This window comes from Lathamus discolor, chromosome 2 (assembly GCF_037157495.1).
Source record: "Lathamus discolor isolate bLatDis1 chromosome 2, bLatDis1.hap1, whole genome shotgun sequence".
Classification (NCBI taxonomy): Eukaryota; Metazoa; Chordata; class Aves; order Psittaciformes; family Psittacidae; genus Lathamus; species Lathamus discolor.
The window spans coordinates 57821596-57965774 of NC_088885.1; the positions used below are offsets into that span (position 1 = coordinate 57821596).

Here is a 144179-nt window from a genome sequence, read left to right on the forward strand (position 1 = left end):
GAAAGAGAATTGGAGCAGATTAAAAATATGAGGCTTTCATTGCTGAGAGGCAGTGAGTAAGAGATGTACAACATAATGAACAGGATAGAAATAAGTCAAGAAGCTATAATTTGTTCTGACTCATGATACGAGCCCAATGGGATTAGAAGCAACAAAATTAAAACTGGTCAAAACAAATGCTTTTATATATGTAGCTAATGATTAAACTGACGAACTCACTGCCACAAGACAGCACAAGCATTTAGCAGGATTCAAATAAAAACAATAAATCTCAGAAGAAATGAAAAAATGATTTTATGCTCTGAAAAATCAAATATTTCCAGATTATGTTTTGGAGAAGTGTAGTAATAACACCTCCAGCATGGCTTGGAGTCTCTCCTTTGGGCCTCTCTAGGGGTCCCTTAAGGATGTTCAGCCTTGGCTTGCACTGGATCTAGTTTCTAGCATTTGTGAGCCTGTTTTGTGGTCCACAGAGTGATGGCATTTGATCACAGATACAGAGTAAATGGAGGTGAGATTGCAAGTAATTTTCTCTTTCTCTCCCCACTCACCACACTGGTGCATGAGCATTCATTGAGTACAAGGGAAAATTGTAGATTATTAATGAATATTACATTCAAAATAAAAAATCCGCATCCCAGATGAACACCCACTGTCCTATGCCCATCCAGCATGTACCACCAGTGAGGTCTCCATCTCAAGTTTTTCAAGAAAAAATGAAAAATGGGATGTATGTTCCATAACTGTCACAAAAAGCCTTTTTTTAGGAAATATTTTCCTATCCCAAGATTATCTGTAGGGCATTGGACACCACCATGGGCTTGCAATGCTTCTGTGCTGCCCTTACAGAGGAGAAGGCAGTGACCTTCCTTCACCTCCTTTCCCTTCGCCAGGGTGCTTAAAAAACACAGTGGACACCATCTTCTCTTTTCCCAGCCCCTTGTACTGTCAGAGACACGGGGATGTTCACTTGAGGTCACAGAGGAACCTGACCTTTTGTAGAGCTTAAAAGACCTGTGCCAGACATCAAGATCAGGACAAACTCAGGAGAGGACATGCCCAGGCTCCACTGGTGTTCAATCAGAAAAGCAAGGCATTGTGTTCGGATGTGACTTCAGCATCTCAGACCCAGTTCTTTGAAGATGTCAGAATAGTGGTTAACCAAGGAGAGGTAGCTTCCTCATTGTCCTGAGGCCCAGATTCTCAAAGGTTTCCTTACCTCACCTGAGGCTTTTCTACCTCAGGAGATAACTACATATGGTGAGAATGTAACCATTGAGCCAACCATAACTGATCAGGATAGTTGTTTACCTTATCTAATAGCTGTCCACAAAATGCCCGATTAAGGGTTCTCCTAGGGAATGATCCTGTGGGGGACCACTCACATAGAGCTGTAATGGCTTGCTTTCTGCCCTTGTTTGAGAATATTTCTCAGTTTGTTGAAAAGTTTTTCCCACCACCACCCCATTTGCTGTTATATCTCTAATGCTTTTGTAATGAGGATAAAAGACGATAATTTTTTATACTGAAATAAATTATTGGCTGTTGTCTTGTCTTGATATCTTGCAGCAGTGAGTTCCACTGACGAACAGTGTATGGCAGAACTTATTCTTTGGTAGGCTTCAGAGGTGTGGGATCATCTCTCATACAGTGTCTAGAATAACACTGAAACCTTCTAGTGGTTCCCAAGCTATTAGCCACAAACATGTCCTGAATATTCTACAAATGTTGGATATAGAGAGCAAAATAGGGTTCACCAGGAAAATACTCTACTACATCCCTTGCTGTAAGTGTATGACAACTCTTGGGGGATTCCCACACGTTTTGAGTAGCACTAGCCATGCTGATCTCCATGGCTTTGCATGCAATTCCTGCACTGGTGAAAGGCCAGCCAAGAAGTTAGCCCTGTGGGAAGGGGATTTGAACCCATGTGTCCCAAGGAAATAAAATTGTTCAGGGATGTGGTTAAGCTGTGTGTCTTCTGTGTTGCAGTGAGGCCGAACAAACTCAGACCATTCTATTTCATTCACTGTCAGAGCCCCTGGAGCTGCTTATCTAGATACCTGGCAGGATCCCCATGTCCTATGTTGATGCATCCATCACATTACAATACTAAGGAGTTGTTGCTGCTACTGGTGGTACCTATGACCAGAGGTGGGGAAGGAGTGCAGAGCCCCCAGTTCTGACCTGCTGCAATACAATGATGCAAAATTGCTTTTAACCACTGAAGAAAGAGCTTCTTTGTTTGGCTAGGTAGCTTATCCTGGTGGGCTACCAGTCAGTATCCTTGCTGAGAATTTTTGTTCCAAGTGACATTGATTTCTTTTCACCCTTAGCTGGGCCCCAGCTGTCAAGTGCTGCCAAATGTAAACAGCCACTGCCATCTAGTGACCATAGAACAGCTCACAGCTACAGAAACACTGGCTTTCTGAGTGGCGAGCCCATGGCAGGCGTCCTGCCAACCCTAACTATTCTATGATTCTATAATTGCAACATGATGTGAGAAAGATGTCCAGCTGGCCTCAGACAAAGACCCTACCTAAGCCTGAGTGTAGGTACTCATGAAGGTAATTTGGGGTTGCACCTAGAGATGGCATTTAATCCTCCATTGGTTTGCCATTTCTTGAGCAGATGGGATACTGTCTCTGGGGTCTTCAGCTAGGTGCTCACAGCCTCAGCAAAAGCTATCTCATCCATGGAGCAGGTGATCTGGAGGGTTATGCACCTATTGCTTCTTCAGCTACTATAGTTGTCCCTTTGGCTCAAGCTAGAGCTAAGCCACGTGGGTGCCTCCAGCAGTTTCACTCAGCAGGATGTTAAAAATCAATTTATTAAATCAATTAAATAGTTTTGTCTTCTGAAGTGTAAGAAGAACCCACCGCTAGAAGGACTGTGATTGAAGGCATCTGTTTCACATCTATTCATCCCCAGCTTCCCATGAGATTACTTACTTCTGGATGATCCTAAGCCTCATCTCAGACCCCAGATTCAGCCTCACTTTCAATGGATTAGCAAAATGGGACTGAAATTTCAATTAATCCCTGGATCGTTCCTGGTGAAAGTTGAAGTGAGTCCGTGTTATTGATCTCCATTGCACTGAGAAGCCCAAAACTGAGCTGGCACATCATTGTACAATCACATAATACTGCACGGATATGGAAAACATGTGAATTTCCAGCTCTTCCAGGCAGGGATAATCTTTTATTCTACATCTGCACACGCCCTGGCAAAACGCAGCTGCAATCTAGGGCTAACTGTGATAGTAATACAAACAAGGCTGATGCATCTGCTGGAGACCTTCCTGTTCAAGGCCACCTTAATGCATCTTCTGGAGCTCCAGTACTTGCGCTGCCTGCCTGATGGTTGCGAAGGGTCTCATTTTCCAGTAGATGGCAATGGTCCTCCATGGAATCGCATATGGAAACAGGTGCATCCTTACCCATCCCAGCTGCTTATGCTCCTCAGTTTAGGTTAAATCCTTTCACCCAAGAAGCTCCTTCCAGAGCATCCTCTAGGTTGCTGACTTTTCAGGAACACAAGGAAAGCTTTATCCGCACCTGGCCAAGCCCGGATCCCAGGTATTCACATCTCTTCCTACATAACTAGTGCAGATCATACAGAGTGGATTCCTCACCGTAAATGCACACACACAAAAAGCCACCTCTTCCTTTTCTTCCTGTAGCATCTCGCTCTCTCATCTCAAAGCCCTGCTTTTAAAAGGAGAAAAAGTACCTGAAATAAATGTATTCAACTTTTTTTTTTTTATTCAAGGACTATTTTAGGTTAGCTGCTATTAACCTCTACACTTGCAGCTAAGTGGCAGCCGCTGGAGGTGTACGTCTGCTCATTCCAGCAGATGATGGGCCTAAGCTTTGAGAAGCCCACAGAGATAATGGGAGAAGTGGGAAAGTGTTCTTACCTAGTGATGAACAATTTTGTACGATTTCAGTATGGTTTGAAGGTCACTGTGGCCAATAGATGGGGCCATTTCCACACTTATCTTCAGGTGCTAACAGAGCAGGTTCTTCCAGTGCTAACAGGCAGGTGGTTCCTGTGTCCACGGGATGAAGGCTTTCTGTGTATGTGGTTAGGAAATGCTGTCAGGAGGGAGGTCAATGCTCTGTCTGTCCTTTTTGCCAAAGACCAGCAGACAGGCAAGAACAAGTCTCCTGTTGATCCACTTCTTCCCCATGATAAAAATCTGCTGGTTGTCCCAATAAGGGCTGGAGAAACTACCATGGGACAGTGTTGTCTTCTCAGAGGAGAAGCAAGCCTTTCCTAGCTGGCTGAAACAGCGGACCCCAGAAGAGAACAGCACTGAGCTTTCCCCAGCACTTTCCCCACCCACTCTATCCCCAGACTTTTCACATGTGGTGATATGGGACTTCTGTGAGCCTAGAGAAAATCAAGCTATTAATAATTTAGTGACTCATGGCACTTTGAAAAAGTCAGATGCTCACCAACGAAGCACAGGATTCCCAGACTGAGATCCATCAGAATGGCAGAAAAGATCAGTTTCCCCACATCCAGAAAAGGAGGGAAAACGGAAAAACTAGTTGGAGAGTAAGATAGGAACTCCTCTTTATTCCAGTTTCAACGGTCATTTTTGATGCCTTGTGCGTTAAGACCTCAACATGTAAAAAGCAGAAATAAAGGTGCCCACAGCAGACTTTTCCTGCTCATTAATTGCCCTTTGGCATGATGCAACAGCCAAGTGGAAGGGAGTAGTGCTCTGAATTGCTTTGGCCTGCTAGCTACCACACTGTGTGTGGATTTAATTGCCTATACCTTTAAATTATTACTTATGTCCTGTAGAGTTAAAAAGGCCCCAAAACAAATAACCTCCCCCCAACATCAAATAGGTCAGCGAACTTCAGTTTTAACCCAGGGATGTCTGAGTCACCCGACCATGACCCAGCAGCACAGGTGAGTACTAGTCCTCTATTTTTGCACCTCTACTGACAGTTATTACACTTGTGGAAGTATTCTTGTTTCCAGCCTTGTGCCCCTTACAGTATCTCTCTTGTTTCTCAGAAATCACAGCAAGACAGAGGAGCATGGCACTGGTGTCAGTCAGAAAAGAAACTTCAGCAGGAGAAGATGGCCTAGGACATACACCACTTACATACACACCGTAAGCACCTATAAGACCAGGTGTATTAATGCCATAAGTCTCTGTGAACATCTACACACCACAGATTTGTGTAAATGTTCAGCTAGGGAAACCCTTCCTTCCTAGAGGAGTGACCTCCATTCACTCCTCCAGAACAGGAAAAGGTGAAGTTTCAAATAAACCCTTCCAATTCTGGCCATAAGAATCTTCCTCGCTGCCAAAAATAAGAAGAAACCTATTCCCACTCCCTCTCTGAAAATTCTTAGGCTTATCAGGGAGAAAATGCTCAAACTTTGCATCATAATGAATACTGTATTATCCTAGTTCTCTCCTATCAGTCCTTCATCTTCTTCAAATAGTCCACCTAAAAAACCTCTTCCCAGGCTCTAGGCTCCTACTGCTGCTTTTGGCCAAGACTAGAGGGGCACCTACTTTCAGCATCAAGGGCACCTTCAGCAGCTAAACCTTCATTCATTATAAAAGCATCTGCTGCTGTAGACTATTTCAGTGCTCTCCAGCTTGGCCTGCCAGACCCAGGCTTTGCTTCAACTTGCAATTGCATGAGCCCTTACAAATTTCAGAATGATTTTTCTTCAAGACAGGACCTGAAGGAAGGATGGACTAGGTCCAGCCTGTATGAAAAGTGCCAACAAACCTGCCAACTCGCTCATATTTTTAAGGATTTAAAGTAAGTGGTTAATATAGATGAGAATTACTTTTATCTGCCCAACAGCAAAGGCCAGCAGAAACATGCACTTGGAACTTACACATGCCTTTTGGTTTTTTAACATGCCACAGTGGAGGAAACAAAGGGAACACAGACTCCTCTCTGCAGGAAACCTAACTGCTGTATCCTTCCCTGCATGTGGGATCGCATGGACCTATGGAGATACCTATGTAAGCCTCTTCCTGCCATCACCACGGTGCATGGAAACCCTGCTACAACCCTGTTCTAACTGGGATGGGATTAGGACTGCAATTAAGGTTAATTGCAGAGAGACAACATGATTCCGGTAGGTAGGGATCTCAGGAGGTATTTGTTTGAGTGAGAGGGGAGGACAGTCATTGTGGGGAGACAGATATGAGACGCTTGCTTGGCCTGAGGGTGCGATGCAGAAAGAATGTGGGAATGGAAGAAAGAGAAGACCTGGGCTTACAAAAGAAGGGGTTTAAGAGAGGCTTGTATAAGCTGACCTGATGATCTTTGTGTTTTCCTTCCACACTGCTGTTTGCCTGGCTCCAGCTCACATTAACAAAGATTGTACTTTAGAAGCACAAAATCTCTGAAGGGATAACCTGAAGGAGACCCATGGTATATGCTGATGGATTGTGTTGTACCATGCTTTGCCCATGCCTAACCCACACAAATCACTAGTATGGGAGCATGGTCATGAAGTGATTGGCTGGTCAAGTGGGTTTACTCTAGACAGATGATGTAGGTGTGCTCTATTAGTTCTTTGCTAGTGAAACCAGCATTTTCCATGTGTGAGGCATCTGAACGGGACAAAGCTGAGTCTTCTTTCATCCTCAGGACCACCCGAAAATGTCTTGTTCTCCCCAAAGCCTGATACCCCTCTGAACTTGCATGAGGAACCATCTCAGGAGTGCTGTGCTGCAACTGCTCATAAATCAGCAGTATGACGGCTTGTTTGAGAGTGGATGCTTCATTGGTTAGTCCCTGAACTATGGCCTAATATGTGTGAATGCTGACAATGATTTACAGGCCAGAAGTGGTTTGCATGCCCACACACACACACCCTCAGAGGTGCCGAAACGACCTTGCACACTGGCAACTATGCAATCCCCTCCATCCCCTGGGCTGCCATGGCATAGGGCAGGTTCTGTGTCTCTGGTCCAGAGCCGTCAGCTGTGCTAGGTGAAGGTGAAGAGCAGATTGCTTCCCTCTTGCTCTGAGTTGAGGCTTAGCAACAAACAGGGGAGGCCAGATGGATAATGTGGAATTGGCTGCAAGAGGAACCTGAGGTGAACCCTGCACATCACATGTGAATGCCTGCAGCAATTTTAAAATGCCATACTGCGTTTTGAGCTCAGGTATGCCAGGCTGGCCACAGTGCTGCCTATATGAGGGCCATGAAGATGCTCCAAGGGCTGGAACACCTCTGCTATGGAGAGAGGCTGAGAGAGCTGGGGTTGTTCAGCCTGGAGAAGAGAAGGCTCCAGGGAGATGTTAGAGCAGCTTCCAGTGCCTAAAGGGGCTGACAAGAAAGCTGGAAAGGGGCTTCTGACAAGGGCAGGTAGGGACAGAACAAGGGGGAATGGATTTAAACTGACAGAGGGGAGATTTATCTGGGATCTGAGGCAGAAGTTCTTCCCTGTGAGGGTGGTGAGGCCCTGGCACAGGTTGCCCAGAGAAGCTGTGGCTGCCCCATCCCTGGCAGTGTTCAAGGCCAGGCTGGATGGGGCTTGCAGCAACCTGATATAGTGGAAGGTGTCCCTGTCCATAACAGGGGGTTGGAACAAGATGGTCTTTAATGTCCCTTCCAACCCAAACGGTTCTATTATTCTATGATTCTATGAAAACCTAAGGTCTGAGCCAGGACCCTGCGGCAATATCTGTGCCACTAGATAAAACAAGCTGGAACATGTACTCTCAATCTGAAGGCAAGGAGCATGGCACAAAACACATCCAGACGTTCATGGTGTCCCCCCTCCAAACACAGTGGCTGCTTCAAATTAGCTCCTGAGAAAATTACATTTTCCCTAGAAATCCACTGGAAGGTAAGAGTGCCCATCAAAAACCTACATACTCATACACACATACATAAATGCTCTGATTCTTTCCTCCACATGTCACAGGTTGGGTTGTTTGCTTGGGAACATTTATCTAAGATTTTTGTTATTGCATGAAACTAGTACATGTGTATACTTGGAACTAGTACATGTGTTGTGGTATAACTGTTTTGGAGCAACATAAAGAAACAGGCCTGAGCGTCCAGCATCTGCAGTGCACACAGCAGAACATTTTCCTACTATCTCGTCCATGGAAACCCAGCACTGATTCAAAAAAGCCAGAAGATGAGGGGCAGTAAAAGCAACATAAAGTAAACTGGAAATTAGTGATCATGGCTCCCATAACCTCCCTGGCAGGCAGGGAAGGATGCAAACACAGAACCACAGTCAGTCTGTTTTGTAGCTCCTTCCAAAGTCAAATTTTGCTTCTCATTCCAGGTCAAAGCTGAGGGCATCAGGCAAGGATGCGCAAGCTCCTGCTTATGGACCACTGGGCCCCAGAAACCTCCTAGGAAAAGGCTTTGCTGATTCCAGCAAATTCAGGGAACATTTCCTTACACTTGGGTCATTCCATGTGGCCTGACGGGGTCCAGCAGATGACAGGAGATAAGCAGCTGCTGTGTGTCTGCCACAACCAGGTGAGTGATTGCCCACATGTTTTGTTTTGGTGGCAAGTGCCATGACGGCTGAGCCCCTTTCAATGACATCATTCCAGGCTGCTGTCCCCCATGCTGGTATGAGCAAGAGACTCAGAGATACCAGCATGTGTCTGCTTAAACTCCTCTACAGTCCCCATTGATCATATCTCCACTGATTATGAGAGCTTAGATATCCATTCAAATAGAGACCCCGAAGCTTGAATAAGCTGCACCAATACAGTTATCTAGTGCTATCTCAGACACTCTGAGGCATTTAAGACATCCATATGAGACTGGTCTGCAGGATGTTGGACCTTTTGGAGGACTGCATTCAGATTGGGTTGCAGCTGGAGCCTGATGGTGCATCCCAGAGCACTTTAAATAGCAGTAGGTATCTGTGGTTAAGCAATCGAATTGTGCCTTGAAATGTAGGCACCAACATTTAGGTGCTTCAATGTGCAGCCAAATCCCACTTCTAAAGCTTTTTAAAGGTGGAGCTTAACCAGAAGTTTTCTTATGGTCAGCGGAGCTTAAAAGGCAGAGGAGAAAACAGCCAAACCAGTGAATATCTGGGACCTGGAGGTGGGTCTCCATCCTCTGCATTGTTTTCTTGGGCATGAACTCTGTCACCAGCAGTCTCCTAGCTAGCTGTGAGTGAACTGCCCTGGGCTGCTGCCAGTCTTGCCTTTGGTGATAGACCTAGTAGCCCCAAAGCTCATGTAGAGCACTGAGGAAGTGATAAAATAAAACCATTTGCTACAGGAACATTCAGAAGGGGAAACACCGAGCATCAATGTCAATAGCTTTACCCAAGCAATTTTTATAGTAATCACATTGTAAAGAACAATCACATTGGAAAGGAATGGAAGTTTAAACTCTGAAACATTTTATTTGGCTGTCAATTAGCATTGCAAACACCTTGGATCTGTTGGAAAGAGAAACTTTGATGGGGAGAGACCTCTGGGTTGCTTGCACTATATTGCAACGATCTGTGTTCGACCTTTCTGGGGGGACTATCAGGCTCTTTCTTCTACAGCATAGCTGTGCATTTCAGTTTGCACTCCTTCAGACAGTGCAAAGAGTAAAGAAAGCATTGAAAGAGTGATATGGGGGAACTGGAGACTGGCTACAAGAAGCAGCAGTGATCTGCATGCAGGGGTGTTATTAGAAATGATGATGTGTCTCAATTGCATATTTCTTTCTGGACCTTGCAGAAATCCACAGAAGAAAATGAGGTGGTATTTGAACTTGAATTGCATTTCATGAGTCAGAACCCTTGGAAAAGGAGGGGTGGCTCTCACAAAGCTGCAACAGCCCAGACTGAAAAAAAGTCCTGGGCATTTCATCCACTTTGTCACCCTGCCCCAAGCCAGCACCACATCTGCCCAGACCAAACCGAGGCAAGAATATGCCCTAAGAACCTCCTCAGGCAGGTTGTTTCCAGGCTTTTGCTGGATTCCCAGTTAAAAGACATAAGCCTGAGAGTCAAGGCTTGAAAGACAAAGCAACCCACTCATCACTTGTGTCCTTCAGGAGGACAAGATCCCAAAAGCAGGAGCATATGTTGGCATTGGATAGAGAAGAGCAGAGCTAAATAGGGGAGACAAACAAGCAGGTGTGAACCGACTTTATTTCACATAGGTTATTTTTGTGTGTGTGTGCCAGGGAGGTATTTTGTGCATTTGTTTTTCGATTGTCTTTTCTCCCTTGAGTAAAATACCGCTTGTTGAACTAAATGATTCCCCTTGGTGAGCTGGGGAGTTTTAGCTCGCTGGGCACCAGTTCATTTTTCTGGATGTCCTCATGTTCCTGGGGTTGCAGGCCCAGGCTGGTGTTTTCTGAGTGACCCTTTCACACTTGAGCCCAGTCCATGTTGCTGCCAGCCAGGCCGGCAGACAGGTCACACTAATGTTTAACTCCAGCCTGTGTCACTGCATTCGGAGCCTGTCTTTGCCTTCCCTCTAGATGAGTGGTTTATTCCCTCCCTTTCCCAGCACTGCAAGTAGTTACACTGACCCCAATACCTCTCAGTTTTCCCCACACCTAACTGGTCTATTCCTCCATTACCCTTCACAGGTCCTTTTCCAAGACCTGTTTTCATCCCGGTTGTTGTCCTGTGACCCTCTCTAAAGGGGACACATCCTTTCCTGATGCAGCAGAAAGCCTGAGACAGGTTCCTTTATTAGGAAGGACATGTGGATTCCTGTGTGGGATGAGGATAGACTCCTAATGCACGTAAAATTCAGGATACATTGTCCCTGAGCAGACGGAGGTCCATCTCCTTGCTGCATTTGTTCACAGTGGGATCAGCTATTTTGGCCAAAGTGGTGGGATCATCTGGAGTAGCTGGGCTGTGGGCACTGTTCCACAGGTTCCTCCAGGAATGCAGAAACCTCTGGCACAAGGGCAAGTGGAGGAGCTTATGCCTGAAATCAGGACAAAAAATCCATGCCAGCTCAGGCCATCTGTGTATCTCTCAGTCTACTTCCTTGTGGAGAAACTTTAGGCTGTCCCATTCCCCCTGTTTTTAGGATGTGAGTAAGCACATTTTGCTCCAAGAGACAAGGACTAATTCCTGCTGCTGCTCCTCTTCTCTAACCCAGCAGCCATGACCTCTCCCCACAATCTGGTGCAATGTTAACTGCTTAACAACAAAAAAATCTAATGAGGCTCCGGTGTTGGCGTGCCTCTCCAGATCGGAAGGGGATCTTTACTTCAAAGGTTATCCACCCATGCCCTGGAAGGCTGGAAGTACTTCCCAAATGACAAGTATCCGCCAGGGAGGAACAAACACTCCAAGTGTTTGTAGACCATTCTCCTATTACCTCTTACCACCCTAGACGATGACATGAAGTCAAGGCCATTGTTCTTAAGTGGACTTGAAGTGTATTGACTGTATTGAGTCACAAGCATTTCAAGACTGCTGTGGGGAGTCCTATGTCTGGTCTGTTAGCCCTTGTTGTCTGAGATATGTCTTTTTTTCATCTAGTGGATTTCCCAGTGTTGGGTTGCTTAGCTGTGTGTGTTAGCAGATAGAAAAGTAAGAACCTGGTAACAAGTGGCGTCCCTCAGGGATCGGTGTTGGGACCAGTCTTGTTCAACATCTTTGTCGACGATATGGACAGTGGGATTGAGTGCGCCCTCAGCAAGTTTGCTGATGACACCAAGCTGTGTGTTTCGATTGACACGCTGGAGGGAAGGGATGCCATCCAGAGGGACCTTGACACACCTGAGACATGGCCAATGCCAACCTTATGTAGTTCAACAAAGCGAAATTCAAGGTCCTACGCCTGGGTCAGGGCAATCCGAGGTACAGCTACAGGTTGGGCAGAGAAGAGATTCAGAGCAGCCCTGCTGAGAAGGACTTGGGGGTGCTGGTTGATGAGAAACTTAACACAGGCTGGCAGTGTGCTCTCACAGCCCAGAAAGCCAACCATATACTGGGCTGCATCAAAATGAACATGACCAGCAGGTCGAAGGAGGTGATCCTGCACCTCTGCTCTTGTGAGACCTCACTTGGAGTATCATGTACAGTTCTGGTGTTCTCAACATAAAAAAGACATGGAGCCGTTGGAGCAAGCCCAGAGGAGAGCCACGAGGATGATCAGGGGGCTGGAGCACCTCCCGTATGAAGACAGCCTGGAGAAGAAAAGGCTGTGTGGAGACCTAATAGTAGCCTTCCAGTATCTGAAGAGGGACTACAAGGATGTCAGAGAGAGTCTTTTCATCAGGGACTGTAGTGATAGGATAAGGGGTAATGGGTTTAAACTAAAACAAGGGAAGTTCAGGTTAGATACAAGAAAGTAGTTCTTTACTGTGAGAGTAGTGAGGCACTGGAACAGGTTGCTCAAAGAAGTGGTAAATGCTTCATCCCTGGCAGTGGTCAAGGCCAGGTTGGACAGAGCCTTGGGTGACATGGTCTGGTGTGAGGCGTCCCTGCCCAAACTATATGATCTTTAAGGTAATTTCTAACCCTAACCATTCTGTGATTCTATGAAAGTCCTACTCAGGGTGATGGAATGTGTCAAGGGTAGTTATAAAGGACATCTCCCCAGCGTATTAGTGATTGGTGTTTCCTTCTATCAACTCATAGACACCTGTCTTGGGAAGGTACAGATCTGGACTCTGGAAATGACCATCTCAAGAGAGTGGGGTTGGATGATCAGTTTAGATTGAATGTAGTATTAAACTCCTGACAAATTAGGCGAGCTTGGAGTGAAATCACCATTGCCCTCAACCAGCTAAAGTGCATATTTGTCACTGTCAGATAAAGACAGGGATTTTTAGGTCAATATGCAATTATGTAGTTTGGTAGTCTGAATACAGTAAACCAGAAAATTTGACCCAGTGGTTCCTGCTTTGACCCTGACAAGCTCTGACTTCTTATCTGGATGACTCCAGGTACTTTCAGGACTAAAAGTAGTGGTGCATTCCCTGTATTTAACATGTCCAAGCAAGAGAAACCTCCAAAATGTCCTCAGTGAGTAAACTTTGGCCACCTGACTCCGAGATCCACAACATCTCTGCTGGATCTACTCAGATAGCACAGAGTACAGGGTGACATGTGCAAATCTGGGATCCAGAAGGCTACAGTTGTATGGTGTTCAAGCAATCTGTATAAAAGATATTACTGAGACTCCGAAATCTTGAATGGTGATGGCCCTCAGTCTGATTTGCTGCTTAAAATAGTTTGGAGTGAGTTTTGCTTGCTAGCTTGCAGCCATTTATGTGATACCTGTTAGTCAGCTAATCTGACTGTTGAAAAATGGTCTGGGGTTTGAAATATTCATTTTCTGTAGATCTGTGGGTGTGTCTGTTCATACAGACATTTTTGCATACACATACAGTTGTGTGCATGCACACATCTATGCACTTATATATGTTGTTGCTCCTGTTGTTTCCACCAATCTGAAGTCAGAGCCTCACAGCCTGGCATTTCTTCTCTCTTATCCTCCCCATGTCAAAAACTTTCTTTGCTCACAGCTGTGAAGTCAGCCTGTCACATGAACTGTAGGCAAGGAGCATTATCTGCATGGGTTTACTTGTTGAACAATGTAAGTAGATGATTAACCATTAAAGCAACAGAGTTTGCTGACCCATTAACCAAATAGGAAGGCCCTCTGTTTGGCTAAACAATGGGTCCCATACAGAAAGCACCCCGATTTGTCCATCTCTTCAGTGCTGTTGCTGACAGACCAGTGCAGATATTGCGATGTAATGACTCAGTTTGGGCTCTCACGCAACCAATTACGTGCCAGAGGCCAGTGCTCCCCACATTCTCATCTGTACTGGCTGACCTTGGAATCTAATCTTGCCCAAATCCATGCTTTGTATCAAACTGTGCGAGACTTAATAGCTGCCACTCATTTTTCAACTTTGTTTTTGCATGTTATGTGTCTATTCATTGGAGAAATTCTATGTCTGAATTCAGAAGCCGGTAAAGCATGCATATTTACCATCTGGAGGCATTGGCCAAACACTCATAAGTCCTTGCATGAGAAAGAATTAATCATTCCTTTGTCACTCATCACTGCTAATTAATCCCCTGCACTTCATGCCATCCTTGCCTTGACTGTCAGATACATTCTCAGTCAAATCATCATTCTTGTGTTTTTTGCTCTACCAATACTAAGCTGTCCAGTACTTATTACCTGTCCTTCTCCTTGGTGGGTACTACTAGAAATTCAGGAAACTGATTCTCCCATTTTTCTAATCTCAGAATAAAGGGAAACGTGACCATGTGATGGCATGAAGGGGGAATGGCTTCTATCTGGATGCCATTGAAATCATGATATGAAACAAAACCAGATGCTGGAATGGGAATATCGTCTTTTTTCCTTTTTTTTTTTTTTACAGTTTAGTGCATGTATGTAGGCTGGGTAGGTGTTCTGCATGCTGTACATTTGTTATATAACATAGTCCTTGTGTACCTCAGGGTTCTCAGAACCTGGGATGAGGGCTCAGGTGCTAAGCAGGCACAGGAAACCTTTGCTGGAGATCTCTGAGTGGAGAGGGCTGGATACCTCCAAGGGTTTCTGTGTATTGCTGTATACCCTACCAGATGCATTGCAGCTGACCAGCCCAGTGACTGCAATCTTGACTTCTCAGCTTGTGTTTTATTTCAAAAGGCTCTTTTTGCTCACAGAAATGGGGACTTATTCACGACAAGCTCCTTTTAGCTCGGGGCTCAAGAGCCAAAATATGGCAATCTACTCATGCACTAGCACAGGTAAAAAGATCTAGCTCCTACACACTCTGGCTTGAAGACCATTCAGACAGATGACAGCATTCAAAACAATGACATTAAAGTTATAGCAGTAACCCATAAGCCCAACTTTAAAAGAAGGCTGAACACTGTGAAATAAAACACTTTTATTAGCATGAAACATCCAAAAGTGAAATAACACGATCCAAATCACTCTTCATCTAAAAATAAAAGCAAAGAGAGAGTGCTGGAAAATACCCGACACACATTCAGTGGGTGGGCTTGATATTGTGACTACAAAAATATTTTTGCTCAGTTTGTTTCTGGCTGTTTCGCAGATGATGGGTTGCCAGATCTCTTGGCTAGATCCTTTCTGCTTCAGGATTCAGTAAGATGTGTTTGCTACCTTACTTGTACAGCTTGAAGAGACGCTGGTGCTGCTGGACTTGGGAAGTGACCCCCCTGGTAAATCTCTTAGAAATACCACTCTGTTTTGAGCCACTGCAACTGTCAACACTTTCAGAGAAACTACCCAGAGCTGCTTAGAAAACAAGCAATGGGTTCTCCTTGCACTGACATTTCAAACAGGGAGCAGCGGGAGTGAGGAGCAGTTTTCCCCTTTTGTTTAAATACACATGGTTGCTTGTAGGATGGAGGAGTACAGGAGGACAGGTCCCTGGGGAGATGCCTGCCATCCAAGAGCTGGCAGTGAGTGGTTTTGGACAATGCTCTTGGCTTCTCTCTGCCAGCCCACATGGACTCAGAATAGGGGGAAGAGAGGTGAATCTCCTGAGGGGCAGCCAAAGGGAGGTTGAACCTGAAAAGCAGGGACTAGAAAGTGGTAACAGAAGTTCAGGTAGTTTGGAAAGACCAAAGTTGTTTGTTTTGGTTTTTGTTTAAGTTTTTTTTTTTTTTTCCAGGCTTTCCAGCAAAAAATGAAATCGGAGAACAGCAAATGTCCTTTTGGCTCAGCTCGTAACAGTCCATTTGAGCTCAGTTGCTGGTTTTGTTTCCTTCTGAGGGCATTACACTCCTCCCTTAATTGCCTTTCCTTTGCACACAGAGATTTATTTTTTTTTATTAAGAGAGCATGTAATTTTCAAACAAAAAGGTCATATTTTGAAATATCCAAGGGAATCACTTGGCATTTTGGACCTGCCTTGAGGATGTTGCAGTGAAATGTTTAATTTTTTCCCCAGAAATTTTCTCTTACCTTTCCTCCAGCCCACAAAATTTCAACATGAATTTATGAATACCCTCTGTCCCCAATCTCCGTTTCCAGAAAATTCCCTATTAAAAAAGAAGAAGAAAAGAGAAAGGACGCTATCCAGAGCGGCTGTTCACCCACTATTATGATTTCTTGTTCTTTGGAATGTTAAAATCTGATCCAACATGCTGGATCCTTCTCAGTGGAGCCAGTGGAGGTAACTGGATCAACTGAAGCATCCCCAGCCCTGTCCACCAACCCACACCCAAACACTGACAAGCAAGAAACACCAGCCTTTCTCAGCCCTGTGTTACTGTACCCATATGAATAAGTGATGTCCAGGAAAAGCAGATGCTGTGACCTGTTACTTGCCATCAAAGAGAGATCTGAAATTAACTGGTGTCAAGAAACTAGGAATCAATAACACAGTTATTGACAGTGTGCAGTTCTGGTGTCCTCAACATAAAAAGGACATGGAACTGTTGGAACAAGTCCAGAGGAGGGACACGAGTATGATCAGGGACTGGAGCACCTCCCGAATGAAGACAGGCTGAGGAAGTTGGGGCTGTTTAGTCTGGGGAAGAGAAGGCTGCATGGAGACCTCATAGCAGCCTTCCAGTATCTGAAGGGGGCCTATAGGGATGCTGGGGAGGGACTCTTCGTCAGGGACTGTAGTGACAGGACAAGGGGTAACAGGTTAAAACTTAAACAGGGAAAGTTTAGATTGGATATAAGGAGGAAGTTCTTGTTAGGGTGGTGAGACACTGGAATCGGTTGCCCAGGGAGGTTGTGAGTGCTCCATCCCTGGCAGTGTTCAAGGCCAGGTTGGACGAAACCTTGGGTGAGATGGTTTAGTGCAAGGTGTTCCTGCCCATGGCAGGGGGGCTGGAACTGGATGATCTTGAGATCCTTTCCAACCCTCACTATTCTACGATTCTATGATTATTATGCTATCAGAGCAGTAGTTAATTAGGGGAACTCCAAACAACCCACAGTGGATGACAATATCCACAGACAACTAGAATGGCAAGAAACTCACAAAACATCAACCAAAAACGATTTTGCAGGTATCTACAGAGGTTTCTGTATACTTCTTTCCAAGGGGGCAGCAGTGACTGGAGCTACAGACACAGAAACAAGGGCCAGCAGGACTCCAGAAACACAACATCAACTCCCATCTCTATTTTATTGCTCTCCTTCTTTCTTTTTTCTCCTTTCCCTTTTTTTCACAGATTATCATCTCTCACCTTTTCTCTCTCAGGGACTGTGCGTGTCCTTCAGTTAGCTGGTTTAATATATGCTCAAGGTCAAAGACCCTTGACTTGGGCATATTCCTGGTCATTGCCATCAGTCCCTAAGATACAGAGGCAAGGTGGGTGACCTTAAAGATAGAGGACTAGGTTACCCCAGGTCACCTGTCACCTTAAGGATGAGGTAAACAAGAGGCCCCACAGGAACAGAACTAATGAGGTCTCCTATAGATCTGCAGACAGCATCCTGACATCCACCCTCACAGTAATACTTGCATCACCTTCAGCCCCCCTAATGCCTATCCCCACATATGCATAACCTCCGTTTCCCAAGTTCCTTCCTCCAGTTGCTCCCTTGCCAGCTCTGGTATCTCCACAGTAAACCCATGAGCAGTATAGCCAGGGGCTGCTTCAGGCCTGGCACCACATCAGCAGTATTCATCATCTCAGAGGCTGCTGAGCTCACACAGAAGCCTCCCCCTCCAGTGTGCATGAATTCATGTCTCTCCCCTCTACCTGATTTTCCTAAGGAAGCAAATTATAACCAAATTCCGCAAATAATGACTGGTAAATCATTATGGTTTACAGTATGGGCTTATGCAGAATGTGGAAAGAGTCCCTGCTTCCTTGGCACTATTTGTTCAGGGCTAAAAAATACCTCCTGCAGCTCTGTTTAACAAAAACACATTCATTCCTAGCATGCCTGATTGTCATAAAGACAATAAGGACCTTATTTTGCACTGGGACTAATTGCATTAGAAATCATTCTGGTTCAGATTATAAAGTCCCCGATTCTCCATGCAATTACCAGGAGAAAAATGATTTCCATGTAAAGAGCAACCTGTTTGGGTTTACAAAGAAGGGCTATTTTGGTAGTCCTCACGTACTGCTTCAGAAGAAAAAGCTTTGCAAAAGCTGAGCACGACTCAGAAAAAACCCTCATTTTTAGGTGATTTTTAAATAATTCTACCAGCTCTTGGGAGCATTAGTGAAAAGAGCTGTCCTTTGCTGCCAGAGAGAAAACTGAAGAGAAGCATGTACTGGGCTTTCCATGACTAGGAGATATTTCACAATTTAAATTTTTAAGGATGAAGTGAAACTAAAAGGTAAAAAACCCAAAAAACATTTTGTTTCAGACGCACACATACAATGTCAGCAAGCCCCAAGACTTGGAGGATCCCCGATGCTGCTTTCCTGTGGTTCAGGCACATCAAAGCTATTTGGAGGAGTCCCACTGGATCCTTCTCCCGTCTCCACCTTATGTGTGCTGGTGCAGTCTGTTGAGCTTCTTTTGGTGGGACTGCCCTAATCTGGATCTACTGCAAGTCTATACAGGTGCTGGGTTATCACTGCTGTTATACATTGCTCCAAAGACCAAGAGCAAATGTAATGGTATCTGCAGCTCCTGTAGGTAAATGTTTGTATGGTGTGCCTTGGGATGTAGGAATCCTTTCAAAGGATGCACAAGGGAAGGCCAGCTATGAGCATCTCCACCTGTGTGCAATGCTTATACATGCCTTGGAGACACCTCGAGCTCACTTGATACAAATAGGTGATGAACTTGATCCTTCCTTCAGCTTAACTTGCAAGAAATAGCCTCTTCAACTAGGGGAAAGAGGTGAGTGCTCTTAAAGTTCATCCCTTGCTCTTCTTGTAAGAGATACTTTCATAGTATTTTAATATGGGTCCTGTAATCAGCTAAGAGGGGATCTCTGATGGAAGTGAAGTTGAGGGAAACCTACGGCTTGTTGAGATTTGCTGTGAGGGGGCTTGCTAGGGGTGGGTGAGTCTCATTGCCTCTTGGTGGCCTGGGCTGATGCTTTTGTTATCAGATTGCCTCACTGGGGACCTACAGATGTACAAGCAAAAATTCAACATAGGTAGCCCAGCGAGCTATGGCTCTGACTACAGAATGGTCCCCAAAGCAGATGGATCTCAGAGAGCAGAGCTGGTCACCCCCCGCTTTCTGCAGCTGGGGACACACACAGCTTTACAGTAGCCCCATGTCCCTGCATCCATCTCCGACTGATTCAGAAAAAGGGGCTCCATGATGGAGACTGCTTGCAGACCATCACGGCATGACAGGCTCCCCTTTGTTTTTCACTTTCAATAATGCAGAGGTAATGAACTGCAACTGGCTTCAGCGCTTTTGTATTCTTTGGAAAGGTGTGAGACACAGGGCAAGGATGGGGACGAGAGCCATGCTGCTCCTGATTTGCAGTGACGTGCACTATCCAGAGCCCTGAGGAAGCAGGGCTGCTCTCAACACAGCTCTCAGCAGCCCATCTGAAAGCAACTGCTGTATTTTGACCACATCTCTGCCCCTCAGAATCATTGACCCTGACCCTGCCAGGGTGCTGGCAGGATGGAGGGAAGGGATGGAGGTAAAATACACCACCACATTGCCTGGAAGCTTAGAGCTATCCCCGGGTGACTCTAACTGCATTCAAGCCTGATGGAAAAGAAGTGAGAATCTGGCTTCCAGCCGGCGTGTGATCACTCAAAGGGAGGAAACACCCTGGAAGTCCATGTGACAGTGAAAAAAGAGTAACTGGAAATTAAGGCGGTGGCGCAAGGGGGACTTGTACAGCGTGATCCCTTAGATGGTGGAATAAACGACGTCCTGTGGGCAAGTGGTGTTCCCGGGTCTTGTCTGTTATTTCAGACTGTATCCGGAGGACAGATAAATGCCAGGCCCACTTCTAATTAAGGAAACCGAGGAAGGGAAATGTGAGTGGCTCGTCTCAGAGGCAATCTGTTGTGAGGAAATGCAGCTGAAGGCTTCTCAGCTATCCCAGGCACAGCCTTGGATACCCAGCCCAGGCCCAGCCTGGTGAGGTCCCCACCTCTTGCTGCCTTGCTTGAGTTACTCTGACCTGGGAGCCAGTGCCAAGTATCTGGTGGGGAACCCATGCACGAGTGGGATGAACAAGATGACCTCACGGGTATTTTCCTTCCCTCTCACACTCCTATGACTCAATCACCCCACTGAGCTGGAGCTGCTGCCCTGGAGAGGTTTGGTTCATGCAGCAAGACCTCGGTGAGCTGGTCAAAGTCCTCTCCTCTCTAATGGAAGCTGCTTGGAGGGCAGAGAGAACTCAGCTCTGTGCTGCAGAGAACACCATAGGTGTTCTGTCTCATGCAAAGCCATACAGAGGGAATGGGAGCCCCAAGCAAAAGAGATGCTGGTTTTCCTGCAAAACAAACCCTTAAGGAGGATTGTGGCGACGGCTCCCCTGAGGTGGGGGAGCCTCTGGAGGGATTCAGGCAGTCTGAGCCCTGCTAGAGGACTGAGTCATGGAGAAGGAAAACTTGAAGTCACCCTCCAGACTCCCCTGTGGTCTAACGTGCTAAGGAAGAGTCTGACAGGGTGGCTGCAGCAGCCTGCACTGTCTGAGGATGACCTGCATGGCTGTCATGCGCTGGTGTCTCCACTGGCACTGGGAGGCAGGACCCATCCTAGCAGCAGGCACAGGATGCCAGGATCTTTGCTTGGATCCCCACAGGTCAGCCTCCCAACTGCTTTGCACTCAGGAGCACATTACAGAAGTGCTATGGTGGGGTTGAGGTTAGGGAGAGGATACAGAATTTCTGCTGTTGCCACAGTAGAGACAGGTCTGGTGACAACCACTCCTTGCCCAGCATTACCATTGCACCTTGCTAACTCCTTTTGATCCTGAAGACGATGGTATGAATCTGGCAGCAGCAGCATTCCCTGGTGAGGTTATGGCCCTTTGAAGTTGTCACTTGAAACACCAAACTCCTCAGCTGCTTGGTAGCTTCACTCTGCCCATGGTGTGTCCCCTCCATCCTGGATATAAAACACCCTTCCGAAAAACTCTCACTGAAAAAAGCCAAGCACATGCCAGTATGTCCATCAGCACTGCGCCTGTGTGGCACTGCCCTCTGCTGTCGATGGCTATGAGTAGAAACACCTAGCTTTTCTGTCACCCCAGGGACTGCTGGAAAGGCACAAAGCTGCCCCAGAAGGATGCTGCACCCAGGACCGGTGCATGATCCCTTTGCATGACAAGCAGCACCTGCCGGCAGCAAAGCCCTGGAGCACTCAATGCCTGCTTGGGCTTCCCCTTTCCCCTGGCTGAAAGCAGAAGTGGTGACTATTTTTAGTGCTGCCTCACTTCGGAAAGAGTCGCACATGCCCCAGAGCATCACCCTGGCCAAGGCACCTTGATCTGGCCAGAGGAAATGAGTAATGGTGAGGGTCGCACTCCCTTTCCATGACCCAGCCCCGGCTGGGTGCCCCAGACGTCTGCCTTGGGGCTGCCTGGCGTAATAGGTGTTTTCTTCCACATGCTGGGCACGCCGGTTTCATGGGGACATGCTTGAGGAATGACTCTTAAACTGTCTTTTCCAGCAGAGAAACACTTAAGCAAAAAGCCTCCCAGTGATATATATGTATATATATGTAACTTTGTCCTCCCCTCCATCCATAGTCCTATATTGCCTTTTCTTAAGCTGGATGAGCTCTGGGTGGAGGATAACACCAAACTAGACCCCAGAGCTGGTCCTCATGTCCCAAACTCTCCACAATGAAAGGCCTCTAGATGGGGCTTTAATGCAATATTGCTGCTGGGCTCTGCCAGCTTGCCATCGCTCACAGAGCCTGAGAGCTACTCACTTTTCAGCATCCATGAGGGCACACGGTGTTGGTAGTATGGTGCCATTTCACCTCAACCACTGGGGTAAGGGCATTGACATATTCCCAGACTCTGGTGAATCCCGTGGATTTGAGGAAGCTATTTGCTGGGTTGGATTTGATGCTTCCCCCCTCCTGGGTGTGTGCATGTGGATGTACACACAGTGCTTTTCCACAACGCTGTTTTGCGAAGGTTCAGTCAGGGATTGGGCAGAGATATTTTACATATTAAAAATTAAAGCAGCTGCCCCCCCTTCTCCCCGGGTTTTATTCTGCAATAACAAATAAGCGGAACCTAAATAGTTTGCATGGTGCTGGGAATGCTGGAAATGCCCCAGCTTATTGTCAGTGGTGAGGATAAATGTACCGAGCTCCCAGTGTCACTCCAGGGGCTATTCGAAGACAAAAGGTTCATCCTCATTAACCCAGCCACTGCATGGTTTCTTCCATAGAGTATGGGGATCAGAAACATAAGCAGCCTTGCCAGGATTGTCTAAGGGTCTCCCTGTCTCTTCATGCACCCAGTTGTCACCTTTGCAGAGCTGAATACCTTAAACCCCTGGGGACGGTGGCTTTTGATTCCCGTGACACATACCTACGTGTCCTCCTGTTTCTGTCCCCACGGGGTACACGGGCAGTTCAGCGGCATGACACACACACACACACACACATGCCCAGGAGGGAAACCTTTTTGTTCTTTGGTGGCAGCGGGTGTAGAAATTACCTCGAGGATGATGATGAGTGACGTCAGCCGACCTGGAACAACGCTGACACCGGCACCAGCCCCAGAGGGCTGACATTTAGGGCATTAAGTACTTCCCAGCTGGAGTGCTCATTGTCCTGTTTGTGCTTTGGGGTCTCCCTGCTCCTCTCCACTGCGCTGGTGATCGTTGGGATGTGTCACTCTAGCACAGGGCTGGGAGTGTGTGTGTGTTTGGAGTGCATGATGCCCATGCCTTTCCACATCCAACCTTTGCATCACTTGCGTGCTGGGATCAGCCCTTGCCCACCTTGCCTTTGCACAGCTGTCTAGCCCTTGAAACATTGAGTGGCATGTTTAACCCTTGAACAACCATCCAGCCCTTGCACAACTGCCCCATTCTTGTATGATGGATCAGCACTTGCACCTGCAGCCCTTACGTGACCACCCAGTCACTGCACATTTAATGTTTGCCTGACTGATTGGTGCTCGCATGCCTGGTCCACGCACAGCTGACTAGCCCTTGCTTACCCAGCCCTTGCACAACTTTGCAGCTGCCCAGATGTGGCACATCTACTCTTCGTACAACTGCCTGACCCTGGCAAAGATGCCCATCCCTGGCACATTCAGCCCTTGCACGGTTATCCTGCCCTGGCATGTCCAGCCCTTGCATTCCCAGCATTGGCATGGCCACTTCTTTCACATTCAGTCCTCACCTGGCTTCCCTAGCATATCCAGCCCTTGCACACCCAACGCTTGCACAACTGCCAGGTCCTTGCACAGCTTCCTATCCCTGGCACATCCAGCCCTTAAATGACTGCTGTGCCCTCGCACATCCAGGTTTTGCACAAGCATCCCTTTCACACTGCCCGTTTCTTCCCAGCTGCCCATTTGTGGCACAAGCAGCCCTTTCATATCTGGCCCTTACACGACCGCCCAGCTGTGGCACACACATCCCTTGCACATCTGGCCCCTGCAGGACTACCCAGCTGCCCAGCTGTGGTACACCTAGCCCTTGCACAGCTGCCTGTCCTTTCCACAGCTGCCCATCCCTGTCACTCCCAGCCTGTTCACGTCCGGCCCTTGCCCTGCCGGCAGTGTCACACGCCCGCAGCCGGGGACGCCAGTAGCGGTCCCAGTCCTGACCGCGATCCCGGTGCCGGTGCCGGTGCCGGTCCGCTCCGGCCCCGCTCTCCCCGCCCCTCCGCGCCGCACCGCACCGCCTCCCGGGGGCGGGTCCCCGCCTCCCGCCCCGCCTCCCCGCTGCTGCTCCGCCCCACCCCGCCCGCCGCCGGCCGGGCGCTCGCCGCCGGCCGCGCTATAAGAAGCGGCGCGGGCGGCGGGGCCGTAGCGGGCGCGGCGGGGGAACGAGATGAGCAGCGCCGGCGCCGCTGCAAGATGCTGGATGGACACGTCCTGCTGGGATGGCTCTCCTCCTGCGCGCTCCTAGGGCTGCTCGCCTGCGCCCCGCGGCCCTCCGCCGCCTACTTCGGGTAGGTGCCCCGCGCCCGCAGCCCTGCTCTTGCTCCGCAACTTTGCGTTTAGTGGATTTTGTCTGTTTCTTTGCACCTTGCCCGTCCTGCCCGAGGTGGGGATGCTGCTGCGCGCCTGCTGACAGCCTCCCTCCCTCGGTGGGTGCGGGCATCCCCTCCCGCCGGCGCTGACAACCGCTCCGGGTGAGGCACCGGGCAGCGCCGTTCCCCCGCCGTCCTGGGCTGTCCTGCCGCGGACGGTCTCCAGGGCTGCAGCCTGCCTGGGGCTGCCGAGCGCTGCCCCAGGGCCGCGCGTACAAGCCGTTAAGGGCAGGGAATGGACTGTCTCGTTCGGCCGTTTCCCGGCGGCGGCAGCAGCTCACAGGAGACCCATGGTGAGGTGGATGGGGAGTTCCGGCCTCCACCGCGATGGGACAGCCCCGAAAAAACTTTTTCTCTCTAATTCTAAGGCATACTTCAGCATCAGGCGCTAGGAAGCGAATCCCGACATTATCCCGGCGGCTTTATTAGTTGTTTGGGGTTTTTCGGAGGGGTGTGCGTGGTGCCGTCACCAGCCCGGGACGGGACAAAACCCATTCCCGAAGGAGATGGGCGCCCCGGCCGGGTTGGGCGCGGAGCCGCTGCATCCCGCTGTGCTCACCTGTGCGCGAGGCAGGGGCGCGGCCGGCAGGGGGCGCTACCAGCCCGGCCCGCACCCCGCAGGTGGATGCCGCTCCTTCACCATCACCCCTGCCGGGACCCCCTTATCCCCATTCCTTGAGCTGAAGGAAGCCAGATAAACGCCTTCGCCCACCCTCTTTTAAGCTCCCTGCAACCAGAGCCTCATTGTGAAGCCGCAGCCTTGTGATGGGTCTGCTGGCTGGCTTCTGTGCCGCCCCGCTCTGGTTGGGTGTCACTGAAGCTGCCTCTTTGCTTGTCCCCTTTCTGTTAAAAAGAAAAAAACAAACAAAAAAACAAACCCAAAACCTTGTTCCAAAATAGGGTCGGTTTGCTAGGGGAGTGGGATGCGAGTGCCTGATGAAGAGCTTTCAGTGTAAGTTCACTCAAAAGTGATGATTCTCTCTGCTTTTTGGGCTGCTGTGTTGTGACCGCTGGAAGGAGCCACTGGATCGGCACTGGAGAACGCTTTACCAGACCTGAGGTTTCCCCCCCTTCTTTCCAGTAAAACAAATCCTGGTGTTGAGGCTTGTCCATCGCTTGTGGTCTGGCAAAGTTTTCCAAACAGTGCTACTTACATCTTCTGTTTCCAACTCAAGAACCATTTTACTTCCTGCTGCTTGGGCTGGTTTTCTGAGGAAACAGCCTCTCCTATGCGTAGGTTTTTAGGAAAAGCCCTCTTTTCCCCCAGCAGCTCACAGGGCTGTGCTGAACACGTTAGCTTGTGTGTCTGCTGGAGACCACCAGCACTGCGATTGTACTGTGCCTCAGGGACTGACAGGGCTTGTAAGAAGCTTGGCTGTAGCTTTCCTGTTAATCCATGCAGTGCTCATATCTGCTGTAGGGCAGCAGGTAACTCATTCCAGTTGCTCCTGGGATTTCTCTTCTGGCCTTGTATGGCTGGTGTAGGTATCAACTTAAGAGCAAACAGGTTGAGCCAAGGGGGTTGTACTGTTAAGTCTGTTCTGACTGCTTTTGGTTATTCTCCTGGTCTCAGTACAACTGCTGTTTCTGATTTGAGACTCCCTCTCTGGCAATAAGGAGGGGAGAAGAGATGCTGCCAGAAGTGCACCCAGCCAGATGTGCAGTCCAACTGCTCCAGGGCTGCTGTGGTGCACAGTGAAGTTTGGTTATGCAAAGCATCCTGTTGTCTGGTAAGAGCCACAGTTGAAGGAGCAGCATCTGCTGCTAATCTCCTCTTTGTTCTTCCAAGAGGCCTAAAGGAGAGATTGCACTTGCTGAGCTGCTGAGGTCCTGGGGGAATGGGTACTGCTGAGGTCCAGGGGGAGTGGGCAGTGCTGAGGTTCAGGGTCCCTGCTAATCCCTGGTGCGTGTGGAAGAGCAGAGCCCTTCTTGCTGTGGGCTTCTGTATATAAGGAAAGAAAACTTACCTGCTAAAAGCTGTATGTTCCTGCAGGTGCCCTTTGAAGGTAGGTATTAACCCTTCTTGCTATGCTTGGAAAGGTAGGAAAAACTGCTCCATATGAGGAATCATATCTGTTCATTCTAATACGAATCTTTCCTAAGAACCTGGATGCACCACCCTTTGTTCAGGGGATGAGCTGAAATACTGAAGTGGGCTCAGTTAATGTGGCACACTTTCTAGGTAGGGGAAGGGATGCTCCTTCAGGTCCAAGACATCATCAAAGCCATGCTGATGCCTTTTTGTGGCCTGCTAGACCCTCTGCTCTCAGTGTTAATATCCCTGTTGCAGGAGGTGGTGGGGTACAGAGTGCGATGGGTGGCTGTGTTAAACAGATGTCACACTGTAGCTGTAGCTTATCTGCTCTGTTCTGCAGTCTGGTAGGGGATAGGGACAGCTGTGGATGATCCCTTCCCCCTTCATCCCTAATGTCTTATTTCAGGGAAAGAATTTGGTGTCTCTAAATGTGTGGCCTGGTGGGGAATTAATACATGGGGACCCGAGTCGGGCATGGTTACATGATAACAAGATTGTGTCAGCATGTAGTTATGTCTGTGTCTGTCCCACTGGGGCAGCTAGTGAGCGGGAGGGATGCTGGGGTGGGAAGACCATGGCTGGAGGTTGCTGCTTCTCTGTATGTCTGGATCTGGGGTTTGGGGCCGGGGGAGAGGGGAGGATGCACAAGCAACCGAAAACGAAAAATGCCCTCTGGAAGTGGAGTTTGGTGCATGTGAGGGGAAGTGTTGGTGCAGATAAGGCCCTTGCTGCTTTCTTGCTCCATCCCTAAGCTGCCTGGTTAGGATGTATGGTGAGGGTAACAGTTCACTGTCTGGGGTAAAGGGAGCGATGGGCTTGTCCCTTGCCAAGGGTTACGCTGCCAGCCTCAGTGCTGCTCCCTGCATGTTGCTTCCTTCCCGCCTGGTGCAGGAGGGAAGCAGGTGCTAGCCTGACCTGAAGCTGGTACACAGTGAAGGACCTGAAGTGATGCTGATGATTAGCAGTGAGCAGAGCTGAGTCCCTGTAGGCTGCTGCCCAGGGGATTTGCTAGCCCTAATAACCGGGAGGTAGCTGAAAGAGCCTGGCTTCAGGGATGTAGTGATGCTACAGCTCCTAAGCCTTGTTCTAATATGGGACTTTTTGATCCTGAAGAGGAGAAAGCATGCTTGCAAATCTGAGCAGGACCATGTGGGCTTGTGGTGGATTTGGAGTTGCCCATCAAGATGCCTGGTGATGACTTTTTTTAGGGTAGGAGTATGTAAGGGAGGCTGTTACTGGCTCAGTCTACACCAGAGGGGGAAGCATTGCCTTAAGATAAGCGTTAGCTGAGCCTGGCTTGCAGGAGATGCACTGGCTGTTCTGAAAGCGATCCAGCTTTCATGTTCAGCCATCTCCTTTGCAGCTGGGCTGTCTGAAAGTTAATTTACACCATATTACAACTGGCTGATGGGGTAGCTTGGAGCAGCCCCAGACTGACGGGATCCCTGAGAAAGCATTACATTTCACTTCTCCTCCCTGCTCTGCTTTTCTTGTGCCTTAAGCTTTTGGTGTGAGTACCTCCCCTCCCTCCCTTTCCTCTTGCAAATGTGGGTAGGAAAATGGGTGGTGGAAATGCTGTAGCAGCATCTGGGGACTGTGTTGGGTCTTGCACTGATGGTCTTTAGAAGTGGCAGATGACAGGATTAGCTGTGCTGGGGTGACAGGCACTTCAGTCCTGTTGTGCCCTGGTGCTAGTGGTAAGGCAAAGCGGCCTGAAGGAGCTTGCTCCTTTCCTGAGCTTCCTGGTCTGTGGATCTGAGCTTGCAACCTGTCCAGGCCATAAATCAAAACCCCTCTCTGTCTTTCTGTGTGTTCTGATATATATCCTGATTTAATTTTAGTGTACCCCTCTTTTTCCTTGCTGGAAGAAGTGCTGCTTTCTGCAGATCGGGATTTGCTCTGCTTCCCTCCAGCAGCAGGAGCCCCCTCTGCAAACACTTGTCAAGACAGTAGTAAGGTTACAAGTGGCTCATGCTTACATAGTGTTTATATTGACAGATTGCAATGTTCTTCATAAATGTAACTGATCTGTACACTGCACGCAGGCAACAGGAACCCTTAAATGCTCGCGTGGGGGAGAGGGAGGGAGGGGAAGCATAGTTTGCCCTAATTTACCAACACATCACTATTGAGAGCAGGTTGTTCGCTGCACAGTGGGTTGTTTTTTTTTTTTTTGGTGTGGGAAGTGCAGTGTATTTTTGTTTGGGCTGGCAGGTGCAGAATAGGTACCCTGCTATGCTTTAGGTGCTATTGGTGTAGAAACACTGCAATTCAGGGTGTGATTTATTGCTAAAATTACTTAGAAAACATCTGAATACTGGACTTGAAGAGGTATTCAGGGGTTGAGGGCTCTTGGGGGGGCTCAGTTAACATGAGTTTCTGAACTCTGTTTCTATGAGTGTGTGGCATCAGCTTGAATGTCATCTCCAATAAAAGCAAGCCCACTGGCAGGCTGTGCTGCCTGTTTTCTCCAGCCTGTGGGCTACGCTAGGTGCTAACATGGCTGTTGCATATCATGCATTTCTGTACCTGTCACTTGATGGTAGTGTGGGGCCACGCGCTCGCGCCTGCGGCTCTGACCAAAGCCGTGTGAACTTCCCAGGAAGCTGTTGCGTAGCCAGGCCACAGCGTGCTGGCTTTCCAGACGTGCCGGTCGTCTCTGGCGTGTGTGAGATGGAGCAGCTGGTTCTCAGCGCAACCCAAAAAAACAAAACCTGGGCTCGGGTAGCGAGGGAGGAATGCAGCACACAGGCAAACACAGCTGGAGCGTGAGAAGGCAGCTCCCGAGGCTGGGAGAGTGGCTTTGCCATCCCACTCGGTGGCGTTCTGCCTTCTCTAGGCAGCGATGCTGGCTTTTAAGATGCTGGATTTCTGCTGTTCTTTGGAATAGGAAGGGTGTGCCTGGTGTGGTGTTTTTTTTTCCTCCCATGATTCTTTTGAGCTGGGTGAATTGTCACGTAGAGACTGATCTGTCTGAGTCCTGACTGGCACTTCTCGCAGAGTTGGCCTCTCTGGGTCAGTTCAAACCAATGTTTAACATCCATTCATTTGCGAAGGAGGCCCCTATGCCCAGAAGAAGTATTTCCTCTGTAGGTGCTTGAAGATGGCACTGGATTTGAAGTGCTTAAGAGTGGTGACAAACCCAGGAGCATGTGAAAACAGCTGCACATGCAGCTAAGATCTTCCAGACCTGAATCTTTAGCCTTGGGGACCAGAATCTGTCCAAAATCAGGCAGGAAGTACCCAAAAGTACCTGCACTGTACTTGGAGGATGGAGCAAAACCTTATCCAGACAGGGCTTAGTATGTCTTAGATTTGTCTATTGATCATGTTGCTTGAGACTGGGAACAGCTGCCTCCTGCCTCTGTTTCCCTTATTTGCAATGATGCTGGGACTTCTTTCTGAACCCAGCTTAATGGTGTGCATTGTATACATCCTCTGTGTCCAAATATCGCATGGTTTCTGTTGTTTTATTGTGGGGGTTATGAGTGCTACAGATGACTTCCTGGGGGGAGAAGGTGGCTTGTTAGGAGAATGCTGAGTGTATCCTTGGCAGAGCAGGAGGCTAGTGGCTGGCTTTAGTGTGACTGGTGATGCAGAACTAGAGACCAGGAATCTATAGGACTCTGGTCTCTTGGTGAAAGGCTTGGTCAATGATTAACTTGCTTTCTGGAAGCTGCTAACAACAGTAAGAGGGAGTCCAGCCCCACAACCCCAACACAAGAAGCCCAGAGGTGTTTAATAATTAAAAGTCTTGTGCTTTATTATGGAGTAATGAGAATCAACTTAAGGCATATTCAGTGGTGGGTAATTGAATTAGGTTGTGGGATTGAGCAGGGTGAGAGTTACATGGAAGGTCTGGAAGACTGCACAGATAAGCCAATGCGATGCTTCTTAGTTTGAATCTTTCTGTCTGTACTGGGTTTTGTCAGTCTGTCACTGCTGTCTTCATTTTTCTGTTTGCTTAATCCACTGTGGCGGCAGACTGGGTGTAATTGTCTCCTGAAGATGTTCTTGCCCTAGGGATGCTCCATTCCCTCCACCGAGGGAGATGCCATCAGTGGCTTGTATTCCTGATGTTTTCCCTAGTGATATGTTGCTATTTAAATGCTCCTTAAGACTTTTTTGTAAGTCAAGAAAAAAAAAAAGTCAAGCCAGAAGATACTGCTGAACTAAGCAATTGTGGAAGTGTCTGAATAGGCAGTGAAGGGCCCAAATCATTGAGCATCACTAGGGTGTCCACTGCATGAGGCAGTTCTTGGTGCAGAGCTGATCAGAGCTGCAAAAGGGTGGCTTGTGGAGCTGAAGGCTAGACTTGCCTGCCCTGTCTCACTATTACATCCCTGTGCATAGTTTCCCTGTTGGAAAGGGATCTTGAAGCATTCTTTGAGATACTACATTAGAATATTTCCACCGGGGAGACAGTCTTGAATATGGTCTCAGGTCATCAGAAGTGTAGTGACTTCTGCTGCCAGAAGCTCCATATCATGGAATGGCTAAGGTTGGAAGGGACCTTGAAACTCATCCACTTCCAACCCCCTGCCATGGGCAGGGATACCTTCCACTAGACCAGGCTGCTCCAAGCTGCATCCAGCCTGGCCTTGAACACTGCCAGGGATGGGGCAGCCACAGCTTCTCTGGGCAACCTGTGCCCATGCCTCATGACTCACTCCAGTTACCTTGGGCGATTTGACACCTTTAGGTCTTGGATTCTCTGGTGACTTGAGTTTTGTAGAATACAAATGGGTCAACTATTATCCTAATGTGTGTCTGAGGCATTTGAGGAGAGGGCTCAATATACTAACACTGTCCTAATGTGCAGGCATGCTCTCTACGACCAGTCATTCGGCTACAGTTGACTCCTGAAAAGGATCACTCTTGGGTGGGATGGCACTTGCTTAGTTCATACTAAAAGCCTATATTAAACATGAACTTCTTTACCCCGAGTTCTCTGACTGGCCAGGTAGCAACATGTCATCTTTCCTGAGGATGTGTGCTGCAGCAATCCAAGAAGCCCCATGTACCTGGCTTTCCAGACTAGCAAACAGGCTGAGCCTATGGCTTCCCTCTATAATGAAGAAACCTTTCTCTCTGCAGCCAGAATAGCTCTCTAGTGGCTTGTAGCATTTTAATGTAATTGGTTTCTCAATCTGAGCACTCCTCAAGCAGAGAGCCTTCTGCTTGCAGGGAGACTGGTGCTGCAGATCCTGGGCCAGCACATGATCTGCCTGCAGGCTGAACAGGTGGGATGTATTTTCCTGACTTCCTGGACCCAGGGCTGGAGAGTCAGCTCTGGTCAAGTTAAATAGGAGCTAGAAATTATTATGAAGCTGAGTGGAAAGGGTTAACCCTTTTGAAGCTTTTTTTGACATCTAGTAGCAATTTTTCTTCTGTTTTTTAACTGTGCTTTTTAAAGTTCCCTCAGATTGTGGCTGTAAGTGCTAATGAGTCTTATCTCGTGAGATATTGTCATAAAATACACTTATGAAGTTTATCAGCTCGGTAAGCTTTACATTTTATTGTAATGCATGTTTGCACTGTGCTAAGTGGAACAGGGAATATTTTGACTACATGGATAAACATAGCAGTTATGGGATTTGCTTTAGCTGATAGAAAAATCTATTTTGACTTTTCCCTTAGCTGTTGCAAAGAACTCTATTTCAAATGGATCAAGCAGCTCCTGCATGTGCTATGTGGTCCTTCAGTCTGCTTGTGACCTTAAATCATTCTTCTGTAAGGTGTGAGGAGTATTTTTTTTAATTCAGTTGCTGAAGGATTTCTTTTGGGGAAAGAGGAAATGACAGGTTAACAAAACTTGAACTCTTCCTTTGGAAGGAACACGGAGCAAAAACAGCTTTCCTATACATCAATCTAGAACATGCAAACTCAACACTATCTGACATTAATGCTGAGTCTGTGCTGGCTTCGAAGGCAGCATGAAGTATGATTCATGTTGATGGCCTGTCAGGCTGTATGGGAGTTGGCATGAGTTTTATAAGCAGATTCATTTGGCCTAGCTCATTAAAATAGCATTAATTGGATAACTGGATGCTCATGGAGTTTGGGGTGAAAAACTGGCTTGCTCTGACTTCTGCATTTGCTGTGCACTGGGTGGACAAGTTTCACAATTGTAGCAAAAGTTTCCTTTCTTGGAAAAACTTCGGAGTCTTCCAGAGACTGAAGTAGCATATCTGGCCATTTACCTCCATGGTAGGAGGTAGCTGCTTGTGTTGTGGAGTAACATGTGTTTCCCCTAGATGTGAATGAAGTACTAGATGGCCATAGGAATATCTGAGCTTAGCTTAAAAATCTGTCAAATGGCCCTGTTTGGCTAGGGCAGTCCTGGGAAGAATGGGCTTAAGTCTAGTCAGAACCTTGGTCTGCTGTTGAACTTCTCTGAAACCAAATTGTAGAGCAGCCTCCTAAAGCAACTCTTGCTTTCAAGGCCAAGTCCTCTTTGAAGAAGTCTGAGCAAAAAGACTAACCTCCATCTGCTCTTGGTCTATCTATATTTGCTCCTCTAATGGAGTCCAGAAAAATTAAGCTTACTTTGAGGTACACAGACTTGAGTCTGATCCCTGGGTGATGCTTTCATGTGTAACATACAGACAGGTGAGACAGGTTGCCAAGATGAATTGCTTTGAAGCCCAGTGTCAAACTGCTGCTTTATCTTAAGCACCTTTTAACTTCCCAAAAGGAACTGGTCATGATTCTGCTCTGAAAGCATCAGTGCTGCCAGATGAGCATCTGCTGGAGTGGGCTCATGTATGTCTTCAATAATACCTGTTCCAGCTTCCAGTCAGAGCAAGTTGCTACCCGTTAAATTCCACCTCCACAAAGTGCCTTATTTATGTTCCTTCTTGTTGTCAATTAGCTGTATGTGACAGCTTCCCCAGCTCTGCATGCAGGAGCATGTTGTGTGTTGCCACAGCATGTGCAGGAGTGTTCTGGTGCTAGCTGACCCCTCTCTTGACTCGGCCAGTGATGGGGGACTTCAGGATCACCAAGTGCTTGTGTTAGAGGAGTGCCCATCTGCTGAGCTGTATCACACACAGCCTGGCAGGCTGCTCTCATGGCTTGCTGTGATCTTTGTAGACTTCCCCACTTGACTTCTTAAACTGCACAGAGGCATTGTTGTGCTCTAGTCCTCATGCCCGCAGCTAATTCTCAGTGCTGTGTGAACCCCTGCTTAGTTGGGTAGTTGACTGGCTTTCACTGTTAGGGTGAGCTCAGATCTCTAAATATCCTCATTGTAATGTCTTCTCTGCTGGTTGATGATTAAAGATTGGCGATCTTGTGCTCGGCGTTGCAACAAAACAAAGCCAGGCAGCCCTGGGGCGGGGCATAACTGCACTTCTGTTAGATTGCAAATGAAGATTGCAGGTGAAGCTGGTTCTGCATGTTGCAGGGGACCTCTTGTAGGGCTTCCCAGCTCCATGTGTTATGATTACTGTCACTAAACACCTTGCTCTATGAAGTTGCTAAGGGGAAGCGTTTAGTCTTGGTGTTGAGATAGTGTTTCTTGGCTGTGCCTGAAGCTGAGCTTACAAGAGCTTCATTTTACCATGGTGACCAATACAATGCCTCACCTGGAATCAGGGCGAAGACCTCTGGTCGCTGACTGCTTGTAGGGTGTAGGTTTTGTGGGGTTTTTTAGTTTATTGTTTTTTTTTTTTTTGGGGGGGGGGTGGGGGATGGCAACCTACCCTACTTGGCCTTAACACTGATTTTCCCAATTTCTGTGGAAAATCAGTCAGTCATGACTCCTGTGGGAGCACAGCCTCTTCTAAGGCAGTGCCTTTTAGTGTTACGGAGTGTGGGTGAGGGCACATGAGTCAAAGCGTTACAAAATACTCAGGCAAGCAAAGAAAATGTGTTTCTACTTGAGCTTAGCGTAGGAAGGATGCTGTGTGTTTTAGTGGTTCTCGGCTTCTTTACATCCTACTGCTCTTTAGCTTCAAGTACAGGTATCCCAAACTACCCAGGTCTGAGGAGCCCCAGGTATCACCTTCAGTAATCTCAAAGGAGACTTATAGTGTCAGGTGTTGGAGCATCTGTACCCCACTGATGTGGGGTATGTTGCAGCACTGCATGCTCCTGCCTTTTGCAGCAGCACTGCTTGTACAGCAGAGCTTTTCCAGTGTGTGGAACCAGCTTTAGTCTTGCTCAGGTATATGGTGTGAATGAATAAGCCATGACATGCTAGGACATCAGAGTGTCTGGGAGCCAAGTCCAGCTCAGAATGGGGTATTCACCTGGGAGCTGAGATAGCTGATGGGACTGGGTACCTGGGAGACAGCTGAACACTTAGGATGAGGACCCAACTTGGGCCAGTTGTTTGAAGCTGGCTCCACTGGCATTGGCTACCGGTACCTCTCCCAGTGCAATCAGTGACTGCAGTGGAGCTTGTGCTTCTTGGGGACGTAAGTTTAGCTTACTACTTTGCTGTAAGCCCTGCTGTGCTGCATCTCTTCATCTCCTGTGACAAGAAACCCTATCCTGGAGGCCAAACCCCTCTGGGGACAGTTCACCAGAACTGATACTTTATTTAAAAGAACTGGCTTGTTTTACTTAATATTGACAATTCTTTTCTAGCCCTAATCCCCTTCCAGTGTAAGGTGAGATCTTGAAATACCTGGCAAACTTATAGCATAGCTCTCTTTCTGCATCTCTGGGCCTCTCTGTAATCAAAGGTGTGTGTGTGGGGGGGGGGGGGGGGTAGGCATGCCAAAGATAAATCTCCTGCTGGGAGCTATCAGGGAGCTATTTCCCAGTCTGTGGTTAGCAAGTTGACCTGACAGGCCAGGGGTGAAACAGCCACTTGAGCTGAATTACAGGGTCTAACCAAAGGTCCAGCACTTCCTTTGGCTCATTAGCACAGCTGTGCTGCATCCATGGTGACTATTTCTATCTTCTGGCTTGTCCCATGTTGACTCTGGAAAACCAGAGGCTTGACATGAATTTGAAGAGAAGACTGAAGAGCTGCTCTTGGGAGAGTGAACTGGACTGCACAAGGCTTTGAGTAGTTCCTGTGGTCAGTGTTACAAGCCATCATACCCATGCTGGTTTCTGTAGCTGATGAAAATGTGTTTATAAGCAGAGACCTGTCTCTGCAAGGTGCAGGACAGAATATGGGCTAATGAGGAGGAGAGTGCGACCAGGCACGATTCTGCATTTTCCTCTTAAGCTTGCAGAGGGATCAACATCCATGCAGAAATTAATCTCACTTGATGTAGTGGAGACACCTTAAAAATCACTGCAGTTTGTCTCTGTGAAGCCTGTGGTACCAGTATTCCCCAGTGCAAGGACAAGGTTCTGTGTGGGATGTCCCAGACACCCTGGTACCTCCCACAAGGCAATAAGAGCATTATACCTCAGAGCTGCATCTGTTGAGGCACTTGCCTGGCCTGTTGCAAGACTGATGGGAAACCTAAGAGCTGGAGCAGGCACTGGGAGCAGCAGGGAGGTGAGCTTGGCTTTTTCTGATTCATTGTAGTTTGGGACCACATCAGGCTTCATGATCCTGTTATGTGGTGACAGCATATTTTTATCATGTCCCCTCACAGCTGGCTGGTGTTGGGTGCCCTCCCTTGCTGTGGTGGTGGGGGGGGACCCTTGTGGTGTGGCGGCGGGTGGTGACCCCATCTGCTCCCAGAAGTGAGCTGCTCCAGCACTGAGTGTAGTGTGAGGCTGAGCTGCTCTTGGGGATGCTGTGCTTCAGCTACTGTTGGACAGATCAGCAGCACAGGGTCAGAGGCAGGGCTGGTTGAGTAGCCTAGTCCAAACAAGATGCTCTTGCCTCTTGCATGTGGTCTTGCCTGCTTGCATGAGGTATTTTACTCTGTTACCAGAGCTCTTTAGAGCTCTCCTTTTAAGTGCTTTCAATTGAAGTGGCTCCAGAGCTGGTATCTCCTCTGTCTCAATGTGTTCAGAGGCCTGGGGTAAATTTTACCTTATTGCTCCATGGGGGGTAAAGGGAGCAGAGATTGCCAAGCATTCTGCATGGCTTTGGGCATATTTGTTAACCTCAGGATACTTCAGGTTGTAAAACAGAGCTGTTTTCACAGGAAGCAGGCTGTAAACTGAGTCGGGGACTTGATGCATACCCTTTTGCTCTTCTTAGGACCCCAGAGGGCTGTTGGATTATGGACCATATCTGAATGGTCTTCTATGATGAAGCAGAATCCTCTGAGTTGGAGTTACTGCTCCTGTTGCAGCAAAAAGTGTGTGTGTGTGGGGTCAAAGACAAATGTACAGGGGATCTACTGATGGCTTAGTGAATGCTGAAATCCTAATAAGCAGGAAACACCTATCTTCAGCCTGCAAGATCTAATGGCAAAGCAAGCTGCACAGTTGAAGCTTCATTTTAGGGGTGCACTGTTGCACCTGCTATCCTTTTCCAGAGCCTTGCTGGGAGATGCACGGCTGGATTTTCAGTGCAGCTGCTGCCCTTGATTAAAGCACCATCCACACATTGCTCTTGCTACTGTCAGCTGCCTGAGCGCCTCTGTTTATGTTTCTAAGACTTGAAGGCTAGAGAAGGAAGAAACCTGACCAGTGCAATGGAAACCTTCAATTCCCTGCAGTCCCAGGAGGAGAAGAGTAGCTTCAGGCTGGGGCTAGGAATGAACTTCATTTGTACGCTGCCTCGCCTCTCCAGGAGTATCAGCCAGGAAAAATATCAACAGTTCCATTAAAAAGTCTGCTGGTTTGCTAAAGTAGTGGAATAAACATACCTGTAGGCATAATGTCTTGAACCACACAGGAAACATGAACTAGAATGAACACACGCAGACTTGCTCCCTCTCCCCCTGTATATCTACCAGATAAAAAACACTGTGTCCATGGTAATGTGTAAATCAAACAGCAGCTGGGGGGATTATTCTTAGCTGGGGAAGAAGTGGCTTGGATCAGAGGGGCTTGGTGCTTTCCTAGAAAGGCAAAACCTTTGCTGAGCCTGGTCTGAGGAGGGACCTGCAATAGAAACTGGGGCAGGATGGGCGTTAGTAGGGTTGTTAGTCCTCCCTTTGATTTCTGCTGTCCTTTCTTGGCTTCTTTTCCCCTATTTCTCTGGGACTGAACTGCTTTCATTCTAACCACTTGCATTCAGTTGAAAAGCTGGGGTGGAAACTAGGGGAAGTGGATAAACACCCTTGGAACTTGAAGAGTGTAGTGGGTGTGCTAACACTAAACGGGGAAACCAGCTACCCCAGCCACTAGTGTATGGTGGAGATGGTCCCTTCAGTCTGCCACTGAGCCCACAAATGTCTCCTGACATCTCTGGTATGGCTGAGTGGAAACCTGCAAACTTGTCTATTTCCCATTTCAATGAGGGGGTGTGAGCTTCAAGCATGGCTTGAATGAGGAACGCTTGCCACCACTTTTTGGACCAGTAGCTTGGTCCCTGAGCTGCCCATAAAAACAGCTTCCCCATGGCTATATTCAGCATATGTTAGGTATAGAAAAATACATGAGGAAAATGCTTTCAGTTGCAACCAGATGGCATCTGTCAAGCACAAGTAGACATTTCTATTAGTGTTTGTATTTGAGTGTCTTGGACCACTCCCAGCCTCTGGATTGAAAACTAGTCCTGCTGTAGCTGTCCTCCCAGAGCAGCCCCAGAGGTAGACTGATGTGTTATTCATGCTAGTGACAGTCCCTGTGCTCCCAGGCCTCATCTGCACAGCCACTTAACACAACTAATCTGAACTGACTTTTAAAGTGGATTAGTTCAATTACTCTTAACTAGCCCCAGTGGAAGCACTCTCCTTGGGGATTAAGCATCCTTAATTCACTTTAGCATACTTGATTTCAATGCAAATCAGGCTAAACTGAATTAAGAGCTCTTTAGAGCCTTGTACAGAGGTGCTCCTTCAAAACTGATGTGGTCTAACCACCCCGTTTTGCGTTCCTCTGCTCAGTTCATTCCAGTTAGCATTGCTGAAGTGTCCCCTTACAGATGACTAATATAGGCAGCCTCTCAGATATAAAGCTGCAAGCACATCGCCTAGGCTAATGTGTGAACCACCTTCTGTGAAGAGCTCTGGTATCTGCTGATTCAGTGCTTAAAAGCCCCCAAACAGTGTGTTTTGGAGCTTTTTTTCCTCTTATTTGTTTTTTAACTTTTTTTTTCGTTTTTTCTTTTTCTTGTGTTTTTCAGTTCTTCAAACTTTTTTTTTTCAAACTCTTTGCTTTTGCACTAAAAATGCATGAAAGCGAGTCACACACCAGTTTTTCTCTACTGCCCTTAACTCACTGGATGAGACGGTAGTACTTCACCAACAGTGCATTCATCCTCTTAGCTCAGTAATTTAACTTTCCAGTTGAAGATGAGCTGTGGTTGTAAAAGATTGGCCTCTGTTTTCCTGAAGCTTAAGTGAAAACAGTCATTACATGTGATGCCCTGGGCGAGCAGGCAGGGTAACTCTTCCTTTGGAGAGAGTGGGATGGGACAAGGTTTTCTCCTGTTTTAAGTGTCAGATGATGTGTGTGCTAGGAAGAAGAGAGGAATCCTGACATCACCATATGCAGGGAAGATCACTGGGGTGTGTGTGTATGTAATATCACAATGTAGGGTATTTTTTTAGTGTTTTTTCTTTCATACTGACCCTTGGGGTGGTCACAGGAACAGCTGGCAGCTATATGAGGGTTTATTTTTTGGGGGGATGGCGGTAACAGACCTTCAGTTTCTTTTGCTTGGGTTTTTCATGGCTCTCACAGGGTCCCCTGGTGCTCTGCAGGCTACAGAGAAGGGAACAGATGTTGCACACAAGCAGGACATGGATGCTGCTGCCCTGCTGTTCCAAGTCTGTTAGACTGGTCTGTGCTGCAATGCTGCATCTCTGAAATTCCTCAAAAGGATCCTCTGTGCTGCTGTGCAAAGTCTGCATCTCACTTACAGCTCTGGATGAACCATAAGCCAATTTAATCTTATTTTCTTAATGCCAAGGAACCCCTTCCCTCTCTGGAGCAGCTTGTGCATGGCTGAGAAATGTCATCACACTGCTCTTCATTCACTGGCCTCCAGAATTGGTCATGAGGTGGACACAAACCATGACAACATGGATGTTTGATGTGTAGTTATGCATTAAATCTGGTTTCTCTGGCAAAGTTTCCTCGACCAGTAATGTAAATTAGAGGCCAGGTTTTGGGAGGTCTTTTTCCTCTTTTGCTTGCTCAAAGAATACCCTCAAAAAGGAATACTTGGCGCATTTTGTACCAGCATGGGCAAGAGGCCCAGTCTTATAAATGTATTGTAATCTCAGGTTTTTTTTTACCTGAGGCAAGACCTCTGTCTCTCTCTGTTTTGGTGGTAAGCTCTAATGAGTTTAGCACCACACTGGGTTGGTGTTTCCACCTTTAAGATATGAGGCCATTAACTTAACCTTTAGTATCTGTTAAATGTTTCTGGGGGCTCTTGCTCTGGGCAGTACTGAGACAATGCCTACTGAGAACACGTTTTATGTGAGCAGCTAGTTTGTGATCTCACTGTTGAACACCAAGGTCTTCCTAAATGGACAGGTTTTACCTAGGTGCAGTTTTTTACTTGGGGATGATGCTTTTTATCAACCTCATAGTCTATGAAGAGGTGTGTTAATATATCCTGCCAAACTGTGCTATCTGCAGAACCTCCTCCTCTACTAGGAATGACTGGACAAGCCTGGGGAATCTTTTCAGGGTAGTCCTTTGGAGGCATCTCAGAGGCTATGCTTGGAGGCTTCTCAATAGAAGGCAACAAATAGGTTTTCAGGTGCTGGGAGAAATGGTTCCCTAATAGAAAAGAGAGGCCAGGTCCCTGGAGGAATTGCCATCCCTCCATGCAGCAAGTTGGAGGTGAGGATCTGCTCTGTTTTAGCTAATTAATTCTCTGCCTCTAACGTGGGGGTGTCACCTTCCTCAAAGCTTATGGACAAAAGGCCTCAGACTTCAGTGACGGTGGGCAGCTGGCATTTTAGTTTGTAACCATTGCCTAAAACAGGGAGGCTAATAAGCTGCCTTTGAAGTGAGGATGGCTCACAACTAAGAGCAACCGGGAATGTGGCTTTGCGTCTCCTGTGACCTCCTGGAGTGGTGGCAGGGAGGTCATCGTTCAGTCAGGAGTGCTGGGAACTGAAATGCAGGACTTGTGTAGACCTGCAAACTGTGAGGTGTGACTTCTTCCATTGTGTATTGCTAGGACCATTAGGCAAACTGGTAAAGGATCTGCTGGAGTGGCCCTTATAATGGGCTTTCACTAGGTGGAAGACGTCTGGCAATATCTAAATGGAATTCTCCCTTCTGTGAGCCTTCACTCTGAGGTATGCTGTCTGGTGGCATTTATGGGGTCTGTGGGGTTTCCTTGCTTTGTTTTCAGGCTGTGTAAATTGACCTCTTGTTTCTACTCCTGCAAATTGTCCATAGGGTTGGAAAGTATCTGCTGCCAAAGATGCCCAACTTCCATCTACAAAAATGAACTAAGCACTGTCAAAATTGGGAGTGATGGGTCAAGTTAGATACTGGTGTAAGGGGTTTATGGCTTTCTGTAGTTTCAGGTTGGTAAGTACAAACCTCAGAAGCTAAATTGTTGTAATCAAGTGATGAATAGAAGGGCTGGGTGGAGGAGCTGACAGGAATAAATCTGGGGTAGTATTTAGGCTGCTATCATGGTCTGTTTCTGTGGCTATGGGGCTGGTTTACAGGACACCCAAAGGACAGGTTTCTTTGCAGACAAAGCTCTTGTGCAGTTAGGTGATGCCAGCATCATTTTCGGTACTTAAAAATTTACCTTTAACAGAAATGGTGTTCTCAAAATAATTCAAAACTTTTTAAATCAATAAAAATTTTGTGGAATTTTTACATCTTGCTTAATAGGTTCAGACTGGAATATTTCTTGATCTCTTGCTGCTCTGGTTTTAGCAGCCTCTGGACACCCTGTGGGCCACTGCACTTAGATGCCAGTATAACTTGGTAGGGATTTGTCCGTTTTAATGGTTTCTTTCCCGCCTCACTTCTTAAAGCTGCTCTAATTCCATATTGCCCTAATTGTGATATGCAAACTTTAAAAGGAAAATTGCAGCCAGGGTATTTTAAGATTCTTATGGGCAAGCAGCCCCTGCTTAACCTGGCAAATTTGGACAGCTTTTCTCACTAAGGCAAATAAAAAACCTTCCAAATCAAGAAAATTATGTAAGCAAATCCAATGAGTGTGCTCTAAAATTAAACCTGCCTTACAAGTTCTGGGACTTTCATTGTGAAACCAATGAAGATTATTTTGGGAAGGCTGTAAAGCCTTGCCTTGGTGAATGTTCAGTGGCATCCTGAAACTCTCTCCCTCTGATCCACTGGTCCCTTTGTTGTGACCAAGCGAGTAGGAATATAAAACTGTCAAGGACCGTCCTTGCCCAGGACCAGCTTGCCGTTGTCCTAACTGAGCCACAATATTGTGCCCAGAAACTTCACAGAAGAACTGGGTAAGTTGTTCTCTGTCATCCTGCAGCTCTTGCCATGCAGCACCCAACTCAAAGGCAAGACTGTAGCCCAGTTGTAGGTTGGTGTGGCTTTGCCATGGTGGTGTGAAGCAATGTCTCATCTGTGACCAAAGGTGTCTGCTGTGAGCTTCTGAACCCTGGAGTTTGCAAGGTGTGCTGTGTGCACTCTGCGAAGGAGAGTTACTCTAGAGTGAAGGTGACAAGCCGAGTTAGGCTTTTACTTGTGTTGCCATAAAATGCTGTCCTCACTCCATGTTCATTGTGAGGAATGCTCTATTCTTCCTGCTGTCTTTTCACCATCCCTCCTGATGTATTACCTAAACTTTCCTCCACTTTGCCATCATATAAATCATGTTTTTCTGTGGTAGGTGGCCAAACCTTCTTTAGAGACCCTCATGCCCATGCTGTAAGCTGTGCTTGGAAAAGGTCAGCATTATCCTCCAGGGTTTTGAGTGCTTTGAGCTTTACCTGTGGGAACATTGGTGCCTAATTCCCTTCCAGTTTGGGGTGGGAGAAGGGAAGACCCTTGTCTCTGCTTGTTGCTAGCACAGTATCTCCAGCCACAGTGGGAATTAACTGATCTCTTAGCATTTGTGCTGAGACAGCTTTGGGCTGTTGCAAGGCTGGGGTGATCTTGAGGGGTTCATGGCACTTCTGGCTGAAGCCAGATATAAACACGTGGAAAATTTTAGCAGGGAGCACCTGTCCAGTTATGCCCAATAGAGCTGTCAACTCAGCTGTACAAGGTATTTCCATTTGGGAAAACATCCCCCCCAATTTTGTTTTACTGTTATTTGCAGACTGATGAAAGTTGTTTTTTTTTTTTTTTTTTTTTTAAACATACAAAGCATTTGTTAATGTTGCTATGATTTTCCTTTCTCTGAGGTGTTCTTTCTTTCTTGGCCCTTGGTCCTCTGGAGCTCTTACAACCAGAAGACACTGAAATTGCAAATGTGCAAAATACAAGATGGATAAACATCTTAATCTCATAGACAGTTCAACCTAAATGTTTTCTGAAGCCCTCCTTCAAGGAGGATTAGCCAGTAAAGCATTTGAAATGTCATAGCCTTGCTTTGACTTGCGCTGCTGCTCAAGATGCTAAATGTGTGTGAAAGCTTCGGCAAAAGGCCTGAGATGCCGTCACTGTTTTCTAAGGCTCCGGGGAGCATCTCTGTCCTCTTGGGCTTTGGACATTCAACTTGGAGCTCTGCCTGCCTGTATTAGCCATTGTGATAGTGTTGCCCAGAGCACTTAAATGTGATATGTATCTACTGGCATTTTGGCTGCACTAAGTGTAAGATTTTTGCAGTGTAGGTTTATATCTGGGTTTTTTTGTTTTGTTTTGTTTTTTCTCAAGTGTGTGCATATTAATGTTATGATTTATTTTCAGGCTGTAACTGGTTTTGTCACTTGAAATACTTTGGAAACTTGGAGGGCTTTTTCAATTAGTTGCAAACCCTCTAACATGGAGGAAAATTCCAGTGTGAAGCATGCTTTTGATTCACAAAGAAACTGATACAGAGCTCCAGTAGAAAGGTTTCCTCACATTTTTGTGTTATTTGGGCCTCACTTTCCTCTCTGAAGCTGCCTTTGCTTCTCAGCAGCTCCAGAATGGTCAGAGGTTGTTCTTGAAATGTCAAGACTTACAATGCTGATATCCTTCAACAGAAAGCTGGGTGAGAAATAGTGAGTCCAGGAAACTGGTTTTGACTACTTAAACTCTTTGACACAGGGTAGAAGACATTAATACAAATAGTGGTTTTAATAAATCATAGTAATATTTGTGTGCTATGATATTATTCTTGCTCCCTTCTGTGATGAGACCTACTAGTCAGCCTTGTAACAAAAAAAGCATGAATGTCTCACGGGTGTTTCTTTGCTGTAAAATGTGTTTCCCTGATTTTTAGTTTCAGTATTGCTTATTGTTCCAGCTGTGTATGTAAGTTATATGCTGTTGGGGCGCTTTCAACCGCTGCTATTTTGGGGCTGGAGAGGGGTAAACTAGAGGGATTCCTTTCTCCACCACCAAGAAAACGAATGTCACTCTGGGGATTGTGGTGGAGAGAAAGCTGGCAAGGCAAGTGAGATCCTGCCACTCTTGTTCCTGTGGGTTCAGCCTGCAGAATTACAAAGTGTAACCCATGCTCGCAGGGTTTCAAGGAAGTGAGGTGTGAGACTTGTGGGTTAGCATCCCTTGGGGATGCAGGTCAGGAGATGCTGGATGCCTCTGTAACCTCAGGAGCCGGGGAGGTCGGTGCAAGGCTTGGCAGAAGGCATGTGCTTTTGCAGGGATGGGAGACTGAGGCTGGGGGTGGGACAGCTTCCTTGACATGGGGCCAACTGAAACTTCTCAAGTGCAGATGAAGAAAAAGGGATGGGAATGTGATACTGTCTACTAGGGAAGATGTAAAACCTAAGAGAAGGATGTAGCCAAGTTTTGTTGCAGTGATATAAGGTTTCGGCTGCTGCTTCAGCAATGCTGTTGTGCAGTGCTTTGCTCAGTGCTGTGAATTCTAGTTCAGTTTGTACAAGCCAAGGAGATCTCATCTTGGTGTATGTTATCTGTTTAAGCTTAAACATCTTGAACCACCTCGTTATTTCCTTTCAGCTTCCATTCATACCCTTCATTTCAGATATGCTTTACCACAGGATTCAAGGGAAATGTAACTCATGCTAAATTGGAGTACAATCAGGGTACAGTTGGTGGTTCAGCCAGCTTTTAACTTCTTTTGCTCTGATTTTTGTCTTCTGTGTGTTATCTGGTATTGGATGGACAGCTCTGGTGCTCCTTATTCCCTTTAGTGAGAGAATCTGCTGGGAAGGCTTCTTCATCAACAAGCTGTTTCTTTTCTTGGAAACACAAGCCTACTCTTGCTCCAGTATCGTTATCCATAGGTTTTGGGGATTTAGCTGAGCACCTTTGTGGCACTTGTAAATAAGTTAGATCCTTCTGCTTTGATTTTATTTTTTTCCCTGTTGGCTCAAATTCCGACATACTCCATGTAGTTGTGCCCTGTATTAACCTGGGAATGATGACTCAGCCTCCAGACCTGCTGAAAGAGGTGGGATGTGGGAATTGTAAAGCAATCCCACATGCGTTTTGAAGACAGATTGGAAACTCCATTTCAGGCTGGAGCTGCTCTGGGTGTGATTAGCTCTAATGAGCATCTGTTGATGGAGTAATCCAGGAAGAGGGTTCTTGGTGTTCTTTATCACTGATCACATTAGGTTAGGAAGGGCTAAGCTGAAAAGGAAGATGCAGGTTGTTTGTCCAAGCTTACAAGAAAGGTCTTTTGCTTACAGAGTGTTCAATGTGTTCATTTTTCTTTTCCTTTTTGTAGTATTTCAATGCTGGACAAATTCCACCGGCACTAAAGCATTGTCAGAAATAAACTTATCAGATTGTTTATGCATGCCACAGGACTTCCCTAATGTGTATATAGCCCCACAGGTATAGGCTGGAGTCCCTGGAATTTGCTTGTACCTTGTAGTACTGAACACAGTTTCTGATCATCCAGCCCTGGACTCCACACGATTAATGTTGTAAGACAGAATATCAACCTGGGTCATTCTTGTAGAGTCAAGTGCAGAAAATGCACTGTTTTTTTTTTCTTCCCTGTTTTTTTCCAAATAAGTAGATTAATGGGACACCTCTGGAGCTTCTGATCTTGCTATAGTTTCCCACAATCAGCTGAAACCTTACACCATTAATTCAACTGTAACTTGATAATATTTTTAAAGAAAAAGACGCAAATACTGCACTGTAGGTGTGTTGGAGAATGGACCCGGTGACACTTCTGGGATCTAAGGAGTAGAACTGTTAAGACAAAGGGAAATAGGAAGTCTTTTCCTTTTTCCTCAAGTTGTTTGGATCTTTATGCTGCATTAGATACATGGCCACTGTTTTCCCCCTCAGTCCTTGGAAGTGGCTGTTATATGGCATCTTGATGGGGCATGCTCAGTGTTATGCCATGGCAGTTTTACATACCTCTTAATGCTAGTCAGTAGGTGTGGATAGAGGATTATGAAATGTGCACCCATAGAGCTCACAGATAAGTTCTATTTTTTGGAGGGTAACCAATGATATAAGGACTGTCTTTCAGCTCTGCTTGTTTTGCTAACTGTTGGTGGGTGACTTAGGAAATGGGAACTTGCACAAATTGGTGTCTTGGATAGGGTTTGAGTGCTGGGATATCTCTAAGCATGTGGATTCTCTTCCCATGAGACAGTTTTTCCTCAAAATGCTTTCTAGAATGTCTTCTTGCACTTTTTACTTTGAATGGAAAATATTTCTCCCTTTAGAAGTCTGCAGGCACTGGGAAAGATTGGTGTAGGGCTTGGCATATGAATAATATTGTAGCTCTGCATTTGTTGGGACTTCCATGTCAAGCATGAGCAACTTGCAAATCAAATGGTTTCCTTTACCTGATTTGCTGCTTCTGAGGTCTTATTTTACGGGCTGAGGTTGTAACTCAAGGCTTGCTCTGAGCTGCTTCTTGGAAATGAGGTGGAACAGTCCCAGCTTCATGAAGCATGTGTATCATGGAGCTGGAAACCAGTTCTCTGCTAAATGAATATGGATACAGATGTGGCATCCCACAGTGCTGTATCTTTATGTACAGTCTTAGTGAGGCTCTATCTCCCCCAGAGTGACTTCAAATATGTCAAAATACTGCGAACAGCTCTCACATTCAGTGAGGATTGGACTGGTTTGAGGTACAGTGTGACATAATGTCTTTCCTCTCTGTAATCTTTTACCCCTTCTAACATCCAGGCACACAAGAGCCGATTCAATTCTTAATCTTGGTGTAACGAAACCACCTCGTGGTTTCTGTATTTGAGTTGATCTAAATTGGGATGGCAGGAGTTCTTGAATCCAACAGCTTTAGGCTATTTTAGGTGGTGAAAATCTGCCATTGGCACTATGGAGGGCATTTATAAGTAACAAGCTAATTATGTAAAATGCACACTCGTCCGCTTGTTAAGATCTTCTTAAAGTTTCATAATATAATCAGAATTCGCTATGTATAACACTTGGCTTGTTGTCCTCCCCTCTGCCTTTTTCATGCAGCTTGATTAGACGGATAGATGGATGATCAATACAGGAAGGAAATTATTTCCTTAATACTAGTTGATTGAGTGTGCCCCACATGCCCTGTAATACAATGCAGAAATTATTTTTCCTTTAATTGCTGAGCACAAATGCATTATTTTGAAGATGGATAATATGCAGTCCTGTCTGTTCAACAGCACTCATAGAACAAAGCTTTGGGGCTCTCCCTTGGATATAGTATTTTGGTTAATATGGCTCTTTATTCATGTAGACTTTATATAGTATGATAAACAAGATGTACATGCTGAAGTCACCAAGGCTTCTGAGGGTATTTACCTGAAGTGTTGGCAGAGGTGTGTCTGGCCGAGGTCATGCCAAAATTCTGTAGTTCAGTCACTTTAAAAAGGTGAAGGTCCTGCCAGCAGCACAGGTCCGTTAAAGACAGCTTGGCTGTCAATATCAATTTATCCATCACCTGTGTTTAACCACTGTTACATCATCTGCTTCCCTTCCAGAAAACTGCATGGATTCAATCCTTTCAGGAAGTGTTGCCCCATTCCTATAATGGTGTGGGACCTGGGCCTTTCTTGATGATGTTGAATGGACATTGGGAGGTTGATGGCAGATGTTTGCATTGCTTGTTCAATCTTCCTTTTTCTGGGACAAACAGAGGTGTGGAGGAGCAGTGTTTTGGAGTGCTGGGGGAGATGATGGCAAAGAGGATGCCATCAGTGGATGGCAGTGAGGGAAAGACAATGCAGTGCCCTTGCATCTGCAGCAGAAGACCAGTAAGATTTGTGATGCTGGCTGGCTGTATGGGAACCTGTTCTAGAATACTTCAAAAACATAGTCTCCTGCACTGGTAGTTTACTCTAACCTGATGATTTTAAAACCTTGGCCAGATCTAATTTCCTTAGCTGGAGATCTGACCACTGAGGCTTCATTGGAGGCTTGCAAAACCTCAGGACTGCAAAACTTCTTCAGACACATATTTCTGAAACACCTTTTGTCATGGGGTGACCTTTATGCAAGAGCCTTTGACTATCCTTCTGTTGAGTTTTGTAAAGAACCAGCCTATGTTCACAGTTCATTCCCACAATCTCTGTTGGGGCTCAGAATCAGGATAAACTTCTACCTTCCCATCACCAGAATGTCTCTTGTATCCTGCTCTCTCCAGTGCCCAGAAAGTTTGTTTTTTCACCTGTTTAGTTTTTAAACCTGCCATGAGGATAATATGACATTAGAGTGGAAAAGCTATCGCTGCTGTGCAGGGGAGGAATTGCAGAGCCGTAAACTGCTCCCAAAATAGATCAGATGATGTGTCAAACCGCCCAACCATCTAAATACTCCACGAACTGACCTCCATGCGATATATAATAGGGGCTGGGTAAAATGTTTTGAGGGGAGGGGGAGGCAAAACCCCCCTTCTGCCTGAATCTGCATGCTTGTTTCTGCAAGTTGTCATGTGTCCAGAAGTTGATTAGGAGCCAGTCTCTGTCTCCAGCTGGGACCTTCGGGTCCTGAATATAAAATCTGGGGCTGGGAAAGGAGGAAGAAGCTCTGCTTCCCTCAGAGGTTCAATTTCAAATGCCTAGCTCCTGGGTTTGTCTGGAAAGTAACCTTTATTTTCTCTTTAGCTGCTGTACTACTTGAGTATGTGTGCATAGGGATATCTCCAGACAGTGAGGGAAGCTGTCTTCCTTGGCTACAAGAAGTTTCTTCCCTGGCTGCCAGTCTCTGTGGTCTGGGCAAGGGCAGCTATATAACTGCAGCATCTGCTGAGAACAGACCAGGCAGTGTTCAGGAGGGACAGCACGATTTATCTGACAGGATGGGGAGGAGGAAAGCAACAGGCCAACTCCTGCTGTATGATGAGTGCTGTGGAGCTGTTGAGCCTTTATCTCCCAGATTTAACAAACGTGCTGGCTGAGGTGTTAGGAAGACAAATGGGCGATTCATTATGAAGTCAGATGTGTTCCCTGGCAGGGGCGGGTGGGAGAGACTGACACTAACACATGGCTGGCCGTGCTGTTGCTGGAGCTGTGTGAGGCATGCCCACGCTCCAATGTGCTGAGGGCTGTTGTGGGTGGGAGGCTTGCTGGGGATGTGGAAGGATTGCTGCTGGGACCATGGAGGTGGGGCTGCTGACAGTGAGCACAGCAGTGATAGCCCCTCCAAGGAAAGAGCAGGGTGCACTGCATGTATGAGTCCAGCAAAGCATTAGTGTGGTGTGTGCTTGACACCAGTGGGGCAGTTCTTGCTGTCATCCAAAAGGCTGGAGACTGCAGGAGGGTTAAATGCTGCAGCTGAAGCAAGGTCCTGTAGTGCATTGTGCAGGTGTCTGTCTTGGTGCTGAGAACATAACTGCTACTAAGGGTTGAACCAAAGGTTTCTTCAGTCAGGCGTGGACATCTGGGGAAGCCAAGGAGAATTGGGACAAGTGAGGTGTCTCCTGGCATGTCCTGCTTGCTCCTGGCAGTCAGTGGTTTAGAACCTTCCTGAGCCAGAGGCTGTGTTCAAGCCCTCATGTTTCATCACCCACCTGAATGAACCTCCCTTTCCTAAATTTGTCTAATCCCTTCTGGAATCTATTCATAGTTTTGGGCTTCACAACATCCGGTGGCAATAAGCCTTCAGTTTAATGATGTGCTGTTTGGAAAAAATGCTTCAATCTCAGTGTGTAGTATCTATTATTTGTTTCCCACTGTGCCTTGCCTGAGTCAAAAGGTCTGATCCATGCATTGCCCTGAGTGAGGGGCTCCTGTGGAGCCCCTAGCCCCTGGGCAGATCTGCAGGACTTGGTCAGCCTTCATGTCAGTAGCTTGAGCTGGAGAGAGCCAGAAGGATGGGCGGGAGGTGTTTTGGGAACTAGGAGTGCCCTTACCCATGAGTGATGCTTTCCAATCCTGCCTTCATAAACTTGCTGGAATAAAACAGCAGCAGTACAAAAACCAATGAATAAAATGTGGGGGTTTTGGTTCCCTTTGTTTAGATTTCAAATGCTAAATATCTTTTGTTATGTGCATCTCCCCTCTCCCTAGACAAGGGAAGTTACTGAGAAAGATCATGGACTTCATGGATTTTCTATGCTCGGAACATATCACTCTGTTGAGCGCCTGGCCTATTCCCTTTGGTATGCTGGCTTTAAAGTCTGGTATAAATTCTTTTGCTGTAGTCCTCTGCGTGATCCATTACATCTTTTCTTGATCCTCAATGCCACCAAACCTATTCAAAAGCAAGGCATAGGAGGGATGGTTATGTTTATTTTTTACAAGTGTGATCTAGGAATGTCACTTTTCTGTCATGGAGATGTTGGGCAGGGTTTTCAGCAGTGTAAAAATAAAAAAAAAAAAAAAAACAAAATCAAATAAACGAAATAAACCCAACAACCCCCAAACCTCCCCACAAATCATCCAAGCCACAAAAGAACAAAAAGATACCTCACCACAATCAACCCCCTTACCTTATGGTAGTTTTGCCTTCCTCTTGTCAGAAGGTGTTATTATAGGGTGTGGATATGTTTTGCATGTGTGTGTCTTGCCTATCATCTTAGCATGGAAAATATTCTGGAAATATTAATTTTCTTACCCTCCATACCATGTGGAGCTAAATGGGGGGGGGGTGGAATTAAACCATATTTGGGTTTTTTTTCTTGTGTGTTATTTTTTTGTTTTGGTTTGTTTTGGTGTTTTATTTTTTTGCTTTAAATTCTTTGGACTTCTCATCTTCCACCTCATTGCTCCCCTTTTAACTGCTTCCCTGCACCAAAGCACACAGCTACACATTGCCAATGGTCTAGAGGGACTCATGGCAATATAAATGATGTTAAGCTACAAAAAATTAGAAGTGAGCGGTGATCAGGATAAAGAGCACCAATGGGTCATAAGGTGGGGGTCCAGGAGCTGTCCAGCCAAGGAGAGAGGCACTGGTGGGGGGCTAATTCCTGGCACAGACTGCCAAGGGCAAAGCTAATGCTGTCTTAAATCAGGAGTGAAAGCCCCTGTTGCTGCCTAGCCCATGCATTCCACTGGCACCGCAGTTCACCGGCTGGTTTTAAGTTGAGTTGAAAATCCTTCGTAAATCTTGCTGATTGCTGTTTCATTCTTGAGAGGATGAAGGGGAGAGGAAACAACCTTCCCCTCCCCTCTTCCTTTCTCCATCTCTGCTTGCTTATGGACAAAACTGCACCAGCAGGATTAGTATGCAGGCAGCTCTTGGGCCAGGCTACCTGGGACCTTCCAGTCAACAGCTAATAGTCAGTGAGTTGTAAAAACTGAACACCTCAAAAACCCAGCAGAGGTTTTTAAAGGTGGCTTGGTGCTGGAGCTGTTCAGCACAAGCCATGGAATTGCAAGTGCCTGTACAGCTGGTCCTGATATTTGCCTTCTCTTTGTATAATTTCTGTGCTGGTGAATCTTAATGTTGTGACTGAGATATTTACCTAAAATAAAAAAGTTTTCCTCTGATGAACTGGAAACTTCTTGAATAAGGTTTGTTGTAAGGGGAGGGTGCAGGGGGTGGAGGAGGAGGTAATTCAGCCTTGTGGTTCAGGAACACCACCAAGAGCTGAAAGACCCAAGTCTGATTCCTTCTTCTGCTGTGGGGTTCTTCTGTGCTTGTGCCCTCCTCATTGGGCAGAAGGGAAGGCAATGCTTCCTTCAGTAGAGTACTGCTAGCTGTAATTCATAACCTGTGTAGGTCTTATGCCTTGCATGAGTGGGAAATGCTTCAGCAGCTTGAAGTATTTGCTTGCACTGTGGCAATCAGAAGCACCACAAAAATAGTTGTTCCTCATGGCATCTTGGCTCTATGGATCCTATGCGGGACTTCACCGTACCGAGAACATCTCCAGCCCTCCACATCTGAACTGAGTCACATATTCCCTGCTCATTCACTGAAGTATTTTTCCTTCAGTTGCTAAATTTTGCCCTTATAGACTCTGTGCCAAACTTCTTTTTGGTAATTTGTACAGGAGAAGTTGAGGGCATGTTTTGGCAGGAAAATTGCATGGAAGCTTATTTATACATGCATCTGGGAGGCAACCATCTGTGTCTTGCCTCATTCACAGAAAAATCCCTTCTGAAGTGATGTGACAACTCTGTTAAGGGTGTTGGGGGTCCATTCCTCTTAAGACAGGGCAGCTGGTCTGGGGCGATTTCACTTGGGCTGCTCTGTTCAGCAGCCTGGGAGAAGTCCTCTGACTTCTGGGTGATCTTCAGTTCTAAGGCTGAAATGGGAAACTTGGGCATAAATTGTCTCTGTGGTAATGCCTGGGCCTGAAAATAGCTTAATTGAGATAAGAGTAGCTGCTGTGAATGCTAGTAGCATTCAGGGAGGTAGCGTTGGAAGGGGAAGAGCTGGAGGTTTGCACCAGCAAATTCTTTCTTCCAGAAGCAGCTGTTAGTCCTCTCTTTGCTGGATGCTGGAAATAACTCTTGAATAGGACTCAGAAGCCTGGCAGGTTTGTGTAGCAGATCCTTACAAGCCTGCTTGTCCATCTCCTTGCCCACAATCCTCAGAGAAGAGGCCCAGAGGGAACCACTGTCTAGATCTATCTAGGCAGAGGAGTGATTGCAGACAAGTTTGAATGACTGAAGCCTACAAGAATCTGCACTTTTGTGTCTTACAAAAAGAAAATCTGTTTAAGCATACTTTGTCAGGAGTCTGGAGTTGGGTGCTTTCTTGCCTCATAAGTGGGATCTGTCAGGTTGGAAATTCCCCCATTCTGTAGCTTTTCTCCTCTATCCTCAAAATTGCCACCCCTCAGAAACTGATCCAAGAAGTTGAAACCGATGTTCTCTGGGACACGTGTGAGTTATGACTGCTTTCTACCTGCATGCAGGGAGGTTGCAAGGCCCTGTTGCTCCTACCATGTGTTGGTGGAAGCATATCATATTGTAGTGGTCCCCATGGTAGGAGCTGTTAATTGTTGTTTTTTTTTTTTTTCAAGTGGAAGCTGCAGCTGAGATTTTGGCCCTATTAAGAAGCCCATGTTTGAGGGGTTACCATCTAAAGAAAAGCTTTGGGTATGTGTACGGTGCTATCGAAAGGAAAATAAGGATGAAAATAGCCATTGGGAAAAAATTGCAATGGCAATAGCTGTATTCTGTTGCTGGAGTTTCCAGATGTGTTTGCCTTTTTAATGGTCCTCAGCAGCAAGACACCATTGTTGATAGTGAATGATGTGAACAGCAAAAAGGAGAGGTAAGCCCAGAGCAGAGTTGTTTGGGAGTGACCTTGCAGGAAGATAACCAGCATGTGCAGAAAGCGCAGTGTCTGTGGATAAGGGGAGGAAGCCTTGTAAACTGCCAGCATAGATGGAGTTTTAGCAAACACGTTTTTGATTTCTAGGTGGAGTGTAGGCTGTTCAGCTCTGCCCTGTAAAGCCCTGCATGCTCTACATCTTGGGTTGGGAGAAACAATTGTCCTCCTGCCATGACTCCCACAGTGTTATACTACCAATCCAGAGGAGATCAGTGGAAAAACTACACTGAGGAAGGGTTAGGATAGAAGTGAATAACTCTAACAGCAATTTTCATGAAGTGACTTAACACTTGCTGAGATGGCAGGATATTGTGGAAGCCAAGAAATCCTTGCTGAGGTTTGGAGAATGCCTTGCCTTATTTTTTGAAAGGACTTAATGGGATATGCATTCTTTTTTGCACATGTATGCATTAATCAAAGTAGGAAACCCTTGGCTTTCTAGCTCAGAATGGTAAAGAATTTAAAACCTAGCATGCGTGGCTCTGGATTTCGTGGTTTAAGCAAGGCAGCAATAAACATGAATGCCTGCATACTGGGGTGAGCAATGTACTTTGCAGCAAGTATACTTAGAGCTGTCTTTGAGGGGTAGAAAGAAAATAGAGAACTAATTTAGTAGCAAAGAGAAGAAAGCTGCCTCTTATCCCAGATGACATTGGGGATTCTTGTGTAACATTGTCTGGTGTGAGGTGTCCCTGCCTTAGGGGGATTAGAACTAGATGATATTAAGGTCCTTTCCAACCCTAACTATTCTATGATCCTGATAGCTCTGGGTGGAGCAGAACTGAGGCTGGTTTCCTCCAAAGGGTGTTGAGTTAGTACGAGCACAGCAATGGTATCTCTGAACACTTAAAAATGCAAACATAGTGCAGAATGAGGTAGGTGATTCTTCAAGGGCCAGTTCTTGCTCCAAATATCAAGTTTTCATCACTTGCCATGGACTTCAGAATTGGACTTTTGGCTTCTTGCACTTCAAATAGCAATTAGCCTTTGTAGGATGGGGGAAAACTTCTTCACAGTGTGGGAGAGCTATTGTGAGGGAGAGATGGCAACTCAAGGTTGTTGGATACAAAAGAAATGTAGGGCTGGTGTGCAGCATAACTCACTGATTCGAATCATTAATTTATGTATTGCAGTGAAGGTCAGTGTTCAAGTTGTAAACTTTTTGTAACTTTTTAATTATTAAAAGGAAGAAGTGGTGGAAAGAGAAGGAAAAGGGTTTGAAGAGCAGCAATATTGCAGAGAAAACGTTAGTGTAAGAAGGGAAAATAGAAATCAATTTGGTCGTTGTACAGATGTACCAAAGATTAATCTCCCAACAGAGAAGGAAGTGCTGGAATAGGAATGCAATATTTCAGCAGGCCTGTCATTCCAGGCGGGTAGAGCAGAGGTATTTCCTTGCAGGAAAGCAGCTCACCTTGGCTCGCATCTCTGGCGGCACTTGCAAAAGAAACTCTTGAGCGTGTCAAAAACGAGAATGCACTCACAGGTCTATGCAGGCGCCTTACTTCTGTCTCACCCCCCTCAAATTCTCATTGGGAAAATCCCCAGTTAAACAAGGGAAAATACAGGCACACTGATGACAGTGTGAACTGATGAGGCAATAAAATATCTTGACTTCTGAGATGAGCTGAGAGCAGGATTCAGTTTGAATTGCCTTTCTGGAAGAGAAGTATTTCCATGGTGCTACAGATAAAACTTGGCTATTCAGCTATCAGTGTGAGTTGTGCAGTGGCAGGGACTCTAAAATAACACAATTGCAGAGTGCTGGCTGGCAGTTTAATCCCAACAGTTGTGGATAGAGTGTGTATAAAATAAAATAGAAAATAAAAATGACCCCCCCTTCCTGACAAATTTCCTTGGAAAGAACAGCTTGGTCTTTGTGAGGCACTGAGAAAGCATCAGACTGACACCGTTGCCTTACAGGACCTCACTCAGCCTAGGTTGCATAAAAGGGCTTTATAGGATTATAAAGGTTCCATGCAGCGGCAGCTCCAAGGCAATGTGTCAGGTGGGGCACAGGCGCTCCCTGGCTCTGCCTGCACTTGTTTGTTGGTGCCATGCTCTGAAAAGTGCCACCTCACCCCTGGAACACGTCTACAGAGCTAAGGCTGCTGCGTTGGTCCCCTAGCTGCTGAAATAGGCATCCATCCAGTGCTACGGAGGGAGATGCACGTGTGTGCATGCACATATGCTGCTTTTGCTCATGGAGATCTTAGCCTGGAAGAGCTTCATTGCTTACTGGCTAGTAAAAGCCTCTTTCCTCAAAATTTACTTCTTGTCTCTTTCTGGTGATGCTTTCCTGGTATACTTGCCTCACTCGGATTCAGATCAGCTTGAATGCCAGTGAAATTAGTCTGAGCAGTAGACTCAGACCAGGCAGTGGTGATGGGTCTGCTCAGTACATGCACTGCATATGCATTATTTTTTAGTAATTTGGACTTTCAAGTCCCTTTCTCTGATGGATGAGGACAGGGCAGAGTTGAGTTGGGAAACAGGAGGTGGGAAAATGTGTATTCTGCTTTTACAGGGCATCGTCTTGGTGTCTTGTTTTTGGGTGTGTTTTTCAGGAAGGGATGAAAGGTGTGCTGGCACTGCTTCTCAGCTCACTGTGGCTGTTGTCAATGTGTCACAGATATTAGGTGAGCTCCTACCAAAGCCTTTTGCAGAAAGAGGTGAAAATGTACATTGCTGACAATTAATCAATTTAATGCTTCAATTTTCTGTTGTTTCCCAGGGCTTCCCAACCATTCAAAGTGGCTGTTGGAGGCCATTCCTCTGTTATTGTGCAGCACTGCAAATTCTGTTTTTCTTTCTTCTCCCTATTCCTCGCTCTTTCTTTTTTATTTAGATGTCTGCTATTGGAGATACATGCAATTGGGCTGTGCTATCAGCAAGTTTTGCAGGGCTGACCTGTAGGAAGCCATACTTTGAAGTATTTCAATGCCAAGCACCTGACAGGAAGGTGGGGAAAGGGTTCAAAATCAGCAGTTGCTCTGCAGAGATCTTTCTATAGGATCCATTCCTGTATCCCTCCTCACTGCAACAGACATCTGCTGCATGATACTTGGAGCTTGTATCTTCCAGAACACTTAGCTGTACAGTACCTTCTTAATTGGAAAGGTTAACTGGGGAGGGGGAGCTGTAGAAAATGCTTTTATGCCTCCCTCTGTCTTTGCCATCTGAGGATACCTCTTGTGCCAACTGTGAAAGCTTGCAGAAATGAATCTCCAGAACAGAAGAATTGATGAAGGCCAGGAATGAATGCCCTGGAGATTTCATTACAGGTGTTTACCACTGTGAAGCTCAGACCAAGCCATCTTTCTCACAAACAAGCCTGCTCTGAGCTTTGGTTAACAAGGTGCCAGGGCTGGATGATGTCCTGTCTCCTTGGGAAGCAGTTGTGACCAAATCCACACACTGTCCAAGTTGAAATGGAGTGAAAATATAACAGCTAAAACTTGTCAGTGCTTCAGATGGAGTTTGCTGTTTGGCCTTTTGGATATTTTTATAATTTTTCTGGTGAGCAGAATTTGGGGAAGAACAGTTTCTTGGAAGTTCTTCACTGGGTTACACTAGCTTTCCGTGTTCCCCACAAATCACCAACTTTTCATTTTTACCATTGCAGTTTTTCTGGAAATCCTAATTTCCAGAAATTACCTGAAGGTAACTGAAAGAGAACATTTCCCTGCTTGTTTTTTCAGTCTCTCCTGTGGAGACAGGCTGAGAGACCTGGGCTTCTTCAGCCTGAAGAAGAGAAGGCTCTGGGGAGACCTTAGAGCAGCTTCCAGTGCCTAAAAGGGCTGACAAGAAAGTTGGAGAGGGGCTTTTGACAAGGGGCAGGTAAGGACAGGAGAAGAGAGAGAAATTGTCCTTAAAAAAGGAAAGCACAAATTGCCACTAGGTGGGGGTTTAAATGCTTTCCAGTATTCCTCTGTGTTCAGTGAGGGGGGGGGGAGTGTGTGCTCCCCTCCTGTGCCTATCACCCCATTTTCCCCAGTGGTTCTGCAGCAATGGAGATGTTTGAACCTGCGGCCCATCGCCATGCTCGCCTGTGCAGGATTGCAGCATGTTTTCAACTCAGGCTTTAAGCAATTCTTCCTTTTTGGCTTGGGAAATGTCTTCAGGTCCTTCGAAACCCTGCATAGTGATTCCCATTGACTGTGTGGACTGGCACCTGGCCGGAAAAGGACAGAGCCAGGAGAGTGGGGTGTGGGCAGCCTGGCCAACAAACAGCTCATGAGCCCAACAGATGTTTCTGAAGCCTCTCTGCTCCCTGGGGCTGATGCCAGCCTGGTCCTCTTCCAGCAGCTCATCACTTGATACTGGGAACAGTACGCTGGCTTCTTTTGTTGCACATTGTATGAGTCAAGGACCTTATGTTTGGAGAAGGCAGAGGAGGGGAGAAGGCAATGGGACATGCATTTCTTCACGACATGTTTTAGGTTTCTGGGCTAATCCTGCCTTGCAAAAGCTTTTTTTTTTTTTTTTTTGGCAGATTCTCCTGGAAAGTGTCTCCTGCTCTCAAGCCTCAGGCTGTGGCTTACTAAGTTTTATGTCAGAATCAATTCTGCTGAAGGCAAGGTGGCTATACATGCTTTCCTGATGTGTCTCTTGGTTTGGTGGGACAAATTATCCTCTATACCTTCACAAGCCAGTTCTACCTCTGCTTGATGCGCTAAAATGATTTTTTTGTTTATGCACAGGCGAGTGACTGTAGTGCTCTTATTTCTGCTGGTTTCCCAAGTTCATGCAGTTAGGTACCTTCAATTATTTCTTTCGCATTTCAGTTTTCAACACAGTCCTGGGGTGAAGATTGCCAAGAACTTATGTCCAAGCAAGCTGTGAGAACTGGTAGAGAACATAAATTCAAATACTGCTTCTTACCCTTCTCTTGCTCCCACCTTGCACATTCACTGCAAAGAGCCTTGCTTGGACATCAGGAAACCCTACGTGGTTGCTCAACCTGGGAGAGCCCGCCATGGCTCCCACTTGTACAGCAGGCTGTATTTTCTCTATCCTCACTGCTGTGCTGCTCTTTTCCTTTGCAGGCTGACAGGGAACGAACCTCTGACCATCCTCCCTCTGACCTCAGAAATGGAGGAAGCTGCTGTCAAAGCCCACTACAAAGTCTGTGACCGCCTGAAGCTGGAGAAGAAGCAGCGCAGGATGTGCCGGCGGGACCCCGGCGTGGCTGAGACCCTGATGGAGGCAATCAGCATGAGTGCACTGGAGTGCCAGTACCAGTTTCGCTTTGAGCGCTGGAACTGCACCCTTGAGGGTCGCTACCGGGCCAGCTTGCTAAAGAGAGGTGAGTAGGGTGGGAGGGGTTCTTAGATGAAGGTGCTGGCACCCACTGCACACACTGGCCTCCCTGGCATTTTGCAGGGTGGTCTTCCTGGCACATCCTTTGCCAGTGATGGGTCACCACCTCACGAGGAGCTTGTAGAAGGTAGCCACCAAGCTACCTTTTCATCCTTGAAAATTCAGACCAAGCGAAAGATGTGCTATATGGTAGTATTGTATATGCTTGTATTACTTAAGCAACCGCTGTCTGATTCCCATGGGCTCTTTCCTTAGAGGCTGGAGGTGTTCATGCATGTGTCTGTTGCCAGTAACTACAGCTGCTTCTCACTTCTGATGGAAGTTGAGCTGTTGCTGGAGGGGAAGGTGTTGAAGTTCCCAAAGCCGTCCCTCACCCACATTTCTTATATCAACTTCTCAGGAAAGAAGTTGAGAAAATGCCTTAAGGGGAGTAAACCAAAATGGACTGTTCTGTGCTGCCTTGTTAGGGGTGGCAAGGGGATCCCTATCATCGTGCAGGGCAAAATGGGCAAATGCTTGTGTCCTGTGAAAAAGCTCCCTGCATGCAAGTGGTGGGTAATTCCCACAACCCTTCCAGCAGCTCAGGTGGAGATGACCAGAAGCTGAGAGAGTATTGGAGGACCAGATTATATTTTTATCTCCTTTCTTTGTGCTACCTCATAGTCCAGTTTCCTGCACCCTCCCAGTAAAATCCAGTTCCTATTTCTGGACTGCAGCTAATGGTGCAGCAGGACCGTTTTACAAATAGCTTGCATGGGTCTTGAGGACTTTAATGACTTCTGGAAAGTCCCATGCTCAGCAATGGACCTGGACATAGAAATCCAGATCTGATGTACTCAAAGATAAGAGCAGATGTTTGCAAAGTGCCCTCCCTTGCTAATTAGTGAGGAGGAGTAATTCAGAAGTGCTAGGGCTTAACTAATGCACTGTCACTGATTGCAGTGGAAACAAGGAAAGTCCTTATGAAACCCAAGAGGTCCAGCCAGAGCTGCAAGACATTTAAAAATAGCCCCGCATGCCAGAGGAGTCCCTGGATTAGTGTCGTCTTGGGAAAGCCAAGCACTTTCTCATGCTGACACCTGGAGGCCACAGCTTGTTCCTTCAGACGTGCCTGCCCCTGTGGGTAGCCCTTGGCAAGGGGTATTTTGAAGCAGCCTGAACGTGAGCTGCCTTAAAACACCCTTGAGAACCCCCCTCTCTTGTCAGGACCCCGTGTAATAAATACAACTGTGAGGGTTGCAAGGTTCTGCCTGCTGTCTCATTCTTCCATGTTTTATGCTCCTGCAACATCTCTGCTGTCCACTGATGCTGTAAATCCTTCAGAAGTTGTTCCTGCAGCATAACACACTACCTTGTAAATCTTTCTCCTTCTCTCCAGGAGCTGCTGGTTCCTGGTTCAGCATTGCAGCAAGTGATACCCCAGGGCAAAGGCGCACATGTATCACCCACTAAGACACAGTTATCCAAATATGCTGGTGTGGGCTTTCTTCCTCTCCTTCAGGACCATTGTAGCTTTTAAAGCAGAGAAGGGGGATGGGGGGGGAGGGAAGGCAACCCCCCCCCCCCCCCCCATTTCACTTAGGTTTCTCCCTCTGTTTTTACACTTGGTCACCGGAACAGCCCGGCTGCTGGTTTGCAACTTGGGCTGATGCAGCCTGTTTCTTAAAATAACAGGGGATTGTTTAAGGGACTTGTTATCCTCTTTGGATACTCACAAACAATTTTGGAAATGTCTGAAACTGGATAGCTGCGGATGGCAGGCTGTCAATGCACCGGGGGTTAGAATGCCTGCATTGATTTAAAGCTCATTATCTTGTTACAAAATATCTTGGTGCAATCAAATAGTGCATGGCGGAGATGGCTTTAAATCTGGCTGGAGCCAAATGTCACATGGACTTGCTTGGAAGCTGCCTGAGCTGGCTGTGGGCGAGATGATGCCCGTGCTGATGGGCACTGGGAATCTGTGAAGCTTTAGGTGATGGAGAATGGGAGGAGTAAAGCAAAGCTGATGGGGAGATTCATGGAAGGGGAAAATCTGGCAACTGAACCATTCCTCCTGTGTTTCCATCAAACACGGTATGAAATGTGGTTGCTTGGCACTGACTTTGTGCTGAGATTTCACAATCATTCTGAATTCAGTCCTTCTACGACCTGCTTAAAGGCCTCCTGGCTTGATCTGGGCTGTCTACTAAACTGGACCATAGCCAGGCTGTTCGTTGCTAATTGCAGTGTCTCAGGGGAAGGCTTACACAGCCTATTCTATCAAGGACTTTCTGTTAGCAAACTGGTGCCCCTCCATTTCATAGCACAAACTGTAGGACTGGCCTCTTGCCACCACTATCAGGAGAATGGAGGCTCAGGAGCATCTGTCTCTAGCATCAGCATCCCTTGACAGGCATGTGGGCAGTCTGACCTAGGGTGCAACCTAGAAAATGCTGAACTAGCCTTCAAAAGACGAAAACTGCTAGAAGGCATTTTCTATCTAGAGGAGTTTGGTGGTCTGCACACCCATGAGTTTTATTCGGTGATTTAAGTAAGGACTTCTCCCACCACTCCCAGTGAGGTTTGCAATGCTGAAGGCTTTTCTGGGGTGCCAGAGGACATGATCTAACCTGGAGAGAAAACAAGGAGGGGAAAACCCCCAAAATTTGCTTTCTTGACCTTGACCGCTCTTTACAGTGTCTTGGTAAGTGTGTTCCTTCCAGTGAGGGAAAGGTTCCTGCTCTCTTTTTGCAGGTAAGCAATAGGAATGATGGGACAACTTCAACCACAATCTGGTTTGAGTCAGCCCCATTGGGAGGACCAGACCTCAGTCTCCTGGACTGGATTTTTGTCAGTCTCCTGCTGAAGTTCAACATCACGCACCTGGGAGTGCTTAGGGAAGGCAGGCTCTGGGTATCGGCCAGGGCAGTGCCCTGTGAGCTTGCTTGGATGACCATGCACCTCCCAAGGAACAGTTCCAAAAATGACCTGGCAGTGTCTCTGCATGTCCTTGGTTGACACACCAGCTTACAGATATATCCACTACTGTCACCATCCACTTGTGTTATTTTTGAGTGGGGGTTTTCTTGAGTCAGATCCAAAGCTGTTCTGGAATTGCATCTCAAATATGCAGTCGTTTATGGCTTCCATAGCTGGAGAATAAGGAGCTATAAATACTGGCATGTTTGCTTTTTATTTCTGGATTTTATAATATGGATTGAAATCATGGGGGTCTCTGGACCTCAGTTACTGGGGGCATCAGATGCTGTTGCATTCCTACAGGTGAGCATGGAGGTGTAGAGAAGGGCTGTACATTAAAAGCTTGAGTGGTAAACTGCTTTTTGAGGCATTTGAGGCACTGTGATGGTTGCCGACTGTGTGCTTCCAAGCCCTCAGGTGTCTTGTTAACAACTGTGTTGAACTGTAGTAGGATCTAGTGATTATTTTTTCTTCAGGGGGTGTGGAAAGAACAAGGAGTGCTCATGGCTTCTTTCCCAACCATCAGACTGGAAGTCTATGCTGGATTCCTGCTATTTGGTGTCACTTTGGTCGCAGTATTTCTGTACCATGGTGATGGTACCTTCATGGCCTGTCCAGCTCTTGCTCTCCTCTATCTGTTTTCAGGCAGACATTGTGGAGTGACAATTACAGAGATGGCTGGCTTTAATTTGCATTCTTGAATCCTGGCTCATGCCACCTCTATCTATCATTCCTTGGCCTCCACCGCTAGTGATGCTTTATCACTCAAGTTTTTCTCACAATGGATTTTGCCTTTATTTCCTCACTCTCTTTAACCCTTGCTCCAGCTGTAACTGAAGCTGCCACCTTCTCTCTCCTGCAGGTTTTAAAGAGACAGCCTTCTTGTACGCCATCTCCTCCGCGGGGCTGACACATGCCATGGCCAAGGCATGCAGTGCAGGGCGGATGGAGCGTTGCACCTGCGATGAGGCCCCTGATCTGGAGAACCGTGAGGCTTGGCAGTGGGGTGGCTGCGGTGACAACCTGAAATACAGCAACAAGTTTGTCAAGGAGTTCCTGGGGAGGAAGCCCAACAAGGATCTGCGAGCCAGGGTGGACTTCCACAATAATCTTGTGGGCATGAAGGTGCGTTGCAGACTGCTTGGGGCTTGTGGGGGGCAATAAGATGTGTGGAAACAAGGAGTGTTGGATAGAAAATGTATGGAGTGGTCCTTCTGCTGGACAAGCGAAGTCTTAGTTACTGGACTATGCCCTGGATTTGTTACTGTGCTTCAAGAGTTGTGGAAAATGGGGTGAGATCAGAGGGAAAGAAACAGGACTGTCCAGGTCTAGGAAACATGAGATGGCAACAAAGATTGCTGGCTCTCCATAGAGAGGAGAGGGTCTTATGCTGCAGGACAGGCTCTTCAGGCTTACATGAGGAAGGGAGTTATGCTGCCACACACAGGTTGAGGGATGCTTTTCTTGTGCCAGTTCAGTACAACATGGAAAGTCTATCATGTCCTTAAAGGTTTCTTAAACTGTCTGGACAAACAGCTGTCAGGAAACCAGGCTGGAGATTACTCTCTGACCTCAGTCCTCAAAGTCCCTTCTGCCTTGTTTTCTGGCAGAGCCTTCCGCATTGCCTAGAGCTGCTGGACTTGCAGCAGATAGTGCTTGGGTGTGTAGTCCCTTTGTTTCCTTTTCCTATCCTTATCCTTCCTGCTGGAGGACTTTCTGCTCTTTATGCCATGTTCCTCTTATGAGGCTTTACCCTCCTGCCTGAGGGCCTCCCTGCAGGACTGACATAAAGGATAAAGTGACTGCAATTGCTGGGTCATCCCAGCAAGAGAGGGGAAAGGAGGGGACTTTCCACCTTTTGCCATAATCTGCTTAGCTGTACCTAGCCTAGATTTGCTTGAACACTAAAATTCTGCAGATTGGCCAGCACAGGTGCCTAGGATCAGTGTTTCATTGCACCAACCTCAGGGGGGGACATACTGTAAGGCTATAAATAACTTTCCAGCCTTGTTATTGTCTGTGTGATTGGATGGATGGTTGGGACTGGGATGGGGGGGACCTGTGTCTCTAGTTTCTCAGGCAAATGCAGCCCAGCCAGTTGTGCATTCTAGGAATCACCACCCCAGCTCAGTTGTTCCTGTGCGTATGCATAAAATGCCATTCCTCACGGTGGAGTTGGGGCATTGGAGAATGCCACCAGTGAGTGCTGGCCAGCAAAATGTCTCCCCCTCTCTCCACCACCAGATACTCCTAGACAGCACAGAGATCAGGATTAGACATGTCCTGGATTTAGCTGGTGTCTGGCTTTGGCTGACAGCTTTTCTGCCTCTGAATTAAAAGGCTCAGTGCCTCTGAACTCCTGTTGCAGCTCTTTGACATGTGAAACAGGCTTTGCAGGGTGAGGAAATTTGTTTTAATCCTTGTGGTTGGTTGTTCCCTAGGGCCTGTCCCAATTCTTTGGAGCTGGCTGTGTAACAGATGGGACTGAAAATGGAGAAAGTGGTCCATCGAGGCTGTGATTTCATGCTGGATAGTGCTGTGAGATGTCCCAGCTTTTCTCCCTTTCCAGAATCATCATAATAGAGTCTTGCCAACATCTACAAGGCTGTGGCCTGAGGGGCCATTGACATGTTCTCGTAACTCTGTGGATGTCTCCCTTCCACAGTGGTGGGGCTAAATAACTTGCCCAACAGATTTGACTTAACTCCCATGCTCTCCACCCTAGTAGCTGCAGCCAGGATGCACGTATGGCTGAGATCCAGTCTTAGATCTAGATTAGATGCCCCTATTTGTCATTGCTGCTCTACACATTGCCTATATAACTTTGAGCTAAAACTCCAAGAGTGAGCTGGAGGGAGTCAATATCCTCTTTCTTTCTGCCCTCACTTGTCCTCATTCCACTGAGTTAGTGGGAGTCTCTTGCATCTTCTGCCCGCCCTTTACTTGGCATAGTCAGGCTCTGGTCATTTGCAGTGGTTTCTAAGCACTAAACAGCAGAATAAATTGTGGTGGTTGTCCGGAGACAGAGAGCCCTCATGACCATCAAACTCAAAGACCTTTGCTCTGCAGGTCAGTAATTCAGCGTTCCTATTTTTGTTCACCCATGCTGTGTCTCTTGAGTTGGTATTACTGTCTGACAACTTTCCTTGCCTATTTGCAGCAGCAGTTAAAAGGCTTTATCTGTTTATGCTCTTAAAAATAATTGTACCACAGTCTGGTTGAAAGGCAAGCCAAGCAGTCCACCAGATTCACAATACTGTGGTCCAAGATAAGAGAACATATGTCTAAATAGTCAGGACATGTGGACCTAAACCAATGCCACAGCCTAGTGTCACTGAGGTCATAATCAGATGTTAGAGTCAGATGAGGCTGGCTTTGTAATTGCAAGGTCAGAACTGAAGCACTTGCTTCAGGCTTCAAAATACTGAATCTGATTTGAAGCCTGACCATTAACTTTAGTGGGGTTGATGGATTGTCTCTGACATTGCTTACACTTGGGTGTAGATTACTGTGAGGTTCAATTTGCTTCCTTCCTCCTGGTCCCACAGCAAGTGCAGCATTGGTAGAAGATGAGGCTTGCATACTAGGCAGTACTAGGTTCTCTAGCTGAAATTATTGTTTTCCTTGATGAAGGTAGTGGGTTAAATGTGATGCTTGTCATGTTTCCTTTACTTATCTTTCTCCAACAAAGCTACTCATCAACTAACTGCTGCTGTATAGACTTTCCAAACACCGAGTTGCAGGAGTTGCTGTGACAGTCTAAATGCATTAGTTTGGTTATTGAATAAGTCATATATATTTGATGTGAACCAAAGGCAATGTAGGAGGAGCACAGATAGCCTTTGTTTGTGCCAATTTGGAACTGACCAATTTTGAATATTATATAACTAGGTTGCTCTTATGGCCTCTGTGTTAAATGTCCTTGTGAGTTCCAAAAAGATGATTATGACCATTTCAAGCAGGATCTGAGATGCAAACTGAATGGCTTTCCCAAGATTGTGCAGCAAACTGATGGTGGAGCAGGAGATTGAAGCCAGCTGTCCTGAACTCCTACTCTGCACCTGCTGTTTTTTTTTTTTTTCTCTAACCAAACTGCAGATTTTATGTTTTAGTGAAGCCACACATACATGAACCAAAATCTTTGCTACACTACAGGCTGGTTTGGACTGAGCTGAGGATGGACAAAGACTTTCTTTTCCAGTACTTGGTTTTGCTATGGGAGCTTGCTCCAGTGCCAGCCTATGCTGGTGTACTTACAGCATATGTATGGATGTGCGTGTCTGTGTTTGCTGAGGGAGTGGAGAAATACCTATTAAAGATACAGCCCAAGTCTGGTGTTCTATTGCTGATTCTTAACAACATATAATCCTTCCCATCTAATTACTCCCAACCATGGCAAAACATATAAATATTCCCTTGAGACCAGAAAAAAGACCTGTGCTTAATTGACTGATTTGGCAACCAACCCTACACCCTTCTGGTCAACATGGCATTTTCTCCATGGTGTCACACTGACAAACAATCTGTGTATTTCTGTGAGGGTGACATTATCCTATCCCGCCTAGTTTTAATGTCTCTTGGTAGATGTTCTCATTTAATTATTATTTTACTTCTGTTTTTTTATAACCTTGATGGGCCGGCTCCAATTTTGCTGCCTCCAATGAAATAATCACTGAGCACGTTGTGCCCATGATGGCTCACAAAGTTATATGATATGACCTCAATTGCTAAAGAAAGGGCAAGCTTGTCTAGTGTGAGGATGAGGTAATTAGACTAGGACTTCTCCAGCCTCCTCTTTATTGAAAAGTATGAGCTCTGAATAGGCCACTTATTAAAAAAGCAATTTCCCTTCCTTTGCCAAATCTGCTCGGGCTCATTCAGCTATTCTTTCAGAGGGGTCTTGGGTGGAGAGGGTGTATGTTGGGAGGGGAGATGTGGATATGTGTCAAGGGGATGGGGGGTGGCAGTGGTGGGTAAGTCAACTGTATTAAAGCTCTGTTACCCGCAATGAAGTTTCTTCGTTATATTAAATGAAACACAGGCAGCCTTGCTAAAACTCTTCGCTATATCCTCCTCCTCCCCCTTCCCCCCCCCCCACCTTGTACACACAAGTGCAGCCCTCTTTTGTAGCCCATTAATGAAAAGTCAGAATATTAGAGCACTCAATTAGTTCCACTGGGCTTGAGTAAGTGATGTTTTAATTAAATTTGCCCAGTTTCTCAGCAAAGTATCATTAAACATGACTTTCCAACTCCCTCTCTGGAGCGTTGCTAAGTTTCTTAATCCCAGGAGTGCTGACCTCTTCCAGAGGTATGTCTGGTCAAGCATGTCTTACAGATTCAAGGGGCACTATTAAAGGGGGCTGCTGTTACCCAAGGGAAAGAAATTTGTCTTGTTCCCATTCCCTTTTCCCTTTATTCTTCCAGAATGAGGGACACAAATGAGCCTTTGCATTCAGGACCCTGAAGTCGGGGCTATAACCACAGTCTCCTTCTGAGCCAAGAGTGTTTAGTGCACAACTATGAGAGGGCAGAAATGAAGAACAAAATTTCTCCCTCCTCGAAGGTATCTCTTTAGGCAATATGCCCGTTTGAAACTGGTTCCCTTCATGGGGCTTCCTTAATTGTATTCACACAGTATCAACCCATATGTTTTTGTTTGCACAGACAATGTGTGTTCCTGAAGGATCGGTCACTCTTATTGCTGTAGGGTTCAAGTCCAGACTCATCCTGAGGCAGGTTATACCTGCATCTCTGAAACCATGTGGGATGCTCTGGAGAAGACAGTGGGAGGTGCATGGACTTTTCCTTGCTGTTGACTTGTTTTGGAAGTCCATGCAAGGAATGGCTTTTCCCCTTTGGCGGTGCTGGCAGGGATCTATCTCAAAGGCTGAACGTGCCTTGTGCACTGGAGACGGACTTTCCATATCAGGTAGATGTTTGCCCAGCTATCATCTGTCTGAGGAACTTCATGAGCTATCACATAACATGTTATCAGAGCATACCACCCTCTTCATTTCTGTATCTCCATTTTACAGAGGGGAAATTGAGACCCAGAAAGATTAAGTGACTTACTAAAGGTCACACACAAGCATAGCAAAGCAGAGACTAGAACTCTGGTCTCCTGTTGCAGAGACAGTGTTTACAAGCACTGCCCATCCTGTCTCTTATGTTTGCTACTAGGAACCATAATTCCAGTCAAGCTCCAGAACTGCTGAACCGGCAAGATTAAGTGCTAATACTTCTGGTTTTCTATACCCTCAGAAAGTGTAATAATTGCTCTTTTTTGAGATAAATCTGTATGAGCTTACTAATACAGTTCGTGCATGGAAAAAAGGAGATAAATTGCATCCCCTAGGCAGTTTCTTTAGGGGCATGTTTGCAGTTAGAAAACTAGCATCACACTTTGCTGGGTTTTATTTGTAGCTCAGTATAATAGCAGCCTCTCTGAGACTAGCTCTTGACTTTGTGTGTACAGATCAGTTTGCAGGGCCACCACCAGTATTAATTGCACCAGGTTATGACAGGTAGGAATGTGTAAGTATGCTCTTTAGATTTTCCCCTCCTTTCAAGCTGAGATTGGCTCAGGCAAAGTCTTTCTAAGGCCTGGAAATCAACACTATGGAAAAAATTGCTTGCAGTGTCCCATAAGTAATTGCAGTTGTTTATGTGGAGCTTTTTTAGTATGTGAAGCACGCTAGGAATACTGAAGGGGGAAAAATACTTTTAAAGTTATCAATTTAAAGTAGGGTTATGTTATTCTATGCTTAATTTATTTTAATGCATATTTCACTGAAATCTGAGTGTTCATATTTTTAAAGGGTAGTGGAAAGGGAAAACTTCTGAAAAAACAGTTTGAGAACAGGCTCAGAAAGGCTTTCTTCTTTTTTTTTTTTTCTTTTTTAAACGAGATAGAAGAGAAAAAGGGAAGGAAAAAGAAAACTTTAATAATTCAACCAATGGCAATAGCCAGTGTTAAGGAACAAGTCTGGTCTTTGGGCCCTGTGAAGAAATGGGGACCATGGCTGCTGTCCAAACATCTATACTTGAACTGGGAGAATAACTAAGCCTATTTAAACTGAAAGAGGATATGTACCTAGAGGATGGAAGAGATTTGATTTGTACAGAAGCGTCCCAAAGACCTTTCTGAAGTAAGACAAGATGAGGGCAGGCTTTTTCCTGGATGCTCTGACTCTAAGGAGGCTCATTTGCTCCCTCCTCTGCCCCAAACCATAGCGAATGGTTTGAAGCCTTGAAGCCGCAGACCAGCCATGACGACAGCGGGGCTATAACTGAGGAATTCCCACGGCTGTGTGTCCGCTTTGGACTGCTGCTGCCCAGACAAGAGTTGTCTGAAAACCACTGCCAGAGCCCCATGAACCAGCTGGGAATGAATGGGAATCTGTCCTCAGTGTTTCAGCTAAAACACTGAGAAATTGTGTGTTGCAGCATGTCTGAGACTGATCATTATGGGGGCACTTAGTCTGAGCTTCGTAGCAAGCCATTGTTGTGAGGAAGGATTACATGTTGCATAGCAATGCTCTGCTGTGATCCCTTTTCCCTATGACTCTTGTAAAGCCATTTGGGCAGGCGCTCCTGCGGTGCTATCTAATTTCCTCTTAGCAGCAAGTACCAGTAATGACTGTTCAGTCTTGCTCTATCATAATTGTTTTCCTCATTGTGCCTTTGTCAGTATTTGGTATTCTCACGACAAGATCAATGGCAGTTTGTGTTCCTAAGTTGAACAAACTAATTTTTGCTCAAAGAGCTTTATTTTCCTCCCAAACTGTTCTCCTATCTGTGAGATTGCCAGACCAGGTGGTTGTTCAGAGGAGAGTGGGAGGACATAATTTCAGTATGATGCTATCCCTGACCCACTAGTTTTCTTAATTGCATTTTACTTAGAAGCTCTCTACAGCATATACTATAATAAAGATTCAAATGTGTTGTTACTCCTGAGTTACTATAGCTCTGCTGATGTGTGGTAGCTATGATGTATTTAAGCCACAGGGAACATGAAATGTTTTGTGCTTTGGATTTAAGGTAGTGCCTTTTGCTTCACATCTGTGATGACACAGAATCGTAGAATCAGCTAGGTTGGAAAAGACCTGTAAGATCATCACATCCAACCATTACCCTACACTGTAATGACCACCACTCTAGACTATGTCACTGAGGACCTCATTTACACTGTTTTTGAACACTTCCAGGGACGGTCACTCCACCACTTCCCTGGGCAGCCTGTTCCAATGCCTGAGAACCCTCTCTGTGGAGAGGTTTTTCTTGATACTCAATCTAAACCTTCCCAGGTGCAGCTTGAGGCTGTTACCCCTTGTTGCATGGGAGAAGAGACTGATCTCACCTTGCTTACAGCCTCCTTTCATGTGGTTGTAGAGAGGGATAATGTCCCCCCTGAGTCTTCTCCAGACTAAACAACCCCAGTTCCCTCAGCCATTCCTTATCAGACTTATTCTTCAGACCCTTCACCAGCCTTTCTGCCCTTTTCTGGACCTGCTCCAGTACCTCACTGTCTGTCTTGCTGTGAAGGGCCCAGAACTGAACACAGTATTCAAGGTGCAGCTTCACCAGCATTCATGTGGCCACTTACCTTGCTGTAGATGCAATGCAGTTATTTAATAAGTGGTGATGCCATGGGTGTTCAGGAGAAGTCTGGGTTGATGTAGGATGGAGACAAATTAGGCTCTGTACTGTGATGTACCTTGAAAAGAAAACAGGAGCTACCTTCAGCTCTTGGAATAAGCCTTTTTTTTTTTCTTTTCTTTTTTTTATTTTTTTTTTTTATTTAAGGAAGTCTTACTCTGCCTTACGTACTCTAAAATCATTTAGACAATAAAAGCTAAGTTATTCTACCCTGGGAACCCCTCCACATTTGAAAACATGACCTAGACATTTACCCATTTGTCCCATGGCCCAGCCACAAAAGGTTTCTCCAACACTGCTCCAAGCAACCTGCTGACTTGAATAAGTCTTGCTCTGCTTCCTGGAGGGATGAGGTAGATTTAAGTGTCTCTGACAGGAGCGTGCAACAAGAGGAGAAACATTGTGGAAGCTGGAGAATGAGACTGGAAACAGAAGGGCTTCGCCAAGATTCATTTTGGCTTGTGGGTGGTTAGGGGCCTGGAGGCAGCAGTTCTCCATCATGCATCACCCTGAGTAGCTGCATCATGACTGACAGCAGCAGGGGAGGCTGGCTGGGGAAGAAGTTTTTCTAGTATTTTCACTATAGCTGCCTCGTAACATTCTTGAGCCCTTCCCTATGCTTCAAGGAGGTTTATGGGGCAGTTGGGATGCACCAAACTTCCACAGTGGCCATATGAAAATCCATATGCTGGATTTCATGAACCGATGCATTTATGAGAATGAGGACAATGGAAACCTTTTATGCTTTGGTCTACCAGCACATGACATCTAAGCTGTCCTAGCCACTACTTAACAAGGAGTTAGAAGTGAGTCAGGAAAAGAATGAGCTGGGAGTCATTAGGGGCTTTGTTCATCACTGTTTAAGCACAGAAGGAGAATGGCTTCAACTACTTAAGTATATGCATTGGTACCCTTTGAGAGACCTTTATGCTCGTTCAGGGGCAGTTGGTGAAAAGCAGTGTTTTACAGTACCCCAAATAATGCTAGATGCTGATATTTAGACACCTGCATTAGTCCCAGAATGTGTGATTCTTGCAGTTTTAGATATCTAAACTGAAGTGCCTCTGTGTGAGCTGGGTCCCTAGACTTGTGTAAACAAGTAGAGATGTGGTCAGTTGGTGGAGCCTGAAGAGCTGCTCAGTGGAGCATGTTCAGGTGTCTGATTTGGCTCCACTGAGTCAGGCTGCAATTTAGAGGTGTTTCTCAAATGTAGGCATTAAACTCAAACACATGCCTTAGTTAAGTCAACCCTAGTTTGATGGTGTGAGGTGCCTAAACCTACACACCTGTTCCTGACTGAAGGTTTGCTGCCATCTGTTAGTTGCCAGTCCATCAGCATTTGTATCTCCCATTTGTGTTGTGCCGTATCTACCAGCCCCATGTGGATGCCTTAAATATGCTGTGTATATATGTATTGTATATATACACAATACTTGCAGTGTCAGCTTTCCCACTGAGCTCTGGAGAGGTGGCTACTGGCAAGAATAGCCCTGCCTCCAGGTTCTCTTCCTGTGTTTCATGACTATGCCATGTTCAACCAGCTCCAAATCCAGTCGAGCCTCTGCACAGGAGTGGGTCTACCGTCTGAGCCAGTTCCTGCTGGTGTCTTGCTTTCCCATCTCCTGTTCAACAGTGATCTCCTGTTCAACAGTGATCTCCTGTTCCAGGTGGAGCAGATGCAAATGTGTTGTTGGAGGTGGGAGGGTTGAGTAAAGGCTGAGCTGATGAATGTCTGCAGTGTGCAGCCCTTCGGCAAGTACCCCAGCAATTTTGCCCAATTTGCTGATGGTCTGGGTGTGAAATCAGGTATAGGAGCTTTGTTTAACATGGACTCCGCTCTCACTTCTGGACAACCAGTGAAATGTGACTTTACATAAGGGATAGCATGGGTGAGGGGTTTAGTTTTCTTTCTTTTGGTGTTGAAACGTGTTCTGTACGCTCTTGTCTAATATTGTGGGATTTCTTGCAGAGTTGGCTAGACACTTTGGCACGCAGAGCGTGACAGCCCCTGACCAAGCCGGCCCAGCTGAGTACTATAAGCAGTAACACATCTCTCTCTGTAACCCGTCACTTGTTTGAATGCTACTGTGTATTATTGGATTGCATTTGAAAAGGTCTTGGCTGTCACAGGAATGAAGTGTGACCATTGGCCAGCCTTTGCTGAAGGCCGTATTATGCATATTGTCTTTCTAAAAACATCTCTGTAATATCAGGATTGGACCAGACCCCAATTCTGAGTCCATGACCTATTGCACATTTGCACATGGTGCTCAGCAGGACTCATGCAGCCAAATAATTAGGAACTGGATGGTCAGGAACTGGACTGGAGCCAGTCCTCTGCTGTCATGAGGCCATAATGTAGGCAGATGCCCTAATGGGCAGAGGGGGAAGATTTATTTTTTTGTTTTTTAAATACCATAGATCCCCAAAAGAAGGGCACTTTCAGTAGTACTTCGACAGGAAGAAGCTCTGTAAAACAAACTCTGGTCTAACTTGCTATTTTAAGGGGTGGTTATACCTTATGCATTTAAAGTCCAAATGTAACCTATTTTGGGGGAAGGGACAGGGAGGGAGGACTAGAACTATAAATATCTGTTTATAATCAGTGGACAAAATGCAGGTTATCTGTGACTGTCCAAATAATACGTCTGCTCTCATGTTGCCCATAGAGGAGTCCCAGGTATAAATCTCTCTCTGAAGAAGATGGGGGGGGGAAGGTGTCTGGGTTTTGTGTATTCACATCTTATTTTTTCAGAGAAAGGGAGGACACAGCGAAGAATGAGGAAGCCTTAGGCTTCATCCTACATGAAAATGTGCTTTATTAAACGTATGTGGCCAGCAAGCAATGAATCTTTTTGTTTTAAAAAATACATTCAGGCTTCTTCATTGCTAGCAGAAGAAAATTGACATGTCCTTTTGAACATGCTACCGCACTCTGGAATAGAATCCTGAACACAGGATGGAGAGGCAGAAGCTGTCTGGATGTTTTTAGAGCTGCTGGTTTTGGTGAAGGTGAATTTGAGCTGTGCTCCTGAGAACTATATATACATTTCAGCTACATGAAGCTCAGTCACGAAATGGGTGGGATGCTATACCTCGTCGCTACTGGTGGAAACAACACAGCTTAACCATGCTTCCACTGAACCTGTGCTGCTAATTGGGAGCTGTGTGAGTTTACAGTGGTATCCTATGTGATGTGGTATGGAGAAAGTTCCTACTTTCCATGCTCGTGTTCTGGAGCATGTGGCACCCCACATGTGTGTTTGTGTGTGTTACAGCAGCAGTCTCCCTCTTTTCTCCACTAAACCAACTTCTTCCATGGTTGTTACATCTTCTCTCCTTGTTCTTGCTAAAATAAATAAGTGCTAAAACATGTATTGATCTCTTAATTGCATCACAGCTTCCAACCCCTATCTACATAAATGAGTGCCAGCACCAGACAGCCTTTGTACGCCTTACTAGTATAATTAACGAGCCAATAAAGCATTATCCTAGCAGGTAAACATCATATTCTGTATTGTCATAACTGGGACCCTTCTGAAGCAAATATTTCTTGTAGTACGTGTTCTCTGTCCTCTTTCAACAGACAGTTTTTGTACTGCCATCAACTTTGTGTTCCAGGAGTGTCTTCTAGCATGTTTTGGTTTTTTTTCTTTCTCTGTATCTTGATGGTTTTCCTCCATAACTGATTTCATTTTTGGTCTGTGTGTGTCTGCAGGTCATCAAAGCTGGAGTGGAGACAACCTGTAAATGCCATGGCGTATCTGGATCCTGTACTGTTCGAACGTGCTGGAGGCAGCTCTCTCCGTTTCATGAAATAGGGAAGCAGCTGAAGCAGAAGTATGAGACATCGCTCAAAGTGGGCAGCACGACCAACGAGGCCACAGGAGAAGGAGACATCTCCCCACCCAAGAAGTCCATCCCTGGTCACAGTGATCAGATCCCAAGGACTACAGATCTTGTCTACATTGACGATTCCCCAAGTTTCTGCATGATGAGTAGATACTCACCTGGGACTTCGGGAAGGAAATGTTACAAAGACAAGAACTGTGACAGCATCTGCTGTGGGCGAGGGCACAATACACAGAGTCGGGTGGTCACCCGTCCATGCCAGTGCCAGGTCCGTTGGTGCTGCTATGTGGAATGCAAGCAATGCACCCAGAGAGAAGAGGTTTATACCTGCAAAGACTGACGTGTCTTCTGCTCGATGGCAACCCTTGGTGATGGGTGATGGTGATCTGTAAGAACTGCATATGGAGACAAACAGGGTTTGATTGACCTTCTGGGATCTGAAAGCTATGTTGAGACATAAGCACTTTGTAGGGTACAGGTGACCCAGATGTGTTGCTGTTTTGTTTTTGTTTTGTTTTGTTTTCCCATAGACTGAATTTTAATGAGGTCCAACTATGTGGAAATAAGTGCCTGTCACACTGGGGTTAGACACCAGTTGACCTTCACCTTAGTCTACGCAGTTTGATGGATCATTTATCCTTGGAACATATTGATCGTTCCACCAACCCTCCATGAACTCCTGGGCCTAGTATATTCTCTTTGTCATAAATAACCTATACTACTTTATTCCTGAAGCTTACCCAGCAGCTTAGAGAGATAAGCAGATAGGAAAGAAAGATCTGCTTCAAACATGATGGTACAGGAAGTGGTCATATATGTCCCCTTCTAAAACTGGAGAGATGTGTGTAGGGTAAGCAGAAGCAGGCCTGATGGCTCCTTTAAGGGAGTTTCTGCACGTTGAGCAAACGAGTCTCTGACAAAAAGACCCACTGGAAGGGTTAGCTTTTAATGACGGCTCCATATCCACATGCATTTATCACCAAATACAGCTCAAAAAATATTGGGTCCACCATATTGCAAACAGAAATATATCCAAGAAAGAGGTTGGGAAGACTGTAGAAAACCAGATGTGCCTGTTCCCTTCAGTCCAATCACGTGTTCTTTTTTTACAACTGGTTTCTTCAAATGCAGTTTCTTTAGCACTATTGTTATCCTTTTATTTTTATTTCTTTTTTTTTAACAAAACCACTAGATATTTTTTAAATTTTATTTTCACTTTGTGCATGATCTATTTTTCTGTCCTCTTTCCACCTCTTGTTGATCAAATTCACCCTGTGGTAACTGCTTCAGAAATCTGAACTGGAACTTACGAGTCTTATGCCAGCTGAATTTGGACATATATTTCTGAGTCGGACAAGAGAAATTCAAGTGCATCTTGGAACACAGTGCTGTCTTGCATTTTATAGCAGCCATTTTGGACTGGATCAGACCTCTGAAGGAGTTGACTTTTCTGTTACTAGGTCATCATTCCATTTACTCTAAACCATGGCAGTGGTACATGACGCAAGCTGTATGTAAGCCCTATGACCTTAAGATGTTTCTTTTTTTTCTTTTTTTTTTTTTTTTTTTAACCACTAGATTGAGGACTGTATTTAAAGAATACAACTGCTAAATGGTAACCAGCTCTTGGATTCTGAACAACCAATTGACACAAACTATCAAGTGGCCAGAGAAGCCACAGATTGACTGCAGTGGTAGATGGCTCTGATGCTGTGAAATAGATGGCAACATTCAGCATTTCTTCTTTTGTTTGAAGAGGATACTTACAATCCAGGACTTGATGCAACAATATTCTTCAGTCATATAAAAGTGGATTGGAAGCAGTCAGTGGATGCCTCAAAGAAGTTTTCTAAGGAGACGCTGGAGAGCAGAGGGCATTTTGTTTTATTTTTGGTAGCAATTTTTGACTGTTCAGTAGTAGCAATTTCAACCAGTTCTATGTAAACCATTGATCTGGTTCTCAAAAGAGGAAAGCTGACTGGAGTTTTTCGACTGGTAGTAAATGTTAGCCAAGCAGAAAGAGAGCAGTTTTCCAAGATGGACCATTGTATTGCAAGGTGGTTTTAATTTTCCTTTTTTTTTTCCTTTTTTTCTCCCAAAATAGTAGCCACTAATATTTAAGCTGTTCATGTGCATCTACTGGGAGGAGAAAAGATATTTTTAACAAATACCTGCAGTCCAGCTTGGCTTGTTGGCATGAGATCTTGAGGTGTGAGCATGGGGATGGGCAGGATGGTATTGTTAATAGCGCTAAGGTCCTGCAAAGTGAAGTTACTGTCTCTTTTTTTGCTGTTTGCTTATTTGCTGTACAATTCTGGAGGCTGGGGTAGTGCTGGAGAAGGAGGAACCCACATATGGTGTTTGTCCCTTCCACAGCAGCAAATGTGCAGCAGTGCATACAATGCAGGGAGTTTGCAAGAAGATCTCTCAGCTTCTGGGAGATGCACCGCTTTGAGAGTCACCCACAAGCAGTTTATCTAAACGGTTTAAAAAATAAACTGACTAGAAACCTATTATTCAATGTGTGTGTGTATATATATATATACACACATATGCCTTCACATAAATATATATATAAGTATTGAATGAACATTTATTTATTGTAAAGCCCTTCAGAAGGACCTAGTAAATGGTTTTAATGTGGTATTATGTTAAATTGTTTCTTCCCCTGTCTCTCACACATATGTGCAAAGTCACTGTTACATTTTCGTGTGTGTGATAGAATAGCTCTTCCCCTCCAAAGTAAGGCCAGATCCAAACTTGCTCAAGATGTGAGGATTTTTGGGTCTGAATTACTATTTCTGGCTCCACTCTTTAAAAAAAAAAAAAAAAAAGGTTCTTAATTAAAGAATCGACTGCAGCTTATGTGCATTATTATTGCTAATTATTGTTATATTTAAACCATGGGCCTCATTTTCCTTCTTTTCACTGGTGTCTCTGTCTCCATTGACCTCGCTGGAGTAACTCCACATTGCACTGGTGTGAGAGGAGAATGAGTCCCTAGATGTAGAAGAGAAGGCAGTGTGGGCATAAATATTGTTGTGGAGAAAATGCCTGGGTCAGATGGGATAGGGTAGCTTGGTGTTTTGGCAGTGGCGGGGGAGAGAGAGAGATGGGTGGACAATAAGGCAGACTGTCAAAGCTTGACTAGAGGAAGGCAGCAAAGAGTGAATGAACTACTGAGTGAAAGAGCTCTTCTGTGTATTATAACTCACGCACTGAAGCCTGGATGCTTTCTGTAAGTATTTAAAAAAAAAAAAAAAAAAAAGACAACAAAAAAACCCCACATGAAAAGCAAATTGTATTTATGTTAATGTGGATATATTACTTGCCTGTTATATATTGTAAATAGCAAGGTTTATTCTCCTGTGGTTAAAAAAAATATATAAATAACTAAATAGTAGCGAGGCACATGTGTTAAATGTATAGGCAGTGTATAAAATATACTAACACTCTGAAATCAGGAGAACTTGTCTTCTTGGCCTTTTGACCTAGGGTGGTAAAACATATGTGGGTTATTTTTCTTCTTCCCCCCACCATGTTATATGTGTGTTGGGTGTTGGGGGGTGTTTAGTTCCAGCATTTTCCAATGTTTGCCTTATCTTTGAAGAAAGAATGGGGGGAAAAGCCTCATTCTGGAAAAATCCAATGGAGCTTGAGTAGGATGAAACAAGTAGCAGCTGGTAGAAAAGATGTCAGACCCTCTCAAAATTCTCTCAGGTGCTTGACTTGGGTTTTCTGCTGGTGACAATGTGTGTTCAGATTGAACTAACCTATGGAGCAGGAGTTTCTGCTTGTGTTACTCCATATGTGAGTTCAGAAAACCCTAGACAACAGACCCTGAAGTCCTCTATAAAACATTGGGCAGTGTCCTGTGAACCGCTTTTTATTCCAGCTGCATGAAATTGGATTTTTCCAGAGAGGCTGATTCTACCACTACATCACTGGATCTCCAGTGCAATTCAATTTAATTGCTCATTTTTGTAAAACTACTACAAGAATGGATTTGGGTCCCTGATCTTTCACAGTGTCATTTGATATATAGATATAAAAAAAAAAAGTGCAAAGCAACTTTTTTCCTTTTTCTTACCCCCATAGAAACAGGTTTTTGCAGCAGATGTAACTGGAGAAGGACAGATGGGTGACTGGGGGATTCTCTGGTTTCCTATCCCCTTTCACCCGCTGTCTCCCAAAAGTGTCAGTGTTGGTTCTCCTAAGCTGATCCAGCAAAACTTGTGGGATCAGTTTTGGGGTGGGGGTGGGGGGGTGCAACCATTATTTATATAACTTTTTAATTAATTTTTTAAAAGAGAAGTTAGCTGATGGAAGAATATTTTTATTGAATAGTGCATTTAGTTATGTCAGAAATATAAAAAAATATATATAATATTTTTGTAAACAAGGCAAACTGAAAATGTTTGCTGTTTTATATTAGAATTTTCTATTAAAAGAAATAAAAACCCACACAAATAATTGTTGCACCCGTCATCTGTTTTTTAACAAGCTTCTGTTCTGTGTGACTGACTCATATATGCCGGATGTGGAGACATGCAAAACAAGTCCTAAACATTACGTTCTCATTGTTTTCCAGCTCTCAAAAGACTCCAGTTGGTGAATCAACTAAGGTTTAACAAAGGGGCACTTTTTTTTTTATTCTTAACACTAAAAATGAGTTATGAAGAATGAGTAGCTTGTAAATAAATACAAAAACCTACCCTGAAACTTCAAGCCCTTTTTAGTTATGCATCCTGGTTGTGAGATGGCTTGAAAGCCAAAACCTATTTATAATAACTAGATATTTGCTGTTGATCTCAGTTGTTCTGGGAAGAATGACTCTTAAAAAAGTTATTGTGGGGGGAAAAAACAAAAATCTGATACATGGGAAGGTTAAATGAAGAGGACCAAATCCCAGGCTTGACTTAATATAAGCAATTTTTATCTATTTGAATGGGGTGGTGTAAAACTTGGGAGCTGGGAACTTGGTCCGCTGTGGTTTAGGAAGCCTGTTGTTCACCTTGGGAAGCACCTTTGAGTTATGGACTGTCTGTTTTCAAAAGAGCTTTTGGAATTGAAGACCTGAGCAGGGGCAAGATAATTTCTGAGGAATTTTTGTGGTCAGCCAGCTTGTACACATCTGCCTTCCTTCAGCCCAGGTCTTGAATTTCTTTGTCAATCGTTTTTCAGCTGCCCTATTTTAGTGAGCATATATTAAGTTGGTTTGGCTGTGGTAGGGTTCGATGAGAACCCAGATGAAGGGACGGATTTCTCAAGGGTACTTTCATGGAGTAGATGCTGCTTAAGGTAATTTCCTGGTGGATTATAGTGCCTGTGAAAAATTCCTCAGTTGATGTTGCAGTAAAATTAGGTCTATTCTGTGCTCAATAAAACAGGTGCAGCAAAGCTCTCCATTCCCGGTTTATTTGGTTCTGCATGCACATCTGTTGGGTAGACTCTGGCTTCTATGGTCAGCTTGTCCTGATTTTCAGTTTTCAGAATGCTAACTAGGTGATGACTTTTGGAGAGCAACATTCTCCTGCAAGAGAAATAGTGCTTTTTATGACCATTACTGCTCATGTAACTTGAAGGATGCTCAATATGGCATAGGGTCAGGCCCATAGAAATCTGGCCATTGCTGAAGCAGTCAACCTGAGGGCCATAGATATTAGTGTTGAATAGTTTTCAGATCTATTTTTTGACTGATGAGCACTGGATTTGACCACGCTCTTTACAGGTTCCAGGAAAGAGAGTGTTTCTGCACAACAAAAAAAGGGAAATCTGCAGTACTTGTGAGTGGAGAGGAAAAGCAAATGGCTATTGCAAGCACAGTTTAGCTCTGGCATCAAGGTAGGCTTCCTGTAACTACATTTATTCATGTGCAGAGAGTGAGTAGGGTTTAAGTTAAGGCCATAAATGATTTAGACACATAAAATTCAGCAGGCTGTCTGAATAACACTGTTGCTGAATGTTTTCAGAAATGGGCAAAACCCTTCCCAGCAGCACTGGATAACAGGATTGATCAGGAAAGCTGGGAGAGGTGCTGACATGCTTGTTGTAGTGGGGCATTTGTAATGCTTCTGGAATTATCCCCCTTTAGATAAGGAGCCTCTAGAAGGTGTTTTGGACCAGTTGGATGTGCCAGTTTCTCACCACTGACAATGGAAGAGGATAAAAACATAGACACGCAGGTTAATAGATGTTTATAAATGTGGGGATGAATTCAGGACTAATCAATGTATGGATGGATATGTCAGCCAGCTCCCTTTGGGCACAGACCTATCTGAAAAAGCAATCACCAAATTAGCACAGGAATTTTACTCTGGTCAGCCCCAGTCCCTAAGAATGCCCTTTGAGGCCTGAATGTAAAGTCTAGGATTTGTTTTGCACACCTGAGATGGCATTTCCTTTTAAAGGGAGGTGGGAATACTAACATGAAGGATTAGTATTTTTCTTTTTTTTTTTGTTTGTTTGTTTGGTTGTTTTTTTCTTTTTTTTTTTTTTTTCTTTCCAATGTCTTATGGGAGCCTAAGTTATTTTTCTCTACCTCATATGTACAGCTTGTAGGTATAAATCTGATTCTGAGTGACTGTTGAGAATGTATTTAAGTTATTTAACATCTTTGTATAACAAAAAAGCCAGAACAAATGAAACAATAAATGTATTTTAAATTATACTTGACGTGTGCTCTTCTTTCTTTGCATCTTGAAGAACTTCTATGTTCAGTGGTTACGGAAGGCTCCTGTACTTCCTCAGCAGTAGTCTGGACCTCTGGTGCTGGAGCTAGCCTGTCTTTCCTCTGGGACTGGGGTGGGGGGAAGAAGGAGTAGGAGTGAGCGAGTGCCTGAGTGGTTCTTAGTTGCCGACTGGTCTTAAACCATGACACTAATGTAAGCCCCAAAGACTTTTGAGCAGTATAATATATATATATGTTAAATATAATGTTAAACAAGCTCAGGAGGCTGATGGACTCCATCAGCTTTTCATGGGGTTGCATTAGTCATCATTCTTTGCTGGAGAAGTCATGATACTTTGGCAAAATGTCACTGTCATGATGTGATTGCAAAGGTACTCCGATCAAGTAACTGGCTGGAGCTCAGAATAGGGAGGATGTGGCCAAATTTAGTCTGGCTGAATGACAACAATTAAAAAAATTGTCATTATCCTGGGCTACATGTCGTCATGCTTGATCAAATGTCTTTTTTTTCACAATGGTCCCCAGGAGATATTTACTATCTAAAATTCATTTCAGCTGAGTTTTAAATAACCAGAGAGTGTTGCTGTTCATCTTACAACTTAATAATGACTCAAACATGAGTGATTTGGGTTTGCAAAGCCTCTGAGAAATAACACGATGCCCCATATGTGGATGCATGCAATGAGGTGCTGCTTCTCAGGACCACAGTTGTGGGATGGTTCACAGACACTGCTCTTTCATGTGGATGAGCAGAAAGCTTAGAGATCAACCTGAGGTCCAACTGCTCAAGACGTTTAAAACAAAGAAAGAAGCCACCCCACTGAAACCCTAGCCCTGGAGCAGACTAAACTTGTGGCAGAGAAGACCTTATTGAGATAGCAGGTGGTGGACTATTAAGTGAGGGGCTGTTTAGATTAGTAGGCTACTCTCTTTTGAGGCAGGCAACCAGGCACAAGCATCCTGTCATCTCCCTCAGTGGACATGACGTTAACATAAAGCATCATCCTGGGGAAGGGTAAGAAAACTCACATGACCAATAATGGTAGTTCATCTGACAGAAAGTAACTTCCTACCCTGCACTAACTTACTGGCTTTCACGCCTATGTCCAGGTTCTCCTTCTCAATAGTTTGGCACCTTGTCAAGGCAGCAGGTCCAAATGATTCAAACAAGCTGCCAGCCAAGAAAAGTTGCTTGTCAGGCTGACTGGGCATGTGGTAGAAGAACCAAACTTCGAATGAGCTTTAGCCACAGTTGTCCTTTCAGTGTATACCTTTGGCAGACTTCTGTACATCCCAGGTTAGACTATTAAACAAGGGTTACTGTGTTTTTGATGGTGTGCTGGATGACTTTGAAAACTCTGGCTTTTGTCTCCAAAGTGCTTCACAAAGTCAGAGGTGGTTATCCAATTCTCTCCTTCCCATGCATGTAAAACTCTTGCATTTATTTTACCTTCTGATCTCATTTTCTGCTATGGCGCATGAATTGCATCCAGACATTTAACTAACCCCTTAATAGATGGCTCCTCTGTGCTTTACACAGAATCGACAGTGTCCATCATCAAACAGAGGGACTGGTACCTTTATCCAGTATCATGCTAATGTTGGTATCATATCCCACTGTTGCACTCCTCGCAGCTTATTATCTGTATCACCCACCCAAGGAAATATTTACTAAATCAGTGAGAACCTTGCTCAACCAATGCACCTTCTGTTTTTATTTTGCTTTGCCCCTTCTGTGATAAGAAATGTCAGCACAAAGCTCTGAGGAACCAGGCAGATGCTTTGGTGAACGTCTGGTCTAGGCAGTTTAATGCAAGAATAGCGATGATTGGAGATTATGGGGTTGGAGATGGGGATCCAAGGAGCTACCTCTGGTCTACATCCTGTCAAACCCTGCAGCATACCTCCCCGTCTTCTTCAGCTTCCCAACTGACCTTGACTTACACTTCCTGGCAGTTGGGTAATGACAAATCGCAGGCTTGAAACCTCACAGCCAGCCTCCGCCAGACCCTTAAAGAGCTGCTAATGTGAGTCGTAAAGCCGCAGTAGCCTAGGATGTAACAGCGTTTTGACAGCTGTTCCCACAGAGGAAGTGGGTGAAGCTAGAATGCGTATTGTAAGAATTTGGGATTAAAAAAAAAAAAAGTAAAATAGAGAGCATCAAATGAGAAACTTCATCTCCAGAAAAAATAAAATAGGTTTCCTTCCCTCTTCTCTCCCATTGCTTTCCTCAGAGCTGCTGCTACGTCTTTTTTGCAAGAAGGTGGTTTCAGTATCTGTGGGTGTGCTGAGCAGCAGTGGAGTGTGAGAACTAGGTAATATCCAATAAAAAATAGAGGTGCTTTTAGCTTAGAAAGAAGAAAATACTTTCCCGAATATCTTACAAGCTTCTAAATACATCTCTGAGAAATATGCTTTGTGTGAAACTGTGTGTGTAATGCAGCTAAGAATGTAGAAGAGCGTGCACATTTGTGAGCAAAAGAAACCCAGAATAAGGAGAGGAAAAATAACAAGGAGACAAATTTTATACGGAGCTCTCTCTTAAATAAGCGCTAAAGATGAAAATCTGACTGCTACTTGGACAAAAATAAAGTTAACTCCCAAGAAATGAGAAGGGAGAGTCAGGTCCCCCACAGCTTCCTACTACTGATTCATCATTATCATTAACATAGCTCAAGCTCTGTAGCCACTTTTGGACATCTCCTTGTATGGGTCCTGAGTTATTTAAGAGACATGCAATACCTATTCTCTTTCAGTCTAAGTAGAAGTAGAAACTCAGAGTCAGAGATAAAAGAGGGCTAGAATGATGTGACTTGCCCAAACTCATACCTTGGTGATTTTGAGACCTGGGCCTATGATCAGGTAGTGGTAAGTGCCCTCAACACTATTTGAGACATGGGGGTACCACAGGTGACCAGGAAAGAGAAGCAAGTCATGTCCATACCCTGTGTTTCTGCAATGGGAAGCAGTTGGGATAGCAGCAGGATTTGTGTATTTCCCTATGGATTTGCTTCAAAGCTGGCTGGAGATGACACTAAATATATGACTCCCTCACCTAGTGTTGGCTACAGCACTGGAGGGTTGTAGCCAGGATAATAAAGGGTATAGCTGCTGTCAAATGAAAAATTGAACATTTCCTTCAGGACTTGGGATATAGATATAGTGAGAGAAGATGCTGCCAGTTGCTTGGAAAAGAAGAAGAGCCTTTTAAGTTCCTACATCCTCTCCCAAGTCATCTCTGCTTCTGCTTGCAAGAGGCACAGTGTCAATATAGGGAGTGGATTAGACTTTCTGGCTACATCTCCAGTAGTTACTGGATCTCATGCTGATAGCATAAAGCAGCCCACATCCAACATGTCAAATACACTTGCCTTCCAGAACAAGGTGGCTCTATGCAAAATATCTCCTGGGAACAGACCTTGGCCCATGCCAACTTTTGAACCATACCCAGGAATTGTTTTACCTGAGCCAAAAGCACACCAGGGATTTTCTAATATTTTAACAATATACTTGACCAAGCTTCAGTGCCCAGGAATGTTGCTTGCCCTTCTTTAAATCTGATAAAATAGATGCAGAAGTTCAAGTGCTCTACAAATAATCTCACACACTAACCCTGAAGTATTCTTGATCAGTTCTCTTGTTCTGCTGGTGGGGAAACCGCATCTCAGGGAAGGCTGGCTTTCCTGGTTGGCCAGCACTAAAGCAAGATACAAGTCCATCACAGATGCTTCATCACATCAGCCTCTAGGCACCCCTGAAGTGACTTCAGTAGTGGCACTATAACTAAAGCTCACAAAACTCATCACTTTGTGGATAAGACATAGCCAGACCTTGAAAAAGACCTTATGACAAGACATCCGCAGTTGGGGTAATATATTTGTGTGCTTATCACTGACTGTAGGCCCTGCATAGCATTCCACTGATTCATTCATCATGTTCAAGGACTGAATAGCCACAGCTTCCGTCAATTAACTGCAGTACCTATATAAGGAATGCAGGTAATGTAACCTCCACCCATAGTTAATGGAGGGCTAATAAATTCTAGATGCTAACAGAGAGGGTAAGTGGTGTTTTTCATATGTCTCCTTCTCTGTTCATTGTTCATACTTTGGATTATCTATGTGTGTCAGTGCTTGCACTCATATATTTACATCCACATAACCTATAAGTTTAACGGGTGGCAGCATTCACTGCAAGAATGCCAAACCCAGGTACTGATACAAAATTTTCAGGAGTCAATAGAAAAACCCTAACGGTTCTGATCAGAGTATGAAATCCCACATCCACATAACTAATATTAAAATATCAGTTATACGTTTTAGAATTCAAGTCCACAGCCTGTGTTTCAGTCTATTTTTTATCTCTCCTCCAATGATGAGCTACCCAGTCTCTGACAGTAGCCCCAGCTTCCTAACTGCACTCTGTCCAATGGCTCCTCCCCTGAAGAGCTTGATATTACATCAGGTAAGACAAAGGGGAGAAGAGTTTCAAAGCTCTGGTTTCTGAGGCCATGCCCCCATCCCTAAGCTATGCTATCCCTGTTTTCCACCAGCTTCTGCTGATTTTAACAAGAATTTAGACTTAACGTCAGAATGACTCTTCTGTCCTGGCTATGCTTTTATTTATAGCCTTCTCAGCTTCCCCAGGCAGAACTACTTTCCAAGGTGCTAATTGCAAGGGCATTCATCATAAATTACCACTCATTTCTCCCTCTAACTTGCACGGAAGAATCCCTCAAGGGATTAGTCTCTGCTGGATGTGGCTTTGAGCAACCTGGTGTAGCAGAAGGTGTCTCTGATTATGCTGTTAGAGCAGGACTAGGCTGCTAAGTGATGTTCCAGGAGAACAGGGCAGCCTGCTGGGAGGGCTGAGGGAATAAAAAGAAAATGAAGGTGGCTGTGCACTGAGGTGTAAAATAGAGGGACCTCCAGACCTAGGGAGTCTCCCAACATCTGCTGGGAAAGTCTACCAGTTAACCCTGCTTGGTGATTCAGACAGGAAAGAAGACTCTGTGTGCCTGAGATTTCACTGCTTTGTGCAAGGATTACAGATGAAAAAATGGGGTTAGTTACTTCTACCAAGGTAACATTTAAATTGAAGTATTAGGCATAGATAAAAAAAAAAAAAGGCATAAAGAAGATGTTTGAGGCGCTAGTGGCTGCCCTTTACCTGATTTGGTGTCTTGGTTAATTTTACCGACTGGCAAAATGTCCCAAGTATCAAGGTTGGTCTGTTACCATGTTTTCCATCAGCGATCTCTCCTGTTCTTCTGTTCATTGTCTTCTGAGGCAAAGGAACCTCAGCAAAGCCAAAGTTTTCTCTTCCCCAGCTGTGAATGACCTCACTTGTGCCTGTGAGCCTTTTTTTATTCCCTGTGACAGGTCACCGGGATGCGTATCCAACTCAGAAACACAGCCTGGCTGTACAAGGATGTGGCGAGGAAGGGGTATATTTATAACTAAGTTCTATTTCTGGATTGCATTGGCTATTAACTTTGAATTTACTCTCTTTTATAAAATGTATTTCTACTAGCTGACATTTGGAACAAACATGAAGAAGCCATTCTTAGCTTTTTTTTTTGGGTGCTCTGGGCAGCGCATCTCAAAGCCTGGGGCTGATTGTGGTCTTGCTCAAACCATGCTTGGTTGAGTTTTGCATGATTCCCTCTCCCTGCTGGGCTGGCTCATCTCAGTTGCTACACTGCAATGGTAGTGAAATGTTGTTAGTCATCTACCATCAAGAGAACTGACAGACAGTCAAATAATTTGTTTCCTAATTTTCAGGTCACAAAATCATTCATGGTGGTTGCATACAGTGCATAACAGTGCACATGTTGGACTTGGCATAAAGATGCTTGTCTTAAATTGTTTTTCTTTCATTACATTAGAGGCAGTGAAGATCTTCAGTCAAGGAATCCCATGTACTCCAGTGGGTGTCTCATGCTATAGATTCCTTCAAGGATAGTGGTGCCCCTGAGTGAAATGAAAATGGTTGTAAACGCTGGGTAAGTGAAAGGAAAGATGGCAAATGTCTGTTTTGCGTGGATCTGGTTGGTGTCACTAAGGGAAGTCAGCTGTTGTTTCATTGTGGCACTAAATTGCATTGCAAATTAAAAGTGCTGCAGGCGAGTGATCTTCAGTATGAGAAGAAGAAATTAGGAAACAAATTATTTGACTGTCATTTCTCTTGATGGTAGATGGGAAGCTGGTGGTATCAAGCAAGCTTTGTGTTACCTATTGAAGGGAAGGTTTCCACTCTCAGTCATGGCTTGAAATTATAAAGGTGGGGAGGAAAAGGCACACATGAATTTTTCTGAAGCTTCATCGAGGTTTGGTGATGGAAAATGATCTAGAATGGGTTATTTTTACAGAATAAATGGGCTACTGGTGCTAGTGACTAAAGCTGATCTGGCAATGTTTTGTTTTGCTTTTTTTTTTTCATAACGTTCAAAACACAATTTTGGGTTGGAAAACTGAAAACAGTATTTTAGAATTAGAAAAGGCAGTTCTGATGCGCTATGCAAATCAAAGTTCAATTGCATCTATTCCCACTCTCCCTTGTAGTCTGGCCTCTTGGTCACACCAGACTCCCCCAGTGAATGGCCTGCTCCCTCTTTAGGCATTCTGGGAGATGAACTGGCCCTGGGAGCTTGGTCTGAATCTCAGAGCAGGGAGAAGGGGTAGCTAGCACAGGGGGAAAAAAGTATTTTCAGTGGCTAGAAGTGCAAAGGAAAGATGGCAGGCAGGAAATTTGGTGAAAATAGTAATATTTTCCATGGAAATCAGAGCATATTTTGTGAAAAAAGTAACTCAATTGAAACAAAAATTCTTCACTGAAAGCAAGTATATAGGGAAATATTTTACCTATGGTTATCTGCAAAAAAGAGGATCCTCAGAGAAGATTATTAGCATAATACTGAAGCCTCTTGATTCCATCTCTTGGCTCTTATTGCCATGATCAACACAAGGCTATCCTTACCCACTCTACCTCAGTTTTACTTCTTGCTCACCTGGTGTCGCTTGATATACGGGAAGTGCTAGAGCACTCTCAGAAGGTGAAGGCTGGTAAAGTGTGAAACCATATTTCAGTTTTATTTTGGGATTCTTTATCATTTAATCCTGACAGAAATCCAGAGCCCATTCTATCAGATTATACTCACTTGAAATGCAAAACAAACAGCTGCGTGGAAAGCCTTATAATTTAAGTATTCAAGGGTTATAGAACTGAAGATATGTTCCATATTTTAGGAATTATTTATTTTTAACCAGATACCATCTTTGGTATTGTAACATTCTTGCTTTACACAGGGCTCTGAGTTCACTTTTAAAAAGTGTCGGGTACATTTGTTGTAGGAATCACTGATAGTAAGAAACAGATGCTGTGATATACAGTTAGTCCTAATCACTTTGAGGAAAAGAATCTGCCCTTGTGAAAAGCATCAAAATCTCAGTACAGACCAAAATGCAAACTTTTTCCTAAATCTCCCTCCCTCAATGCTGTATTAAGCCTGCCTTCCACTTGAGCTGTAGTTCAACTAGAGCTTTGGAATTAATGAGCACTTACAGATTTCATCTTAGTTATTTCCAAGAAACTTGTCTGATTCTGGAGCTGGAGGACACAGCTTGCTCTTATACTTCTTTCTTGGGTTGGAAATGCTCCCTATGCTGTCTTTTGCCCCAGGAGAGAGCCAAACGCAGATTTTGTGTTACATCCTTGGTGCTTGGTGCTCACATCAGCAACTTGTCCTTCCCAACAGGATGTGCCCTTGTGGGTGGAGGACACCAAACAGCAGTGAACTGCCCTGTAGATCCTGATGGGCAGAGGTTAGATTGGGATATCTGCTTTGCTGGTCTCCATATGGCTTTAGGTTAATATGTACTTGGGCCCATTACGGAATAAGTGGGACTCCAGTGGGATGCAACATTTTTTGAAGTGTCAGCAGCATGGCTTTGTCTCCCCTCTCCTTACACTGTATTGTCTTTACACAGCTTCATCAGTGTTTCTGAATCTGGTGTTAGCCATCTGTAGCTCCTGTAACTTCCTACACAGGCTTCACTTCTTACACCCTGATGTTTCTTATACCAGTGATCTCAGCTCTTGGCATGTATATGCCTGTGTCTGGGCAGTTAAGTTCAGCCATGGACCTAAATGCCAATCTAGAAGGTACCACTTCTCTTAACCACAATCCTAGGAGACCCTTCATGGTCTTTTGTGATCTTTGATGGTCAGGAGTGGTTCAGGTCCAAGGCTAATACTGCAATCAGCTGCCAGCTATGCCTGGCTGCCAGCACAAGGCTGCCTTTGCTTTGTTGCTAAGTGCCTTTCTCCAAGCTGTGATCTCCCCACTGTGCTGCACTCCCGATGCACACGTATAGGAGACTGACTTTACTTACCTACGTAGCGAAGGGCTGTTCCCACCTCATGAGAGGAGGCAAGCTAACGCTGCGCAGAAGAGTGGGCACTCATGCAAAATGGCAGCAGCAGAAACTGAACCCCAGTCCCTTGGAGCCCAATGCAATGCCCACAGCAATAGCCCGAACATCCGTTTTGCCACCAGGTGGAGCTGGGAGAGAGCTCCTTGGAACGGGCCAGCTGACAGCACCCTGGGAGGATTGCACAACGCCTGTGGCTAACCAAAAAGAGGAATTTTTTGCTTGGTTGGTTGGTTGGTCGTTCCTCCCCGCCCCCAGCCCAGGAAATTCATGTCTGTCTCACTGAGAAATTCCCTCCCGAAAATCAAATAAGGGAGAATGGCCTGTGGTTTTGTTTGCAAAGATTTAACTCCTGCCGAGATGTAAACCTGCCATTGCAACCATTCCTTGGCGTGGTTGTCTGTTGGCTGGGAGGAACAGCTAATGCCATACAGTCATTGCTGTGTATCTCATGCATGACTGCTAGGTTGGCTCCTAACTTCTGCCTGCAGTCACCTTGAAGCTTGGGACTGCCCATCCAAGCTTGCTGGGAACAAGGCTGGGTTCAAGCTAGTCTCATGGAGCTTCTACCCTCATCCCTCGGTAGCTGCTTGAGTGATGGCTGCAGCATTCCTGACTGCTTCTATTATTTCAGCCCTGAGCCAAAGTGCATGGAAATGCTCTGCTGACGCAGTTCTCCCATCTGTAAGAGGCTCTTAACCGCTGAGACAGCTTCTCCCACTTAACAGCTTATAGGAACCTCTTAGAGTGCCCTACTGTGCCTCTCTTTCCTTAAGCTGTATATTTTGTCCTCCACCACCACCTACACCACAGTGCTTGTTTCCAGTATGATGGTTACACACATGCCCAATTTGCATGAATAAAATCAGATGTGGCCATCCTCTGTTGGTCTCATGAGCTGCTGCTTTGTGACTTTCACCCTGGTGTTGAGGAACCTTACTGAGACTTAATATTAATATGCAATATCAACAGCAGAAATACATTGCACAAGGTTCGTCAGGCCTCCACAGATGAAGTCATCTTATATCTGTCTATCCCAGCTGTGAGCTGAAAGCCATTTGAACAGGTAAACATAATGCTGTATTTGTGCTAACATTTATTGCCTCTGAAAACAGAGCTCATCCCCACAAGATACATATCTGCTGTAGCATGACTATTTGAACCCAGAAAGGGCCAAATTCACCTGCAGCAGGTTAGACCCTGTGTCCGTGGCATTCAGGTAGCAAGGGGCTTTAAAGATTATCCAATTCCAACCCCCTGCCATGGGCAGGGACAACTTCCACTAGACCAGGTTGCTCCAAGCCCTGTCCAACCTGGCCTTGAACACTGCCAGGGATGGGGCAGTCGCAGCTTCTCTGCGCAACCTGTGCCAGGGCCTCACCACCCTCACAGGGAAGAACTTCTGCCTAAAATCTAATCTAAATCTACCCTCTAAAAGGTAAAACAAAGAAAAATCATTGTCTTGGGACAGACTAAGGGTCAGAAGGTCAGGATCAAGCGTGGCTTGGGCAAGACCAGGTGTTGAAGAGCTACTTTTCTCTTATCTATGTTCTACCCAGGCAAACCTCCATTCCCATCAGAGTAAAGCATTTCAAGTTCATCAGCTGCTGGAGAAGTGGTGCACAGACTGTTGCATGGGTCTGGTCTGCAGAGATCCTGGGTAATTTGGTGCCCTTTTCTCAGACAGGGGTGACCTCACACTAGCCAAACGGCACTTGTCTGACACACAGGGTCCCACAGCTCACTTGCTACTCAGGTGCATCTCCTGCTTTCAGTTTGGGCTCAATAGGAAATAACAGTGTAGGTGATTTCTTACCTGAACTGACTCCTGTGTGATCTTTGCTCCAGGAGCAGGCAGACCTTCTGTTCCGGTAATGCCTGGAATGAGATAAGTCACCGGATGGCTTGTTTTTATTTTTTTAAACTGGACTGACTGTTGACTTTGCCTCATATAAGTCCTTTTCCTCCATGCTTTTTAAAAAATATTTTTATTCCAATGGAATTTTCTTTCATTTTGTTATATTTTTTTAGTGCTACTGAGCTTTAATATTCAGTTCACAGGCTCTCATTTGCTTTCTCTCAGCCCACAGATGCCCTTAGTGCAAAGAGATGGAGACCTCTAATGTGGAGCTGGGCTGTAAGAAAAATGGCTGTTGGGGCTTCTCTGGGCTTTGTGTTTGGGCTGCCAGACCACCAGTTTTCTGGTTTCATGAATTATGGTCGTATCTTGTGGCCATAGCCAAGGGTCCAAATTGTGCCATAATAAAACCGCCTGACTTCTGGGGGACTCCTTTGGTTGCATATAAGGATGGTACTTTCTTCATTAAAAATAACTAGCATATGTCATGTGAGCAGAGGTGTTTTGTTTCACATTTGCAGTGTATTGCAATGTCCTAACCCCCCCACCTTTTCTATGCTCACACGTCAAGAAGGGCTGATCACCATCATCCATAAACTGTGCTGGCGGTGCCTGTCATGATTGGTCCAGCAGCAGAAGTTGTGTTGCAGACAGAGGCTGATCCCTCAGAAGAGCCTCTCTAGAAAGGACGTTCTCACCCTGCAGCCTGGTCCCAGGTCCCTTCCTTTAGACCTAGATTTAGCTAAGATATTAGGAAGTTCTTACCTGTGAGGGTGGCAAGACACTGGCAAAGGTTCCCCTGAGAAGCTGTGGCTGCCCCATCCCTGGCAGTGTTCAAGGCCGGGTTGGAGGGGGCTTGGAGCAACCTGGTCTAGTGGAAGGTGTCCCTGCACATGGCAGGAGATCGGAACTGTGTGATCATTAAGGTCCCTTCCAATCCAGATCATTCTATGAATCTATGATTAGCACATCTCCTCCATCTGCTAATGCCCAAGTCTGTGGTGCATGCATTGAGAGGGAGAAGTGAGAGGTCTCTTCCCACCACTGTCTATACCTCCACATCACCAGTTCAAATGACCCTCACTAGTGGGCTGACACTGGGCAGAGGAGAGAAATATTTTCTCTCCAGTATGTTCCCTCACTCAGTTTTATTTACTCCCAACCAGTGTGTTTCTAGCCTGTAATTTTTGCTTCACCCAGCTGTGCCATTCCTTCCTCAAGCTGGTTTATTTCTTTTCCATATGCTCGGCATCCTTCACAGGGCTGCTGGAAAGGCTTTGCAAGCTAGCATGGAGGTATCATAGGTAATAAAATACATGTTACCGAATGCTATGCAAACAGCTGAGGTCATGGTGTTTAGTAAATCTGTTTTTCCCCCAACTGTGGATAAAACCTTGCTCTCTCAAAATGCTGGAAAGTCTAACGCCTTCCTTTTTTTCCCTCTCCTTTTTCTTCTTTTACTCATTTTTAATTCCCTCCCTTGGTTCCCCTTGTGAGTATCCCACCTATTTATCCAATGCTTATTATTGTTGTTAGGTAACTGGCAAAGATCGACATCTTGGTGAGCAGTCTCCCAGCCCACAATACTGCCTTTTTCTCAGCCCCAGCAGAGAAGCTGAGGATCACTAATACCAGCTTTATTTTCCTTGGCACTTTGAGAGCTGGAGCCACCCAGTCTTTCTTTGCAGAGTACTTCTTAATCAATACTAAACGGCTGAGAGTGCAAGCAACTTCCGTCTGCAAACAATTATGAATCAATGTTTGGGGGCTTTGGTGCCGAAGGTTATGCAATAAGCCTTGAAGATGGGAGTAAATGGGAGATTGTATGAAAAGCAGAAGTTTTGGCAGAGGGCATATGTGTTTATGTCAGGTATATGCTGACATGATCTCGACAGCAGAGAGATGAATGCTGCTCCATGTTGGTACCCAGGACCTGATGTCACTTGTGCCGATGTTAAATGGAAAAGATTCCTTCTTTGATTTTTTTCTGGTGTGTTTTTTTGACTGGCTGGTTATTTCGTTGTTTTTATTTTTCCCATTTTTTTTGCCTCTTCTGCAATATTTGACAATTCGCTTCAAGCCCAGACTTAATTTCAAGTTTCGGAGTAGCTGAAGTTGCGTATTGATACTTTCTTTAATATAAGGAACATGTAGGTTCTTAACTGAATAAACATATTTAGAAAAGAAAAGAAACTAAAATTTCGAGGGAAAAAAAAAAGAATTGTCTCCTTATAAGCACTGTTTGAATTTTGCCATATGTCATGTACTTCTCAATGCATTGATTAAAATATTTCAATTCCTTCAATTTAAAATTAATTCTTCAATTGCATTATAATAATTTTCTGTTAAATGCATCTTCTGGGAAAGGAATAGTTGGGCAGTTTAAATTCTTGGAGAGCAGAAACAAAAAAAAAACACTCTTTCTGACCTTGATACTGCGAAAACCTGTCTGAGAGCCAATGGGAAATTTTCTGAAGTAATGTTTTCCCATTGGAAAAGGCCAATTTGATAAAACTGAAATGGTTTGCAAATGTTAATTCTGATGAACTTTCATTACAAAAAAAAAAAAAAGTTTTGGTTTGCAGTTTGGGATGTGTCTTCATTTCTATTTTTTATTTTATGAGCTGTAGCATATTGATTGTATAGAAATAATTAACCTCCAACTCAGTGCAAAAATTTGTCTTTATTAACAGGAACATTTTTATCAACTGTGTCTTTTTATCTCAGAATTGTGTTTATTAGGAAATTATGAAAATACTTTGCTTTCTTTTGGATCCAGACTAGAAAGATATTTGAAAGCATGGGATTTACCACAGAATGGAAAATTCAACTCCTCTCCAGCTACAGTGCTTGCAGGTAATGTGTGCTTTATGGTGTTTTCTAAAAAGGATATGGGAACAGATTGTGGAGTAGACTTTCCAGGAACGTGGTAGAACCCCCTGTTGCTTGAGGAATGCTAAAGCTGATTTGACAAAGCCCTGGAGAATATGTTCTTGAGGGCAATTTGGTATTGGCAGGCAAGTGGATGGGTTGACTTAAGACATTCTTTATGCTTCCATGAAGGGAGGACAAAATGTTTATTTTGGTTTCAGGGTTTAATAGGTTTGGAGATATTTCAAGCTACTGGAGGCTTCAAAATTAAAGTATTCAGCCCAGAGACTTCTCAATTTTTTTTTTTTTTTTAATTTTTTTTTTTTTTCAGGAGGACCAGGAGTAATCTGGGCAGTAACAAAACTATAGTTACCTACATAAAACTTTTCTCATGTTACACTTAAGGCCACAGATCACTTTTCCACCTAAAGAATGAGCTTTTAGAGGGGAATATTTTCTCCCCTCCTCAAACACACTATTGAGTCTCTTTCAATCTTCAGTCAAATTGACATAGGAAAAGTTTGATCAGGGGGAAATAAAATTCCTCAACTGAATATTAATTCATTGGTTGTTTTCTGCAGTAAGGGTAGTGTCTCGTGGCTTCCTCTTTCTCATTTCTGTTGGCTGTTGACATTTCTGTGGAGCTTAGTGAAAAGAAGTGTTTTCTTCAGAATATGAAGACTTCCTTGCCTTTCAGTTTTCCAACTGCATGTCAGGAAGCCAAAGTCCTTGGAAATGTCGACTCAAAGGAGAAACAGGTGATGTGAACTCGCCATGAGTAAGGCTAGAGGGTAGCTGCAGAAGTACAGTGTTCCAAGAGGTTTATATATAAATGCTGATCTGCTGGAGCATGAAATGACCCTGCTGGTCTTTTTTTTTCCTCTTTTTTTTACTTTCCCTTCCTTTCCTGCCTCTTTTAATTGTGTGTGTCCTTTTCACTGCCTTGTGTGTTTTGGATGAAGAGGCACCTTCTGCTCTCTCATGTGACAGGATTCAAGGACGGGTCCACCAAAAGCCTTAGGAGAGCAGATAAAACCTCTGGAAATCTCTGAATCCAAGTGTGAGTCATCAGAAGAGTTGATTTGAAAGGACAGCTGTACTAACATTGACTAAGATGCCTATTAAAAATATTGGCAGCCAAAGAAGGATCACTCAGTATTTGATCATCCATTTTGGAAATTAGCAAAACAATCTACAGAGATTCCGAATAATATTTTCATGTCAAGATAAGGACATTTCATTTGTTGGGTGTTTTTTTGCATTTTATGATTTCCTCACAGTTTTACTCAGGAAATCGTAGAAACAAAGGATACTTCTCCTTTGGTGGGACAGATACGTGAAATAAAACCAGAAGCCTAGGTTATGTTTTGTAAGCCTAATTATGATTTTCCCCCTTGATCCATTATTCTTTTTATTATCCTGTGACAAACTGCCTGAGGGTTCTGGGAAATGAGCAGTTAACTCCATATTCCCTGAGGCTCAGTTTGTGCGTGGTTTACTGCCTGGGTAATGCTTGGGGCTTTTGGGACAAGTTGTATCCTTTCTAGGAAAATCCTCAATGAAGAAGACTTCTTTCCCATGATACCTAATGTACACTGCAAGATAAGCCCCATGTTCAGGTTTGGTTTTGGACCACTTTACAAGATTTGTGCCTCTACATGTTGGTTCTAAGCCTGCGCGGATTTTTCCCATTAGTAACGGCTTATTAAGTCCAGCAAGTTGTCCATTCATTCAGAGTATTTTTGCAGCTAAGGTGAAGGGCAATGTTGAACCTCAAAACCTTGGGAACAGGAGGAACTGGCTGTTTTTCTGAGTTCATACCAAAGTGGGATAAGCCTCGTCCCTCCCATGCCCAAACACAGTTAGAAATGCAGGGTTGAGGATTAAGATGACTCTGGGAAGGAACAATGGGGAATGGCTTAAAACTGAAAGTGGGGAGATTTAGATGGGATCTGAGGCAGAAGTTCTTCCCTGTGAGTGAGGTGAGGCCCTGGCACAGGCTGCCCAAAGAAGCTGTGGCTGCCCCATCCCTGGCAGTGCTCAAGGCCAGGTTGGATGGGGCTTGGAGCAATCTGGTGTAGTGGAAGGTGTCCCTAACCATGGCAGGGGGTTGGAACTAGATGAGCTTTAAGGTTCCTTCCAACACAAACCAAAATGATTCATTCTATGAAAGCAGAGAATGTGAACTTTCGTGTATTTTTCAAGTCAAAGCTGAGATCCCTGAGAACTTGTCACAAAATAACAGAGACATGTAGACTCATGGCAGAACAGCCAAAGACTTGATACATTTGACAGTGTCCAAGGATATATTGAAATTCTAATTTAGAACCTCACATGTTCAAGATGAGGTGCAGCCGCACACATGACAGCTTGTGGAGGGAAGGTGACGGTGTGCTGGTGCTCATGCAATGACAGATCAGCCTTAATTTCATCTACCAAGTTATACTCCAAACAGTCCCTCAGTGTTTGTATATCAATGCTATAACATAGTGGTCCTGGTAGTGTCCTCCCTGTTTCAGAGAAGAGGAGCAAGGGACAGGAGACATCTGCACCCACTCATTGCTCTTCCCTCTGCTAACACTTAAGAAAAGTAACTCTTTCTCCAGAGATGCTTTGCATTGCTCTGGCTCAAGCCAGGCTTTCAAAACATCTCTCCATCCATGGATTGCAAAAAGCAGGGGATCTTTCTGGCTCTCCAGACTTTGAGGAAAATGGGGAAAGCTGAATGACTGGTGAAGGAAACCATCAAGACAACCAGAATTAAATCCTTCCCCAAGATACATACTCTTACCAAAAGTCATCCTTCCTCTTGCAATCATGGTACCAGATGACATTCAGATCTGTGCTACTCTCTTATGAAAATCCATTTTCCCATGCTGCTTATGTTGGCTATCTGCCAGCAAAGGTTATTAGATACCATCCATAAAACCTGTGGCACACTGACCTGTCTAAGGGAGTCAAGTGAAAGCCTATCCCCTCCCCAGCCAGAGCCCACCCAGTGAGAAGCAGGCTGGTGGGTTGACTAAACTCAGATTATTCTGTCCCAAAAACTACACTCTTAATGGATTAAACATCTTTGTGTTTTGTGGTTGCTGTTGTAAGAAAGAAAATCATTACGAGAAGAAATTGTTGAACTGGTATGTATTTTCATCTTTTGATTCAGAGTAATTTTTCTTTCCTCCCTGCCTTCCTCCTTTTCTGCTTTTCTGCATATAGAGAAGTAAATATTGTCTCCGTGATGTTTCTTTGGCTGAACATGATTCATCACCACTGGTGCTCTAAATCAAGGTAATCAAAATAATCATGTTCTTTTAATCCGTCCACCAGTTCCAACCCTGTGTACTACATATATATATTATTTTTTTCCTAAGGTTTGATTCTGACATCACTGAAATACTTCAGAAAAATATCAGGACTAATGTCAGGAATAAACCAGCATTGTTAGTTCCTCTTTTTATCCAAAGCCAAACACCTGCAGCTCTCCACAGGACTCAAAGAAGACCTCGCTGCCTAGAAATGGCCAGACAGGACTCCTTTTCCAGTGCTGCACTGTTGCAAGAAGTGGATTTATTAAGGGAAAAAGCTCAAGTCACAGATTACAGGAGAATTGGAAAAAGGAAAAAAATTCCCCCCAAAACAGAACAAAAATCAAAGAGGAGAAAAGGTTCCTCAGCAGATGTCAATTAGGATAGCTCTGTCAATGTCAGCAGCTGATTTACTCCAGCTGAAGATTTGGCCTGGGGTCTTCCATTTGAGGTTCCCAAAGTTGAAGGCCATTGAGGCTGTGCAAGGATGTGATGAAGGGAGGTACTGTTTTTTTCTCATGAAGACCTTAAAGTGGGTTCTTGGGTTCATTTTCTCCATGTCCATTGAACGCTGCTGATCTGCACCGAGGTCTTCACAGCAGAAGGCAGTGCACTTGCTCTTTTTTCTGCTGTCCCACCCAGGCAATGGGTATGTTGCTTCCATGTGTGGGGATGGTGGTGTTGCTATGGATTTGACTCTTGAGAGATTGAGAGGCTGATAAGAACTATGGGAACTCCACCAGGAAGGTGAGTAATATGAGATATCTGCGAATTTATTGAGGCTCAAGGAGAATTTTTTTTTCTAAATGTGCTATCTGCTGTCTAGGTAGCTTTTTCCTATGGCTTCCTGCAAAGCAGAAATTTTCAGCTCAGGTACAATATTTAGTGCCATATTCATGCACTATATTATTTAAAGGACTAAGATGCTATCTCTACATGGTGCCAGACTTTATTATATTAGCTGGAACTAAGTATCATTGCAAGACTCTGCACTGTACTCCACTGCTCAGCCAAAATGTTCCTTAGCTTTGGAGCCTCTTATGTAGAAAAGAAAAAACCTGCTTACGTCCACATGACCACTACAGGTGACTACCACTGCTAAGAATAGAAGCTTTGGTGCCTAAATCTCAATATGCAGGAAATCGTATATGTACATTATATATATTTAAAAATACATGTAGCTTTTACAAATCTTGTGCATGCTCTTTCTGCTTATGTGTACCTTGAAAATATGAGGTCTGGGAATCAGCATGAACAGTTAAATTTCACACCCAGTCTCTGTATGCTGATATCAGGGAGACTGCATCATTTCTTCATTTGAAATGTTGGCTCCGTGAAATCACTAAGAGTTCCTGGGAAGTAACCAACTTGAAGCTTCAAGGAATCTCACTGAAAGGCTATGAGTAACAGAAAAGAACAAAGGCCAAAACTGGCTTTCCAGCTAACCATTTATTTTCCCAGAGAAGTCCCTTATTAATTTTTATGGTGCATAAATACCAGAAAACCAGACACCATTAATTAGTGACTGGTTTTGGTCTTCATGCTCAACTCAGTTCAATCCAAGCCAAATTGGGATTTTTTTTATCTTTTCTTCCTTATACATATATGTATGTATATATATGTATATATGTATATATGTATATATGTGTGTATATATGTGTATATATATGTGTATATATATGTGTATATATATATTAAGGTTTAGAAAAAAGTACATCTGCAGATAGATTAATTTTGTTGCTTTTCTATTTTTCAGAGCCAGTCTGATCTTAATTTAAATAAGTGCACTTTTTTTTTAAATTATTCTAATCACCGGGGCCCTCTCTCTTGAGATGTTATTCTTCACATCTACCCCTACCCAATGTTTTCTGTTGGCAGGTGACACATGCCACAGTGCTTTATGAATAGATAAAGGATCTTGAAGAGTGATGTTCATTTGTTTTGGATCTTGACCAACAATCTATTGGCTTAACAGATGCTCTTGTACTAGCTTCAGTGGGCAACTTTAGGGTGGCAAGGAAGAGCCTTTATGTGAAGTACCTTGCTGGGACAGACACAGTGCTGGGTGTGCAGTCCTTTTCAGCCAGCTCTTCTACTCCAAAAGTAAGAAAAGAAATGCAAGAGACAACAGATCCACTTCAGATCTCTGCCCCATGTCTGCACAAAGAGGTCCAGGAGGAGCAAGCATTTTGGCTGTTTGAGTGGCATCAACAACACATTCCTCCTCCTCCTCTTTGCTGGCAGTTGCTGACAAGTTTCTTCTTCATGTGGAGTTTGTTTTAAGGCTTACATTGTAAGCCCATCCTTTAAAAAAAGCAGATAAATGAACCAAGAATATGATCTATGAAATTCCTGAACCTGAGAGGATTTGAGTGTGATGAATTACTGGTCATTGGGACTGGTAAAGGATGATATTTCTCTGTGTACTGCCTCTGCCAGTAAATCACATAGAAATCTAACTTTCAATCTCTTCGAATGTAGAAAGCATGCCTTATGTATTGTGTTAACCCTTTTGTTGTCAGGCTGTATTTCAGCATTATCTGTGGGGCTGAGTGCTAGCTTGTTGGAAAGCACAACAGTAGAAAGCTAGAGCTTCCAGGGGTGCACAAGAAGCGTAGAAAGAGCATTCGTTGAGAGCTCAGTGCCTAACTCAAGTTCCAAGAAAAAAAGTCAAGCCTAAATATCTAAGCCCAGTTTGGTTTGAAAGCCTTGGAGGCTGGACTTACTGGCAGGATCACACAATGGTGTATGGCTGTAAAAATAACACCCTCAACCCAATGCAATGATATGCTCCTGTGGAGAGCAAGTCTTGGGTTTGTGTCTAGGTCTTATTGTAGGTCCAAACTTTCTATTCCAATTCCCACAAAGTAAGGGAAAGAAATCCACCTTAAAAGGCATTTTTCTCTATCTTCTACTGTCAAATTTGATGATCGTTTAGATTGGTTACATCTAATGCTTATTTCATGTGGAAAATTCATTAAAATATCTTCATTCATCAGGAACAATTTGCTTTTTTTCATGGAGAAGGTATTGATGATATGTGACTAGTTCCAGCTGAGAGAAGGTCCCGTTAAGCTAGTCATCATGCATATGGTGACTAATGACTGACAAGAGCTAATTTACAAATTCACCTCCAAAATAATTAATTCATCCTTTTTTTTGATAACATGAATGAACTCCTTGGTATAGCCTCTCTACCTTTATTAGCTAGACACATGTATGTGGTTAGGTTGAAGAGGTAGGTAAGGCTAGGACTGAAAGTTGTGAAGGCTTCTTCACCCACAAAAGGAGGAGTTAGGAAAGGGGTAGAGAACACATTTCCTGCTTTAGTGTGCTGTGGTTTCTTTTATCCCCAGTTTACATTCTCACACCCAGATGTTGTGTATTAAAACCATCAACCAGTGTTGATCAATCCATCCAGGTAGGTTTAGTTGTTTGGTTTTTATTTTTTTTTCAACACTTTGCTTAATGAAATAGCTATTAAAAAGAAGAACCGATTCCAGAAGCCAAGGTAAATCAGAGCATAGAGATGCAGTGGACTGAAAGCATTTGGCCTACAGGCACTGCCAACTCTTTTGAATGGGACGACAAAGTGAAAATTGGAGATCTGTGTGTTTAGACCACAGAGCTAGGAAAACGAAGTTGGCTGAATGTATGTTGGTGAGAAATGGTGTGAAAATTACATGTCTTCCATACTCAAGCACAGCTGTAGAGCACCCAAGGGTATGCAGTGCTCTGGGTTTCTGCTATTCTTGGCTCTCTTAGTACCTCTGAAGTGGCAGATGACATCTTGAAAGTCTCCATATGTGACATGATCCGTGCGCTCTGTAAAAACTCCATGCAGGATTAGTGTGCTGTTTGCTTAGGAGAAAATCTCAAGGTCTTGGAGAGGCTGAAACTCAGTGTCATTCAGGGGGTTTCACTGACAGAAGTTGCCCAATTGGAGCACGCAGGATTTCAGAGCCTTGGGAATGGCTTGTGCATGTTCAGCTTGACCTTATGTACATAGTATGTGTGATATTATACACAGCAGATGAGCAGATTGCTCAAGGAATGCTGTAGGCACTTTAAGTGTGTTGGTTATTACAGGGGGATAAGAGGGGTAAATGGTCTCTCTGGGACAGCTTGCCCTGCTTTTCTGTTACATGCCAGTGATGAATAGTACGTGTGTGGGCATGGAGATCTCTTAAGGAGGCTGGTTTATAGCCAGGTGACTTTACCAGTAATACTGCACTCTATTTTCAATGTTTGCCTGAAGTCTCTGTTGACATTACGGTTTAACTGAAGACAGACTTGCTTGTGGCTTAGAAGATATAAGTGCAAGTCCTGAGTGGGTTTCTGGACAAGCCACTTTAACCTCCCCATGCCTTGTCTTTCTTCTCAAAAGTGAAATGTTTTGGTTTTAAACAAAACTTTTGTTCTCCCCTCCTCTAGCCCCCCCTAAAAGATTTTTCGTTCTAGATTCTGTATTTTAGATGGAAAATTTCTAAAAGTTGGCAGTTTTTTCCTTTTTTTTTGGTTCCTGTAGGAAATATTTTTTCTTTTTTTTTTTTTTCTTTTTTAGAAAACACATATTTTCCCATAAAGTGTTCTGAACACTGAAAGTGCAATATAAGATCTATTATTCTTGTGGTGCATTTGGGTCAGGATGCATTCATTGGTCACGTAGCACAGTGTGCTCTCCTGGAATGGGAGTGATAATGGGGAAAAACCCTCAAGAACATGGTTTTGGGTTTTGTTGGTATACTTTTTTTTTTTTTTTGTTAACATTTCTAACCGCTTCATAAATGCAGGCTTCTGCTCCATTTTTTAAACTGTTTCCTAAAGGATGAATCCCAAATCCATTCCTCAAGACATTTTTTTTAATATGTGGAAGTACCACACACAGCTCTTATTACCCTCCTTTACCTCTCCCCCTCCCCACGCTTCATCCTCTTCCCCGGATCCCTCCCAAACACTTGGGTTTGGCTCATTCCTGAAGCTAGTTTGGTTTTCCTTCAAGAAGCCTTTCCGCAGCTCTTGTTGCAAACCACACATTAGCAAGGCAATGAGCTTCTCCAACCCTCTTTGCTCTTGTGAATCCAGGAAAAAAAACCCTAATCTGTCCTCAAGAATAACAAACATGCTTCCACTGTCTGCAGACCTAAGTGAAAAAGTGAGATGTTCAGATCCTGAACCAGGAGTTCATCAGGTCAGCATCCCTGAAGTACGTAGCATGATTGTGATTTGCATGGAGCTGTACTACTGAGTGCCGCAATGCTGAACTCTTTTGCCTACGCTTTGGTGGATTCGCTGTCTGGTTTGGAGCAGAACCCATGACCTGGATGGGAACGTTTAATTTAAAAGGGAACCTGGAGTCTAATTGTCCTTTGGTTTTGGCTGTGCTCTAAGCAAAAGCTGGTGTGAGTTTTGCAGAAAGGAAGCAAACCCAAAACTAGTCAGGGCTGATTTGCTTTGGTTTATTTTGTTTAATCTGCGTGAATGTAAACCAAAAGAAATGGTTTAAAAGTGGGGTGTCTGAGCAGAGGAACAAGAATGCGATCAGGGAACATGAATAGAGAGTAATTTTACAGAAGCTGGTGGTGATTGTTCAGTGTGTGTTTGTACCCAGCTCTCAGATCTCACGCCAGGACCTCAATTTCCTCACTTGCCATCAGATTTGATGGGAAGTCAGGACTCCAAGCAAGATGCGAGGAGCTTTCTTGAGACTGTAGTAATGAAATCTAATTATTAGTTAGCTGTCTGGGTTTATAGATGAGTATTTATCAGAGCATTCATCTGCAGAAAGGCAGACTGGAAGGCACACAAAACATGTGGGATCTGACTTTGGCTTTAAAGAAAATTCTGTAATTTAAAAAACACCATAAACTTTACCAAGAAGCAAACCCCTTCCTTATTAACTCTGTCCTCCAGATTGGTTGAAAAATATGAATCATTTCAGCCTGTATATGTCAGAGAAGGAAATTTTCATCTTAAAGCACTAATTTTTTCTTTTTTTTTTTTTTTTTTTAATCAAAATCAATTTATTCCCATGTGATATTTTCATCTATCTTCCTGAAAAACAATATTGCAGAGTAAAGCCACCTAGAGTCTCAACAGCTCTCTGGATCCTAACAAATTTTTTGGCACTGTTCCTTGCTTTGTCACTGCTGCTGGTTAAAAAGCTTATATCAACTGAACCACTGTCAGAAGGTATTGTAGTGCCCCATTCTGCATCACTGGAAAAGACAAGACTGTGTTGAAGACTTACTGACTCAAGTTCAGGTTCTTTGTTTGGAACACACCAAAACCTTGAGATGTTCTTCAGGTCACAGCTATCAATGTTGACTTTCAAACACAGGTATTTTCAAGTGCTGACCTTCTTCCTCTTTTAATTTTTGTGGCTGATGTTTTACTGTTTACTCAGGGTTGCATGTTTCTCCTTTCTCTACCAAAATTCCTTCCCACTTTACTTTGTGCATTCATAGCAGTACCTTGAAGTAAGACTTATATTTTCTTATGACATTATGTCTCAGAGATGTATGGCCTCATGAAATCAGACATAAAATTCCATGCACTATGCAAAGAGTGAAATATTTGAGCAAGGAGATCATGAGAACAGAGCTGGCTTGTCCTAGACACTGTCACTCTTTGAGATAGACTGGTGGGTTCAGCCTGCTGGCAAAGTAACATGGACAAAGGGAGAGCTTTACCTGTCTTACAGCATTATCAGTCATCCCAGCGGGTAAAAATAGTTCTGGTCATTCAGAGGGGAGGATTGTTGAAAGACATAGTGAAGTCCCATTGCTCTCTCCATGATATGGGACTTTCCCACCCACAATATAAAAACATTGCAGCCTACCTCATTTCCAGCTCCAACCTGGCTCTGGTGGGGACAGCTCTTGCCCTGACCCGGCACCTGGGTGACAAATGTGTGATAACAGTCATGAGCTGATAACTGCTGGGAGGACATGGCAGGAGATGTGAGGCCAAAGAGAGGAAATGAAATTATCATTTCAGTAAATCACCCAAGAGCCTCCTTGCTCTTTGGAAATTTCTATACATCCCCAGAAAAATTCACCCAAATCTATTTTGATTCCTCTTTTGTTCTGTCTCTTCACCTCCCTTGCAATGACCCCTGTTTCCTTTGGGGTGAATACATTTTTCACAATAAGTGATATTTTCTCTTCTACCCATCCTTTCCTAATTTTTCAGCCTTCCCTGGAATGCAGGATTAGATGTTGTAGTACAGCATTAACAGCTGTAAGGGTTAATATCCTCCCTTCCAAAGTCACTCTGAAGCTCAAATGCTTTGCTAATGAAAGAACCCCATGCCCCTTCCCTGATTCCCCCTTCCCTTCCTCCCCACCTCCCCCCCAAAAAGAGGATTCAGGAAGTGGGTCAGGGTCTTGTCAAGGGTAAGAAAAGGGGAGGGAAATAATAATGATAAATGAATTAAACAGAGACCAAGACCTGTCTTTCCATACACAGGAGTCAGAAACCCTTTTGCATTTGAGACACCCAGCAACTACTAGCTAATCCGTTTGGCAAATGCAAGATGGTGCATAGATCAATTCTTCCCAGCCCAGCTTTTTTGTGTGGAGAATGTTTGCTGACAGAATTAAGGAACAAGCAAATACCCTCCTTGTTTCCCTCAAGACAGCAGAGTAGCTGGACAAAGCCACTGGCTCCTTGGGCTGTAGACTTGAGAGATGGAGGCTGTAGAGCCTCTGGATGTCTGGGAAGGCTGGAGGAGTAGCGGCGCTTTTGGGTAAAATCACTGTCTGCACCTTGGCACTGCACAGGCCCCCTCCCTGTCGAGGGAAACTAATCCTCTGTGATTTCATCTGTCATTGGCCATGGTTCAAGGCAGGCTTAAGCAGAAGGCTGGGGGAGGAAGGAGATAGTGTCGTAAAAGAGAAGGGTAGGAAAGCCTGAGATGCCACACTTGAAGCCACCTTGCACTGTAACTCAGGAATTCGATTCTGCAGTTCTCTGGACTGGTAAGCATAGGTGTTGACATGGGGAGGTAAGTCTAAGCTGGTGAGGTTTGTTTCCCTGATCCCTTTCCCTGATCCTGGGAAGGCTAAGTCTCCCCAGAGCACCTAGGAGGGAATTGTGGTCTCATGCTTCTCTGCTGCTGCTGCTACAGCTTACTGCCCCCAGAGTTGGAATAATTTGTTAACTTTGCTCTGCTTATTCCTCCTCGCCTCTTGCCAAGGAGCCCTCTGTTAGGCCTGAGGACCTCAGCTGCATGTTCACTTTGGAAAGTAACCTGCTTCATACTTTTGTCTGAGCCACGTTAAAATGAAGCAGGTTGAATCTAGAGTTGCCATGCTGGTCTGAATCATGTAGGAAATACAGGTCTGAGTTCAGTTTTTCCTTCAATAGATGCCAAACAGAAGCTTTCAGTGTGTTTTTGTTTCTTACCTGCAAAGTTGAGAGATTATATATTTCTTTGTCTAAGGGACTGGTCAGCTGAATCTTGCAGGAAGCCAAAGAGCTGTCAGGCCGGAAGGTAAGAAAGAGAGGTGGCTATAGAACAAAAATTCTGCTTCATGATCAATTTCAGAAATTGGTCACTGACTCTGGTTTCCTCATCCAATCTGTTTTCTGAAGCGTCAGCCTACTGCTAACTTCTTGGGAAGGTTGTCCAGAGTTTGATGGGATATTTCATCTTGAACCTAACAGTCTCTTAGCAGCATCTGTCTGGAAATCAGAGTTTTTCTGTAAAGAAGTGACATTTTCCCATTAAAAACAAATAATCAAGCAGCCCTTTGAAACCCAGAGGTGTCCCACCAGTAAATTCCCAAACAGCCCTATCTGAGTGTCAGACAGGAGAAAGCATTTACAGGTTAATTGAGCAGGATTGTCATGTTCTGTTAAGAAATTTTGATTCTGCCATCTCTGATTTTTTTTTTTTTAAGGAGAAAACCTCCAATAAATTATACTATCTCCAAAGCATAATAGTAGTTCAGTCTGCTCTGGTTATTTTAATTAGTGATTTCATAAATTAAGAACAGTCTTCGCTCTCGTTGTGGACTAGGTAGCCTTTGTGCTGGTATGATTATTTGAATTCCTATAATATTCTCAGAAAGATAGGTCTAAATGATCCTTATCTGTCCAAGTATGTCCAATGAAGTGTGAGAATGAAGAATTGTAGGTGTTTAGGGAAAAAGGCTTACACATATTTCAGGCTTGTTGCTTGTTCATTTTCTTGCTTATGGCATTTTAACATGGAAAATATTTTCTGAAATTATAATCAATACCCTTAGCACTGATTTCTAGAGCTGTGTGTTAGATAAATCAGTAAATAAATAAATATATTTAAACATGCCTGAGATGGTAGCACCGTGTCACACAGACTCTCATCTGTCACTGCCCTGGGTTTTTGTGAAATATGTATGTACATTTCTCCATAAGAATTGGTCCATAGTCACATTTAGTTACGAGTCCTGCCCCAGCAGGCACTAAGACAGTTAGTTTTACACTAAAGTTAGACTGAGTTGGAATATTTGAAAGGGTTTTCTTCATTCTCAGATTTCCATAGCCCTCATCAGGCATCTGCTGAAGGCTCTGCTCTGGGCATTAAAAATATGTTAGCACCCAGCTCAGCAACTTCAGTAAGCTGCAATGATCTGGTGGGAGTGACAGCATTTCTCCTACCCAGCCATGGGAAGTGCCATAAAAAGTAGGGAGCATTTGAAATGAAAATCCATGATTGATGGTGCTCCTGAGGGCCATATACCTAGAATTACTCCAGTGTTCATAAACTTAGGACATTCCACTCAACAGCTCAGAGAAAAGGTGTCCCTTTGACACCTTGGCTGTCCTCCAGCTTAAACTCCAGAAAGACCTCACACAGGGCCACAAAGAAGCCAAATGAACATGAAATAACCTGAGCCTGAGGCCATGGCATGTCAAGACCCAAAGGAATGACGGAATAGTTATTAGTCTGGGAGAATTACTTGTTTCCATGAACGTTGTGTAGTGTACATTTGTGAGTTTGATGCTATTTGTACTGTGAGATTATAGTCATGTATTGCAGGTTTGTAGACCTTAAACCCTCTGATTAGCAAGAGGACTATTATACCAAAAAACCAGCAAAGGAGCTCTCCTCCATCCTCCCCCACTGTGGCTGAGCCCTGCTGCAAAGAGACCAGAACTGCATGCAAAACCCCATGTTTTTCTTAGTTTGTTCTACTGTTGCTTGTTCTACATGCATTCCCTGGCAAGTGCACTTAGTCAAATCCTGTCAGGGTTACTAATTGGGCTACTAGCAACTAAAAGGTTCCTATTTGTCTACAGAGGGCAGAAGTTTCCCCTATATACTTCATTTTTGTAGGCCCTAAGGTTAGCTACAAGAAATCTGGAGAGTGATATATTAGAAAGGTATGTAGTGATGGGACAAGGGGTTTTAAACTAACAGAAGGTAGATTTAGACTAGCTATTAGGAAGCAGCTCTTCCTTGTGAGGGTGGTGAGGCACTGGCACAGATTGCCCAGAGAAGCTGTTGCTGCCCCCTCCCTAGTAGTGTTGGACCCTTGGAGCAACCTGGTCTAGTGGAAGGTGTCGCTGTCTATGGCAGGAGGTTGGAACTGGATGATCTTTAAGGTCCCTTCCAGCCCAAAGCATTCTGTGACTCTATGATTCATCTATCTAGTCGTGGATTTGATGTAAGACCTGATGTGGGTCATTGGGTGGTTTGCTCCTTGGAATTTTCTAGCTCATTTAGCAGGGTCTACTGAGGACATGTACAAATATTTCCAGCTGTGATGAACTAAGGTGAGTCCTGAAAAGGAAGAAAACAGAGTACATCACATTTTGTGTTTTCAGCAAATTTTGCAGTGGGTTTGTGAATCTGGAATTGAGTCTCATAAAACTACAGTATATAGGAATTTTATAGGAGTGTAAAAAACATAAGAGGTGAATGTGTTAAGGCATTAACAGCACCATGAGATCTTAGAAAATGATGACTTTATGCAGCACATCCTGATGATGATGGATGTGCTTTGTCTGGGATGATTTTAGGAATGGAATGTTTGTGTTTGAAGAGAAAGTGTGTTGAGAGATCCTGATTGGAGATGAAAAGGAGGGTCAAAATTAAGTATCGAAGAATGCGAACAGAAATGGCTTATCAGGCATAGCTTCCATCAGGGACCTCTTCTGCTTCTACATTCTCCAGATCAGTTCCAAACTCCATATATCTTTGCTATTACTGCAGTTCCCAAATACAACTGAGTACCTCAGAACACAGAGCACAAAGCTATTGAATGAAGTAATTTATGGTGTTCTCTGATCACTTTATGTGGAACTTGCCACAGGCCTAGCAGCGTAATTGTGGATAATGGAAAGAGTGAAGCGAAACCTTTGCTTTCATCCTGATTGGTCCCTCACTTCCCATAAAACATGGAATTTAAAAACCAATTCTCAAGAACCAGCTCTAAGTCTATTCTGAGCCTTTTGTTTGGATTTGATATTTTGCTCCTTTGTTATATTTTTGTTACAGCCCACTAGACAATCAAAAAAGATCACCTCTGGGGTTTTTTTTTTTTTTTTTTTTTTTTTTTTGCACAGCTCCAGAGGACTGGACCTAGGAGAAATTGGCTTGATCACACACTCAGTGAGTCAGTGAGCCAGTGACCCAGCTGGGATTTCAAAGGTTGGATCTGGCACCCAGGTCAATTCTCTCTAACTTGCTGCATTTGCTTTGGATTGATGGCTGTAAAGGCAATGCATGGAGTCCAGTTTAAATATGTGCTATCACTTGTCTGCATTATAACTGGTCAGAAAATAAAGGTCAGCATTTGATGTTACCCCATCTGTAGAGCTTCTGAGAAAAGGCCCCAGTATTGATATCTAACACATACTAAGTAAGAAGCTGGATAGTTGGATTTCCTTGTCTTACTGAAAATGTAAAACACCCCTCTCCTGCTTCTTCTGGATGGCTAGTTTGAGATCAGTCTATTTTGTCTGCGGTGTTCAAAGGCTCAAGTGTTCAAAGGCTCAAGTGTGCTAGTGATGGGTGATGTGAAACAAATTTGTGGTCTCAGCCCATTTCTTAGTACACTCAGGGGTTGTGTCATCCTTAACAACTGTCACTAATTGTCAGGGTATTCATCAGAGAAGCCAAACCTTGCTCTGTGTATCGAGTTAATTAATGGTCTTTGCAAAGGAAGATGCAGTGGTTAGGAAGAGGGAAAAGTACGATGCTCTGACTCTGATTAAGTGTGGATTTGTGGATAAAGTGATCTCCATTTCTGAACCTCTAGGAAAACCAAAGCAAACTAAATAAAACAAAGGGAATCATAGAATCATTTAGGTTGGAAAAGAGTCCAACTGCTAACCTAACTGTGCCAAGGCACCACTAAGACAGGTCCTGAAGTGCCACATCTACACACACATCTTTTGAATAACTTCAGGGATAGTGACTCTAACACCGGTGGCCTGGGCAGTCTGTTCTGATGCTGGACGACCCTTTCAGTGAAGAAATATTTCCTAATACCCAGTCTAAACTTCACTTGTTGCAGCTTGAGGTTTTTTCCTCTTGTCCCATCTCTTGTTACTTGGGAGAAGAGATCTACCCCCACCTCACTACAACCTCCTTTCAGGTAGTTGTAGAGAGTGATAAGGTCTCCCCTGAGTCCTTTTGTCCAGACTAAATAACCCCTGTTCCCTTGTCTGCTCCTTGTCAGACTTGTGTTCCAGACCCTTCACCAGCTTCATTGTTCTTCTCTAGATACCCTACAGCACCTCAGTGCCTCTCTTGTAATGAGGGTCCCAGAACTGAACGCAGGATTTGAAGTGCTGTCTCGACAGTGCTGAGTTCAGGGGGACAGTTGCTTCTCTGGTCCTGCTGGCCACGCTATTGTTGATACGGGCCAGGATGCTGTTGGCTTTCTTGGGCACCTGGGCACACTGACAGCTTATATTCAGCTGTTGACCAACATCCCCAAGTCTTTTTCTGCTGAGCAGCTTTCCAGCCACTCTTCTCCAAGCCTGTAGCTTTGCATGGGGCTGTTGTGGCCCAGATGCAAGACCAGACACATTGCCTTGTTGAACCTCATACCACTGGCCTCCACACATCAATCCAGCTTGTCCAGATCCCTCTGCAAAGCCTTCCTACCCTCCAGCAGACCAACACTCCCACCAACTTGGTATATTATTCAAACTTCCTGAGCAAACTTCCTGAGGGTGCACTTAATCCCCTTGTCCAGACCATTGATGAAGATATTAAACAGAATTGGCCCTAATACTGAGCCCTGGGGAACACCATTTGTGACCTGCCACCAACTGGGTTTAAAATCCATTCACCAGCATTCTTTGAACTCAGCCAGGTTTTTACCCAGAAAAGAGTATACCCGTCCAAGCCATGAGCAGGATTACTCTGTCATCCTTGTTTCATAGTATTGTCTGTGACTTCAAAAGGTCTTTGCTTTATTGTCCTTAGCAGCTTGCACGGTGTGGCAGAGGGCACAAAGTGTTATAGCACATCAGTGCACCACATTTGATGGTGACAAACATATCTAGCAAGTTGGGCAAGGGAACTAGATGACAGCAATTTAGCGGACTCCTGTTCCCTCATTTCAGATTTCGGGATTTACTTGTTTAGCACTTATTATAAGCCTGCTCCACTGGGTGCCAGAGGCTTCCAGTCAGTCATTTCCAGTGGAAAGGAAGGAGACAGTTTGACTGGGAAGATCAAAAACAAACCTGGGACTCAGTCCAAAATAGAATCATATCTATTTTGAGAATTTGATCCCTAGATTTAATTAAGGAATTCTTTGGATGGTCAAACAGTCCTGCGGCTTTGTAGCAAGTACAGGAGGCTCTTGATTCACATGTTGGAGATCTGGCCCCCCTCCTCTGTGGCATGGTGGTAGGATGAGGATTCTTTCAGAGAGAAGTCATCTGCACATCCTTAGGGGAGCTGGTTTTATGGGTTGGCTCTGACTGCCAGTGCTTCACTTGGGGAAGAAGGGTTTCTTTCGTGGTGTCGGGAGGGGGTGGTTGACAAGCCTGTTGTGATTTGCATGGGGAGAAGAAAGTGATTTGTCAGTACTTTAATAGAATGGATAGTTGATAGGAATCCTTTGTGCTGGTTAATACCAGCTGGGCTTTGCCTCAAAGGGGGAGATATTCCACTTGGGAACAGCATTAATAATGTCATCTGACAGTATACACAAATCATCTGCTTCTGGTATGAATGGTCCTGCAACCCTTGACAGCAAGTTACTGCTGTATTTGGAAACAGCCTTACTCATGACTCCAGGATGCAAATGATACAACTGCTGGCTACCCCATCACTCTGGATCGTTATGCTGAATAGGGCCAGAGGCCAGAGCCATGCTGTACCACTGCCATGTGACGTTCTGAGTGACAAGCAGAGCGCGAAACGACTGAGGATATGATGTGAGGGCAATAGCATGTGGAAGCAGTGCTAGTGGAGGGAGGCTGAAACTCTGCAGCAGTGCTGCTGTGCCTGTGCCAGCTGTGGCTGCTGGTGGATGCACAGGGCAGCCAGCTGTTGCTCTGCTCAGGAACGCACCCTCTTTTTCCTCCATATGTTACTGCTCACCGTCACGGACAAACCCAGCACTTATCCTCCAAACGGATCAATATTCCCTAACTCTAGTGCTCAGTTCCCAGGGCCCCTTTGCCAGGGTGGCAACTGGGAAATTAACTGGGTAGATGTTTGGTTTAATAATGAAGATATATATGTATAATAATATGATCAGATCTCAAATAATGAGCTCAGTTTTTTCCCCCTTATTCTTGCTTTCCAGGGAATGCTGGCAGGTTTGGCTCTGTGCATCATACCACAAAAATCTCACTCCTCCAGAAGAGGGCTAATACACGAAGGAGCTTTCTACCAGGCTGATGTATTACACATGCTTTATATATCAACTTGGATTTCTTCAGTCCAGACAAAAGGATCAAAGACATAGGGAGGGGCAGGCGTATGGGGAAGCTTTAATTTTTGCAGACGTGGAGAACAGGGCAGCATAGCATGGCTAGAAAAGCTTAGACATAGCCAAATGTAAGAAATTGTATTTATGAGCTGTGCTCAGAAATTGCCTCTGAAGCTTGCAGAGCAGCTGGTGTCACTTTCAGCTGACATTTGTACAACTGAAACACATACAGTGCAGCCAGGAGCAGGAAATACAAGTTATGGACAAAGATTTGTTGGATGCAGGACTAGGAAATAAAGTGTTGTGTGGTCCAGGTTGCCTTTTTATGGATTTATGTCATATTATCTACATGAAGCTAAGGCAGGTATTAATCCCAATGCTGAATTATTGCTAAGGATGGGAGTAAATTTAAATGTACTCCGCTAAACTATTTTTCAAAAGGATACTATTATAGGCTCTGACAGAGATGTCCACCTTTCAACAGGCAGACATCTGAGATCCTGCAATTCTTCTCCAGCTCTGAGTGTGTCCTACAGTCACACTCTCAACTTGGAGAAGTTACCTGTGAAGGAACAATGGTATGTATTTAACAGCAAAAGAAAGAAGGATGCCTGTAGGAGGAGCTACCCAATAGTAGTAATTCAAAATTTATTGCAAGTCCCAAATATTTAAGGATTTTTTTCCAAACATGATTTACGAGGTTTCCTGTGCTTATTAAATGCTTGTTAAGAAACTGCATGGTGCCTTGTCTTTGAGTTTTGACTAGGAATCAGTAACACCCACTCAGTAGGGTTTCAAATACAAAATGCTGGGTTTTAAGCCAGTTTAATATACAGGAAAGAACAGACCTTCAGCCTGCTGTCAGCTGATCTGGTGGCAAATGGACTCTATAGAGTGACACACAAGGGGAAATGACTGTAAACTGACAGAGGGGAGATTGAGATGGGATTTGAGAAAGAAGTTCTTCCCTGTGAGGGTGGTGAGGCCCTGGCACAGGTTGCCCAGAGAAGCTGTGGCTGCCCCATCCCTGGCAGTGTTCAAGGCCAGGTTGGATGGGGCTTGGAGCAACCTGGTCTAGTGGAAGGTGTCCCTGCCTATGGCAGGGGTCTTGGAGCTAAATGATTTCTCAGGTACTTTACAACCCAAATCATTCCATTATTCTATGCCCATCTCCCATAACCGTCCTCCAGTGAGTAAAATCTTTTGCCTAACCTCTCAAAAAAATGAAGAAACAGCTTTTTATGGTGAGGTATGGTGTGAGGACGAAAGATTCAGCAATGTGCTGAGTTTTCCCCAGGCTTGCAATGATGTGACAGTGTCAAGAAGGTTTGGAACAAGATGTATTTCCTTTCCATGTGGCTGATCAGTACCCACAAAGTGGCTTATGGGCTGTTTGACTGGAGTAAATACCTTTGCATATCTTTGTATAGCAAAGGGCTGTATTGCATGGATGCATTAGTTCACTCCTGTGTTAGCTCAGGCCTCTCTGGAATGTTTTTTCCTGATATAGGCACCTCTGTCTCCAAAACTGCCAACAAATTTATCACGATGGATGCTCCAAAGGTGAAAAGCCTGAGCTGTCATGACCAGCCATCAGTGGGAGCTGTCCTGCCTTATACTGAACAGTACTGACGGATGTCTTGTAGAATGTCACAGGGCTGCTATGGCAGGGGGGTGTATTGTGGCCTTTGCTCTCAGGATCTGTCCCTTAGAGCAGTAGTCTCTTTCCATGCCAAATAGTTGCATTCCCCTTTGCTGGGCCACCCTTGATCTAGACAGGATAAGAAATGACAGCGAACGTCTGGAAAAATGCTGCAGATCTCTTGACCTTTGGCTGTAGGAATGGCTGCTGGCTCCTGCTGCAGAACCGCCTCCTCCTCCCCCGTCCCCTGACACAACATATATATACACATAGCTTTCATGTGTGCCAGCTTTTACTGGGGACATGAGGCTCACTGGAACTCAAATGAGACTTGCCAAGTCCAAGAAGACAAAGTCAGACTTGTGTTAGTGTTGTGGAAAGAGGTGCGGGAGGTCCTGTTCCACCTCATCCCCACCAGCCCAACACAAGTTTTACTGTTTCTTGATGATATATTTTCATTGCAGGAATTGCTGGAGAGCACGGCACACATTTTTGTTCACTCTGCCACTGCCTAGGTTGGCAGGAGGTGTTGCTAAGCAGTCATTGTGAGTGTTTGTATACACTCAGCACCAGGTTACTGTGAAAATCTGGGAAAGACCCACCCTGGAAGTGACGTTCTCTCCAGCATGAGATGACTCCCTGAGCAGTTTTCCATGGGTGCAGGGAAATTGTCAGTCTTTGCAAACATTAATCTGATTTTTTGTTACAGAATGCCAGTTTTTTTTCTGGTCTTATAGCCTACTATATAGTGGAAAGCTGATACAATATCAGCAAGGATTGTGGCAGCCCTGCTTTCAGTAAAAGAGCGAAGGAGCTTTGCTATTGAGTGCTACAACATCATTACGCAAATTCATCTATAGCATCACCCAGGGACAGGGAGTGTGCATGGAGTAACTTTATCCCTAACATTCCATCTATTTGGAAATTGGGAGTGGATGCAAACATAGCACCTCTTTTGGGTGCTGTCAGGATAGAAGAAACCAAGCACCCCCTACTCCTCCAAATCTGACTCAACTGTTGTTTTGCAGAGGTGTCTCTCCAGATCATGAAAGTCATAATACCACTGCCTTTAGAGGCTTACTGAGGTCTCAACTGGGAGGTGGGAAGGGATTCTTAAAACAGAGGCTCCTGGACCCATGACAGAACTGAGTGTGAGAGCAGTTCAAGGGAAGTTTTAACCAGCGGGAGGCCAGAACAACAGTTCTGGTACTGTATCCTGATCTTGCTTCAGTGGATTTACAGCTGGTTCCTTTCCTGGAATGAAAAGATTAGAATCGCTGGAGCTGCGTGTGCGTCTTCCAGCGAGGAGAACTAGGTATGCAGCAGCTGTAAAAATAAAGAGCCCTCTCAGGCCATCATAGTAAAAAAGGTTTGGAAACTGTTGAAAGTGGGGTGGGGTGGGAAAATCCTCAAATTTCCTACTTTCTTTTTTTTTTTTTTTTTTTGTATTCTGAATTTCAACATGTCAATTTTGAACTTGGTTTGAAAGAAAAGGATGAAAATTCCATGAAATTGGGGGGAAGAGTCTTAAGATGAAAAAAAAAAGGTTTCAAAACTTTCTTGAAAACTCTGAAGAATTCTTTTTAGTTTTGTCTTGTTTGTTCTGTTGCTGCCTTTCCCAAAAGCACTGCAGATATGGGACAGCCCGGCTGCAAGAAATCATGGATACAAAACCTGAGGAGAGGAATTTCAGAGCAGTTTGACAAGATTAGACTGTGTACTTCATTATGTGGTTAGTTCAGCTTATATTCGTGCTTTGGGTGTTCAGCTGAAGACCTATAGGAGTCAAGAAGGGAGCATGCAGGTATATGCCTGCAGGTGACCAGAGATTTGCCTGTGTGAACTTCAGAAATTTAAGTATCAATTTCTGAAGAAAACAAAGTAGAAGACAAATAAGAAAAATAGTGGATTAACCAAGTCTAACAAAAGATTGGGTTAGGAACTGGAAAGGTGAGTTTCATTTATACCTTTGGATAAAACTTTTTGTAAAATGAATAGAATAAGAAATGGCCGTTCTGCTATTTAATGCGTGTTGCAGCAAAATCTCTTACTCACTTCAATAACCTTGAGATCTCATGAAAGCCAAACTGCAACATAATGCTTCAGCAAAATTAGAATGGCAAAACTATCTTTTGCTCTTTGTTTTCTCTGACTTCAACTGCAGTGTGAGATCTGTTCAGAGGAACCTTCATCTTACAGTGATTGTGTCAGTGACAGGTGGCCCTGGGAGCTGTAAGACCTCTTTTTCTTTCCCTCTTAAATGGATGTAGACAACCAGTAACTCAGCACCAGCACAGACTTTCCTCCTAGGCCTGACATGGCTGCAAAAATGTTCTTCTGGCATTGCCATGGGAGGCACTATTTGAGGAGGTTCATAGCCCGTGGTGCAAGTAGTGTTAGTTCGAGGGAATGGGATGGTGCCCTGTTAGTACTGCCAAGCCATGTAGGCTCATTCAGGATAACCACACCACTAGGTACACAGAATCATAGAATCACAGAATGGTTTGGATTGGAAGATACTTTAAACATCATCCAGTTTCATTCCCTTCCACTAGACACCTTCCACTAGACCAGGTTGCTCCAAGTCCCATCCAACCTGGCCTTGAACACTGCCAGGGATGGGGCAGCCACAGCTTCTCTGGCCACCCTGTGCCAAGGCCTCATCACCCCCACAGGGAAAACTTCTTCCTCAGATCTCATCTAAATCTCCCTTCTGTCAGTTTAAAGCCATTTCCCCTTGTCCTGTCGTTATCTGCATTTGTTCAAAGCCCCTCTCCAGCTTTCATTTCTGCCTTTTATGTTCTGGAAGGCTGCTCTAAGGTCTCCCTGGGCCCTTCTCTTCTCCAGGCTGAACAAGCCCAGCTCTCTCATCCTGTCTCTGTAAAAGAGGTACTCCTGCCCATTGTTCACATTTATGGCCTCCTCTGGACTTGCTCCAACTGCTTCACATCTTTCTTATACTGGGGCCTCAGAGCTGGATGCAGGACTGCAGAGGGGATCTCAGAAGACTAAATGGTTTTGCTCACTAAACTGGAATTATTAATTTCAAGCTTACTGGCTCATTTATTCTGCCTCATTTTGAGACCCTTGGTCTTCACCTACTTCTTCATTTACCTCTAGGAATGCCCCTTAGTTCAAGTGGCCATGGTCTGTCCTTCCTGCATGGTGTTTTCCAGTTCCAAACCCTACAAGACTCCATACCGTCAGGAAGGCATTGCAGCATGTTACATGTTTGGTTCCTCTCATCTTCATTCTATTTGTTTTCTAGACATGGAGACTGCTATCTTGGATCAAGCTACAGATCCAGAATCTGTTCTGACTCTCGAGCAGTGGCAAGTGCCATCTGTAAAGAAAAAGCACAAAAGCCTCCTAATCAACAATTATGGAAAGTTGCCCTTGGAAAGGTTCTTCCTGACATATATTGGCAGGAAATCATTTTATTCTGAGAGTTTCCATGCCCTCCCCAAAAATCCTTATTAGTCTTCTTGCAAGGTCATTATTGATTAAGGTATGTTTTAAGTACATAAGGACAACACTAGGATTTTCAGAAAAATTTGTTATGTAAAGACTTTTTTACCCCCTTAATAACTTTTCACAGCCCCTCACAGAATTTGTTGAGCAAGACTGAGATTAGAGTCTGTTTTGGATTTGATCCTAGAAAACAAGCCAAATGTGATAAATAAAATAAAACATCTGGAGGTCTAGCCATCAGAATATCATCAGATCTCTACTGATTCTGAGGGAATGTTATGTATGGATGGTAATAATCTGAAGTGGTGGGCTTTTCATAAAATACAACTCTGAAAGAATGTAGAATGAGACAAAAAGTAAAACATAGATCTGAGTTGATTGTCTAAAAAATTTACTATGGAAAATCATGAGGTCTGTAATGAATAGTTGGATCGCTTTAACAAATGTCTGTGACAGTAAAATCTAAATATATATTTAAAAACCAAAGATAACAGAAGTCAATCTTGCTAAGCAGAGATGCAAGGAACAATGCAAAGGATAAACACTGTTGAAAGGGGAAAAAAGGCAAATAAGGTTCTAATTAGTGGGAGGGACTGAACAGATTACACAAAGAAGATAAAAGCGAGGAAACGTAATTGGAAACATAGCAATGTAGTATCAAACAATCCAAAGTATGTTATCTAGTATAAATGGGTTTTCAGCTCTTTCCACAGCAAGTGGTGAGTAAAAAGGTTGATGCTCTTGAGGTTAGAAGACAGGATGCATGGAGAATTAAAAATATCAGTCATGATTAAAATGCCTAAATTGAGTAACAGGCACACGCAATCCTTCCCCCATGATAAAGACTACTATTTCACTCTCAGCCGTCATGGAAATACATGAACATACCGATGTTAAATACATGTCCAATGTTACATGTTCGAAGAGCTGAGTAAAATCCTGCTGTTTCTCCATTTCTTTCAGTGCTGCTGGAAGTAGAAACCTAACCACTGCTACCATGTCATCCCTCTGTGGTGGCCCATGTAGAAAGAATATTTGTCTGAATTTGGGTGACCCATTGAAGATACTAACTATAGACTTTGTAGTGTAGAAGCAGGAAGCATTGGTGGGTCCTCTCACTCCCTAGCCAGAAAATTATGTGGTAGGTGCTTCTTACAGAGTTAAAATGGTTAGAGAAAGACCTCATGTTTGATTATGCACAGTGTATATGAATAGACACTCAGGCAAGGGCTTTGATGCTCCTTTGGGGAGTCAAGTCTAAATCCCAATTCTGAGGAAGGATGGACAACTAAAGGAGCAGAAAAATCACTCTCCTGAGTTTATGGTGTCTGTGTCTACCATATGCGCTGCAGCTGGGGGCTGGAATATGACCATTTGTTCTCTGAGTACAAGCATCCTTATAAAACAAACAAACAAACAAACAAACAAACAAACAAACAAACAAACAGCAATTCTCAGGGCTGTGTGGAATTACCCTTCTTGGTGTCCTTGTCATTAGCCACAGAATTAAATGCACAAGTGGCCCTTTTTTCCTCCAAACCCTTTATATTTAAAGACAAGGGAAGAGATTAAATCTAGGGAAACATTTCCTGGTTAATAACCCATTGGCTGCCCTGCATTGCTTTCAGTCTCTATGGGTTATGATTTTCTTGAGTTGATGTTCCAACTTTGACTCTCAATACACTGAGATTGAGCACTTCTTAGCAAAAGGTTCAGAAGTCCCTGCAAGTGATCTGCTTCGGTTGGGTACTCAAGTGTCACAGCAGTGGTTTCTGTTCTTTGAAGTGACATGTACATCTTTTGCAAGTTGCTTCATAAAAGGAAGATCACTTTTGCAAATGGCTTTCTTTAGCATTGGCTTGGGTGCTGGGCATTGCTTGACAAATTCACCCCTTGCAGAGAACACAAGGCTTCCTTGGTGCAATTGTGTAGATTTGGCTGCTCCCTTTCCAACTAGCAGACTACCAGGCAGTGCCAGCTCCTCTAGAATTTAAAACACAGGCATATTTGTGGTAATTTCTACTGATTTTGTAGGGCTTTTTTCAGCAGTACTTGGAACACGTTGGCCTCAGATTTCTGGCAGAAGGTTGCAGTGCTGCTACGCCTCTTATGAACAAAGTGTTTGTCTCTCTGTCTCTCTCTGTCTATCCATCTATCAACCTATTCTATCTCTACTCTAAGCAAGCTCAGCTATGCCTGGAGTGGGAAATCTGCCTTTCCTGCTCAAAGATCAGTATGCAAAGACCAATCCCCTCTCTCAGAAGCAGCTGTCCTCATTTTCCACATTTTGCTGTTTATTTTTGTAAACTAGACCATGGGACCATTGTTGCTGTGAGTCCCCTTCAACCTGATGCTATAGATGGCAAAATAATTTCCGGATAGAAGCTGCTTTGCATTTTTTGATCTTTAAATGATGAAAATACATAAAAAAAATATATCTGGCCTTTTCCCTCTTTTGCGCTATTCCTAGCGAATGTGCCATGAATGTGATTTGCCCTTCCCTCCTTTTTTTCTTCCTAAACGCTGGTAAGTGAGCAGCTATAAACAGAAGACAGTTGTAGTCTTTCCTACTAACTAGTGTTTTTAAGGGTCAGTGAATAATTAAAATTTGCCAGCACTGGTCCCAACATCCCCCTTGGTGTCTCAAAGAGATTAACAATATGCAAATGAAGTATCACAGCATTTGGCATGCTTGCCCTATAAGCCTGGTGGCAATAAGTGACCCCACCTCCCAAGTACTGACCAAGAGAAAGTAACAAGAGAATGGCAAAATATCTCTCTAAATAAGGACAGGAAAGATGGCTTCAGAAAATGAGTGCTGTCTTGACTTAGCATGTGGTAAACTATTGGAGTTATTGCCGGTGACCAAATACAAAAATGTCTGACATATGTTCTTTTGATAAATTTTAATCTGGGGACGATGCTGTGGTTGAGGTTTGCATCTCAGATATGAAATGATAGAGTAGGAGAAAAATTTTGGCACAGCAGCCAAAGGTCAGGAATGGCAGTGCAGACAAAAGCGGAAAGTCTTGAGGCAGGACAAAGGTTATGAAGTTAGTGATGGGATCAGACTGCCACAATAGCAATACCAAAATGCAGCAATTGGAATGACTCATCCATGCACAGTTGTTCCTCTCAGGAACCAGGATGGAGTTTGCTCCCTTGGGGTTCAGTCTCACCAAGCTGAGCTTTGCTGGATTGTTGATGGGGGATGGCTTGGTTTATCACGCTCTCTGACAAATCACTGCATGTGTGACCCTCAGTTTCTGTGGTGATGGTCTCCCTTTCCTCCACACTTCCAAGATAAACTTTCCTGTGAAGTCATACTGTACCATAGGAAAATTTGTTCAGAGGAGACTGCAGGTCACATTGTCCAAGCTCTTGCTCAAAGGAGGGTCAGAGATGAGGACACATCACTCGTGGTTTAGCTTATCTTTAGCTCATTGATTGGGAAAGGACAATGAACATTCTTTAGTGCTGATGTGAAGGACAGCCTTTCATGAATCAAGAGAGATGACATTTTACTTTTCGTCCCCAGGCCTCTGACAAATGATGATGTCAATCAAGCAGCTTTTCTATTCTGGCCAGTAGACCCTTTCAACCACTTTAGAAGCCACTGATTTCAAAATGACGCAAAAGTTGTGAAGAAGAGCCTTTGTTTCTCTGGTTTCAGGGATTCATCTGAATTAGGTATAGTTCCTCACTTACAGTGAATGTCATAAAAAGATGGACCTCTGCAAGCAGAATGAAAGATCTAGAGATAAACTGAAGAACCAAGACTTACCACTGAAGACAACACTGCTTAAGCCTGGCTGCAACAGAAACTATTTTCAAGGCTTCTACTGCTACTACATTGGCTTTTATAGCTTGTAACCTTTCAGAACACCAGGTGGAGTGTGGCAATGACAATATCCTCATTCTGTAAGTAGAAACTGGGGGTGGTATAAAAGAAAGAGTAATATTCATTTCAATATTAGCAATCTAAAATTTGATGCCTAAGTATCTTGTCTAAGTATCTTTTCTGGAGTAGCTAAAGCTAGATATGCATATATAGAGGGCAAATTAACTGACTCACAGCAATCTGTATTAAATGACTCTTTCTCAGAGGATCATTCTGATGATTAGAAATGAAATGGAAGAGAGATGATGCAAAGTGAGCTAAATACTTCATTTCAAAACATTACCTCTGATTTGAAAGACCTGTTTTGTTTGGAATTCCTTTTTCAACATTAAAGACACAATGCATTCTACATTCTAGAGTGTCTAGTCTAATAAACTAATAAACTCCCAAAAAATTTATTATCTTATTAGTCTAGACACTCTAGATTATGATATAAATCCATTTTCCAATAAATAACTTTGAAGACTGTGATTTCTGTTCATTGCTTTTGATCGTATTGCTTCTTGCTGGGGGCAGGTGAGATTGCAGAACTGTCTACTAGGCTTAGTGATGGGTACCATGGAAATCACCCTGCTAAGTGATTTCTCTGACTTTCTTAACTCCACTTGATGTCCTGACCTAGTTGCACTACCTCTACAAAGCTGACACGTCTTCAGAATGACTTTGCAGAAAGATCCTCTAAGGGTTTCTCTAAGGGTGATTATCAGCTGGTTTTAATCTTAGCTAGTTTTTTTGTTATTAGTAGTATCTTTTTTCTTTTTTTCTCTTTTTTCTTTTTTTTTCCCCCTTTCCTGTGCTTTTGTTTAGATCCAGAAAAATCAATAAATCTCCCAGAAAAAAACATTCCTGAAAAGTTAGGGTGCATGGAGCCACATTAGCTATTAAAAGTGTCTGCAGGGCACAGTTCCCAGTCAGTAGATGTGGGGGTGGAATTTCTTTCATTTTAATATCAGATGCCTGCAAATTATTTAAGTCTGTGTTAGTCACTCAATTCTGCCTGTATAGTGAAGGCAGCCTTCAGACGCCCATTCACTCCTTGGCCTCCAGGTTCGATTTCATTGTAGGTGTCTATAATCCTGTTTAAAAGAAAAACAAGCAAGCAAACAAACCAACCAATCCCTAAAATAGGTTCTCCTTTGCATCAGGACAGGTAGAATTTGAAGACTGCCAGACAGTACTGTCTCTGAGTATCTCATGGATTTTGTAAGTCTGTTTTACTTCCAGCTGTTCCCTCCTCTCACAGGTTTTTCTCACCAGAGACTCTCTTAACCCCGATCCATTGCAGCTGACTTAAACCCTTGCAAATTAAATAAAGAACAGCTAAATTTTCAGCAAAGTAGGGTCAGTTCCGGTTTCATTCAAAATATAAATCCAGGTGATTTAAATGCACTTTGCAAGAGAGGGTTAAGTTACAATAATAAACTTACTTGCATTGGCACCAGCTCACGTAGAAGGAGAAAAAGAAAAATTATGCTCATCCAATTCTATGCAGCTTGGCAGGAGATGGGAAAAGCAGAGCAGGGTTTCTAGGAAAGCGCAAGGAAAGTCACTGCTTAGAAAGCTGATCTGGTGAAATTTACTTTTTTTTTTTTTTTCCTGGATTCTCACAAAACCACACAGGCCAGGAGGGATTTACTTCAGTGTCTGCCACAGTGCACAGTAATGAACACTGGTCCAAAAAGAAGCCTTTTACAGATAATGTTATATGTGCTGAGCATTTCTGTGGCCCTCTTCAATTAGATGAAAAAGAAAGTCCTGAATTGCAAAGAGCCCTAACATACTCTTATAAGCACCAGCCATGTAGAAAGACAGACTACAGTTCACGCATATACCTAGCTATAATGGAAGTTTAACATATATTTAAGTTATGACCTTAAAATGAGAGTCAAGCCTCTACATATCCCTTGTAAAGTTAGTTGGACAGGAAGAGCTCTGTTTGATTTGGAGGTGTGGAAGCCATCCCATTGCTGCCTTGCAGTCTCTTCTCTTCCTTCAATGTGCCTGGACCTTCTGGTCCTGGTTATCCAGAAATACTCGTGTTCAGCTCCGGGGCCCCCAACACAAGAGGGACGTGGAGTAGGTGGAGTGAGTCCAGAGGAGGCCACAAAGATGCTCCAAGGGCTGGAGCACCTCTGCTATGGAGACAGGTTGAGAGAGCTGGGCTTGTTCAGCCTGAAGAAGAGAAGGTCCAGTGCCTAAAGGGGCTGACAGGAAAGCTGGATAGGGGCTTTTGACAAGGACCTGTAGGGACAAGACAAGGGAAAATGGCTTTAAACTGACAGAGGGGAGATTTAGATGAGACATTAGGAAGAAGTTCTTGCCTGTGAGGGCGGTGAGGTTGGCAACCTGGCACAGGTTGCCCATAGAAGCTGTGGCTGCCCCATCCCTGGCAGTGTTCAAGGCCAGGTTGTAAAGGGCAACCTGATGTAGTGGAAGGTGTCCCTGCCCATGGGTTGGAACAAGATGATGTTTAAAGTCCCTTCCAACCCAAGCCACTCTAGGATTCTATGATCCAGCTCTCTGCTCCCGATTGTCAAAAGGTTTTTGTGCACACTATTAAAGAGGGCTGGAATCCTGGTGGGATTTTGCTTCATTCTTCTGAGTGCTGGTTGATCAGGCTGCAACTTTTGCACTGGTTCAGGCATCCACAGACTGTGGTCCTCTGGATTACATGAAAGCAAAGGAACAAGGATTTCTTAAGCTTTTTTTCCTCAATGATCCCATCAGCAAAATGGAACCTCATTAGTAATCCATTTTTGGATTTTGATATTTACAAATAAGTGCCTGAATAAAAAATGTATCACTTGTATCTCTGATACAAGCCAGGATGCTGTTGGCCTTCTTGGTCATCTGGGCACACTCCTAGTTTATATTCAGCTCACTGTCAACCAGCACCCCCAGGTCCTTTTTTGCCAGGCAGCTTTCCATCCCTAAGTCTATAGCATTGGAAGGGGTTGTGACCCAAGTGCAGGATCTGGCACTTTGCCTTGTTGAACCTTATACAATTGGCCTTGGCACACTGATCCAGCCTGTCCAGATCCCTCTGTAGAGCCTTCCAACCCTCAAGTAGATTGCCACACCTGCCCAACTTCTTTTTGTCTGCAAACTCATTGAGGTTGTACTTCTTCCCCTTGTCGAGGTCATTAATAACTTCCAGTCACCTGTGACCTCCCTGGTTAGCCTGGGACTGCTGATAAAAGATGGAAAATGGCCAGCTTCCTCAGTACCCTTGGGTGGATTCCATCTGGTTGCATAGACCTGCGTGTGTCTAAGTGGTGTAACAGGTCACTGACCATTTCCCCTTCGATTTTGGGGGTTTCATTCTGCTCCCTGCCTCTGCCCTCCAGCTCAGGGGGCTGGGTATCCAGAGAAGAACTGATCTTACTATTAAAGACTGAGGGAAAGAAGACATTAAATACTTCAGCCTTTTCCTTATTCTTTGTCACTGTTTCACCAGGCATCTAATAAAGGATGGAGAGTCTCCTTAGGCCTCCTTGTCTTGCCAATGTATTTATAGAAACATTTTTTTAATTGTCTATTACAGTAGCAGCCAGGTTAAGTTCTGGTTGAGCCCTGGACCTTCTTTTTTCTCTCTGCATTCTCTCACGGCATCCTTCTAGTCCTTTTGAGTAGCCTGCCCTTTCTTCCAAAGGTCATAAACTCTTTTTTCTTTCCTGAGTTCCAGCCAAAACTTTCTGTTCAGCCAGGCCGGTCTTCTTTCCTGCTGGCTCATCTTTCTGCACACAGGCACAGTCTGCTCTCAGGCCTTTAAGGTGTCCTTGTCCATGGCAGGGGAGTTGGAATAAGATGATCTTTAGGTCCTTTCCAATCCTAACTATTCCATGATTCTATAATTCTAAGAAGTAAGTTGTCATGCTGTTGGATGAACTGAAACTTTACCACAAATCCACTGCAACACAAAGTATTAATTTGCTTAGGCCATTCAGATCTCACTTACTTGAATCTCCCTATGCTGGAGAAAGGGCACACAGTTTCCCAAAAATAGATGCCTAATGTGATTAGAGGCTCTTGGGAGTCTCAAACATCCACATGGGCCTTGTGGATACTAGACAGGTCTTACAGAAGACTCATGGTCCTCCAGATGTTGGAGACCAGCTGGAATACCCTAGAGCATCTCAAATAACATTGAACACCTATGTTCAGGCAAGCGAATAACAGCTTTTAATCACCATGATCAGCTTGGAGAAAGAGAGAATAGCTCTCTATTTAAAAAAGCTTTCAAACTGCTCCAATACACATTTATGAGAGTCTGACCATGCTCTCAATACAAGTGACATCCAAGCTGGGAAAACAAAACAGCAATCACAGTATTTGCTTACTTACATATTCCACGTAATGAACAAAAAATACCTAGGACCACATGGATGCAACCAGAATGGGGAAATCCAAGAATTTTATGTGCTTTTGTCCCAGTCTTTCCCTGGAGAGTTTTTTATGCCTCCTTCACTCCGAAAGACAAGTAATTACGAGGAAATCTCAGGCTTCTATTAAACAGAAGATACAGTAATAATCCTCAGAAGTGCAGAAGAACCCTTAAAAAGGCAAAATGGAAAAATTTTCAGTATGAGAAAGCAAATAAAAAGAGCCTACATTCATTTTTACAATAAAAATCTGATGAAGTTTAAGTTGATAATATGACTGGGATGGGAGGAGAGAAAGCAAAGAGAAGGCTGACTCATGTTTTTTGAATGTTTGGGGTTAGCACCAGTGTATCTGGCAAATTCTTGTGTGTACTTAATATGTGTGAAGGAAATTATAATTGGTCCATAGATGATTTGTTAACTAAAAATAGGGCTAAAGCTGTAAAAATATTTGTAACATGAAATTTCACCAACTCTTCATGATTCTTTAGCACTTTTCTCAAAACACATTGCTAACTATGGGGTCTCTAAACACCTCTCTGTGGTAATTTATTTGAGAGCTGATGGCAAAGCTGAAGATGCATTTCAGCACATTGGGTGAGATCTGCAAAGGCAGTTAAAGCAGATGAGGACCAGCCAAGCTAAGGGAGCAACTCATTCTCAATCACAACACTGAATCACCTCACTGACTTAAATGCCTTTACCCTACCAGCACCTCCTGTCAGGTTAGAAACTTGCTCTGGTCCTATATTTGTAAGTGAAGGAGCAGCAGATGAGGTTTGTCTGCCTGGCTGGCTGAGCAGTCTGTCCTTGGTGGTTGAAAATGTCCCTAAAGCAAGGAAACCATCCCAGGATTTACTAATCACCATATTACCTTTCCAGACCTAATTTTGTATGTTGTCTCCACATTTTGAACAACTTCCTGACCATGAGATTGTCTTGGTCACTTCTTCTGGACAGTAGTAAAAAATCTGCTGGGACACCCATTTTCCATGTACCCCAAACAGGAATGTTCCCAGATGTCCTCAGTGAACTTGACATGATAGAGGTACCCCAAGTGAGGCACCCCTATGTGGTCCCATTCATTACATGGCACATCATCTCATTTTCTTGGGTATATGAAGAGAAAGTCTCAGTCTGAACCTGGAATTGATTGAAAGTCCGGTTGAAGGTGGTGGAAAAAAAATCCTCTCTTGACCTTCATGAGCTTTGGCTGGTATCCAGGCTCCTGACATTCACACCTCCTTAATGCAGCCTCCGGCACTTGAGTCATGTAAAGCTGGGTTGGGGAAAATCTCAGGTAATGCAGCATAAGCAGCCACCCCGAAGGAGATGAGCTGGTCAGCTTTTCCCAGCTATGTCATGGTTGTGTGCAGAGTTTATGAAGTGCTCCTTATCCAAGTGCATCCAAACTGAGCAGCAGCTTTTGCTGTGCCTGCGACGGAAGACGTTAGAACTTGAGCTGCCACCAGCACCTTGCCATTGACCTCAGCCTTTCTCACCTCTCTCTCCTCTCCACAAACTCTGTCCCCTCCCAGTCACCCCCCTCTTCTTCCTCTCCCCAGCCTCATGACAGCACTGTAGCTGGGTCCAAAAATCTGTCATCTGGAGTTTCTACTCCCTGAAATTATAGTCTATGGTTTATGAAACGGTGAAGGCCTGCTCAGTGTTACCTCCTTGTCACTCCTCATTTGCCCTTTATTAATAGGTGGATGAACTTGAACAAATACAGCAAATTCCTCTGCTTTCCTCTTTTTGCCTTTCCATCTCATCTGTCTTTTGCTGCTCTGCACAGTTCACCTCTCAATCTACCTCTTTCTCTCTGTTCCAGCCCAAGTCACAAAGCAGGGGTAAAAACAATGTCCTTTCCCTGGGCTGTTAACCAATCATATAAGCTTAAGCCTTGTTCACAGTTTGCAACTAGAAATGAGAAAGTGTATGTGCCCACTCATAGGTGCAAATGCACGTGCGTGTGTGTGAAAACACTGCCTTTACATCAAGGTTTGCAAGAAAAGGTGGAGACCTTCTTAAGAAATCTATCTGGGAATTGGAGTAAACTGAAAGTTTTCAGTTAATTTAAATTTTTATTTCAATTTCCACCCCAGTTTTCTGCATTTATAATGTATTTCTTTTCCCTTAAGGAGAAGAGTTTTGCTGCTTGCAGGCACTAGATTGAATTACAGGTTACATCTCTTCTTGGTGCGAAATCAGCAGTTACATGGGTCCATATGATCTGACAAGCCAGCTTTCACTTACTTGGGTAATTACATGTCCAGTCCCTCCTCCTATTACCAGGGGATGCCTAGCATGGTCTGGTTTGAATAGACCTACGTGACTGATGTCAAAAAAAAAAAGGATGCATAATTTGAAGGAGAGAAGCTGTGATCATGGTAAAACCAAAAGCAGGTTACCCTGTGGAGGGCTTATAGTAGCAATATGGGAAGCCAGCAGCTGGCAGTGCTGAAGTCTCTGCTTTCTTGAAGCTGGATATCACAGAAAGCAGAAAAGTCTGTTTTAGAGGAATCCAATAGATTGTTTGTTATTACCCTCAGGTTACATTTATGTTCATACTCTAGCACAGGGACAAGTTCTGAAGGAGCAAATTCTGCATATACTCATAACACTCTTACCCTTCAGAACTGCTTGGCTGCACGGAAACTGCCTTTGGAAATGTTTCCTTTCTATCTCCTAAACAACACCCAAGAGTTACTTGCAAGTTTGCTAGTTCATCTGGGCGAATATGGTCAGTGTTAACAAATGAGTAACATGAACAACAGAGTCCCAGCAGCCAGAGACAGTCATATAACTCTCTCCACTAGTGGAAGTCTGAGATACTAGTAAGCAAAGGTAAAGCATTTTGTAAATGATAGCTCCGTCAGTTAAAATTACAACTTTTTAATAATCAGAGCTAATTGAACAGACTGGGAGATACAGGCTTTAGACTAAGAATTAATGGACAGTTTATGAGATTAAAAAAATGTCAGCTGTGGCTTTCTTACATTAGGTTCTTACTTTTGGGCGATGCTTTTAAAGAAGTAATGTCACCATTAGCATCTGACTTACACAAAATAAGATTTTGTCTTTTTCTTTAGGAAACAATCATCACCCAGCCATCAGCATCAACATCAACACCACTGGGAGGCATAACCCCATTAGATCTCCTCTCTATAATGGCTAGGCAAAGCTGGACTTTTTTTGACATATCCCCGTGACTAGAGCTGAAATGATAAGATTCACTGGAGGTGACCAGAGTTGTTGCTCACCTTTCTTGCCGGAAGAACTTTGCTTCCCACTCTGATTACCGGATTCATCCACATCTTGGCTATCAGGAATTTTCTGGGTTGTTGAGCTGGTGACAGAGTGTAGTCAACTTTAAAATACACTTTGCACTTGCTCTTTAAAAACTACCCCTTCCACAGAGAGCCTGATGTCTCTAGTTATAGACCACACTGAATGAAGGACTTCCACCTATCTGAGGATCATAGGAAACAAGCTACTGTCAGCTGTGCTAGTAGAATGCAGGAGCCATGCCTTTCTCTGGAAAGAAAACATATAACAAACAGCCTGGATATTTTTTTCTTTTTCTTTCCAAATTTGTGGGTGTGTGAATGCCGGATTTGTGCCAATTCAGGTCACTGCACACAGCACAGCAGAGAAAATAAAACAAAAACTTAAGGAACTCAGCACAGCAGATCAATCCAGGCTTCAGTAGCTGCCGCAGCAGGTGGGCAATGTTAACTGGGCTTGGCCGTCTTCAGCTGTTTTGAACATTTGCTGGTAGAAGGAGATGATCAGAGGTCATGTCTGTGTTACAAGGGAGCACTGTTTCCGGTTGGGGATATTAGTCATTAATTAAGAACAGGTGTTGGTTGTCTAGACAACTATGCGGGCTAGCCAGGAAGAAAAAGTGGATTTTCAGGTGATTATTGGGAAAAGGTAGGGAATTAACCACTTAATAAGTTTCATTTTATTTTCAGTTTACAATGTTTAACCATGGAATACTACTTTTTTTCCCAGTGAGAAAATAGATAATTTTCATAGAATCATAAAATGGTTTGGGTTGGAAGGCACCTTAAAACTCATCCAGTTCCAACGCCCTGCCATGGGCAGGGACACCTTCCACTAGACCAGGTTGCTCCAAGCCCCGTCCAACCTGGCCTTGAACACTGCCAAGGATGGGGTAGCCACAGCTTCTTTGGGCAACCTGTGCCAGGGCCTCACCACCTTCACAGGGAAGAATCTTTTCATAGTGTCTAATCTAAATCTTGCCTTTTCAGTTTAAACGCATTCTTCCTTGTCATATCACTACATGCTCTTGCAAAATGCCCTGTAAAATCTTGCAGAATGATGCTGGGGAAAACAGGTATGTGAGCTGGGCAAGTAAAGCTGCCCCTTAGTCATTTTCCTACTTCTTTTTTTCTACTACACCTTATGTTAACACCATGTAAGTATATACAATTTTCCCTGCATGTCTAGACATCTCTCAGCCACATGGAATCCAATAAAATAAATGAATGAATTGCTTTCTTAATCAAAACCAATAATTATTTCAGTTCTTTTGGAATAAATATGAAGTTTTCTTCTATAATTAAAGATCACACGCTTTTCTAGAAGCACTTAAGCATATGCTTAACACGTAGAACATTTTCAGATTCTTTGCTGAATGATGTCTTTGATCTCAATTATGTTTTTGATTTCCCCTCATCATTTCTCATCCCTTTTCTCATCTGTTACTTCCAATCTAAGCTTGCCTTGTATAAATAAATCCTAAATTGACGTCATTTGTCTGTGGTATGGAACGCTGTTTATATTGAATCAGAATTGCTGTTTTGTCAGTGTGGAAAGCAACCTGAATGGTCCAGGTGCAGAAGCCTGAAGCTTAGTGGCTTGAAATGAACATGTGGATTGATCCAGTCAAATTCTTACATTAATTAACTGTACTTCTTAACTGTTCTCCTTTTTTGTCCCTCCACTCACCACTTCTTTGTTAGATGAAAACATTATCTTGATTCATGCAGTATAGATTTGCTTTTGCTCTGACAAAGAACTGAAGTGAATTTTGCTCGGCAAAGTAGGTATTGCTAAGGTTGTTGAAAACAGTGTGTGATCTCTGTGATTTTTTCTTCTCTTTTGTATCTTGCCATTGGAGGTGAAATCAAAATAGATCTATAAATGAGGTGTGTCTAATTTAAACTACTCATTACTTTATCGGTGATAAATTTGCTGTAGCTATTTCTTGAAGGTATTTGTGCTGGGAGTTGAGACATTATTTTTCTGTAGAAAGGCTATTAAAAAAGTCCATTCAAGCCCAGGCTGGACAAAGCCTTGGGTGAGATGGTTTAGTGTGAGGTGTCCCTGCCCATGGCAGGGGGGGGTGGAACTAGATGATTTTAAGGTCCTTTCCAACCCTAACTATTCTATGATTCTGTCCTATGATTCCACTTCCAGCTGAAACAGCTCTAGCCTTTGCTAAAATATATATTTGTTTAAATTATTTCTTCTACAGAAGAAGAAAAATAAGAACAACCATTGAAAAGTACAGGTCTTTCATCAGAAATTGGTTGTTCTGGCTTCACTAACAGCTTTGCCACAGATTTCTTCTAACTTGGGCATGTTATAGTGCCTCTTCACCTTATTTATGAATTAATCGAAAATATGTAATATGCTCCCTTTGTTTTATCTCTTGACGCTGGCCATTCTGCACAGCAGATTTAGTATATACTTTATAATAACTGTCTGTTACCAAGTGTCATTTATGGGTCCTTTTACAGTGCCAGAATAGTGTATACATTTATAGATACATGCATAAGAATCAAGCCTTTAATCTCTTAATGCCTTGATCTGTAATGACCATGATAATACTGGCTTTGTCTCTAAACTCTTTGATGCAGAGTGGTTTCTAGCTCCACTGCTTTTGGGAGTCCCTTGCTGAGTGAGGACCTTGTTCTTTGTTGGACGTACTACAACATTCACTATTTCCTAAAACACAGAATATGTCTAAACTCTAACTGGTATTGCAAAACCATGTATTGCCTCTAAGGTAGGGCTAGAACAGCTCCTGGCCCATTCAGCATTTAAAACTGAATGGGTCCCTCTTAGAAACTGGCTATTTCATGTTATACGTTATTGACACAGTTTGGAGTTTTGCCCCTGGCTAATCTTCTGAAAGCTGCTCAAGCCCTGATCAGAGAACAGAGAGATCACTTTCCTTTTTGACTTCTCTGTGACACTCATATTTCACAACAGCAACTCAGCTGCTTTCAACCTTTTTGCTTTTTGCACATGTGGACATATGGAAATTTTCCAAAGCTGGATCATGCCTTGAACAGAAAGTTTAGCTCTGTTAACTTGGATGTTTTTCGTGCATGTGAGCCGAAAGCAGAAACCACATTTGAATTTCTGCAGAATTTACATGCATGTTTGGGAAAAAGGATGAAGGGTTCTCAGGAGAAGAAACTGGTTCTTTGTGGGTGTCATTACAGACCATCATTGCAAAATAATAGTGAAAATGTGATAACAAAAATTCTTAACTCATCTTCCGCAGATTAAGCTATCAGGGTGAGATTTTTTCTCACTTTATGTGGTAGACTACTTTCGCTGAGCTACTCTTTCTCAGCTCCAAAATCATACTCCAGGCTTCATCAGCTCCCTGCCTGTGCTCAAATCCCTAGGTATTCAGATGAAGTACCCTGGTGAAGGTCTGTCTCTCTTTCAGTGAACAGAGTAGGCTGTGAGACTCCATAAGTAATTCCCACAGAAACCGGGATGCTGGAAAAATTCCTTCCAAGGTATTGACAGAGTGGATATGGCGGAGAGCAAATATCTGACTAAAAGGTGGCCAGATCTGTTCCACATTATGAAGGTGCTAATCACTTTTTGAAGACAGCAAAAAAGTGGGTGGGTGGCTTAGAAAGGATCTGATCTCTTCTTGGTGCCTTCCACATTCAGTGAGGTTGGTGGGAATGGCTCAGTGCAACGCATATTGTAACAAACTCTCTGTAAATTTTGGACATTCATAAAAATAGGTGAATTAAATTCTTCTCTGATGTATCATTCCCTGTGCTGTTCTTCTGTGTAGTGACCTGTCCTACAAATCAGCTGGGTATTAATGGTGATAATGACAGTGCTATGAGGCTGCTGAAATAAATATGAACTGGCCAACTGAAGATGGAAAAATCACAAATTTACTTTTAAACTGCTTTCTCTATTTTTCCCCTTCACCAAAATATCAAAATATGCATTTTTTTCCCTTCACCTAGATATCAGAATATGGAAAAATAATTAAAATGTATAAAACAAGGAAAAGAAAAACAGATATCTAGAATTATATTTTTGCTTCCTATGTTTCTTGCTGCTGGAATGAGGATGCTGTCTGTGGAGAGAAAGGAAGGAAGGAGATAATTTTTTCTATGAGTTTTCTCCAACTTAAACTAATATTATTTTTTTTAGCAGTTGGGACCATGTGACACAGCTGAAAGTTACTGCAATGGGGAAGATGCTAAATACCACTTTGCTATGAAGATAGGGACTTTGCTTGTGGACTGGTGTGGATTGGTTAAATCCCAGTAGCCTAATGCAAACCCCAAACAATTACATGCTAGAGCATACCTTGAAACTGTCTGGCCACAGGTAAATTCAAATCTCCTTGGCTTGGTGACACAAGGTAACACAGTTCTGTCTACTGACCCAGATTTCTACCTCCTTGTGATATACCTTCCCCAAGGGATGTTATCAAGCCAGCTCTAACTCCTCCCAGATTTCTGCTGGTGATGGTCCCTTTTCTTCTGGTGCTTAGCAGCTTTCATGGGGAGTGTCTTGCTGGGACTGTGTCTGTGCTATAAGCTGATCCAGCCATCAGTCAGGAGGTTTTAGCCTGCCTGAAAAGTTTGAGAAAGAGTTTCCAAACTTCGCAATGCATAAGCCAGGAGAGCATATGGCCATAAATCCTATAAGCTTGGACACTGAGTAGTGATACAGTAGTACTTGATGGACTCCTCTGGATAATGCTTCTGTAATGTAAGGTGGATGCAGTGGGGAGAGGCTGGAGCTTCAGGGTCAGCTCTATGGCCTTTGCTGTCTTAGGCAATGTGGCAGATGTCCACTGTACACACAGAGAGATCCAGCATGAAACAATGCATCTGGGCAACTGCTTGTCGAACTTCCCAACACAAAGATGTAACACTGCATCATCTGCTGGGAGAAGTTTTTGGGAGAAGAGACTTGTTGTCCTCGCAGTGCATCTGAGAGCTTCACCTTTGCCTCCTGCTCTTATCCCCCAGCTGAGGAAAAAGAACACGTGTTTAGCCTTCTCTTCCCTTCTCTGCTCCCCTGAAGTACAGTTCATATTAAGGCTCTGTTTTTTTTGGTGGGTACCATGAGCATCAGGGCCCTGAAATGCCAGCCCTTGTGCCAACAACAAGATATTTTAAAGGATTTTTCTGATATGCTTCTATCTGATTACAAGCCGATTGCAGTGTTTCCTACTGGGGCTTACTTAGTAGCGCCACCCCCTTCCTCTCCTCTCATATGTCCTGGGGATGAAGGGGCTAATCCTTTACATTAACCAGCCCATTAACTATTGTGCCTGTAAAAACACTCAGCCTGTCACAATTACTTCTGGCTCTGTTCCCTCCTGCCCATCAACTTGATCGAAGATAATGTGTAACGGGATAGCACAGCACCGCATGCTGTTGACACTAGGAAGAAAGATCCCAGGGCTGAAGTGCCACTCAGGTTACAGATGAGCTGGAAAATCCACCCACTCTTGAGAGTGGTGACAGCTTTGTATACAAACTCTTGCTGCCTGCGATACCAAGATTGCAGAGGCTGAAAGTCTGCAAGTGCTTGACAGACAGGACTTTGACAAGAGCCAACAGGGAGAGGGGCTGGGTGGATGTTGCTGGAGGTCAGCTGGGTCATCTCTTTTTAAACCTTGATGCTGTAGTATAAGTGGAATAAGTTATCGGCTTAAGATAAATCAAACGAAGATATCTGCTTACCATGCAGCTCATCCTTTTTGTTTGGTGACACAAAGGGCAGATCAAGGAGCTGAGCACACAGCTATGCTCTTGTGGCTGCAGGTTGTTCTTGTACCCTTGTGCACATCAAGCTGTGGCTGGATGAAATCCTGCAAATCATGACTGAGACATGTGGCAGTCTGCTGCAGTAGCTATGGCATCAAAACCACGGCATCATGCATCAGCAAAGTCATACCCAGGAGCCCTGCCTTGTCCTCTTGGTTATGACACGGGCATCATACACTTCACTGCTTTGTCTCATATCAGCAGTTTTGTTTTACAAATACTCCGAAACAGGACTTGAATGTTGACTTTCTTTTTTTCTTTTTTCCTTTGCCATCCAAAAGGGGGTTTTATTCATTTATTTATCTGGATTTGTTTCTGTGTATGTGTTTTTTGTTGCTGTTAGTTTTGCTTTTGTTTCTGTTCCTTTCATCGAAAAAGGTTAAAATGTCAGCTTCCAACCTGTGGTGGCTCAGCCCAAAGCAGAACATTTCAGTTTTATCAGCTGGCAAAACAAGATCTGTTTCAGATCATTTTTGACAGCATATTCAGCTGCATTTCTATCTCAGGTTGAAATTAGCCTGCCCATTGGGCCATTCTCTTTCTCTAGAAAGCAACATGCTTTTCTCCATCTGAAACCCACATAAAATTGGTGAGCGGGGGAATCACTGGGACATGAACTTGGCTCAGAGGAGGAAAAGAGGGACTAGGATTTTTAGAATATAGCACCAACAAAGGAGCAGCTTGATTTTCACTTGATCTGAAAATAGCCATTGCAGCCAGGTTTGATAAACCAAAATGCAGTGCTGCAGAAATCCTGTAGTTCACCTGTCTATAACATTTATTTACCAGCTGGCATAGCAAGACATCATTATTGGCTGGGACTTCACATGAAAATATAGTAGTGATATAAAATAAAGGCTTCTGAAGCACTCTGTCCTGAGCTTGATTTTCCAGGATGGTTGCAATATGCTGGGATTAGATGCAGGTTTTAGAATAGAATAGAATCACAGAATCATAGAATAGTTAGGGTTAGGAAGGACCTTAAGATCATCTAGTTCCAACCCCCCTGCCATGGGCAGGGACACCTCACACTAAACCATGTCACCCAAGGCTCTGTCCAACCTGGCCTTGAATGCTGCCACGAACGGAGCATTCACAGCTTCCCTGGGCAACCCATTCCAGTGCCTCACCATCCTTACAGTAAAGAACTTCATCTTATATCCAATCTAAACTTCCCCTGTTTAAGTTTTAATCCATTACCCCTTGTCCTATCACTACAGTCCCTAATGAAGAGTCTCTCCCCAGAGGGAATAGAAGCTCACATACAAAGATTATCTATATTGGGATGGGAGAATTTGACCAAAACCGTCTTTATATTTTTTCATACATAGCCCTTCATAGCTGATATTGCAGAAGGCAACTCCTCCTATTAAGAGACTGGAGTTACAGAAAATTGTTAGTGGCTTCTGGGGACTCTACAAGAGACATGAAGGTTTAATTCCATGATATGGGCATTTCCATTGTTGGAATGAGGCAGGATGAAAGGTAGGGCTCAGGAGGGCAAAGAGAGTTTATGATTTCATGAATGACCTCAGAGGGATTATTCTGTCAGAATCTCCTATTTTGGGGGTTAATTTAGGAAGAAAGTAAAACTCACAGCATGTTTTGAAAAGAACAGCTCATCACTTACATCTCATGGTCAGTAATTGCAATTTTTCACTCAACAAAGGCATGTTCAAATGTCTGAGACAGTGGAGTCTAAACCAGATTCATTCTGTCCTCTATGCCTAAACAAGGTGAATACCCAACAGATTTCAGCTGCCATCTTTTCTGCACAGCTTTCTCTGTTCACAGTAGTAGGCATATTCTGGATGGAAACCCTCAGGAGCATTTGAAAACAAGGTAACAAAAGCAGTGAAAAACCCTAATAACCCAACAGAGGCTAGCAACTCTGTGGATAAAAAGAATATCTAGGAAAAATAAAATCATATATCCTCTGCTTATTTTAAGAACCTTTGGATACCCCTAGGAAATGACACTGGGTTACCATCTATTCAGTTAGCACATCTAGACTTGACTTGAAGACTGCTGTGGCTCCAGATGTGGGAACTTGGGGTAGAATTTGTGTTGAGATCTAAGCTTCTCCAAAGTTCAGAAGTGGCTTTGTATAATGTATACCCACATTGATAATTATGTTAAATACTTTTTTTAAATGATGTATATACTAATAAAAGGGAGTGACAATAGATGTATGATTACCTAAACGAAGATGTCTCTGTTGAGTTACTCCAAAGTTTCTGTCAAGAGCAGGAGCAACATTTTCTTGCTCCTGCCCCATCACCTGTGAACAGCTAATGGTTCATGACATGATTCCAAACACTTCAGCACTTTGGATGTGAACCAACTGTTCAAGTGAATTATATTTTGGAACCCAAGCACAGACTTGCTGGTCCTGTTTCACCTTGCTTACAGAGGAACTTGTCAGTTATTTACCTTTCTAGTTTTAGTTTCTCCTCCTGTCCATGTGTCTAATGTTATATAAAATACTGCTTCTCCCTGCAATCTTTCCCAATTGCATTGCTGTAGCAAAACTGTCTTTCCACTAAAGGTTGCAGATGTTGCAACACTGTAATGAAACATCTGGAAGTTAGTTATCAGCCATTGCAAGTGAGATGCACATGGCTGATTTCAGCACCTTCCTTCCCTCCCTCTATAATGGGTGCTCAGGAGAATTAAGCTCCTAGAATAAACTTCCCAAAACCAGAACTGCAGGTGATGAGATATCAAACCTTATCAGATGGAAATAATAAAGGGAAGGATGTAGGAGGCAATTGATGCTGCTTTAGGGCTATAACTAGTGAAAAATACAGGTCATAAAACATTTTCATACTCTGAGTAGCTTTCTGGCAGATTTCTGCAAAGATTATTTTTATCTTATTCTAGACAGCAGAAGCCTTGACCAGAGACCACTAACCACCAGCTTATGCAGTCAGATCCCCCTTTGCTGCTTGGTCTTCAAGTCCCATGAATGTTTCAAGATTGGTGAAATGTTATCAGCAGGGAAAATATACATTCATTTCAAGACTATTGCTTGAATTTTAGGGTGCTTTTCCAGCTTGTGTAGATATTAGTCCACAACTTTGACATTAGCCATGGAAGCTTGTTGATTACTACAGTGGTCTTTGAAAACAGTTTGATCCAAGTAAGCAAGGCTGCTACCTGGGGAGGTACCTCTGGGGAGATAAGTGCTGATATGTGTCTTTTCTTGCCTTAAGGAGAAAAATGGGTGTTGATTGTCTGTTAATATTTGCTGTTATCAGATGTAATTTATAATTCAGTGAAATAAGGACACTGGGCAGTATATGCATAAGTAATAATGCCAATTTAGCTTCAGAGACCTCAGCGTGCAAAGTTAGGAGAAGGAAGAGAGTGTGTGTGTTTGAGATTGGGAGATGGATTTGGAAAAATGAAATAACATAGAAAGCCTCAGCATTTCATTATAAACCCTTCAGCCTGGAGTCATGAAGCCTTTTGCTTTTTAGCTGCTGGAATTTTACTTTCTTCTCATTTCTATTCCTTTAATAAAGAATCCTGAGTTGAACTCCTTGCATGCTTACTGCACTCTGCCTTTGGCTGGCTTGCCCAGGCTTTCTGTTGCAAACCCTGGAGTGAATCGTTTAATCCCCTGGACCGGAGTTAGAGAAATTCTGGAGCAGTTTTTTCATTCACTGGCGAGGCTGTACTTCTACACTGCGGTGGCTGGGACAGCCTACGCGTGTTCCTGGACTCCGTAAGCTATCCATTTCACTGTCTGGTTCAAGCCGCGTGCTCCCTGCATTCCTTTGGTCACAGGGGCGTAGGAAACAATCTTACTGCTCAACTTATATAATGAAATGACCTGGCAAAGCTAGCCATGATTTTGTCATTAAACTTCGATGCCTCCTCTCTTGGCCCTCTCCTCCTCCCCTTTTCGGCATTGAGTATACACTTGTAAAACCAGCAATGAGTCTACTACAGAAATCATTAATACAGAGAAGTAGGGAGCTTTGCGTATGTACGATGCTGACATGGGCTTTCATCAGTGTCTTTGAATGGCTTTGCTAGCCTGGGCTTTTCCCTCAAGGGCTTGGGACTGAGTGCTGGTGGATGCAGGCAAGGACTTGGCCCGACAAAATGTAGGGCTTGGTGGTTCCAGTAACCACTGGCTCCAAGCAAAGACAGAAAGCCGGGGGGGAGGCATTAGAGTAAGGAAGGAATTTCCACCGCAGCATAATGTTGGCTTTGTGATTCAATACAATCAACATGTGGGATTTACTTTTCTTTCTTCTTATTTTTTCTGTCTTAGAAAAAAAAAAAGGAGATGGTCACCCTACAACGGCAAGCAAGATCTGCAGATCCAAAGGAAAATTGTAATGAAGTGCCAACATGCCACAACAGGAAAAGCAGCAGATCAGAGACTTAGCACAGGACTACAGCTCAGCTCAGGATTGTTCAAAACATGCATCCCACTTGTACAGTAGAGCCACCAAAACGATAGGCTTAAGGAACAGGTAGACTCCCGTTTCTCTAAAGGCAAGGTGTTGGTGGTGGATGCATATGGAAAAGATACAGAGAAGCTGTAACTTCACACATTACTTTAGTCTTAATTTAACAAAGATGATCAGAGGGCTGGAGCACCTTTCCTGCAAACACAGGCTTAGAGAGCTGGAGTTGTTCGGCCTGGAGAAGAAAAGGCTCCTGGGAGACCTTAGAGAAGCTCCCAGTGCCTAAAGGGTCCAACAAGAAAGCTGGAGAAGGGCTTTTGACAAGGGTCTGTAGGGATAGGATGAGGAGGAATGGCTTTAAACTGACAGAGGGAAGATGTAGATGAGATCTGAGAAAGAAGTTCTTCCCTGTGAGGGAGGTGAGGCCCTGGCACAGGTTGCCCAGAGAAGCTGTGGCTGCCACATCCCTGGATGTGTTCAAGGCCAGGTTGGATGGGGCTTGGAGCAGACTCGTCTAATAGAAGTTGTCCCTGCCTGTGTCAGGTGGTTAGTAATAGATGACGTTTAAGGTCCCTTCCAACACTAACTGTTCTATGATTCTATGAATCATCTATACTTACTCCAGACCACCTAGAGTTCTGAGGTAGTTTACACCATCCAGAACATTTCCTTATAGTATGGGGGCTTTACAGAGCAATAGGGTTTACTTTTCTACCGGTGTGAAATTTCAACCACTTGTGGCTGGAAGCTTTTTGAAGAAATTGTTTCTGTGTAGAAAATAGGATTTTTAATTTAAAATATTTTTTTCACATATAAAACTTTCAGAAAAAGACGTGTCTTCTAGCAGGCTGCATTTCGCAAACATATGTCTGTGTGCATATGCAAATGTAGCATTTTGTAGGATGGAAACATTCTGTCATAGTCTCATCAGAAAAGAGAATTACCAATTTTAATGTCATCATGACTTTTCATTTTGAAGATTGTTTAACATGCTATAACAAGCATTGAAATTTCTTAAATAATTATAAGTTGTTTCTATTTCATACATGTGAAAGCTTTTTATTATAATCCAAACTGTTGTGTCCTCTTCCATCAAAAAGTATTTTTCAGATTATTTTTATATTGTTGACAGTGTTTTTCTTTTTTAATATTTTGAATTATTTCAGAAAAGTTCATATTTTTATGTAGAACTAGAAACATCTCTGATGCAAACAAGATATATGCTGCTTTTCTGCTTATGGTGATCACCAAAACCCCATTAACAGTTGAGTGGAACTGACTCTACATGGTTTAAGTGTGTGTATTTTTACCATGTGCTCACAATAAAAGCCTTATGTGGATACTGCTGATACCAAACCTATGAGCTATGAGGTCTTCCTATCTCCCAGCAGCAGGAAGTAGTAGAGTTAGTGGCCAGCGATTTTTCTATTCTATATGGAGCAATATGCAATAGGAAATAAGCTTTTACATAAAGGCAGAAATTACTAGAGCTGTAGGATCTACAGAGTAATGTCATAGAATCACAGAATCATGGAATGGTTAGGGTTGGAAAGGACCTTGAGATCATCTAGTTCCAACCCCCTGCCATGGGCAGTGACACCTCACACTAAACCATGTCACCCAAGGCTCTGTCCAACCTGGCCTTGAACACTGCCAGGGATGGAGCATTCACAACTTCCTGGGCAAGCCTCACAGTAAAGAACTTCTTCCTTATATCTAACCTGAACTTCCCCTGTTTTAGTTTAAACCCATTACACCTTGTGCTATCACTACAGTCCCTGATGAAAAGCCTCTCTCTGACATCGTTGTAGTCCTTCTTCAGATACTGGAATGCTACTATTAGGTCTCCATGCAACCTTTTCTCCTCCAGGCTGTCTTCATATGGGAGGTGCTCCAGCCCCCCGACTATCCTCATGGCCCTCTTCTGGACTTTTTCCAACAATTCCATATCCTTTTTATGTTGGGGACACCAGAACTGTACACAATACTCCAAGTGAGGTCTCATGAGAGCAGAGTAGAGGGGCAGGATCACCTCCTTCAACCTGCTTGTCACGCTCCTTTTGATGCAGCCCAGGATACGGTTGGCTTTCTGGGCTGCGAGCGCACACTGAAGTCAGCTCATGTTAAGTTTCTCATTGACGAACACCCCCAAGTCCTTCTCTTCAGAGCTGCTCTGAACCTCTTCTCTGCCCTGACCCAGGTGTAGGACCTTGAACTTCGCTTTGTTGAACTTCATGAGGCTGGCATCAGCCCACCTCACAAGTGTGTCACGGTCCTTCTGGATGGCATCCATTCCCTCCAGCATGTCAGCCAAACCACATAACTTAGTGTCATCATCATATTTGCTGAGGGAGTGCTCAATCGTACTGTTCACGTTACCGACAAAGATGTTGAGGAACAGAGTCACACAAGGTTGTGGTATGTGGAAAATCTCATCTAGGTAAGGGACCAGAAGCAAGATGGTTATCTTAACATGGCTTTCTTCCACAGTGGACTTGCTCTGCACTGTGTTGTGAAGATATCTCCCAGTTTCCATCCTAAATAACACCAGAATAAAAGATCAGGGTCAATGAGGGATTGTGAAGGTGCAGGAACTAAAAACTAAATTTTGCTTGATCATGTATGAATAATATTTTGTACCTTCTGGGACATGCCATGCTGTGGAAAAAAGGCACAATGTCTGATGACTCTGCAACACTGTATTGTGTATCTTAAGGAAGATAAATTATCATAGATGTCAAGAGTGTGGCTCTGCAATAGGAGATGTCTGGTGGACAAAGCTGAATGGTAGAAAGGGCATAAATAACACGGTGGGAAGGGAACAAAGAACTTCTCAGTGCATGAGGATGCTTGAAGGGAGATGAAGATCATTTGTTATGTAGACGTGCATGTCTTAGAAAGACACACTGAGGTCTTTTATAATGAACAGAGAGCTACTGCATACAACAGGTAGCATCTAGAGTGTAAGTCATCCCTACAAATTGATCAGCTAAATCATACTGTGAAAGCACATTTTTCTCTCCAAGACTATAAAATCAGTTGAGGGAGAATAACTCAGATGGAACACTGTAAACACTGAAGGTGAAGGGAGGCAAGCTCTTATTCTCTTATTTCTCCTGTGAAGAACAGAAAGAAAATTAAGTAGCAGACAGGCACAGGAATATATAATATGGAATAAGTCAGAGCAGAGATGACTTTTGTGAGAGATGGAAAGGCAAGGGAGGTGAGAAATCAGGACACATGAACATTGATGCTGATAGATCTCTAGGTGGAATAGAATTGAAAGAGTCATGTGTATTCCAGCTTCAGCAGTTACTGAAATTTAATTTTAACGAAAATGCAATTTTAGTGAAAATGCAATTTTAGCCAAAATGCTGAAAATTCACAGAGCTCTTTACAGTACGGATAAAGACTAGAGAGACAGAGAATCTGAGGCTTAGTCTGTCACGCATTTGAAACCATCTCACTAGTATGACTCAAGTCATTATCTATAACATCTCTGATGTGAGGCTGAACTCACTCTCCTTAAGGTTCTCTAAGGAAAGAAAGGTTACATATCCCTTATGATCTTCTGAAACACTGCAGAAAATAAAACCTTTATCTTGGATGGTAGTTGCAGGAAAATAGCTGTTAATAAGATCTCTGATGAACGATGGTTACTTGTTTCACTGACAATTTCTGTCTGAAACACAAATACAGGGTTTTTACAAGCAAATAAAATCTCATCCAGCATCTTGTATTACTGCTCATGGTATATTATTACTCATGAGAAGAGACTTTGACCATGAAAGCTCCCATAAAAAGTGACATTATGGGTCAGTTTAGTGGCTGGTATAAATTAAAATCTCCAGGGAGATGCTGATTCACTCAAAACCTGAGGATATATCCTTCTATTTTCTGCTTGGAAAATCAGACAAACGACGATGTACGTGAAGGCCCAGCCCTGTCTGGAAATGCCATCTGGTAGAGGTACAGGAGTGCACATGGCCATAGTTCATTGGGTAATCACAACCGCACAGTGATTACCAAAGGGAAAAAGATGGCCTTCACTTTGCAAGGATCTTCTGTTGAGTTTTGAAACTGCTGCTCTCTGGTGTGTCTCTGGAGGAAAATGACAGTGAAAGAAAACATTCATGGGTATGTCTGTTTGCTGTTTTTTCAGGTAAACAAGGATCTCCCAACTTTTCATAGTATTTCCAAGTAATATAACAGCAGTCAAGCCTGCTTGTGGAAACTGTGCTTTATTTCTACCTTTTCTCCCCAGAAGCACTCACAAATCCTGATTTACCAACCTGCCACGGCCATGATCCTGGATTGCAGCATTGCTAAGCCTCCTGTTATACCAGCACCTGACTGGGAGCCCAGGCAACTATAAAGCTTTCCTTGAGTTCAGATCTAAGCATTTGACGGGTACAGGCTCAGCAGTGACAGGGTCCTCCTAGCATCCCCTTTCCTACCTTCTGACCACCACTGGTACAGGATTTGCCTCTTTTCCTCCTAACAGCAATGTACAGGGTTGCACTGTCCTGCTGTGAGCTATCTCGTAAACAACAAAATGAGCTTATAACTTTAAGCCTCCAAATGAAATAAGAAGCTAATTTGCCCCATCACAGTGCTTGCCATCTGTAAGAATTAGTCCCGGGGGAAATGAATAGAGCCATTATTCCTACTGTGCTCTTGGCTGTGTAATTCCTACAGTGGTGAAACAGTAGACAGCAAGAGGAAAAACATAATACTTGTGTGACCAGCCTGCCATTGGCTAAATGAGGTTGTGTGTATCTTGTTCATGAAATGAAGAGTCGGGCAGACAGCTTAAGGGGTGACAGACTTCAATGTCCAAAATGCTTCTTAGGCACCAAGTAATTAAAGCACTGTGTGGAACGGATAACAGACCTAGGAGGCAAGTTAAAGGTTCATTTATTGATGTCTGAGTCTTGTGAATGACTCTGCTGCAAACCATGGAAAATATCGGCCTCTGACTGCAATTATATTTATGCTCCCTCAGAAAATATCTTGCTCCTTTTCTGTCTTCTGTGTTCTCCTTTTGTTAGAGATGATGTTAAAAGTGAAGCATGACGGCCTGTTAACCCTCGCTGCTCGATGTGAGCAACGTTGTTCTTGCCAGGGGAGGCTGGATTCTCCCCTGGTGGAAACTGGCCTGGTTCCCATTTAATACTACGTGAGGATGTGGCCTCTAATTTTTCAGCTGAGCCAAGCCCAAGCCATGAAGTAAAAGGTTCATAAAGTAAGATTTTCCAGTCTTAAGTAAATGTTACTTTATCTGAGAGGAATGAACAAGAACGAGTGCAAGCACAAGAGGCAGGAGAGCAATGTGTGAGACTCCTCTTCAGGATGAAAAATGGTCCCAGAAGAAAAATGGATTCCATCACTGAGACAGTCAAGCAAATGCTGCCTCCTGGAAAGGTAAAATTTGTACCCAGGAGAGCATCTAGGAACTGAGCTTCAAACAAAGCTTGCTATCTAAGCAAATAGAAATGCCTTATATCTAAGCCAAGGAG

General features: G+C 44.2%; 1 protein-coding gene and 2 long non-coding RNA genes across 4 annotated transcripts; 2 read left to right on the forward strand and 1 right to left on the reverse strand.

Moving 5' to 3' along the window:
- The first annotated feature begins 23884 nt into the window (after positions 1–23884).
- On the forward strand, positions 23885–80379 carry WNT9A (Wnt family member 9A). The gene is made up of 4 exons (XM_065666961.1): positions 23885–24014; positions 57963–58222; positions 62060–62322; positions 73576–80379. Exons 1-4 carry the CDS (start codon positions 23920–23922, stop codon positions 74047–74049), a joined length of 1092 nt encoding a protein of 363 aa, XP_065523033.1. The 5' UTR covers positions 23885–23919; the 3' UTR covers positions 74050–80379.
- A 4045-nt stretch (positions 80380–84424) lies between these two features.
- On the forward strand, positions 84425–97998 carry LOC136009219 (uncharacterized). Of its 2 annotated transcripts, XR_010610407.1 has the most exons (4): positions 84425–84460; positions 93470–93546; positions 96778–96849; positions 96933–97998. It is a non-coding gene; the product is annotated as an uncharacterized LOC136009219 (long non-coding RNA). The 2 variants fall into 2 exon arrangements; XR_010610406.1 differs by lacking the exons at positions 84425–84460; positions 93470–93546 and adding an exon at positions 94212–94319.
- Positions 97999–124943: 26945 nt separating this feature from the next.
- Positions 124944–128902, reverse strand: LOC136009220 (uncharacterized). Its single transcript, XR_010610408.1, has 3 exons — positions 128417–128902; positions 126028–126588; positions 124944–125324 (listed from the first exon to the last, which is right to left on the reverse strand). It is a non-coding gene; the product is annotated as an uncharacterized LOC136009220 (long non-coding RNA).
- Positions 128903–144179: the final 15277 nt, after the last annotated feature.

Bases quoted from the DNA above. Each gene is read 5' to 3' on its own strand.
- WNT9A (XM_065666961.1), top strand. From the start codon at position 23,920: ATGCTGGATGGACACGTCCTGCTGGGATGGCTCTCCTCCTGCGCGCTC. The intron at 24,015-57,962 runs GTAGGTGCCCCG...TTTCCTTTGCAG, and splicing joins CCCTCCGCCGCCTACTTCGG to GCTGACAGGGAACGAACCTC. The intron at 62,323-73,575 runs GTGCGTTGCAGA...GTGTGTCTGCAG, and splicing joins ATAATCTTGTGGGCATGAAG to GTCATCAAAGCTGGAGTGGA.